Source organism: Meriones unguiculatus, chromosome 9 (genome assembly GCF_030254825.1).
Source record: "Meriones unguiculatus strain TT.TT164.6M chromosome 9, Bangor_MerUng_6.1, whole genome shotgun sequence".
Classification (NCBI taxonomy): domain Eukaryota; kingdom Metazoa; phylum Chordata; class Mammalia; order Rodentia; family Muridae; genus Meriones; species Meriones unguiculatus.
The window spans coordinates 54,954,802-55,098,980 of record NC_083357.1 but is presented as its reverse complement, the minus strand read 5'-3'; the positions used below and the strand labels follow the sequence as shown (position 1 = coordinate 55,098,980).

At 40.9% G+C, this 144,179-nt stretch overlaps 12 gene segments (V, D, J or C); all 12 read left to right on the top strand.

Moving 5' to 3' along the window:
• Nucleotides 1-5,053: 5,053 nt before the first annotated feature.
• LOC132656602 (T-cell receptor alpha chain V region CTL-F3-like) lies at nucleotides 5,054-5,557 on the top strand. The segment is given in 2 exon segments: nucleotides 5,054-5,105; nucleotides 5,220-5,557. Coding segments are annotated over 2 exon segments (390 nt in total).
• Nucleotides 5,558-11,031: 5,474 nt separating this feature from the next.
• Nucleotides 11,032-11,620, top strand: LOC132656601 (T cell receptor alpha variable 23/delta variable 6-like). The segment is given in 2 exon segments: nucleotides 11,032-11,083; nucleotides 11,232-11,620. Coding segments are annotated over 2 exon segments (441 nt in total).
• A 6,250-nt stretch (nucleotides 11,621-17,870) lies between these two features.
• On the top strand, nucleotides 17,871-18,467 carry LOC132656291 (T cell receptor delta variable 1-like). The segment is given in 2 exon segments: nucleotides 17,871-17,953; nucleotides 18,151-18,467. Coding segments are annotated over 2 exon segments (366 nt in total).
• A 28,717-nt stretch (nucleotides 18,468-47,184) lies between these two features.
• On the top strand, nucleotides 47,185-47,871 carry LOC132656290 (T cell receptor alpha variable 8-3-like). The segment is given in 2 exon segments: nucleotides 47,185-47,414; nucleotides 47,534-47,871. Coding segments are annotated over 2 exon segments (384 nt in total).
• Nucleotides 47,872-51,907: 4,036 nt separating this feature from the next.
• On the top strand, nucleotides 51,908-65,530 carry LOC132656289 (T cell receptor alpha variable 9-1-like). The segment is given in 4 exon segments: nucleotides 51,908-51,953; nucleotides 52,083-52,370; nucleotides 58,593-58,615; nucleotides 65,375-65,530. Coding segments are annotated over 4 exon segments (513 nt in total).
• Nucleotides 65,531-79,096: 13,566 nt separating this feature from the next.
• LOC132656288 (T cell receptor alpha variable 10-like) lies at nucleotides 79,097-85,531 on the top strand. The segment is given in 2 exon segments: nucleotides 79,097-79,142; nucleotides 85,152-85,531. Coding segments are annotated over 2 exon segments (426 nt in total).
• Nucleotides 85,532-91,268: 5,737 nt separating this feature from the next.
• On the top strand, nucleotides 91,269-100,245 carry LOC132656287 (T cell receptor alpha variable 12-2-like). The segment is given in 3 exon segments: nucleotides 91,269-91,317; nucleotides 91,518-91,802; nucleotides 100,145-100,245. Coding segments are annotated over 3 exon segments (435 nt in total).
• Nucleotides 100,246-103,525: 3,280 nt separating this feature from the next.
• On the top strand, nucleotides 103,526-104,028 carry LOC132656473 (T-cell receptor alpha chain V region CTL-F3-like). The segment is given in 2 exon segments: nucleotides 103,526-103,577; nucleotides 103,691-104,028. Coding segments are annotated over 2 exon segments (390 nt in total).
• Nucleotides 104,029-108,330: 4,302 nt separating this feature from the next.
• On the top strand, nucleotides 108,331-109,102 carry LOC132656285 (T-cell receptor alpha chain V region PHDS58-like). The segment is given in 2 exon segments: nucleotides 108,331-108,570; nucleotides 108,666-109,102. Coding segments are annotated over 2 exon segments (483 nt in total).
• Nucleotides 109,103-118,766: 9,664 nt separating this feature from the next.
• LOC132656284 (T cell receptor alpha variable 22-like) lies at nucleotides 118,767-119,336 on the top strand. The segment is given in 2 exon segments: nucleotides 118,767-118,818; nucleotides 118,990-119,336. Coding segments are annotated over 2 exon segments (399 nt in total).
• Nucleotides 119,337-126,675: 7,339 nt separating this feature from the next.
• Nucleotides 126,676-127,306, top strand: LOC132656283 (T cell receptor alpha variable 13-1-like). The segment is given in 2 exon segments: nucleotides 126,676-126,727; nucleotides 126,891-127,306. Coding segments are annotated over 2 exon segments (468 nt in total).
• Nucleotides 127,307-135,721: 8,415 nt separating this feature from the next.
• Nucleotides 135,722-136,235, top strand: LOC132656282 (T cell receptor alpha variable 9-2-like). The segment is given in 2 exon segments: nucleotides 135,722-135,779; nucleotides 135,895-136,235. Coding segments are annotated over 2 exon segments (399 nt in total).
• The last annotated feature ends 7,944 nt before the right edge of the window (nucleotides 136,236-144,179 follow it).

The window sequence follows — 144,179 nt, the reverse complement described above, 5'->3', positions numbered from 1 at the left end:
CAAAAACAAAAAACAAAAAAAAAGAAAGAAAGAAAAACACAAAACAAAAACAAAAACAAAAAATATGCTGCAATACAGACAGGAACCACAAGAGGAAGGTTCCCCTTTATGCTATTGATAAATACAAACTCACCCAATGCTTCTAAACATACCTTCCAGCCTCCTATCTCAGCACAGTGCCATGATCTTGGAGGTAAGTGTTTGTCTTGCTTAAAATGTGAGACAGATTTTGTTTTCTTTTAAAAATCTTATATTACATGTCTATATGAGTGAGTATATACCATGTGTGTCTTTCTGCTTCTAGGATAGCTCACTCAGGATGATCCTTTCCAGGTTCCACCATTTACCTGCAAATTTCATGATTGCCTTATTTTTCATTGTAGAGTAATACTCCATTGTGTAGATGTACCACAATTTCTGCATCCATTCTTCAGTTGAGGGGCATCTGGGCTGTTTCCAGCTCCTGGCTATTACAAATAAAGCTGCTACAAACATGGTTGAGCAAATGTCCTTATTGTGTACTTGAGCCTCCTTTGGATATATGCCTAGGAGTGGTATGGTTGGATCTTGATGAAAGGTAATATGTACATATATGATATATATACATATACATATATATTTATATATATATATATATGTCTGCTGATCTGACAATGCTCTTCATAAGAACCATAGACTAAAAAAAACCCAATACTGTGTCTCTGAAAACTAAACAAGCTATTGCTGCTGCTGTTAGTTACTTCTCAGCTGGAAGGGAAATCCCTCTTGCTGAAGAGAGTATATTTGGACACAGGACTCAAAAGACTCAAATGGATCTAACCTGAAAGTCTCCTCCCTGCATTCTACCATTCATGGTACAAAAGCCTGTTCTGTAAGCTACCAAGAGAGGGCAGCAAATAACAGTTTCATCCAGGGGTGACACCTATGAATCACAATAATAAACAGCATAACAAGATATCCCTACCTTGAAATAGTGGTATTAAAAGCTTCGTGGATACCAACAGCAGTTTAATGGGCCTTAAGACCTGCTCAATGAGAAGAAAATTTTGCCTGGTACTAGAAACTTAGTCAACTACCAAGGGCTAGTGAGGTCAAAGATTGTAGAGGAGAATATGTTACTTCCACTTTATCAGAGTGAAACAGTTTTTAATATACTGTTCTATAGAAAGGGGCACCAGAATAGGGAAAGTGAAAACAACAGCTGATGTGCTGATTGTATAAGAGATGCAGTTTTTATGAGTCTTTGATTAAGAGAAACCCATGCCAACTTGCCATTGAATAAAATTTTGTGAATTTACTTTTGTTCATTCTTGTGAGAAGGAAACACACAATGTAGATAAACACTGTGTGTGTGTGTGCACACACGCATGCTTTCTTTCTTTCCATTATTTGGCATGACACACATATGACAGACTATAGACATGCTGCTTCCCCCCATGGCCCTGACAACAGATTCTGTTATTCAGGGGACGTGATGTGAATGTTTTCAATAAGAATAAAATATTTTTCATATAAATTTGCCAAAATCCTTTCACTAGAAATGTAGACAGAAAAACTGATGCAAAGTTTTGCATTCTTATTAAAATTTCAATCTTTTGTTTTCTTCTAGGAAAAAAGACTGTATTGATAAAACTAAAAAGGACATGGAAAGTCATCCATGTATTACTAGGTTTCATAATAAATTGCATGTCCTGTGTTGTCCATTTAAAAAAGAAGATCTGAAATTTAGCCCATGTTATTACTGATGGTTTCCAGTCCGTTATAATGAGATCAACAGGTCCTCAAGGCAGACTAGCATTCTCCCATGCCCATGCAGGAAGGTAAGACAGGGCACAATTAAACTTGCCCCATAACTTTCAATGCATTTCCTGTTGGGGCGGTTGTACCACACAGAGCAGCAACCTTGCCTGTTCCTCTTAAGCACGCCGTATAGATTAAGATCTGGGTTGAGAAAGAACATAGAATATTTCACTGCAGACAAGAGCTAACAACATGCTGATGCTGAGCCTGCTGGGAGCAATCCTCAGCTTCTTTTGTTTTGGTAAGGATGTTCCCTAGCACAGGATCAGGCTCTTATCCCTGAAGCTCACTGGGGGAAGAGGCCATTGTTTTCTGCTGAGGCCCAGAAGGGAGGGATTATCAGGATTCTGGCTCATAAACTATTTCTTCCTTTAGAAGCTGATGTCTCTGTGCTCTTTCCATCAGCAACCAGCATGGCCCAGAAGGTAACTCAGGCTCAGACTTCAGTTTCTGTGATGGAGGAGAAGACTGTGAGGTTGGACTGTGTGTATGAAACCAGGGAAAGCACTTACTCCTTATTCTGGTACAAGCAAACAACAAGTGGGGAAATGGTCTTCCTTATTCGTCAGGACTCTTACCAAAAGGAAAACGCAACAGAAGGTCACTATTCTCTGAACTTCCAGAAGTCAGAAAGCTCCATCGGACTCATCATCTCAGCCACACAGATTGAGGACTCAGCAGTGTATTTCTGTGCTATGAGAGAGGGCACAGTAGCAGGGACGTTTACAAGGGCCCCACAAAAACCTCAACCAGAGATAGAGGTTCTGAGGAAAGACTTCACAGGCAGGAAGAGGCAGGGCTGTGGCCACACACATACAAGACAGGCTCTGGCAATAGACCTCAGTTCAGTTCATGTGAATGTCTGTCTATCTTTATAACTTACCTGAAGTGTGCATGTTCAGGGCCTGTGTGGGTCTGCACCAGGTCCTCTGCATATAATGAGAGACAGAAAAGATAAATGAAAGGGGAAGTGGAGAGAAGCTGACAGACAGATGCAGTAGTACGTGTGTGTAGATACCATTATATATGTGTATACACATACATATCATATCATAACATATCATATCATATCATCTACCATGACTTCCAGTTAAGTGTTTTTGTGGGATTCCTGAGTGTGCGAGCAAGGAAGTCTGTGAATCTTGTGCCTTCTTTTGGCCTTTTGGCCTTCTGTTGGTTTGTCTTGTCCACCTTTGAGGTGATAGGTTTTATTTTTATTTTAATGTTCTGTTGGTATCTCTGAGAAGTCTATTCTTTTCTGATGAGAGACAGTAAAGGAGTAGATCCAGTCGTAAGGGGAAGTAAAAATTAACTAGACCCCAAGTCTATAAACTTAGAATTGGCTAATGCCAACTTTACTTTTCCAGGTGTTGATAAAAGTGACCATACACATATTTTGGGTTTCGCTGAAGTGAATAATTCAGTTTGAGTAGATTGTTCATTCAACATTTTTTTCATTGTACACGTAGGTGTTGCCACCAAGATTTTACAGCCGTTAGCTGCAGTCATTTTACATTGTGACTGCATCCAATATTCTTTTCTAATCTCACAGCTCACTGCTACCACACTGCACTCTGATCTGTCTAAAGAGATTCTGTCTTTTGTGTTCCTTCTGGTGGCACAAAATTGCCTCACTGAATGGTACCTGTTAAGGCTTACAGTAATTATCTTTGATTCATTGATAGGTTTATTTGCAAAATTTAATTCTTACAATACCTTGCTACAACTAGAATTGTGGTAGGAGCATTGGAAGGTGATGCTTGTGATTCCTGGTGTGCAAGACCAGCATAATCTCTTGTTGCAATCACCTACAATATGACAGGTGTCACTCCTAGGATTAGGTTACATTTCATAAGAAAGTCAAGGAGTAAAAAAGTCCTTAATCACTTTGACACATGCTGAATTTGACTTTGAATTAGCACAACCAACTGGAATTTGTAAGTTTCAGGCCTGTTATAATAGTTTTATTTACTCAATTTACTTTTGTAATTATTTTCTGGCTCAATAATTTTTAATTGCGTCTTCTTATGGCATCACATTTATAGTGTTTCCCATGAATAGAGAAAAGAAAGAAAGAATGCTGTGTTTATTCCTAGCAACATCATCGAAATTTCTACTCATGATGTACTTTGATGATATTTAGAGCTTTAACAATAAAACATTATATAGTTTTCTGAACAGTGATATTTCTGGTAGGTTCCTTTAAAATATGTTAAGATACTGTATTTTTTTGCCCTCTAATTTTTTGTCTATAATATTTTAAATTCTAACATTTCAGGTTTCTAAAGTTTAGAAAACCTAACTTTTCTTTGATATATGACTGTTCTAGCTACTTTTCCTTTTGCTGTAACAAACTATGAACCAGAAGGAAGTCTGGGATGAAAGGGTTTATTTTAGCTTACAATCTTGGGCAGGAACTCCAGGCAGGAGGGAGTGAGGCTTTCTGGCCTGCTCAACTTGCTCTCTCATACAAGACAGGACCAGATACCTGCTCAGGAGCAGAAATGTCCAGAGTGATCTGGGAACTTCCAGATCAATCACCAATCATGAGACTGATCATCTACAAAGATGCCCAGAGGCTAAGCTGAAGGAAGAAAATACTTTTTTTGGGTTCCCTCATACAAGCTGACTGTAGTTTGTGTGAAGCTGACAAAACATTAACCCATAGAATTTTCCCTGGTTCATAGGCCATCCTCTACTGAAGGAACAAAGCTAAGAGTATATGGGAAGAACAGCCTGAAACGCAAAAATTTATGCGCCTTATTTTAAAAAGAGAGGCCACAAAATGTTGTTGGTAGGGAAGTTGGATGTATTTGTCAGAAATGGAGGGAACAGATGAGTATAATAATCGTTCACTGCACAACATTCTCTAAGAACTAATAAAAAGAGAAAAATGGATGAATTTTATCAGAGGTATGGGTGTGTGTACACTTTTATGTACACTCACCACATTAAATACCATAGGATACATGTGGTTCAGTAACACAGGTGTCAACTAGAGACCTGTCTGCTTAGGGTGAGGTTTCAAGTTTCTTCACAATGACTTGTGCAGCCACCTGTGGTGCAGGTTGAAGGGAAATCAGCAGAGGGCGCTGCTTCCTTAGATGTGGGTTACATCTCCTTCAAGTGGCTTAACATGACAGACTCACTGTGCAGACAAAGGACCTTGTCCATGAGTGAGAGGTTGGATGAGGTCCTGTTGAAGACTTGCCCTGTGAGGTTGATGCACTCAAGGACCAAGTGTCTTTCTTCTATGAACATGCTTCCTGTCACCTGCTCAGTTCTTGTGCTCCTCTTAATGCTCAGTAAGTTACATTTTACCCTAAGCGTTAATGATGTCTTTGTCTTACAACTATGGCAGTCTTTAACCTTCCTCCTCACATAGAATAGTAATTCCTCCTTGTTTGTTTGTTTTTTAGGAAGTAGCAATGGAGACTCAGTGACCCAAACAGAAGGCTTGGTCACTGTCACAGAGGGGATGCCTGTGATGCTGAACTGCACCTATCAGACTACTTACACAAATACTTTCCTCTTCTGGTATGTGCAATATCTCAAAGAAGCCCCTCAGCTACTCCTGAAGAACATCACAGACAACAAGAGGACAGAGCACCTAGGGTTCCACGCCACTCTCCACAAGAGCAGCAACTCCTTCCACCTGCAGGCATCCTCAGTGCAGCTGTCAGACTCTGCCCTGTACTACTGTGCTGTGAGTGACACAGTCAGGGAGAGTGCAGGGGAAGCTGCACACAAACCATAGGTGCAGGAGGCCTAGGGGAGCAGCCCTGTGAGGGAGGCTGTGTGCTTTCTCCACGTGCTCTCACCAGCTTCCTGAAAAACAGCAACAAGTCTCAGGTCAAATATCTAGAAACCTAGGAATCTGTGGAAATTCTCACTGACAGGATGGAAGTCAGTGGTAGAGACAACCTAGGCTGTCATCCCTTGAAATAATGTTTTCTCCCTAACTGGAAATCTTAATAGCAAACTTCTCCAGTAAAACCCTGACATAGGCTTTATCTTTACCAAGATGTCTTACAAAACCTAGGGACTTAAATTCTCCAGCAATCTTCTGTTATTACCCCACAAATTTACGATTTAAATAAGAAAGCTAGACTCTAGTCATTAAAATTGGGCTTCAGTCTCATTCTATAAATTATTTAGATTATAACTCACCTTGGTCCATGTTACAGAATGTTCCCCAACCTCTACTCTTAGTTACTTGTCTATTGCTTTGAAGAGATACCATGGATGATCAAGACAACTCATGAAAGAAAGCATTTCATTGGAGGCTTGACCACAGTTTCAGAGGGTTATTATTATGGTAGGGAGTGCAGCAGCAGGCAGGCAGGCTGGCATGACCCTGGAGTAGTAGCTAAGAGCTTACATCTGAGTACAAGCAAGAGGAAAAGAGAGAGTGAAGTTGGGCCTAGCTTTGGCTTTGAGGTTCCAAAGTCCAGCACCAGTGACACACCTCCTCTCACAAGGCCACACATCCTGATCCTTCCTAAATACAACACAAACCGAGAGCCAAACATTATGTAGCCTATGGAGTTCATTCTCATTCAAACCACCATGCTCCCTGACAGCCTTCACTTAGTGAAGCTATACAGCTGTTATAGGTCTGAAGATCATGCCCAGAATGGCATTTCCATTTCTTTCAAAGGTTCTTCCACCTTTTCTTACACACGTTGTATGTAACAGCCAGGTCATGAAAGTCTCTGTCCAAAAATCCCTTCCCCTTAAAGTCTATTCTTGTTTGCCATTGTGCTGTGCTTTAATCCCAATGATGTGGTGGACACACTCACCTGGGATTAGAGTTGGGTTCTCTCATAATTTTTCTGAAACATGAGAAAGGAGGCCAAGGTTTTTGATTCATCTCAATTCTGTAAACAAAATGCTGGTTTAAAGTAAAAAGCTCTACGACTTACACTTATCTCTCCGTAATAAATAAAGAGCTGAAATAATAATAAGAGAAAACCCACAATGTCTTTCAAAGAAGACTCATGTTTGTATATACAAAGATCAGAAAAAAATTACACATTCTATTATTGGTTAAGGAGAATGATGAGACGTCAAATTGCTTTTCTAAACCCCCAAAACTACTTATAATGGCATAGCATATAATAGAATCCCTTTTATGAGAGCTTGTGAAATCTAATAAAAGCCTGAATGTAGGCTTAGATTTTACTTAAACACCTTTACCTCCCATCCAACCCCCAAATTTAGTTAGGAGATTAATAGGAAAAAGGGTTGTAGACCTCTTTTATCTACTTCCTACTGGTTAGGATCCATGGGTCTTTAAGGGATTACCAAACTCAGTCCACTCCAAAGGCCAAAACCATGCAGCACCATGAAGTCAGTGAAAGCCAGAAGACTTAGGTGGTTGGCCCCAACAAGTTCTCTGGGACAGTTCTCTTTGCAAAGAATGAAGATCAGCTCAGTGATGTTGATCCAAAAAGGGATGCCTCTCTGTGGTCTTTCATTTATCTCCTCTACTCAGAGTCCACCCATGGATGTTCTCAGCTGGCCAACATCATTTGCCTTGCATGAGAGAGATGACAGCAAAACACCACATGCTCTTTCCCAAGACCACCTCCAGCAAAACATCAAGTGTGCAGTTTGCAAGAAAACATCACATGATAAAACTGAGTCTTCAGGGAAACCAGAAACTTGCACTTCACATGAGTTCCAGGAGTGGGAACCCTTCTTCCAAGTTCTTAGTTAGGTGCTTCAAGAGACTGCTCCAAATAATTGCCATTACCCTTTGTTACCCCCAACAGAATTTGAAGATAAGATCATAGTTATAAGAATACCACATACCTTCGACAAGGACTTGTGAGGATTTAACTAAAACTGACCTGACAACTCCTGCCTAATGACAGGTTCTCACAGTATCCAAAGGTATCATCAAGATTCCAAGGGAGAAAAGCAATAGATAATCCTACCAAGCTATGGAAAGACTATGAATCAAAACAATGACCAAAATGGCAAGAAAACCCACAGAAATGCAATGGTAGCACTTTCATCTTGGGGGAACTAATATATACTTCATTGGACATAAGGCCTGTTCAACAGGAAGGAATTCAGGCACAATACTGTAAGGCTAGTTCACTCCCATGGCTGGAGATGTCATAGACACTAGAGGAGAAACAGTTATGGCCATTTTTCTAAATCAACATAGCTTCCAACTGCATTTTAAATATGTATAATTACTCAAAAAGAAGTGTATTTCTCACCTCTCATCAAAGAAGCTTCCTTTTGAAACAAGTAGAGGATAGTACAGTAATGGGCAAATGGGCAAAATTCAAAGAGTACCTGGCCTCAAGTTATCTAGTGTAGTTAATACATCCAGAATGCAATTCCTATAAACAAGGCTCAGGGATTAGCACAGAAGAGGATTGGGAAGGAGTAGTAAGAACTGGAGGGAGAATACTTCTTCATTGCTGATGTGAATACAAATGGGTACAACCAATAAAAATAAGTATGAACAAAATGCTGTAAACAAAATGCTGGTTTAAAGTAAAAAGCTCTACGACTTACACTTATCTCTCTGTAATAAATAAAGAGCTGAAATAATAATAAGAGAAAACCCACAATGTCTTTCAAAGAAGACATTGGTAAACATAGAGTTAACACAAGATCTAGATGTTCCACTCTTGAGGATTTAACCAGCAGATTCTACATCTTTCTACAGAGATACTTACTCTTCCATGTTCATTGCTGTGCACTTTGATCTGTGTGAAAGGGGTTCTGTCCTTTGTGTTCTGCATTTGGCCTAAAACCTACCTTAGTGCATGGTACCTGTTAAGATTCCAGGTGACTTTATTTTAATTTTCACACATACACACACACACACACACACACACACACGAAAGGGAAAAACTTACACTTCTGGGTAGTAGTTAACCCTTAAGTACCTTGCTAGAATGAGAACTGTGGTAGTAGATTTGCTAGGTGATGATCCTAACTCCTGCCCCCTGGTGTCTACACACAGCATAGTCTCCTCCTGTGTTCAGAATCTAGACTATGGCAGGTGTAACTCCTAAATTGTGTTTTATTTTATGAAAAAGACCAACAGATTGCACAGGCAATCCAGTTTCTCCTTAGTTCACCACACCCTGAATTTGACTTGGAGTTCATCAAATGAGGATTGTCCATGACATGCATGTTTTTCCAAAATGCAATTTTACAATAATTGTTTGTATCTATACTTCCCAGTAACATCAATTATAACATTTTCCCACATGTTTTGTTGGCATTGTGTAGAACTCATGCAACTGTGCAGTGTTCTGAATGCTAAGTTCCTCACACTTGTTTTGAAATGTGTAAAGATTTTGTAATTTTATCGCTAAATTATTTTCAGCCATTTCAGCTCATAACTTTATATTCTTTAAAAAAAGGCATGAGTTTTACAGTTAGAAAGCATACACCTTCCTCTGTGCATGGTCAGAAAGCCTTGGGATTCCTCATGCAAAGGCAGCAAGGACAGTGGGAAGTCCATTACAATTGTGAATGTTTTATTTCTCAGATGGGACTCTAGAGGACAGTCCATTCTATAGAGTTAATGGCTTCTCCATAGAGCAGTCTGTAAATGGACTTATGTAATAGGACACATGAAAATAATTAGAATAAAATTTAATTTTTTCTTAAGTGAATGGAACCTATATGCTTCTTGGTTCATTTACTCATAACCTTACCTGGTAATAGGATAGTATAATTCATTGCATGTTTTCAACACATTTTGTTAATATTTGCAATAAACCCCAAATGATCTGGACCTGAAAAGACAGCTCGGCGAATAAGCACACTTGATGTATCAATGCTAATCTTGCTGTCCATGTTAGGATTTTTGTCTTTCTTAAGCTTGCACAGGCCTTGTGCAGACTGTCACAAAACTGCTCCTTCATAAGTTCAGCTGCCCTGATGTGTCCAGAAGACATTGTTTCCTGTAGTCATCCACCATCTCTGGTTCCAACACTGACTTTTCTTCTGCAATGATCCTTGAATCTCGAGAGGAGAGCATGTGGTAGACATGTGCCATGAGGGCTGACCATTCCACAGTCTCTTCTCTGCACATTGGCTGACAGTGGGCGCAGGGCTAATCACTGACCAGTGTAGTGAGTTTCTAACGAGCACGGAGAGCTCCGTCAATCTATATGTACATGATGCAAAGACATTAGGAGTTGGATTCATACTATAACCATTCAGAAAACTACTATAGTCAGTTCTCCCATAGGGCATATGATATTACCAAAATTATCAACACACATTAATTGTACAAATTAGTGGGTTTGTTGTGAATTTTTAATGTATGCTTATGTGACAATTTCCTCATATTCATCTTGTCTTCACTCTCTGTTGTCCTCTCCTTTCCCTTTGTCCCTCTTCCCCTTCTCTTACTCATTTGTCTAACTTCTGCTTTCAGATCATATTTATTTTCTTTTTCTTTACTCCTCTTTTGCTTTTGTTTTTGATTGTTCATTTGTTTATACAGATGAGAACACATACATATTGTGTATGTCTACAGTTCTGCTTATTTTGCTTAACACCTTGTCCTTAAATACTATCCACTTTCCTACAGATGGCAGGAGCTTATTTTTTCCTAGTGGCTGACCATTACTCTGTAGTTTCAGGGACAATATTCTGTCCATTCATTGGTTGACAGGTGGTCCCTAGGCTGTGTCTACATCTTGCAAGTCATGAATGGTGCTGTAACACACAGGCATATGCAAGTGTCTCTCATGAAATGACCTCTTTCTCCTGGATAAATGTCCATAAGTGGTATTAGTTAGATTACCGGTCTTTCTTCCTTCCTTGCTTTCTTTCTTCCTTTCTGCTTTCTGTCTTTTCTTCCTCATTGCCTTCCTCCTTCCCTCCCTCCCTCCTTTCTTTCTTTCTTTCTTTCTTTCTTTCTTTCTTTCTTTCTTTCTTTCTTTCTTTCTTTCTTTCAGAAAAACCACATTATTCTAGATGTCTATATCAAGACACATTTCTAGCAACAGTGTATGATGGTAGAATGGTAATGAGGGGATTTCTGATTCTCATGGCTCTATTTTCAGCAATACCAAATTTGAGAATAATGGAGAAGTGCTTCCTCTGTCAGAAATAGCTTTAGGTAGTGTTAGTGAAGGGTGGAGCCAGCTGAAAGAACTGAGGTGCCTGTGAAGTTGGAGTCAGTGTTCTGTGGGGGATAAAAGGCCACCTGAGTTCTCCCCAATCTTCGGTCTAGGAGAAATGGGCAAGGTCCTGAAAGCATTGTTTTTAGTACTAGGCCTTCACCTAGCTGGTAAGTCATGGAAGAGAAACCACATATCCCAGGATATGTGATTGATTCAGAGGCAGGAGGGAACTGCGGCACCAGACAAAGTCATCCTTCTTGAAACCATCAGCAGATCTTAGGAACCTAACACCATTTGCTGTGTTTCCCTACACAGGGGTGAGTGGCCAGCAGAAGGAAAGACATGACCAGCAGCAGGTGAGACAAAGTCCCCAATCTCTGACAGTCTGGGAAGGAGGGACCACAGTTCTGAACTGCACTTACGAGAACAGCGCATTTGACTACTTCTCATGGTACCGGCAGTTCCCTGCTGAAGGCCCTGCTCTCCTGATAGCCATAAGTTCAGTGTCCAATAAAAAGGAAGAAGGACAATTCACAGTCTTCTTCAGTAAAAGCAACAAACAGTTCTCCTTGCACATCACAGTCTCTCAGCCTGGAGACTCGGCCACCTACTTCTGTGCAGCAAGGGCACAGTGCTTCACAGACACCTGCAGCCCAGACCCAAACCTGCAGCTAAGGCTCCAGCAAAGCCTGCAATGGGGCTAAGCCTGGAGGGTGTGCAGGACCAGGTGACAGGGGGCACTGTGAGTGTAAGGGTTAGACTCCCTCAGCCCAGAGACAGACCAAGATGAAGTCTCAGCATGCTTTTCTACATTCTCTGTTTGCTCTTCAAGAACAGCTGGAGTTTTAGATCCATTTTCTTAAGTAGTCTAGAAGATTTTTTTTTCCTCCTTTGTTGTAGAAATAGTTTCCTGTGTGTTTGGTTTGTAGCAACTATGAATTATGAAGGCCCTGTTCCCTACACTCTTGTCTGAACGCTGTTCATATATAGTTGTTACAGCCCAGTGTCAGGAGACCTTGACTTTGGCCTCTGGGATAGAAATCACATAGTCTTTTCTTCTACATTAATCTCCTTGATAACTAGGGCATTGGGAATTTCTATGACCAATGAACTCTTCTACTTCCTCTTCTTTTGCCTCTTATGTCTTCATCTGCCTTCAAGAAATTCAGGTATGTAACCCAGGAGGCCCTCACAAGGATGCAGGTGTGTTTAAAATAGATGAATGACATCAGTGGGGAGAAAAGAATGCGAATTAATCATATAATAAAATTACACAACGTTAATTGAAGAAATTATTTTACATGTGTATTTCATAAATGAACAAAATATAAAAATGAACATAAAGGCTTAGTCAATAGAAGCTGCTGCAGTATTTGTAGACATCAGCAAAACACAGAATTAAAGATTCTTTCACTGCCTAATAGTTGGCAAGGATTGCTCACTTAATGCTAAATAAAATCCAAAAAGCTTTCCAATCGAGAAAAATTTAAATTCGTTTTTATGACACATTGTTAATGGCTTTGGAAGCCCTAACTTCTATGGGATCCTTACCAGGAGGAATTTTTGAGGCTAGATTTGGTAAGCTAGCCTGAACAACAGAGTAAAACTCTGTCTCAGAAAACCAAAACCAACAAAAACATCATGGAAGACATTATACATAAACATCTAAAGCCTACAAGTTCTTTTTCTCATCTACAGTGAATAGTTTTTCAGTATGAAAACAGAACAGTCACATAGGAAAATAAAGTCAGTTGGCTCTTAGCAGTAGGAGATAGATCTCACAATACCAATAGGTGAACTCCTCCTGGTTTTCAAGGTCTTCTATCCCTGTCAAGTTTTAAACTTGAATCTAAACAAACAAACAAACAAACAAACAAAAACACCAGAATATCTATCTGATTGAAATAGGCTTCATTGAATACAACAACCTAGCTTGGAAGTCAGCAGAAGAGTGAAGGCATATTTAAGGATGTGCAACAGAAAACTTGGAAACTCTGTGTACCTCAAGACACACCCTGAGCATCCTAGGGAATAAAAGGCTGGAAATAACTTCAAGAGTACTGAGGGAAGGTGAGGGCAAGTTGACTTAGAATAACCCAGTCATCACCACGTGGGTGTCTTCATACAGTTATCAAGCAAATTCTACTTTTAGAGATTGAGGTTTGATATAAATTTCTTCATCAAATGCATTTTCAGCATACAGTCAAGGAGAGTCTTCATTCCTTCAGGGTCTGAAGACAAAAACGTTTATATTGGGCATTGCTCACATATACACAGATGTGTGAGTGAAAGATCATTTAGAAAGGGGGTTTGTTTTCATGAAAACTATAACAACTATGGAATAGCATCAAACATGGGCATGCTTCAGTGCCAGTGAATGACATTGCCAAAAATCTGGTCACAGACGCTCCTCACTCTCATTCTTCTCCTTCCCAGACTTCTGAGAAGAGTGCCATAGAGTTGTGTCATCACAATAATCCTTTGTTTGGGTCAATGGCTCTCCAGAACCCAAACAGAGACTTCAGACTCACAAGTCTGTTTTGATTTCATTTTTCTGAGCTGATGCTTTGTGCATGTTGAAGTCCCAGTGGTCTGGTGTGAGGATTCATGGTTTGTCTTTGAAAAGAGGCCAGGACTGATGTGATCATATTTCATTGTCAATCAAACCAGAGTCAGAACAGTTGGAAGTTGAGTGACTACAAGCAATACATTAAGAATTCTTGTTGTCTTCCCATTCCTTCATCCTGTCCACCAATTTCATGTTCTTTCTCTTCATCTCACTTTCAAAAAACAAAAACAAAATACCCCATACAACAAAAACTATACACCCACAAAACAAAACCAAAAGTTCAATTAAATTAAAAATTCCAAAACCAAACAAAACTCATCTAGCAGGAGTTAGAGAAGAGGAAAATTCTGATTAAAAATATTGTATTAAAAAAGTATTAATTTAACAGGTAGCAATTGCTACCTCTTTAGAAAGGGAAAATCTCTTTTCTTCAATATAGAGACACCAACTTTACCAACCACGACACAACCAAGGTAATGCCATCCTGTCCTGACTCCATTTTGTTTCTTCTTAGACACTTCTCAGTCAAGTCTGCCTTAGCAACACATTTGGTATTTCCTTCACCCTGACCTTGGTCCAGACATATTGACCAAAGTAAGTAATATTTGTACAAACTAAACATGAATTAAAATAGTTTAAGAAGGCAAAAGTTAAAGTTAAATGTCATATTGTGCCTGAAATACCTACTATGTACTGTCAAAACAAATGTTAAAAAGTTCCTATGACAATGAAAAACTAAAGACTAAATACTGGCTTGTCTTGAGAAGGCCACTCAGGACTTATCATAGATTGATTTATTGACTTTGATATTTTTAATTTATTGCTTTATTTTGGTTAAAATAGAATTACATCATTTTTTACATATAACATTATATCCCTGAAACCCCTTCTGTGTCCTTTATCTCCAGCCTCTCCCAAGCTCTCCAATAATAACTGCCAATCCATGGCCTCTTTTTCTATGATTATTGTTGTTTTACACAGATGCACACACACACAAACATACACACAATTATGTAAATACAACCTACTGAGTCTGTTTTGAGTTGGTTCCGTGTACATGACTTCAGTTCTGACCATTTGCTATTGTATCCCTGGGGATGACCATTTATGGATCAAAGCATTACTGAGGTGTCTGTAGTTCCTTGTATAGCTACAGAAGGCCCCATGTCATTTCTGTAGTAAAAAAAAAATTTCCTTAAAACACACAAAAACATTATAGGTATATGTTATTGTTTTAGTCAGGTGTGTAGATATGCGACTGAATCATAGCAGGTGACTATGATTTCCCTCATGATCTAACAAGAGTGTGTTTCTGCTAGCTGCAGATAGTTTCTGTGATTGTCTCAACTTTGGAATTCTGGGAACTTTTCAGAGGATCTTTAAATGCTAGAGACCCAAGTAGCAGAGTTGCTGTTCTTGGGTGGTTGTTGGTTGGATGCTGTTTGTCAAGTAGTTGTATACAAAGAATCAATTAGAAGTTAGGTATCCTGATGGAGTAGATCAAATTTACCCAAGGAAACCTGACACCACAGATAAGCAAGAAGTAGCCTAATGATAACATTGCCCACTTTCACCTTTATTGGTTTTTCTCTATAAGAAATGAAGAACACGGGATGGTGAAGAGTAAAGAAGAAAAAAAGAAACCCAAAATGTAGAAACATTCAGCTATAACTTTTCATGGCTAGTGGTATCATCATTGTTCAGTACTTGTTGTGCAGACATACTTTTGTGGTGTCAAGGCTATTGCTCCCCCATCATTTCTAAGAGAACTTCTTGCAGCACACTTCCTGGTCTTCTTGTTCTTATACTTTCTTGTGCCTTGTTTTCTTCAATGTTTTTTGAGCCTTCATTGTAGGAATCTTGTTGTAGATGCACTTGTCTGGGGGGGGCTCCCATAATCAGTTGTTCTCTTTTTTTTTTTAAATCAGTTGTGATTTTCTGTGATGGTCTTCACCTGCGGACAAGAAGAGCTTTCTTGAGAGGCATGAGAGGTAGTCTTCCACGTCTCAGTCCAAAGTATATGGCATCCTCAATTGAGACTTGCTCTTGATCTCTGAGAGGCAACCTAGCACAACAGCAATAGTCAGCATTCTTCCAAGAGCCTCTTGGATCCCTTGATCAACATAGTGAAAAAAGGTTTCCCATGCCTGGTACTTGGTTTCCTGTTTGATGATCCTTATTTTGAGGGGGATATTGCCAGACCAAGTGGAATAACTTCATTAAAAATATATATGACATATAAAGGTAAACATGAAGCAATAAATATCATTAAGGGTATTTCAAACATCCTCAGTGGTATTTATCTTCTCTCTTTCTTCTTCTGTATTGACTTCTCTGCCATCTTCCAAATGAAGCCCACCATTATCCTCATTTTCCTCAAGAACAGATCTCTAATTGTAGTTCTTTAAATACTAAGTTTCATTCTTTTTTTAATGTGTCATGATTAATGTTATTTATTTATTTATTTTTATGTGTGTGAGCTGGGTGGAAGCACACAGGTCTGTGTGAGTATACAGAACCTTGTATACATACATGGGTAGACATATCTGTATGTACGAAAAAGCCAAAAGTTGGTGTCCATGCACTCAAAGGTAAAGTTTCAGGTTTTTCAGAAAACATAACTTATTAAATGTGTCCTGAGACATTAACTTCAGTATTTATCATTAGCAACTGGATCTTTTAATCGTTGAACTATCTGTCCACCAACCTTAAGGTTTATCTTCACTGGGAAGCATTGTTTATCAATTAAATCACAGGAAAGTCAAAGCAGTATTTAGAATTTGACCAACTGTCCACTTCAGCACTTAAACCCAGTGTATTCCAAAGCCATGTCTCAGAGGCTGTGTCTATACAGCTTGCAGAGCTCTGCAAGATCTGGAGATCTAGAGCAGGGGCACAGCCCTGCCACCCTGTGTTGCCCATGCTGCTGTGGCTCCCATGGTCTCCTTATAGCCACAGAGAGAAATCCAGGGCATGGGCTCTCAGCACTAAGCAGTGAAATGGGCAGAAGAATGTGACTCTGATCCCAGCAACTAGTCCCTGAAGTACATGTTGATCTGCTTTTTTTTTTCCTCATAAAACTGGAGCTCTTTCAGAGACCTTTTTGCATTTTCTCTTCTGAGTGCCTTTAGGGTAATTTCCTCCATTGGGATAATGAGAGCAGATCAAGGATTAAGAGCTATATTCTAAATAGTGATATAGCTGTACACAAATATTCAACCACAAACCCATGTAGTAACATGACTCCAATGCTTGCAGGTTATATGTATCTTGGATATGTAATATGCTTAAATCACAGAGAATCCTGCCATGCTTATCATGAGACTGGTTTCTAAATTAAAATACACAGACTTTAACAAGTGAGATAGAATATGACAGTAAAATGTTACAGAAACTTCTAGGACATGTAACAAGCAAGAGTTCTCTGTGTGGAGAGAACAGAACACATCCTGTGAGTACAACCTGATGGTAAACTTTTAAAAGCAAGTCAGTTTTTTAGCAGTGGATTTTAAAATTATTGTAACTCCTCACCCAACTGTGTATGAATGTGTCTGTGTGTGCATGTGAACCAGTGGTCATTACTGGTTATCTCTCTATATTTGCCACATTTGTTTATTTATTTATTTTTGTAGGAACTCTTACTTAAACTGAAGCTCATCAATGACTGACTAGTGAGACCCCAAGATTCTCCTGTCTATGCTTCCCTGACCTCAGACTGCAGGGGCAACCGCTGAATCTGGATTCTTTTGGGGGTCCTGGAAATCCACACATAGGGATTCATGATGTACAGCAGTCAACTTACATAATGAACATCTTCTTAACCTCTGAAGACTATTATTTCATTCCTGTTACGATTTGCCAGGGCATAAGCAAATGGGGATCTTCTGGAATGTGATGGGATGCTCTTTACAACATGTTGTAAAACTAGCTTTGTAATTGCAGAATTTAGGTAGACCCTTGCACTGAGCAAAGGAGGAAGACTCAGATACCATTGTTTCACAGGGAATTTGATGGATCTGAGACAATTTTATTTTTTTATTAAGCTTAAATAGACAATCAGACAATAGATGGAGGGAAATAATGGTCTGCAAGTGAATTACATATCAAACATAGATGATGATAAATTTTACTTTCGTTCCCAAAATCATCTCCCTGAATAACACTCAGGGATGCAAAGCAACTTCCCCCTCAGCCGGAATGGATTTTCTCAAACTCCATTTTCAGACAAGGAAGCAAGTAGAGGCCTGTGGTGAGCTACCCTTTTCTCTCTGTATGTGCATATGATCACACCAAACCACATTTCCTGCTTGAGGCAATGTCAGAAACACAGGAGGTAAACATGCTCAGTGCCTGGCCCTCAGACACTGAACACTGAGCTGAAGCAGAGCTGACACACTCATACAGAGGGACCTGGGACACATGCCTCCCTGCAACCTGCTCTGTGTATTGGTGGCCTTGGCCTTCTCTGGTATGGACATTTCACATATAGCTGAGGATATTATGGCCTTTTACATGGACATGAGGGGGAAGAGGGATTGGAGAAAAGTAAGCAGAAATGTCTTCAGTTAAGTTTGCCTTTGGGTCTTACGAGGCCCTCTTCCAACACTGCTTTGTGTACATTACCATAGGATAAGCTTTTTATTCTTTCCTCTGGTTGTTCTGCAGGATGCAATGTGGCCCAGAAAGTCACTCAGGTCCAGTCAACTGCAAGCAGTCAGTATGGAGAAGAAGTCACCCTGGACTGTTCATATGAGGCAAGTTATTACTATTACCAACTCTTTTGGTATAAGCAGCTTGTTACTGGAGAGATGATTTTTCTTATTAGCCAAGTTTCTTCTTCTACTGAGAATGAGAGGAATGGCCGCTATTCTGTCACATGGCAGAAATCAGCCAACTCCATCAGCCTTGTCATTTCAGCCTCACAGCTAGAAGATTCAGGGACATATTTCTGTGCGCTCCGAGAATTGACCCACAGTGTTTGAAGTGACAGCAGAAGTTGAACAAAAACTGGGGCTCCTTAAGAGTTGCCCATCGCAGGAGCTCAGCTGAGAAGCACACCTGCACATGCTGAACAGGAAGTCTCACTGTGGATGCTTCCTCTGTGGTCTGCATCAGTAGTGTGTTTCTAAGTAAAACCTCATCCCAGGCAATTCAGAGACAGTTATGATGAGTAGTTTTCTTTTAATACTTTGTCTTGAAAGTATTTATTTAAAAATAGATGATAGAGAAAATGTGTAGTATATTCTACAGTTGAGAATATGGCACCACAACAATTTAAAGTGTTAGTTTCTCTCCATATTGGCAACAGCCCACACATCAAAAGAGTTGTTTGGGAGAGCAAAGAACATAATTTTCTTGTGAAGTTACATTCAGAGAAGCAGAGACATCATGAGTAAAGTGGTCAGAGACAGATCATAAGGACTTCATCAATGAAATACTGGAGGTTCCTGGGTTATCCCCACAGATCTTTGTCTTTGTATCTGGTACTGAGCATGAGGTACTGAGGTCAGCTAGAGCAGCAATTGGGAAGGACAGTTGCATGAGGGCAGCACATGGGTGAACAGAGGCTTGTGAAAATACAGGGAGACCCAGGAGATAATTGATGTCTAGAAGGATGACCCACCACACCTCAATCTCTCTAGTTTTGGGGAAATTCAGAAGCCATCGCATTTGTCAACACGATAGAAGCACACAGACTTGAACCAAGACAAATAGAAGCTATAGAAGTGAGGAGTAGAGGGTTAATGGTAAATGGAGCTGGCACCTCATTGACATCAAATATGCTTGGAGCCTGAATCTGTAGAGCTATAAACTAAATTATACAATATATAATATAAAAATCACCTACGCTTTAAGTCTTCTAATGGTGCTTTTTCCATGTTCACCCCAAAACAGAATGACACAGGGAAAGTAATTCTGAGAAATGTGTTTCTGAATGTGTATTTAAAGATTTTTTATAACATGAGTGTAAACTGTTTTGCCAGCATGTACAAGTGTGTACTGTGTCTGGTTTTCATGGAAGCTAGAAGGGGCATTAGATTCCCTGACATTGGAGTTATTGAAGGGAATGAGTTACTATGGAATGCCAGGAACTGAATCTGATTCTTCTGCAAATATAGCAAGTGATTCTAAGTAGTGTGTCTAAGTTCCAGCCCCCATTTCAAAGAAATCTCTTTAACTCACCAAATAGAAGTCACAGAATAACTGTCTGGGTTAACAAACAATGCCAACTATTTGTGTTTCCAGGAAGCATCTTTCATAAAGAAGAACATCTAAAACTGGTAGTCAAAGGTTAAAGATCAACATGCCAAATAAATGAAAGCTGTAAACATGACACAGCAAGTCTCATATCTAAAAGAGGAGATTTCTGACCAAAGCCAGACAGGAAGATGAAGAGAACAATTACATAAAAATAGAGAGTAGACCCTGAAAATGTTAGTGCATGGCAAAATGGCGCTCCCAGTTCAACAAACTAAACACTAAATGACATGAAATATCACATGGGCCCCTAATCACTAGGATCTGAGACTGCATTGCCTAACTGTGATTTTAACAAACCCTCCTACATAAAAAAACCCAGCAAAAGAATCTTCAAAGTTACTAAGGACTTCTGCAAGTTCACCTCTCTGATTTTGGAAGGAGAATTCCAGGCAGTCAAGGCAAGGCTTGGGAAGAACTTAGAGAACTCACTAAATGCAAAAAAAAAAAAAAAAAAAAAAAAAAAAAAAAAAAAAAAAACCAAAATCTGTTAACAAATGTAAAATTTAAAGTCTCTACTCTGAGGAAAAAAAAAAGCCTGGTACTTCATTAAAAGCCAGAAAAGTCAGCATGGGAAACAAATTTTAAGGAAAGGTAAATACATATCACTAACATCCTATGAACTCCTTTGCAATTGTCCTTGTTAAAAGTTCCTCAGTTGGATTCAATGGCATCTGCCTGCTGTCTATGCATGTGAGACAGAGGATTGCCAGTTTGAATTCACTCAATATAACAGCTACATTCTGCCTAAAACAAAACATCAAAAAATTTTCTACACTGGGAAGTTCACTGGCACACTAGAAAATATTTTTGCAATGAAGAAAAAGCCCAAATGAACCCCATATAGAAGAAAAGAAAGGTTTTACTGAGAAAAAGATGGTTGACTTACTTTTAGTTACTGTTAACATATATGAAAGACTACATATTTCACAATCCAACTCAGACATGATAACCTTGTATGAAGGCTCTTACTTTTCTCATTTTTGGTGTTCAGGATTGAGACACAGCTTTTCCTAACTCAATAGCATCTCTCTTTAACATCAGCCAGAATGTTGCATAAGAGCGGTACATAATGTGTAGGATTTTTTCTTCTCCTTTGTGTTTTGTTTCTTTGTTTTTAATGAGGAGCGGTAGCTTGGAGCAGGGTGGCCAATGACTCAGTAATGATGAGATTACTGGTTGCATCTGACCTAAGGGAATGAGAAAAGGATGACAAGCCTACACATTGCCCAAGGAGCAACTGATTAAAAAAAATTGATTAACTCAGCTGTTAACAGTGCTGAGTTTCTCAGCAAAGCTCTCTGCAGTCCCGTGCTGTGATGTATAAGGATCCAGAGGGAAAGATTTTCCCAGAAGCACACAGGGCACATTCCCCCTTCAGAGCCTGTGTCCCTGTCCTTTGCCCTGTCAGCCCACAGTGCTGTCCCATCACGTCCCAGCCAGGTGATGCCCTGCACTTCCTGGGAGTCTTTACTCAAAGGCAACCACTGGGGAAGACGTGGTCTTAATCTTTCCATTTTCCTTCCTTGAAGATCAAGCTCTAACACACATATTTCCAGGTGAGGAAAAGGAAAGTAGTTCATTACAAAATTATTATATCTTAAATGCTTTTATTGGTTTAAAAAACAGAATCCAAATGAACTTCTGGAAGAGTTAGAGGAGGGACGTGGTGGATGGGAAAGCATAAGCTGACCCCGAGGTGGAGGCTTCTAGGTCCTAGAAGACACATGTAGAGAAGTGGCTGGAAGGTAAGGATGTGGGGTTCTAAACAGATGGACACAGGAAAGAGGACCAAGAGGGCTACAGAAGACTCAGCTCAGAACCAGTTTACTGAACTCTCAGCCTTCGGGCATCTCCCATTCCCAAGGGATAAAGCTTTACTTTCTCCTCCTCTGAGGTGCATCTGTCTGTCCCTGACATCCAGTCCTGTGTTTGTGCAGGGAATGTACTCTGCAAACCCTAGAAGACCATCAACATTACTGCTGCACCCCTTCCCTGTGTCCTTCTTCCTGGCTCCCTGACTCCCCCTTTGAGCCCCTTCTGGTTTTGTGTCACCTGTATTTTATTACTCTTTGTGATTTCTGCTTCTTTCCCTTTTTATTTTCATTTCCTGCCCTTCCTTAAGATCTTTTTTCTTTCCCCTCACTGATTGTCTTTTTATATTTCCATGGAGAATGACAATCCTCCACGTAGCTATGTATGCATAAGCATTAAAATCTGGGACCTCATATGAGAGGAAACTTGAAATATTTGCATTTTTGAGACTGAAAAATATAAAAAGGAAAAGAAAATATAATGAAAACCAAAGTTTTTGACTGAATCTCTTGCTAATCTCTACTTCAGTCTCTTATTGAAGTACTTTGCTATCGAGCTGAGCTCTTTGCTGCCCTCTAGTGCTCATGAGTTGAATGTCTGGAAGGCCTGGAGGTGGCAGCAGCCATCCTTGATGATCTGAAATCAGAACTTTGTGATAATCATGGCAGGGAGCATTCAGGAAGATCACTGTGGTGTTTGATCTACAGATGTCAGATGTGACAGTGGTTTGTGCAGGAGTGTCAAATACGATACAGGGGTGTTCTGGGCTGGAGAACAGAAGACTGCCTAAGATAAGTGGCTCAGCATTGTTGCCAAGATAGAACATTTTTTTTTTTTTCCTGCAAGTGAAATTTGGGTCTATATTCTGCCCTTTCTTTTTTTTTTTTTTTTTTTCAATGCAGTTTATTCAGGAACATTGAACAATCCTCGGACCCCGGGGAAAGCCAGCCCACAGCTTAAATAGCCTCTGGGTAGCCAACCCAGGCGTGCCACGGGGGCAATGCAGATAGGTCCACATACATGGAAGCAAGCCAGATCCTCAGCCTTAGCCAAATGTGGAATTGTTCATGATAGAGAGCACTCACCATCGGGAAGGTGGAAGGCGGAAACCAGCTCCATCTTTAAGGCATAGCATTCCGCAGCTCTCTACAGTTCCCCCTTTTTGTTTTAGACGCATCAGGCAAGAGTAGAGGTCTGATCTCTGATATGAGAAATAAATTGGGACTTTGTACAGATGTTCATTTAGGTGTCATCCACCCAAAGAGCATCAGACCGTCCGATACCTTTTTCTCAGAGGCGGGACCTGGGGCATCAACCCGCATGCAATCAGACATGCTCTTCTCTGGGTCCAAAGCGGCTGACCCTGAGTGCAGTGCTTAGCCTCGCATCCTGAGCGTATCATTTTAGCTTTTTATGGTATCCAACCATGCTTGGGGAGAATGTCCTGCTTCAATGGCTGTAAAGGCCTGAATGATCATGGCTGCATCACACTGTTGTGAGACTCTAATCTTGCATATATACCACAGGCAAACCAAGGAGACCAACACCAGAAGGCCTGCTAACACTCCCATGCCCGCCCATTCCTTCAGATGATTCATGGCTGCAGCAATCCATGTTGATAATCCTGTGGCTAGTCCTGCGTCCACTCCGGTAGAATTTACTGTGACAATGGCCACTCTCAGCTGCTCCATCGTAGTATCGAATTCTCCAGTCCAATTACCTAAAATATAGCTCGACAATTGTTTAGACAGATTTGCAGCACAGGAAAAATTCTCATGTTGTATGCTAGTGACACAAAGTCCAGCATACTTTCATTGACAGCCAGGTTGAGCGATTTGCCATAGGGTATCAATTTGCTCCTGCAAGAGGTCAATCCTCTGATTGAACACCATCAAGCTTCCTTTTAGTTGAGCATTAATTCCTTTATGTACAACTAAGGCATGAGCTACATTGGCTAAATGATTATTCAGGGTCTGAGCAGTCTGCCCAGTATGACTCATGGCTAATGCCCTGGTGGTAGCTCCAACAGCCGTCAATGAGATGGTAGTAACAATGGTGGCTGTAGTTCCAAGATCCCTTTTCTGTCTGAAGAGAGTCATAGCGTGAGGGGCATCAATGGGCATAGGCACCCTATTCTGCCCTTTCAAACTGCGGAAACATCCCGAGATGTGGAAATGAGTCACTGCTGGGAAGAAGCTGCTGTAGGGAACATGGCACAGTGAGCTCTGGCTGTCCTCCCTCTGCCTTCCACCCTCCCATCATAACACACAGTGTTCCCATTGGCAGTAAGACGTGACAGACCACGGATGCCTGTGAGAAACCATGAGAGCCATCATTAGGACGCACTGTCAGTAGACCTCAGAAGACTCCATGAGCTTTGTTGTGTGGGAGACACTGCAACCTCAGAGTGTGCAGCTGGTCTTTATGGAGTACAGGAGAAGCAGACCCACTGTGTGAGGGAAGGTGCTGGGTGAATTCCATGTGTTTTCTTGTTTAGCACTTAGCAGATATGCCACAGTTCTTGAATCTTCCCTCCTGAAGACTAGGACTTGGCTTGAAGTTCCAGATCTACCACTTATTAGCTGTGGGGAATTTGGCAGACTGCTGCATAACTTTTGTGCTTCATTTATCTCATTCCTGCCGTCGATTACTGGAAATATCTACTATAAAGTTCACTAGGAGGTACAGAGAAAATGATGGCTACCAGTGCTTCATAAACCATACCTAAAGTGTACAACATTATTTGCAGAAAGGGAAATTACGTGTGTGTGTGTGTGTGTGTGTGTGTGTGTGTGTAAATGAATACCTTACCCAGTGCACAACAACCCTCTCACATCAGGTTTCTGTGCTGCTATTTAGAGCCTGCCGTCCTGTGCTTACCTGCACCCTTTAAATGATCTGTTCAGTAGAATCCTCACAGCAGAAGAGATTGAAGTTACTAAAAAATATTTTTTTGTTTTTTATTTTATTTTTTTTCAATGCAGTTTATTCAGGAACCTTGAGCAATCATCTGACCCTGGGGAAAGCCAGCCCACAGCTTAAATAGCCTCTGGGTAGCCAACCCCAGCATGCCTCATGGGCAATGCAGATAGGTCCACATACAGGGAAGCAAGCCAGATCCTCAGCCTTAGCCAAATATGGAGTTGTTTGTGACAGAGAGCACTCACCATCAGGAAGGTGGAAGGCAGAAACCAGCTCCATCTTTAAGGCATGGCATTACGCAGCTCTCTGCAGTTCCCCCTTTTTGTTTTAGACACATCAGGCAAGAGTAGAGGTCTGATCTCTGATATTAGAAATAAATTGGGACTTTGTACCGATGTTCATTTAGGTGTCATCCACCCAAAGAGCATCAGACCCGTCCGATACCTTTTTCTCAGAGGCGGGACCTGGGGCATCAACCCGCATGCAATCAGACATGCTCTTCTCTGGGTCCAAAGCCGCTGACCCTGAGTGCAGTGCTTAGCCTCGCATCCTGAGCGTAACATTTTAGCTCCCATGCTTGGGGAGACTGTCCTGCTTCAATGGCTGTAAAGGCCTGAATGGTCATGGCTGCATTACGCTGTTGTGAGACTCTAATCTTGCATATACACCACAGGCAAACCAAGGAGACCAACACCAGAAGGCTTGCAATGTGCACAATAATGTGTTTCTTTATGACATTTCATCCAAACGTATCATCCTTTGTTCTTATCAAACCAATCACCATACTTTATTCTAATTCCACTTCTACCAGTCTTCTCTTTCTCTAAGGATTCCCACTCTACTTTCTTTCTCAACACACACACACACACACACACACACACACACACACACACACACACAAGTATTTGCAGCCATGCAACTTACTGATTCCATTTAATTTTGTCCATGGACATATGGACATGTGTTCAGGACTGAGAAGGTGGGATTGAAAAATATGTGTGGGAGCTTGTCCCTGGAGGAACCTGATCCTTCCTTTATCAGCTATTGTTACAAGCTGAATGTGTTCCTGTAGAAGTTGAAGCATGGGGACTCTCTCTTACTCATGTTACCATGCCAAATGATGTTATCATGATATTTATTTTGCTCAGGCAAACATATTTTTGAGATGCCTGATTGCATTTCCTTGTCATTTCTGGGGGAATGTACCTAGCAGCCGGGATTCTAGACCTCTGGCTCTCCCAATTTCTCTTCCACCTCCTCTGTGACTTCCTTGAGTCTTAGGTGCAGGTATTTCAGTTGGATTTTGCGCCATAGAGACACTTATTCCTTGTATTATGAACAATTGTAGATTTCTGGCCTGTGAAGGAGGGGGATGCTCATAGATTTGTCTTTGGGGATTGTCTTCGCTGTTAACTGCTGCAGTGAGGTCCAGCTCACTACGGGCTAGGCCATCACCAGGCAGGTGGTCCTAAACTGTATAAGAAGGAGATGAGCGTAAACTGACCTGCAAGCCAGATGGTAAGCGCCATTCTCCTGTTCTCCTGCTGCACCTCTTTGGCTGTAAAGTGTATTGCTTGTTCAGATGTACTGCTGTATAGACCTGGAAGCAAGGCTGATTTCAAGTTTCTGCACTGACCTCCCTCAGTGTCTATGCTCAGTGGACTGTGCTCTGAAAGTATAAGCTAAAATAAATTTTTTCCTCTTTTCCTGTCATCTACTCCGTTTTTGTGTGTCTGCTTATTTCTCTTTTGAACTTTCAGGTGTGTTGCTGGTATTATATCTCTCCAGTTTCTGAAGGCGCTTAGTGCTATGAACTTTCCTCTTGGCACTGCTTTCATTGTGCCCCACAACTTTGGGTATGTAGGGCCTTCATTTTTTTTTTTAATACTAGAAAGTCTTTAAGGGTTCCTCCTTATCCCTTCTTATTAATTTTAGTTTAAACCCTAATTTTTTGTGCCATATTAGTATAGGATCACCTGCATTTGTGTCCTGGTATTCCCTTTGGCAATTCTTATTGGAAAACATTTCTATAGTGGGGTTGTGTGGGAGTGGGGTTGTCTTGGCCTTTCCTATTTTGTGTTTGTTATATGATCTCGGCACGATGACTTCTTTCATTGTGTCTGATACTGTAGCCTGCCTCTGCTGAGTAGCATTTTGTTCCTCTTTTTGATGTTCCTCAAGCTTGCTTGCATTCAGATCAGGTGCTAAGAGTTGGTAGGTCAGTTCTTCAGATACAGATACTCGTTATCGATTGCAGGGATGAAAGTGACTCTATTTCCGTGTTAATTAAGAAAGCATGTGAATGTGACTTAGGTCTGGGACTCTGCGCTTTGTGCAAAAGTTTTCCAAGCTAAGCTATGCCTGTGAGTGTGGGGATGGCACAGGGAGGTTCTGGGAAATTTACCAGTCTAGGTCACTTTGCAAGTAACAGGATCTAAAATATGCTTTCTGGTTGTGGGGAGATGTGAGTGGATAGAGATCTGGGCTTTCTAATTGGAGGTGTTGCTTTACATTGGAGGAAACACAGCTAGGCCTGTGAGTGTGGAGATGGAGTGGGCGAGTGGAGACCTGAAACACTCTTCTGGTTACACTGGTTCACAGGCCAGGAGCCCAGCTAGGTCTGAGAATGTGCTACTCACAGGGTGAATAAGAACATAAAACAACCCCCCACCTGGTTAGGCTGGTTCACAGTCTACATGAGCACAGCTATTTGGAAGAGTAGGGATGGCACAAGTGGGCTGGAGTCTCTTTTGAAGTTTGTCTGTCTATCTATCTATCTATCTATCTATCTATCTATCTATCTATCTATCTATCTATCTAATGTAACAGAATACTAGGAAAGAAACTAGAGTCCAGTAGTTAGAAATCTGACCACAGGGTGGCAGTGCACCTCAGCTGATGCAGTGAAAGGCGATCTCAGAGAATTCTCAATGAACAGGCTTGCTTCTCATTGGCTGGGCAGTTGTGATTAACTCAGCAGTTGTGATTGTCACAAGGGCCAATCTAGACTTGCAAGTGGCTCAGCTGCCTGGAGACTACACTGAGCATCTACACTTGATCTGAATAGGAAGCACCATGAAGACAGCTGTTCATGCTTTATTCATTTTCCTCTGGCTGCAGATGGACTGTGAGTTGAGGATGGGGTGTTTGTGGGGATGGGAGATAGAGTATGTTAGTGGATGATCCTTAGATGTCCAGGAAATGGCTTCATTCAGTTTTTTCTGCTTACTATAGCAGTAATTAAGGAAGAGAAATGACTTGAAGACCTTTCTCTCCATCTTTCTGCATAGGGGAGAGCCGAGGTGAGCAGGTGAAACAGCACCCTTCTTCCCTGAATGTCCAGGAGGGAGACAGCGCTGTCATCAACTGCACTTACACTGACAGTGCCTCAGTCTACTTCCCTTGGTATAAGCAAGAGCCTGGGAAGGGTCCTCAGTTCATCATTGGCATCCATTTAAATATGGAAAGAAAGCAGAACCAAAGACTCAGCCTTTTGTTGGATAAGAAAGAGAAACACCTGTCCCTGCATGTCACAGCCACTCAGCCTGGAGACTCAGCCATCTACTTCTGCACAGCAGATACACACTGCTCCCCAGGCACCTGCAGCCTGTCCTCAAACCTGTCTCCACTTGTTGAGTGCTTTGCATGGTCCTTGTGGTTCAAGGACAAACACAGTGATTGGTCACGGCCTTTGCTTTTGGTTCTGGGGATTGAGTTTAGAGTCTTGAAAGTACTCAACAAGTGTTCTATCATTGTGTCATGTTCAAGAATAATACAACAATTAACTTCAATTTTAGCATATCATTCCTGGGTTCTACTTTTTTCAGAGGATAACAGGTGATGAAACAGTGAAATTTCTGAGGTAGGAGAAGGTATACCCTCACTGTTCCAGGAAACTTCTCTTCATAATTATTAGGAACATAGGTAGAGAACACAAAATGAAACTGAATTTTTACCATTATGGGTATTTTGGATGAGATGCCTCTAATCATGTAGAAAACAAAAATACGTGCTCTTGTTAATACACACTTTTAATTCAAACAAGAATACAATTTTTAGATTCACTGTGGAGATATTTAAATGATCCGATTGGCTGGAGTTCTTGTTAGAACAGCAGCCTTTCAGTTTCTGTCAGTTTTTTGTCATTTTAAAAAAGATAGAACTGCACATATACATCTATTCTAAAAAAACTTTCCCTACCCTGGGACACCATTAATAATAGTTTGCTATGCAGAGAGGAATCTAACATAACTAACCTCTGAAAGGCTTCACACAGAAGCAGAATAAAATAGATGCTGAGACCCAAAGCAAACACTAGGCTGAGCTAAGGGAGTTTTGTGGAAGATTTGGGCGAAAGATAGAGACACTAGGAGGGTACAAGGACTCCACAAGAAGACGAACAGAGTCAACTAATGTAGGCCAATGGGCCCTCACAGAGACGGAACCATGAACCAAAGACCAAGCCAGGACTGAAACTAGACTCCGTACACACATGTAGCTCATGGGAAGCTTGGTCTTCATGAGGGTTCACTAATAATGGGAGTGGGGGCCCTCTCTGACATAGACTCTGTTGCCTGATTTTGGATCACTTTCTCTTAGCTGAGCGACCTTGTCTGGGCTCAGTGAAAGAGGATGCACTTAGTCCTGTTGAGACTGGATGTGCAGGGCAGGGTTGGTTGCTTGGGTCTTCTCTTTTCTGCAGAGAAGTGGAGGGGAAAAGTAGGAAGAGGTGGGACCAGGAGAAGAGGAGGAAGGGGCTGCCATTGGGATGTAAAGTGAATAAATAAGTTAATTAATTGAAAAAAAAAACATTTCCTACAAACTATTAACTTGCAGCCATTATACCCATGCCATGATGTGCTGGCTGTGCTGGACTTATCACGTGCTCATTGGACATCATCTCAGTACAGTAGACTACATTTCTAGCTTTGATCATATTTTTTTCATTGATGAAGCAAATCAGTCCTTGTCATGTTTCTTTACAACACTGTGAACTATATTAGATGCAGGTTTTTCTGCACTTAAATGGACTAATGATCCCACCCGTGCCTTCATTTTTTTTTAAGTTATCCATTCTAAGATGTAAGTCAGAAAGACATGTATAATTTACAGTGATCATCTTCTCAAACACTGCACTAGTTTCAATAATGTCTCCTATGTTGTAGGTGGTGTTCTCAATAACCCTACTTTTTCATAATTCTACTTTGTAGTATTAAGATTTCAAACAATTCATTCATTGTCTGTTAACAATAGGAATACATGTGCTACACATCTTCAAGAAGGTTAGAAAATATCACTGTTACTATAATACATGAAAGTTTTAGATATCAAAGTGTTTATCCTATCATTGCACATTTTTGTAATTTGGCATATCCAAGAGGGAACCATTAGTTTAGCAGCATGAATTAATTTTTCTTCTCTTCAAGGGTTGTATTTTATAATGGAGTAAAGAGTATTTGCAGTCATTACCTATATCAATGTCCAGCATGCCACAATAACTCCCTGGGAGCAGTAGTGGCTCATACACCCTAATTGAACTTATGATCTGCTCAAGAGGAGGGATACCATGCCTGGTATGAAAACCTAGTCACGTACTCAGAGCCATGTGTGTGATATTTCCATGTGAGTTATTTTCCAGAAGGCCTCACAGGTCTTCACACAATATATGATACTTTTCTTAGTCTTGGTTATGTAACATATTTAATTGAAATGGTTGTATCGATGAAGAAAACACAAACTATGATGTTACATACAGAAAAATAAAATCAGAACTGACCTACAGTGTGCTCTTCTAGTTAGAGGAGATACAACATCATTGGAGTTATCCTCTGTGCATCCTGTGTGTTAAATGACCAACCTAATTAGAAAGATGTGTCCATCGGTGCAACAGTGACGTGATTGTTTTTAGGATCAAACAACTTCTTTCTCATTGGACTTGAGATGTGCCCTGATAAGGAGGTACATTTCCATTTGTTACCCATTCAGAAACCTACAGCTATGAAAATGTAAAGATAAAAAGGAAACAGGAAAGAAATGCTGTTTTAATAGATGATTCCCATTTGTATAGAAGTGCAGCATGAGAGCACATTCTGAACTCCAAATGTCGCTAGTGAGAAAAACCCAGAATGTCTCTATATCCATTATCTTGAACTGTTAGAGACCAAGTTTCTGAGCCACAGGCTGTTGCTTAAAGATCACATTTGTAACCTCAAAGCAAGAATTAAGAAAAAGGTGCACAAAGGTGAGAAAGAACAATTTTGTGAGGAGACCAATTCTGTCAGTGGGAAAAATTACTGAGACAAAATTAAATGATAGAAGGAGCTTCCACAGACTCGAGGCAGCCATGAAAGGTAGCCTCATGAGTGGAAGCTTTGAACTTGAAGGAAGAAGCTTTTCTGAAGACACGTTTGTGAGCTGGCTGTTTGGGATGCTGTCTGCAGATCCTCAAGAAAGAGCCACAAATGCCTCACCAATCCCAAATGATAGTGTGCTTCATGTTTCCTAACAACTGCCACCACTCGTCACAATGACATTTACAGAAAAGAGCTAAGAAAGGTCATAGTCTACATTGATGCAGAGTGTGGTGTAACACGTGTGTTATATCAGTTGTGCCAGTCTCAACTGCTTCCTTTCTTGTAGTTGTTCTGTGCAGTTAATGTTCAAGCATTGTTTCAAGACACCAATGACATCCTAAGTAAATGGGCAGCACAATCCCATTCTTTAAAATCTGCCAGAAGAAAAAAAGAGCAAATAGTAGTGATTACACACTCTTAGGGTCAATTTATAATAATTTTATAAAGTGTTTGTAAAATTTTAAAAACTTTTTTTTTATTCTACTTTAGGTACATGAGTGTTTTTCCTGCATTTGTGTTTTTCTTCCGTGTGTGCCTGGTGCCAACAGAAGTCAGAAGAGAGAGTCATTTCCCCTAGAGCTGGAGTTACAGTTGCTGTGAACCAGTGTGTGTTCTGAGAATCCAACCTGGGTTCTCTGCAAGTGCACCAAGTGCTCTTTATTGCTAAGCCATGACTCCAGGCCTGCAGAGTATCTTTCTACAAGTTTGGATCAGTGAAAGTAAATTGTAAAAACCTCCTTTTTGCCATTCAGTTTATCATTTGGTAAAGACCAAAACAGAAGGCCCATTAGTTGTTCTACTATAACATGTACTCTACTTTCATATCAGGTATAATTCTCAGAATGATGACAGTCAATATGTTCATGGCCACTGTTTATGGCCACATTGTCAAGGGCCTCTTGAAGTCTGACATGTGCCCTACAATTGATGTAGATGGTGAGAGTACATTTCTGCCTCTAGGAGGATTGCCAGAGACTGTTGTTAAATTTCTGTCTACCAGGGGGTGGAGTTTCCTAACACAAGATGATCATCTATGTGAATTATAAGCTTCACAGGTTCATCATTTGATGTCGTTTCATCATTTCTTTGTGTGAAGAGTCAAGAACAGTAGCTGAAGATGAACCCTCCTCCAGCTTTAGTGACTATGATGCTGTTCATGCTTGGTAAGTCAGTGACTTCCCATTTGCACTCTTTCTCCTATAATGTCAGAAAAATATTTAATTATCCATGAGCTTTGTTGTTAATGTAACACAGATATCCTGTTCTTGCTCCAGGGAGGATCCATGGTGACTCAGTGACACAGAAACAAGGTCAAGTGATCCTCTCAGAAGGCAATTTTCTATTTATAAACTGCACGTAGTCAGCCAAAGGGTACCCAACTCTTTTCTGGTATGTTCGATATCCTGGAGAAAGCCCACATCTCCTCCTGAAAGTCATCACAGCTGGCGAGAAGGGAAGCAGCAGAGTGTTTGAAGCCACATATGATAAAGGAACCACCTCCTTCCATTTGCAGAATACTTCTGTGAAAGAGTCAGACTCGGCTGTGTACTACTGTGCTCTGAGGGACAAAGTGGCAGACACTGCAGGGGGAGCTGAGCACAAACCTTGAGAAGCAAAAGAAAGCCTGACTTCTGATCATCTGTCTTTTAGATCATGCTGTTTTCCACCAGTCTGTGTGTGCCCCAAAGTTTCTCTGGTTGGTGAAAGTTGTACAAACGGTCAGAGCAGAACAAGAGGAAGATGTTATCACAGCTGGATTTTCATAGGGGAAACTGAAACCCTACAATATCAGTGGTTACTCATGAAGTGTCACATTGATTTCACAGGAAAGCTGTGGATACCATGAAGTGGTCATTTTTCTTCATCTCCACCTACATACAGGTCATTCTTTTCATATAAAACAGGACACCTCCAGCCCAAGTTCTTCACACAGAACAACATACTCCAGGAAAGGTGTCATCTAGATAATGTATATCTAATACATTGGAAAGACAGGTTATTAGAGGGCTGCAGCCTTTGTATACCTGAAGATTTGTAATAAAGATACATAGGTAGAAAAGACAGGAGAAAGGGAACCCAGAGCAGGCAGATGATCTTCAGAATTTCAATGTCCCCCGTCTCTTCTAAATCCACCCCCCAGTCTCATCTGCAGCCCTGTAGTAGACTGTCTGCTGTGGTCCTCATACATTTGTCCACATTCCCAGAACACTAGACTGATCCTGATGGCACACCCTGATCTCTTCCCTACCATGGATCTCCTCACCGTACATCTTTTAGCTCACCCCTTTGCCTAAGTGTTAGCACCCAATTGAAAAGAAACACATTCTGTCTGGAATCCAGTGTCCACATGTGGCAGGATCTCAGAAGGATTCCCTAGCAGGCAACCCACAGCCAACACCCTGTTCTTAGAACCACGGAGAAGAATAGAATCCAAAGAAGAGGGTGCACATCTGACAAAGGTAAGAACACACACCAGCACAGAGAATTACAATGACCACAAACCTAGATGTTTAGATTCCAGCATAAAAACAATAATACTGAGAATGATATATCTTCATTAAAGCCCCAAAACCCTACTCCAGTAGGCCCCAAGAAACACAAGATAGCTGATGCACATGACAAGAATTTCAAATTACCCTTTATGACTAAGTTAGAGGTCTTGAAAGAGAAAGTGAATATATTCATTAAAGAAATCAATGAGCAAAAAATTCTGGGCCCAGGAGGGCCTGTAGAGACTGATGAATCAACCAAGGGCCATGCATGCAGAGGACCTAAACCCCTGCTCAGATGTGGTTTATGGGCACCTCAGTCTCCGCAGGGATTCACTAGTAAGGGGAGCAGGGGTAGTCACTAGCATGAACTCAGTTACCTGCTCTTTGATCACCTCCCCCTGGAGAGGTTGCCTTACTAGGCCACAGAGAAAAATGATCTAGACTGTCCTGATGAGACCTGATTAGGCTAGGGTCAGATAGTAGGGGAGGAGGACCTCCCCTATCATTGGATTGTGGCAGGGGTATAAGAGAAGAAAAGGGAGGGAGGGTGAGATTGGGAGGGGATTGAGGAGGGGGCTAGAGTTGGGATACAAAGTGAACAAACTGTAACTTTAAAAAAAAAAGAAAAGAAAAAGAAAATGCTTTCTTTATTCCTTGTATGGTTTTGGCTCCTTTGTCAAAATTCAAGTGTCCTGAAAATACACTACACAGTATCAGTTGACCGAAGCATGAACCAACTACTTGGCTGTGTTGATCCTACTGCCTTCTTGCCTCCACAGATCTTTACTCTGCTGGCTGTGGAGCTCTCACAGACTCATGCAGGACAGTTGTTTCCTGCCTTGTTCTATGTGGACCCAGTTCAGCTCTGGCACAGACATTCCCCTGGTACATATGGCTTCATGTCTATGTTAGGAAAGGAGAGTGGGAGAAAGTAGAAGTGTTAGGAAAGAAGAGAGATAAGGAAGAAAGGGGAGGAGTGGAGAGGGGAGGCAGAGTCAGAAAGAGGGAGGGGGGAGAAAACATATTTACAACTTTCATGATCAATCCCTACTCAAAGGACTTTATTCAAGAAGAGAGAATAAGAAAAATAGAGAAATTAACAAGTTCCTGAATTTTATTTATTGTTGAGTTGCTAGACACAGTTCCATCTGTTCTGCACCAAGCACACAAATATGTTCCTGGCTGTAAATAAAATGAAGCATTCCAGGCCTTTCTAGACTCTAACCTAGATAAGCAGCCTGTCTAGGCCATCTGAAAAGCTTGTAGATGTATTTGAATGGGAGTGACAAGCGTTAGATTTATGCTGTGTGAAAAGCCTCACTCAGATTTCTGTGGCTGTCATGTCTAGGTGGTTTTCCAGTGCAGGTGAACGCCTGTGTGTGACACTGATTATTACTGAGAAAGAAGACGACATCTGCAGAGTGTACACACACACACCCACACACACACACACACACTCACAATCTCACTCCCCACCCACACTCGGGGGGCAAACGTTTCTTTAAAATGCCAATTGTTCTCTCAAGAACTTTACTTTTAATAATTACATTAGAAGAATTTACAGTTTGATTATTTCTTTTCTCTCTATTGTAAGTCCACAAGATGGCAGTGTCTTCTTAGGGATCCTAAGTAGAGTTCTCAAGTGGGAGAAAGGGGAGGACAGGAAGTAGAGGGAGGGGGGGAGAAAGGGCTGGAGGAAAGGCTTGGTGCTGCAGAGGTGGTGAAGAGAGTCCCTTTTCTCATTGCTAGCAAAGCGGCTTTTCATGTTTCCTGAAGCAGGAGAGGTGGAAACTTTTGAATGTGACCATACGAGGTTAGAGTTCAGAATCTGAATCCTAACTGAAGAGAGAGGAGAGATGAAATCCTTGAGTGTTTCACTAGTGGTCCTGTGGCTTCAATTAAGCTGTAAGTTTGGGAATTTGTTTGGTATCCACGTGTGGTATATAAAGTTGTTGCCTGCTCCAGGCTAATGGTAGAAAACACATTTGTTTTTAATCTCTAGTTAGGGGTGGGTGGGATATTGAAAAAGCATTCTGGAGTGTTAGCATGCCTATGCCTCCAGGTCTGTTTGTCTGACTTTTGTCTTTCTGCACAGGGGTGAGCAGCCAGCTGAAGGTGGAGCAGATCCCAGAATCCCTCAGTGTCCCAGAGGGAGCCATGGCCTCTCTCAACTGCACTTTCAGTGATCGTAATTCTCAGTACTTCTGGTGGTACAGACAGTATTCTGGGAAAGGCCTCGAGGCGCTGATGTCCATCTTCTCCAATGGTGACAAGGAGGAAGGCAGATTCACAGCTCATCTCAATAAAGGCAGCCTGCATGTTTCCCTGCACATCAGAGACTCCCAGCCCAGTGACTCTGCTGTCTACCTCTGTGCAATGAGCACACAGTGCTCCCCAGGCACCTGCAACCTGCACACAAACATACTGGGTCACAAAATGCCTTATAGAGAGCTCAGAGCACAAGGTGGAGAAATTCTGTTTCTATTCTATATGCAGTGGGAATTAATAGCAAGAGCAGGAGGGCTTGGGATTGATTTGGAAGGTATTTTAACATTTTGAAAACAAGTAATCCTGAAGAGAAAGGCAAACTATTGGTTCATTTGAAACATTTTCCACTTTTCTCTTCTCACAGGCTGATGGTTATGTAACAATGTTGGAAACAAATATATGGCCATGACACTCACCACATGCTGTGCTATGAAGACCACAATCACCACTACAACACTGTAGCTTCCTTGATTTTAAGAGCTTTAAATAAAACCTTCTTGTTTTTTAATTTTTAAAAACAGCTTAGAAAGTCGCAGGTTTCTGTATGTCAGGTTCATACATATTTACTTCTAATTGTCTCTTCTTCCATTTTATCCTCTCTGCCATCTCCTGCTTCTCCATTCCCACTCAGTCCTTCTTGCTCCCAGTATCCCTGCTTCCACTTCCATATCATGGGTTCTATTACATCCCACTCATCTATCTTAATGCTTCAATTTTCCCTTCTCATTGGCTGCTTTCTAGTTGTGTGGTGTCTACACACACTCATATTCATGTGAATACACAAAAATAAAAATTAGAAGCTAAGATTTGCATGTATTTGTCTCTCCAAATCTAAATAACTCACTGTAGTATATTTCAATAGTGTCCATTTTCATACCAATTCCATAGTTTTATGTTTCTGAGCAATATTCATCTGTCTATGTGTCTGTCTGTCTATCTATCTATCTATCTATCTATCTATCTATTATTTATCTCTATGTATCTATTTAACAACTACCTATGTATCTATAGATGTATCTATCTATCTTCTATTAGATAGGTATACATCTACACCAAGTTAGTATTCATTGTTTTCTTGATAACACATAGAATGCCTTCATTCCCAAAGAATTTTAAACAGAGCAGTGATAAACAGGATTGAGTGAGTATTTCTGTAGTAAGATATAGAGTACTTCAAATATATAACAAGAAATTACAGAGTTAGGCCACATAACACTACCTCTTTTAGATTTATGAGGCCATTTTATGCTTATTATCACAGGTGTCACATCAGTCTATGCTTCCAGCAACGGTGAATAAAATCCTGTTTTCAACATCTGCATCAGCATTTGTTATCATTTGATTTCTTGAGGATAGCTGTTCTGAATGGGATGTGATGAAGTCTCAAATCAGTTTAACTTAATTTCACTGATGACTAAGGATGTTCAATGCTTTCATTATTGGCCATTTGCATTTTTTTCTTTTGATAATTCTCTGTGCCCAAACCCATTTTTTGATTGATTGTTTTTATTGTTTAGGTTTTTTGTATGTGTGGTTTTATATTCTGTCAGTTGAGTAGCTGGCAAGATTTTCTCTCATTTGTAGTTTGTCTCTTAGATTTGTTAACTGTCTAATCCATTGCCTTCCTGTATTTTACTTTCATTAATTCATTTATTTTTGGATAAGATTTTGTTGTGGAGCCTAAAACTCTTGATCCTTCTGTTTCACCCCAAGGTATGGGATTACAGGCTTGTGTCAACCATAAGTACCTCCATTTATTACTATTTAAAATGCTGAAAATGTCCCCTCACTTGGTATATTCATGTGGGTGCTCACTGAAGATATACCACAAGTCAGTGCTGTAGCTCTGGATTTTATCATTCATGGATACATGAAAATGTTATATAACAATTCTCCCTGGGAGAAAGTAATGTACTTCCTTTATCTTAGTCTCTCAAAACCCTGTTTCTATAGTCTATGGTTCCAGGAAAACCTGGATAGCAGGGACTGGATATTTGGTTAGGTGTGTTCACAGACACACTTACTAAAAGGATGCAACAGAATCAGGATTTTCTATACATTCTCAGTGTTTAGAAGTGGAGACTGAACAAATATTTCCAGACTGTGGAAGAATAATGTGAAACACTCCAAAGCATGTATTTAAAAGACATTATATTTTACCATGATAAGTAGATATAAACAGACATATAGTAAATCTTTTTCATTATTATTACTATTATCATTATCATTATTTTACTTTATGTGCATTGGCCCTTTTCCTGCAAGGATATCTGTGTGAGGATGTTAGGTCCTTGGAACTAAGGTTACAAATAGATGTGAGCTCCATGTAGGTGCTGGAAATTGAACATAGGTCATTTGGAAAAGCAGCCAGTGCACATAACCCCTGAATCATCTATCTCTCTCACCCCATGGGATAATCATTCTTAATTAAAATATGGCCTCTGGTGAGTTTCACATGCTCCAGGGCATGGCCCCATAATGGACATATGGGTAACACACTAACTGGACATAATAGGTTATAGGGAAAAAAAGGACATGAATCTGGAGAGGAGCTTGTTAGGGAGAAATCTATCTATCTATCTATCTATACATACATATACATATATAATTATGTTATATATTTGTAGTTTATCTCTTTGCTCAGATAACTGTCTCACTGCTTTTCTGTGTTTATTTTAATTAATATAGAAATATATTATGTAATATTTATATATGATTATATAATATATACAGGATGTATTATATAATATAAATATATATGTATATTTAGTGGAAAACTGGGGGTAGATGCAATATTTTATTGTTTATCTGTGTGGCATTTTCAAAAATATTGAAAAGGCATTGAGGAAGAGTAAAAGATTGAAATACAGTAAAAATATTTAAAACTGTGCTCAGTTTTGTATTGTGTAACCTCTGGGTTTGTGACATTTTGGCAAGAATCCAGGGTAGTGTTCCAATCTGAGTATGGCCTTTGTTACTAAGAGGTCCATGGTGGTTTAATGAGAATGGTCCTCATGTTCTCACACACTGAAGACCTGGTACCCAGGTGGTAGCACTGTCTGTGGGAACACACTGAGATGAGGCCTTGCTGGTGAAGCTAGTCCCTGGGGCTGGTCTTTGAGAGTTACAGCCTCACCCCATTTCCAGCTAACACTTTCTCTGCTTCCAGCACTTGGTTGAAGATGTGATCTCTCAGCTTCCTGCTCCAGCTGCCATGCCTGCTGCTCACTGTCTTGTCTGTCTCCCACCAAGTTGGACTCTTATTCCTCTGGAACTTTAAGCCAAAATAAAGTCTTCCATAACTTTCTTTTTGCTTCAGTATTTTATCACAGTCACAGAAAGAAACTGATTTAGGTTCATTTGCTATGGAGTCTACTATGATAACAATTTCAATATTTGTTTTAGGATTAAAAGAAATGAAATAATACTTTTTTTTTTTGCCCACGAGGAAAATAAGATGAGATGGAAGAGGCTGGGCTTGGAAGAGGTACAACTCTTGTATTGATTCAGCCTTATCTTCCAGATCATGAACTGCACCTCAGAGGTTCTAAAGGAATATTGCACACAAGTGAGGAATTATTATTATTCAAGAATCCTGAGACTTCTGGAAAGAATAGACAAATTACTCAACAATAAAGACATTATCTCAGTAAAACAGTAATATTTTAAGATGAGCAAAGGATGAAGAATAAAAGGAATGGAAATAATCAGAAAGAATAAAATGGCATACCTTCACAATAACCCCAAGTGTAAATGGTCTATGTTCATCAATTAAAAGACTGTTGCTCACCCTAAAACCACATACTTAGCAGTATGCTGTCTTCAAGAAACTCACCTCACTGACAATGGTATACACGTACAGAAAGTGAAAGGGTGAAAGATATCATTCTAAGAATTTGGAACTCAAGAGCAAGCAGAAGTAGCTGTGCTTATTATCTGAAAAGCAGATTTCAAGCCATAAACAGTCAGAAGGCACAAAGGTACATGGACAAAGGGAACAATCTAGCAAAAACATAGAGCATTTTTAATTATATGTGCCAATGATAGTTTGTAAAGAAAACTATGCTAGACAGAAACAGACACACCCAGATGTAATAAGGAGCATAAAAATGGGTGACATCACTCTTATTCTGGCCAATAGGTAAATAATCCACACAAAAAAGCTAGCCATGAAGCATTAGAGATAAACTTCACATAGACAAAATGGCTTATGGGATATCTATAGAATATTTCATTGAATGGCCACAAAGTACATATTACTCTTGGCATCTCAGGTAACTTTCTTCAAAAGTGACCACATTTAAGCCAAAAGAAAACTTAAACAAAAGAAAAATTAAAATAGCTTCTTAAATCTTATTGCACATTAACAAAGGTAGTAGCAAAGCAAACCTCCACCCTCACAATTCAAGTGTCAGGTATTACACTCATTCTCACAGGGTTTTTTAAAAGCTAAGGAGTATTTCTGCCAACCAAGAGACAATTAACACTCAAAAATAATTCAGAATTCAAACAAGCATATGTAACATATATATATATATAATACATGTGTATAAATGTATGTAAATACAGAAAATTATAAAGTTGTGATTCCAAATTATTACTTATGATTAGATTACATGACATGATCTTGTTGTTTAAAATAATGAAGACATTTTCACATGCAGAACTGAGACTCCATATGGCAGTAGCAACAAGTGATGCTGACCACATGGACACATGACCTGGCCATGTATTCAGATGGATTGCTTTTAGATTTCTTTTTTTAGAACAGGATTTATTCTATGTTGCTTAGGCAAGCCAGAAACTACTGGATTCATAATTTTCCTGCTTTATTCTTCCTAAGTAACTGGGACTATCAAGATGTGCCCTTGTATCCATCTCTGGGACACATATTTATGAAAAGGCTAACTTTCAGAATTTGTAAAATTTCATGGAGTCGTAAGAAAAATAAGCTATAAAATATGAAAATGGAGCCATTTCCAAGCTTACTCATTAGGAAAAAAATAGCGATGCTTCATTGTATGTTTCATGTGCATTTTTAAAGTATCCTCTGTGTTACTGTAGTCAAACAGGGTAGTTAAATATGTGACTACCAGCAGGGAAAGTGATAGTTAAGTGTTCTGGAAGCTTCCTCAGAAAACACATATAGATGGAAGAAGAAATAAATGAGCCTCATATTGGGAAAGAAAGGGTCTCACTAAGACAGAAGTTGATATATTGAAGTTACCATGTGTGAGGCAATGAGTTATCTACTCAGTCACCATCTGATTTAAGTACCCTGCCCACCCCTCCCATATTTATCAGACCCTCCCATCTCCCAACTTTCTCCTTTTAAGAAACCGTCCAAGTCCAATTACTGCTGCCCATTCATAAGTGGACATGGCACCACCTGGAACAGGAAAAACCCACCAGATGCTGCCCCCAAAAGAAAACTGATTCATAGCCAGATTCGGTGATGAATGCCTTTAATCCTAGCACTCAGGGATTCAGAGGCAGGCCAGTCACTGTGAGTTCAAAGCCTGCTCTGCAACGCAAGTCCAACACAAGCAAGGGTACAGACAGAAATCCTGGCTGAAATAAACAAAAAACAGAGAGAGAGAGAGAGAGAGAGAGAGAGAGAGAGAGAGAGAGAGAAGAAACAAAGAACGGTGTTCTCCTTCTTCTAACAGTCATCAACTGTCACCAATTCCATAGCTAGTCGTGGGAGTCCTGGATCTCTCCCATCCATGCTGGAATGCTGGCTTGATATTGTGCAGGTCTTGTGCAGACAAGTGCAGATGTTGTGAGTTCACAAGCACATTAGTTCTGTCAAGTCCAGAAGCCATTATTTTCACATGTTCCACTCTCTCTTCCAAGAAGGATATTGAGCTCTGTTTGTGTGTGTGTGTGTGTGTGTGTGTGTGTGTGTGTGTGTGTGTGTGTGTGTCTGTTATAGATGAACCGTTTATAGCTGTGCAAACCACAGAGAGTATTTCTCTATATTTTGTCCAGTTTTGAGTTTCTTCATGAAAGGTTCTCCATTGTATAGAGAAGCTTCTCTGTTGAGGTCTGTACTTTAGTTTGCATGTTTATACATACATACTTGTCTATGATCTTCATATGACAGAGAACATGTTTTGTAGCTTCTGCCTATGATTGTCATATGACAGAGAACATGTTTTGTTTTGTTTTTTAGCTTCTGTCACCTTGATTAATAATATACATTATAAGCCCACAATTTTCCTCCTTTTTTATGAGATTCATGTTTAAAATGCAATTTGATACTATGTTTATGTAGGAAAAGAATGGGTTTATCCACAAGGTGTATGATCTCCCAGCCATAGAGTTTTGGTGAGATTTACAGTACCATCCTGTATGCATTCAGACAAGGCTCACCACAGTGTAAGAATGTCTGAATCTGTTTTTCTTTATTGAGAATCAGTTTCTCAATGCTCTCCGTGGAGGGGGCGGTAGTGTATCATTGAAGCAGTGCCATCTGGTGTCCAGCTAAAATATTTATGCTGGTTATACTGCCTTCATTGCTGCCCTACAGTGTTCATGTGCTAAATTATGAGAAAGCCTAGTGCAATAAGGGAGTCCAGTGCTAAACTGAAGTCAAATTCCTGTTGTAGCATTAATGCCAGAAAAAAATCAGGAGAACAGGCTCTTCTATCTGTTTCTCTCCCAGGTCTGCTTGAGCTTGATTTGAAATAAATTCACAGGGATGGGGGGGTTAGTGCTATGTTTGGAAACCATACTTGGCATTGCTATGCTGGTGGGAGAACTTTTAACTTTTCCTTCTCTTCCTGGTAAATGGAATTGTGTCTGCAGCTATGTCCCTCACTGTATTGTAGAAATATTATGAGGAGTGGAAGTGAGTGTAGATGGAGTAAATGTGTCATTTAAGGATGTTTATACAGCAGAAGGTTTTCTTTATTTTATTTATAGTACCTCCCAGTATCCCAATGTAATATTACAATACAGTAATTTCTCAAGTAAGATATTTATTAGGCTATGAATCTCTATGGTGCTCTGTGAAAAATGCTATGTAAATGGAAAAGTACACCACAGAAGGATATTATGAACTTAGTTTATGAATCAATTTCACTTCAATTTCATATATGTCTTTTTTACTTTATATGTCAAGTACATCATACTGAATGCCCAAGATGAGGAGTTATTATTCTAGACGTTTTATGTGCATTCTCTTTGGAGTTCCTTAAGGTTTTAGCACCTCCTCCCAGGGATGTGGTGTGATAGAGAGTTTGACACTATAAAACTGGGGTAGATTTCAATCTTTAGGGCACCTCTGAGTCCAAGAACTTACAGAGAGGGTGTATCCCATATGGCATTGAGGTTTTGTATAATAACAAAAATGGTGATACTAAAATTTTTTGAATTATAATCTCACACATCACCCAAAACTCAGAAATACAGAGATATTGGCATAAAGAGTAAAAGAGAAAGCAAAACAACAATAACAAAATCCCTCAAAAGCAATACAAGTATCAGAGTTTCTTTTGTTTCAATCTACAGCTTAAAATAATTACTTTAAATATAAGCAGCAAAACATTTCAATCAAAAGAGAAGAACCATGAAGTTAGTTAATACCACCAGGCAATACACAATTCTTTAAAAACAAAACAAAGCAACAAAACAAAACAAAACCCTTTTCACTGACAAGACAGACTGACAAATGAAAACATAGAAAAAAATTCTTTACCATGCTAGTACCTGAGAGGCCAAAAGATTAAAAATCAGTGGCTATTATTTTAAAGTTTAAAGCACAGGCCTGAACTAAGGCTAGCTGGGTGGAGATATGATCAGCCTTAATTCCCTGAGGGGAAGAACTAGTCTTACTGCATGCTTTTCCTGCCCATTAGAGATAAAGTTATTAGAACATTGGCCCATCCACCTAGGAGGGACACCAGATCATAATGGCTTGGGGATTTTCCTATAGCTAATTAATTCAAAATACAACATCCCTTTTGCGTTTTGACCAATACATGCTTGCCAGGCAGGAATCACCCCTGCTTTGGGCATGCTGGGAGGGACCAGAATCTTTAAATCACCCAACTAACCTTAGCATGGGGCTCTCTGCTCTCACCACTTTGGTGGTAGGGAATGTGAGCCCAAGCTGCAGCTTGTAATAATTTGTAATAACCAACTTAATTTGAATAGACATTTATAACCTTGAATTTTTTATTATTATATAAAATTTCTTTTGAAGCAGGGTTGAATCCTAGATAGTAAAATGTAACTTTGAATTTTTATAAAAGTCCATACCAATTTAAAATGAGGCTTGTTGTTGTAGCCTAGTTTAAAAGATAAAATAAACAGTTAATTATGATTAAGACTTATAAATGTAAACCCAATGAGAAAATTATATAAAGCATTAGATTAAGAATTTAAAGCATTTTAAAATATAAGAGTAGAGTGTTCAGAAATCAGGAAGAAAAAAGCTTGGAAATATCCTCTTTTTTAAAATTTTTATTTATTTATTTATTATTACTTACACTTTATTCACTTTGTATCCCCCCATAAGTCCTTCCCTCCTCCCCTCCCAGTCCCACCCTCCCTACCCCTTGTTCACGCATGCCCCTCCCCAAGCCCACTGATAGGGAGGTCCTCCTCTCCTTCCTTCTGATCTTAATGTATCAAATCACATCAGGAGTGGCTGCATTGTCATCTTTTGTGGCCTGGTAAGGCTGCTACCCCCTCAGGGGGAAGTGATCAAAGAGCAGGCCACTCAGATTATGTCAGAGGCAATCTCTCTTCCCATTACTATCAAACCCACTTGGGCACTGAATAGCCTCTTAGAAGAAAGCATGGAGCCAGGAGCAAAAGGAAAGCAGCTTGGTGGGGGAGGGGCGAGCTCATGGAAAGGCAGAGCCCCGTTGCCTGAAGTCAAAATGTCGGAAACACACCCATGTGAAAGTCTATGATGAGGCTATGTTTCTGCCCATTTCCTCCCCAAACCAACATGGCTTCAGAGATATCGTGGGAAATTTTAAAATCTCTGCGGCCACGTTGGTTTTTTAGAAATTCCTTACCTGAAGCAGCGAGTCAAGTTTTGCAAGCTTATTTTTTTATGCTGAGGCTCGGAGCACTTGCCGGGGCAGGGCTATTACCATGGTGTGGTGGGAGTTTGGCACTGGAATAGCAACGCATGGTTCCTTAGGCTTGCCAAGTTCGGCACAGGAATAGCAACACACAGGGTCTCTTTGGTTCTCCGCACAGAGGACCCGGGCATAGCTCCTACTATCATTACCAAACACTCTACTCTGCTGGGGCCAAAGGGTCCAGAAACAGCCACCATGTCTCAGGCAGCTGCAGCAGACAGCTGGGTCCTATGCACAGGGATCCAAGCCTGGGGAGAGTGGAGGCAGCCCAGGAAACCAGGGAGGGCAGAGAGAGCAGCGCAGCCATGCACAAGCATGAGGGCAGTTGAGAGAAAAGTGGAGGTTTTTAGGTATAGAGCAGAGAAAATAGGTTGCAACCATTCATGGCCATATTAGATTAAAGGAGTCCAAAAGGGGTCCTAGCAAAGCCAGGGAGACCCTTTCCCAGCCACGCACCAATGTTAGATTATTAAAAGATGAGTCTGTCTACTGATGCAAGAGGTTTATTAGGTGGGTATGAGGGAAGGGGGGAACAGGACATGATGGGGAGAGAGAGAGAAAACAAGAGGGGTACAGAGAGAGAGAGAGAGAGAGAGAGAGAGAGAGAGAGAGAGAGAGAGGAGTAAGAGAGTAAGAGAGCAACCACGTATCGGGTTGTCCCTTTAAGGGGCAAGGTAACCAAGCCTTCCAGGTGTGGCCACCTGGCCAGTGACACATAATGACATCATAAGTTGCTAGGTAACCCAGAAGCAGGTTGTGTTCCAAAATACTAACAGTTTCTATTTCTCTGGACTCTGCTTCATTGGTGCTCCCCCAAGGAGTCCATGGCTCTTGCAAATCTTCTTTTACTCATTTCTTAATTCTAAAACCTCTCAAGGTCTGTGTGTGTGTGTGTGTGTGTGTGTGTGTGTGTTATAAGAAGCTTCATCAGTCTCTTGTTTCTTTGATGGTGAATCATCCCCAAACTGGCCAGACCAATTGATACTGGCATTTTGCTGTCTCTTCTCAGTATTGTGTTATCATTATTGCTTATCTAAAGCCACTGGGTCTTCACAAGTCTGATTGAAATAGATACGTTTGTTTAATTCTGAGGCAAGGATTCACGTTAGACTACTATATTATATGCATGTCCCACAGGCCCTTTCATCAATGTAACTATCTTTATATCTACCAGAACTTTCCTTGATCGGATGCTCACTGCCCCCAAAGGCTTATAAAGGCCAGCCTAAGAAGATTAACTTGAATGTTTCTGCATAAGTAATGACTACGATAGGGGCATAGTGAGAGAGCACTGCATCTGAATTGTAAGAGTATTTGTGGCCTTCATTCTGTGAGAAGGAATCTGCAGGCAAACACCACTAATGAATTGTTTGTTGTGAGCCAAACAAGGGTTGGGTGTGTGGAGGTGAGGAAAAAGTGGGAGAGATGGTGGGAGAGAGAGCATTAGAGTTGAGAAGGTTTACAAGACTCTTTTGTCCTATTGGCCTTGTTTCTGTAAATCCTCCCCAATACACTGAGAATGGGAGAGAGTCAGGCAGGTGCATACACACACACACATGCACACACACAGAGAGACAGAGAGACACACACACAAAGAGACACACAGAGAGAGAGACAGACACATACACACACAAAGGGAGAGAGAGAAAGAGAGAGAGAGAACCTTAGACCTAAGAGCAATCTGGCCATAGATGGGATAACACTGAATGTCAAACTGATTTTCTTTGTTCTGGTTCTCTACAAAAATGCTAATGAGAAAATGGTGGGGAAGGCAGAATTTTCTCTGGCTGCTTACATTGAAAAAAGCACAGTTTAAAGCTTCAGTCTCTGGGTAAGCTTACTTGCAAATTACTGCTTTTATACCCAATGAGCCCCAAATTTAATGGCTTCGTCATATGATCATTTTTTTTCTAAAGAAAATGATCCTTCCATTATACACAGCTTGTTTTTCTTAGGTTAGGATTTGACACAATATAGATTAATTCAGAAACATGAATTGCACTCTAAACAGAAATAATGCACTATTTTGTTTCAAAACGTCTTTATCCCTGGGTCCCCTAACAATGGGAGTAGGGACTGTCTCTGACTGTTGCCTGCAACTGGATCCCTTTGCCCTAGTTTGGCTGCCTCTTTAGGCCCCAGTGGGACAGAATGTATCCTTCTCTGACTTGAAGTGCCTGGGAGGGTTGATAACCCTTGGGGGTCCTCCTCTGAGAAAAACAAGAGGGGAGAGTGGGGGCAGGGATTGGAGGCAGGAAGCGTGAATGCAGGACTGGGAGGAAAGGGAGCTGGGATCAGGCTGTAAAGAGATTAAATTAATAAATAAATGGGAAAAAAAGAAAGGAACGAAGAGAGGGAAAGTCTTCATCCTGTACTGGCCGACAGAGGGCGACCTTGAACAAACCAGAGGTCTTGGTTTCTGATACTAACTTTCAACTCAGTCCTCCCTTGCATCTGGCAGAGTACCTGCCAATTGAAGACAATCAAGAGTCCAGAAAGTCAGGACCAGGACCACGTCTTCACGTTTTTCTTTTTCTTTAGAATTTCACCTAAACAAGGAAGCTGTTTTGTCAACCTTGTGCCACCTGTCCCCAAGAACTGGGAACCTCAGCCACTATCCTGCTTGAACCAAGCTTTTCCATACAGGCATCAGCGGTGTTTCCTGTAATAAGCCATGCTCTGGGTCCTCACCTCCTTCCTGGGGATACAATTTTTCCTGGGTGAGTATAATTATTGTTTGTAGATGCACACAATTCGCTGTTTTTCTTACTTAAACTTCAGGAAGATCATTTTTCATCATAAAGCCCTCATCACATTTACCGACTTGTTGATTTCTCAGGAGCTGTCCAGACACAGTCAGTTACCCAGTCTGATGCCCAAGTCACTGTCTTCGAAGGAGAGTCGGTGGAGCTGAAATGCAACTACTCGTATGGTGGAGCCCTTTCCCTCTTCTGGTACATCCAGCACCGTGGCGGTGGCCCCCAGCTTCTCCTCAGGTACTACTCAGGAGACCCAGTGGTCCATGGCATAAACGGCTTTGAGGCTGAGTTTAGCAAGAGCGATTCTTCCTTCAACCTGAGGAAGGCCCCTGTGCACTGGAGCGACTCAGCTGTGTACTTCTGTGCTCTGAGCGCACAGTGTCTGGGGCTGCAGGGGGAGCTGAACACAAACCTGTAAGAACCTGTGAAGATAGCACAGCTGAGTGATCTTAAATCATCCACGCACCTGTAAGGAATTCAAATAACCTCCCTGGCTCTCCAAGTTGGACATCTCTGGAATTGTCACTTTTCTCTGCCATCGGGACCTATCTTGGGTATACTGGCATTTGGTCATGGCTCCAAGGAAAAGAGCAGGGTAAAAAAACACAAAATGATTCCTGAGGCACGATTGCTTCTTTAATGGTTATTTTGTAGATTGCTTTTGCCACTGACAGATTATCTCCATGAAACTTGAAGGTACAACTCAGTTCCATATGACCAATGACTGTAATGGGGATTTACATAATGTGAACCAGAGGGAGAGGTGTTGGCTTCCTTCAGCATTAGACTGAAGGCTAGTGTCAGGAAGGGTAACTGCTTGCACTTGATGCCTCAAGAGCCTCAGAGACACTCTCCACCTGTGATGGTTGATTTACTTCCCTTGACTCAGTGTAGAATAACAGTGTAGCATCTCAGCAAGGACTTATGTGGATCAGGTTGGCATGTAAACATGTCTGTGTCAGGTTACAATGACCACTGTGGGAAGACACTGCCTGAACTTGGGCAGCACCATTCCAAGTTTGGGCCCTGGGCACTGAACGAAATGGAGAGAGTGAGCAGAGCACGCCATGCCAACATTCTATGCTCTTTGTTCTTGATTATGGAGGGGATGTGACAAGTTCTGTGGCTGGGAATTCCATTCTAAGATGGACTGTAACCCAGAATTGTTAGGTCACATAAATGCTCTTCCCTCTAAATGATCTTTGTCAGACTCTTTTGTCATGGCAACTGGATAGGGAAGTAGGATGTCATCCTTACTCCAGCACATGTAAGAACACAGAGTAAATAGACAGGAGGCAAGAAAGACACCACACTCTGACCACAACAGGTGAGACAATTTCAAACAGTGAAAGATAATCTTTTGTGGGATATGGAGGTCTGCAAGGAAAGAGGGAAATACTTGGAGTTCGAAAGGAGAATGTGATAAAGACTTGTGTGCAGTTGCAAGGGGCCACATATAGGTTTGCAGCCTCTCAGTCCTGGTGTTGTCTGCTCATTTGAGACAGACTGTCTTGGGAAGCAGCCTCTCTCACCAAAACTTTTCCTTTCTGGGGATCACTGGGGCCAGAGCAAGGACAGCTATAACCTTATAGGGATTTTGTTTGCACAGCTGAGCATGTGATCATATGTGGCCAATACAGTATTATTTTTTCTTCTATAAGTGTGGCAAAAGTTTTGTAAATCTACAAATGAGGAAGTGGAAAACCTCAAAGCTTTAGGCAGTTATATATGCTATTTGAACAAATTACAACATCCTTTAAGTTTATTTTTCTAAATAAATATACTTTTGCTCAAATATAAAGCTTCATTTAAAATTTCAAATATTTACCAATAATGTTGTCATTGCTCTTGTTTTTCTTCTCAGTGTTACTCTCTTTCATTATCTGACAACAAAGATTACAAACTTTGCTTCCCTAGTTTGTGTTTTGCATTTGTAATGTATATGTGTTTGTTAACAGGGTGCAGTGTAGCCTGGCACGGTGGCACATGGCTTTAATCCCAGCACTCAGGGAGGCAGGAGCAGGCAGATCTCTATAAGTTCAAGACCAGGCTGATTTGCAAAATGAATTCAGGATATCGAAGGATCCACAGAGAAACCCTGTCTCGAAAACCCAAACCAATCCAAACCAAACCACCACCACCATCACCATCAACAACAAAAGCCAGTGTGCAGCTCTGTGTTTTTAAAATATATGCGAATAATAACTCATTGTAAGCATGATTGTGAAGCTTGATGTTTTCACTAAAATAATTTGAAGGTACAGAAATTTTGTAATAATCTATTTCAAAGGTTTGAACTGCTATGAATCATCTCAACTCAGGAAGAAACAATATGTCACTTTCAATGGGCCTTTGGACAGAGCAGTACCAGCAGAAGTAATGGCAGTCTCAATCAGAAGTCAGGTTCACAAAGATCAATAGGTCACTAGCAGTCATCTTCAGCCCTCTGCACAGTTCAGTCTGCCTGTATCTGCCCTTGCCACCTCTCCTCCCAAATCAAGTGCACAGCTATGAGGGAACATGACCAAACAGACCACCCAGACTTAGAAGAAGCATGCCACAATCAGGCACGAATACTCACTGTTACATTTCAAAAGTCACTAGGGTTGTTTTTAAGTATTTACAATTTTCATATTTTTCTTATAATGTGAGTTGTATGGGTTATTCTTAGTTAAATTTATATTTCTGTGAAGAGGCACTATGGTCTAGGCAACTTATGGAAAAAAGAGTTTATTTGGGCCTTACAGTTTCAGACAGTTGAGTCCATGACCTTCATGGTAGGGAGCATGGCAGCAGGCAGGGGTGCATGGTACTGGAGCAGTCCCTGAGAGCTATGTCTTGAGACACAGCACAAGGTAGGGAAAGTGACATTGAAAATTTCTCAAATTTTTTCAAGCCTCAAAGCAGACCACGCCTCGTAACTCTACCCAGTTTTACCAGCTGGGAACCAAGAATTCATGAACCTACAGAGGCCATTATCGTAGGAAAAGACCATAGTGTTTATTATTATTTTTTATCTTTTAAAAAATTATCATTTATTACAATTTATTCTATTTGTATCACTGCTGTGGCCCCCTCCTCATTTCCTCCCAATCTCACCCTCCTTCCCTCTTCTCCCATTATGCTCCTCTCCTAGTCCACTGATAGGGGAGGTCATCCTCCACTTCTATTTGACCCTAGCCTTTCAGGTCTCATCAGGACAGGTTGCATTGTATTCCTCTGTGGTCTTGCAAGGCTGCACCACCTCCAGGGATAGGTGATCAGAGAGACTGTCATTGAGTTCATGCCACACAAAACCTCTGCTCCCCTTACTAGGGCACCCACTTGGAGACTCAGCCTATGGTTTGGAGCACCTGTCCCCTCCAGTTCTTTCTATCTCCCCCTTCTTTCATAAAATTCCATGCACTCTGCTCAAAGTTTGGGTACATGTCTCACCTCTGCTTCGATATTTCAATCAGTAGTCTTTCAGAGGCCCTCTGTGGTAAGCTCCTCTCCTGTTCCCTGTCCTCTTCTGCTTCCAATATTGATCACATTTGTCCTTCTGAGTGAGGATTAACCATCTTCCCTAGGGACTTCCTTGTTGTTTGTAACCTGGAAGCAGAAAGAAGAACATGGTCTATACTCACTTAGAAGTGGATATTAGCCATATAATATAGGATAAACATACTAAAATCTATACTCCTATTATTATTATTCTTGAAGTGATGGAGACTGACCCTAAGGCCTCATGCATGATAAGCTAAGTGCTGTATCAGTAAATAATACCTATGCTATTTAAAAATAAATTATATATATGTAATAGAAAATTGTCATTTTTCTTTGCAAAATTTTATTAGGTTGAGTTTCTTATGATAAGTGTTTCTAATGTGAAACAAATTGGTATTTTAAGTAGTGACATTCCTTTAATAAAATAACATTCATTCATGTATTAAATAAATATTTTAGCTAATTTTTAGATTTATTCCATTTGTCCAAGTATGGGGATAACACAATTGAGAAAGTTTGTTTCTTTCCTCAAAAGTAATTTGGTAGTGGTTAAATATGTGTTGACATTCCTTGCTTGTGTCATGTTTCCAGTGGATTACAACATGTACAAAACTGGCTACCTGAGACACTTAGAAATGACATGGAAATGTATTACCAGGTAAGACAACACACAAGGTGCAATTAAACCTGTCACAACTACTATTCAGACTTACAGAAATACAATCCAGTAGCTACAGGTGTCTCAGGCAAAATAAAAGAGCCAAGAGCAGCACACTGTCATTGACTTCTGAGAATATAGGTCAACAATCCTCTGAGGTGTTTAAATTATCCACATGTGTTGGGGGGGGGGTCTACACAACACATAGCCATTTCCTGTTTAATTCTGAGCTCACAACCATCCTTTCACTATAACTGTATTCTTTCCTAATATAAGAAGTTAGAGTCCACATCCTCCCATGGCTCAGAAGATGAACTCTTCCCTTGGCCTTACGATTATACTCTTCTTAGTGCTTGGTAAGTGGAATGACACATTGAGCTTCTGTCTTGTCCCATGACATTGATGTAAACTTTTATAGCTCATTTTCCTATGAGGCAGAACCCAGGTCATAGCTGCACTGAACTGTTATTAATTTCTCTTTTTAGGAGAAAGCAATGGAGACTCGGTTACTCAGACAGAAGGCCAAGTGACACTCTCTGAAGGGAGTTCTATGACTGTGAATTGTTCCTATGAAACCAAACAGTACCCTTCCCTGTTCTGGTATGTGCAGTATCCTGGAGAAGGTCCACAGCTCCTCTTTAGAGCCTCAAAGGCCAACGACAAGGGAAGCAGCAGAGGGTTTGAAGCCACATATGATAAAGGAACCACCTCCTTCCACTTGCAGAAAGCCTCAGTGCAAGAGTCAGACTCGGCTGTGTACTACTGTGCTCTGGGTGACACAGTGACATTAACTGCAGGGGGAGCTGAGCACAAAATCTGAGGAGGAAGGGACTGGCTGCTGAGTATTCTGAGATCACTCTTTTAGGGACCACAGGCAGGTCTTCTATTGTTGATACTCACCACACACCCCGGTACTGCTGGAGTATAAAAGCATCCAAGCTAACATTACGAACAAATTAGGAAGGAAGCATGTCTTGCTTTAGACTTTATCAGGATGAGTGAAAGCAGTCACATACAACAGTGATTTCCTTTTTTTCTTTTCATTTTGTGAGATGGGATTTCAGGTAGCCCAGGCTGGCCTTGAACAACGTGTGAAGCTAAGGTTGGCCTTGAACTCTTCTTCTCACCTGCACCCCCAGTGATCTAGAGTTTTAGGCATGAACCACCATCAAGGCAGAATGTGTGATTTCTTAAATACAAAATTTTTTGTTGAATGAAACTGTCTGTATGCTCATCATCCTCTATATTTCTAACCTGCAGAACCTGACTCACATCATTCATGGAATTATCATGTAGAGACAATTATCATGTGTAGAGACAAGCCAAGACATATGAGGCTGCATGTTCCTACACATCTTACTTGTAAACTGCAGAGATAAAGGGTTAATTCTTTTATTTCTTCTCAAAGTCTGATAATGTATTTGTTACTTGTAAATATTCTTATGTTTGACTGAATTTAGAAGTAGAAGCTCTTAGTGGAGACAGTTTATATCTTGTAAAAATACATTCCTCCCATTTTTATTTGGCTTTCTTTGTTCTTTTGGCCAAAATCTAGCATATTCTGTAGCCTCATCCTTATGTTTCTAGTGTGTTCTTTTTTGGTGCAATCTGTCCGCAGTCGTGATATGCATGGACTAAAAAGGTGATGCATCTTGGGTGCTTTGGTCCTGGGGGAAAAGTAGAGTAAGATGAAGAGATGAGAGGACTCAGTTCTGTTTACCGGTCAAAGAGAGGAACCTGAAACAAGCACTGGGTGATTCAGAGCTGGCATTGTTAGGAGCAATAAACGTATGGTGGAGCACTTAGGAGATAACAGAGGCAAGATTAGAGAGAGGGTGTAGACAACTATCCCGAAGAGATTCACAGACCTCCAAGAAATCATGGGACAAGTAGATGGACATTCACAAGTCTATGGAAGGAATATTCCTTCTTTCTGTAGGATATTCCAAAAGACAAAATGGATCCCAGACCCAAAATGTAACAACAAGTTATGATTCATTTTCCAAAAATTATTCAGTTTGGGTGGTGTCTCTGTGTGTGTGTGAGTGTCTGTGTCTGTGAGAGGGAGAGGAGGTAAGAGAAAGGGAGGGAGAGGGAGAGAGAGAGGGAGAGGAAGAGAGAGAGAGAGAGAGAGAGAGAGAGAGAGAGAGAGAGAGAGAGAGAGGAAGGATACATCAAGTGTCCTAAAGCTGAAATTACAGGCAGTTCACACCTGGGAACCAAACTGCAAGAACAGTTAGTGCTCTGAGCCACTGAGCCATCTCTCAAGCCCCAGCATAACATGTTTAGGTAATAGAGATAAACTTCCATGACATGATTTGGGTAAATGTGTCTAGATTATGACAACAAAAGGGCAAGAAAATAGTGAATATAAAATATAAACTGAAGATAAAATACTTGGTCCTCACTGATGTGAGAAACATTTAATTTTTTAATTAATTAATCTTAAATTCTGGTTGAAACTTCCCCTCTGTCTTCTCCTCCCAGCTCCTCCGTCTGCTTTCCCCTCCCCTCCACCTATGCCTACTTCCTTTCTTCTCAGAGAAGGGGAGACCTCCTGGGGGTATCAACCACCTTGGCAGATCAAGTAGGACAGGGCACATCTTCTTCTATTGAGGCTAAACAAGGCAGTTCAGTTAGAAGAAGGATCCAAAGACAGGCAACAGAGTCAGAGATAGCACCTGCTCCTGCTGTTAGAGGTTCAACATGAGGGATCAAGCTGTACATCTGAAGAAACATTTAATTTTTTCGATGCTAGGGTTGAACATAGGCTCCATGAATGCTAGGCAAGTGCTCTTCTGAGCTATAGGCTTAGTTTTTAAATGCTTATGCTTTAAAGCTTACCATTAATAAAGTGAAAAGAGAATCCAAAAGTTGAAGGAAATGTTTGTGAATCATATATCTCCCAAGGCAGTGTCAAACAGAATGTATAAGGATACCATTTTAAAAAACTCTATGGTAACATGAGAAATGCAAAGTGGATAAGTAATTCAATGCATGCTCCTCTAATAAGCATTAATGGTGGCACATGTTTGCAATTGCAACAGTCAGATTGAAGTGACAGAAAGATTATGAATTTGAAGCCAGCCTAAGCTCCACATGACTATTTTAAACATAAAAGATAAACATAAAGCATAATTTAAAAGATAGAATACAAAGTCAGTCTTTAGGATACTCTAATTTTACTCAACATAATAGATAATGTCAAATGAATGTGAAATGGTGATTGTTGGCATTGATGTAGAGTCTTTATACATTTTAGGTACCAATGTAAAATGCTGTGGTTAGAAGTAACTTTACTTCTGTTTTTATTCTGAAGAGAATTAATATCATGTCCGCACAAAAAGCTGCACCAAAATGTTCAGGCCAGAATTAGTCATGATAGCCCCAAAGGAGAATAATCTAATGCCTATCACTAGATGAGTGGGAAGACATCCTATATGTTCCAAAGGATATTTTGCACCAATAAAATTGATAGCATACTGATACATAATAAAATATAATGTCCCCTAAAAAATTGAAGATGCTGTGATGATTCTTCTTGGTTATCAGGTTGGTTGGATCTAGAATCAACTAAAAAGTCAATCTACTGTGAACAGTGTTTCTCCTCTTCTGGAGAGCTCTGACTGATTCAGATGCCATGCATTGTCTTTCTATGCACTGTTCAGTATAGACAAGTCTACAAACACATCATTTTTTTCTATCTAGAGTTAGTGAGCTCAGATGTCAGGGAAATTAGTGTGATGGCGAGTGATGATGGTCATACAATTGTATGAACAAAGTAACAATTACTGAAATGTATAGAAAAATGCATATTTTAAATGACTGAAATTATACAGCATATAAAGAATACCTCATAAGATCTGTTAATTATATAAATCACTAGAAAGATGAAAAATTATATTTTATAAAAGTAGCTTTAAAAAACTGACCAAGCAAACAAAAGAAATCCAGTGGCTCAACTTTCTAATTTGATACAGAGACTGTCTCCTCTCAAACCTTCTGATCCTACTGTCTCATTGGAGCCCAAGTATCTGGCAGGTTCTAGAGGCTTCAAGTCCTGCTTATTGGGTTTCCTGCATCTCCACCTGATAGAGGACACTTTCTGTTTCAAAAAGAAACCAGATCTGTTCTTTAAAAACTAAGCAATCTTAACTATCAAAACAAATAAAAAAAATACCCCAACCTTCTCTCAAACCAATCATTTCCTAGTTCACTCATGATAAGCCCCAATGTTTTATTATCTTAAATATTTTGTCACTGCAAGCTCTAAGGAGGAGATCTACTTAGTAGATCTCTTTATAGTTGCTTTGAAAAGCATCCCTTTGAATATACTCACAGATAATTTCTAGTTTCTGCTCAAATCTACTTTAGTGATGTCTTCTTTAAACATCACATATAGAAGGGCAATACTTCACGTGTCATTTAGGCTTAGTCTTTTCTGAATGGACACATGTTATCCATCTATCTATCTATCTATCTATCTATCTATCTATCTATCACAGTTCTACAAGCAAGAATTCCAAGATAAGGGTGTTGACAGAAGTTTCTTCTGAGGGCTTCCTCTTGACTTGTAGATGACCCCTTCTCCTTAAGTCTTCACCATTTTTCTCTGTTGATGTTCATATATTCATATATGAACATCAGCTCATTTAATTAGAGCTGGCCTCATTTTGCTTTGATCCTTTATTTTAAAGGCTCTGTCTTTGAATAAGTCACATTTTGAGGTAGTTAGGGTCTTAGCTTGAACATAAACATTTTGTTGAGGGTACAATTCAGGGTTCAGAAGACTGATATTAAATATATTCTAAATGCATGTGGAATGTAGATTACTCCATTTCAGTTAGATTTTCAAATTTTGTGGCATACAGATTTTTAAGTAAGTCCTAATGATTGTTTGGATTTCCTCAGTGTCTGTAGTTATGTCCCGCTTTTCATTTCTAATTTTGTTGATTTGGATGGTGTCTCTCTGCCTTTTCGTTAGCTTGGCTAAGGGTTTGTCTATCTTCTTGATTCTCTCAAAGAACCAGTTACATGAGGTTTTGAGAAGAAGGTAAATTCTTTTATGTTTGGGTGTAAGGCTCTGTAAATGTCTGTTAAGTACATTTGATCCATGACCTCTTTTAGAGGCATTGTTTATTTGTTTAGTTTCTGTTTTGTTGACCTGTCTTTTGTTGAGAATGGGGTGTTGAAGTCTCCCACTATTAGTGTGTGGGGATCTATGTGTGGTTTAAGTTTTATCAATGTTTCTTTTACAAATGTGGTGCCCTTGTATTTGGGGCATAGATGTTCAGGATTGTGATATTTTCTTGTTGGAATTTTCCCTTGATGTGTATGAAGTGTCTTTCCCCATCTCTTCTTATTAATTTTGTTTGAAAGTCTATTTTATAGATATTAAAATGGTACTCCTGCTTGCTTCTTGGGACCATTTGCTTGGAAAACCGTCTTCCAACCCTTTTTCCTCAGGTAATGTCTATCTTTGTGACTTAGGTGTGTTTCTTGTATGCAATAGATTGCTGGGTCTTGTTTATGCATCCATTCTGTTAGTCTGTGTCATTTTATTGGAAAATTTAGTCCATTGATATTGAGAGAGATTAATGACCAGTGGGTATCAGATCCTTTGATTTTGTTGTTGGCTGTGGTCATTAGTTTGTGTGCTTGGTTGCTTTTTGTGTTGCTGTAGTGAGGTTATTTTTTTCCTGTGAATTCTTGAAAGTAGTTAGTTTTCTTGGGTTCTATTTTTCCTTCTAGTATCTTCTATAACGCTGGATTTGTGTGTAGGTATTGTTGAAATTTGTTTTTGTCATTGAATATCTTGTTTTCTCCCATCGATGAAGAAGGACTGAGAGTTTTGCTGGGTATAGTAGCCTGGGTTGACATCTCTGTTCTCTTAGTGTCTGCACGGTATCCGTCCAGGCTCTTCTGGCTTTCATAGTGTCTGTTAAAAAGTCAGGTGTGATTCTAATGGTTTTGCCATTACTTGTTACTTGGCCTTTTTCCCTTGCAGGTTTTAGTATTTTTCCTTTGTTCTGTATACCTACTGTTTTGATTATTATGTGGTAGGAGGATTTTCTTTTCTGGTCTAATATATTGGGTATTCGGTAGGCATCTTGTATTTTTATTAGCCTATCCTTTAAGTTGTGGAAATTTTCTTCAGTGATTTTGTTGAAAATATTTTCTGTGCTTTGGAGGAGGGAATCTTCTTTTTCCTCTATTCCTATTATTCTTATGTTTTGTCTTTTTATATTGTCTTGAATTTGTTGGATTGTCTGTGTCAGAAATATTTTAGACTTAACATTTTCTTTGACAGATACATCAATTTCTTCCACTGTATCTTCCACACCTGAGATTCTTTCTTCCATCTCCTGTAGTCTATTGGTTATGCTTACCTCTGTATTTCCTGTTTTCTTCCCTAAGTTCTTTCTCTCCACAATTTCCTCCATTTGTGTTTTCTTTAATTTTTCCAATTCTATCTTCAGATCTTGAGCCATTTTGTTGATTTCCTTCACCTGTCTGACTGTATTTTTCTGTTTTTCCATCAATTCCTTCAACTGTTTGTTTGAACAATCCTCTGTTTCTTTTATTTCTTTCAATGTTTTAAGTATTTCCTCTCTAAAGGCCACAAACTGTTTGGCTGAAACTTCCTGTATTTCTTCACAGATGGCCATAATCTGTTTTTCTTTATCTTCTTCTATTTCTTTGCAGATAGTCATAATCTGTTTGTTTTTGTCTTTCTCTATTTCTTTATGGATGGCCATAATCTATTTGAGTTTATCTTCTTCTAGGTCTTTATGTATTTTATTTGTTCCCTCTGTTATCCTCTTTATGAGCATAGATTTTAGGTCATCTTCTTGAATTTCAATTATGCTGTGGTGTCCAGGGCTACTTGTCCCTGGATAACTGGGTTCTGGAAATGCCATATTGCTCTGATTTTTGTTGCTTGAGCTTTTATGCTGGCCTCTACCCATTGGGCTATCTTAGGTGTTTGGAGTTAGTTTCTGGTGGTTCCTGGGATCCTGTGGTGGAGAGAATGCCCTTGGCAGGAAGATGGTTTTTCCTGAAGGTAACCTCCTCAGTTTTTTCGTCATAGTCACTGTATGGCCAGTGTTTTTCAGGAGATTTCACAGATCACTGCAAGCATATAGATCTGAGTGCAACTGTGGTCCTTGTTGGTCGAGAGCTCTCCTCTCACCTGGAGAAGTCCTGGAGACAGCTTCCCTGCTTCTGGGTTTCTTGCTGTAAATTTAGTGATCTGCTGTTGTAACCTGTGTGTCCCTTGGTTTGGTCTGTTTTGTTAGGGATAACAAAACTGGTCCCTTGGAGCAATATGTGGGGGTTGATCGTGGAGATCCCAGGCTTTTGTAGTTCTGAAGTTGGGACTCTGTGCCCCAGAACCCAAGCAGTAATCTGTGGCGGGTGAGTACAGCTGTCCTGGTAGCAGCAGGCTATCTGGTGCACAGCAAGTCCCTGGGTTGGGCCAGTCTGAGGGACCTTTTCCAGGGATATACTGGGAGGCCTAATTCCATCCCCTTTGCTTTGTTCCCTGTGAGGATTTCTCCCGACAATGACTACAAGTCTCTGGCGTCCTGGGCACACAGTTCTGTCTGTGAGGAATAGTTGGTACAGAGCAGGGCTCTTGGCTGGCGGCACACCAGCTTGCTAGTCTGAGGGACATTTTCCAAGGGTATACTGGAAGACCTAATTCAGGTACCCATTTCCTTTTTTCCCTGTGGGGTTAACTCCCTACAGGGACTGCCAGTCTCTGTTGCCCTGGGGTGCACAGCTCTGTCTGTGCAGGAGAGCTGGGAATGCAACAACTGTCTGTGCTTTGGGCTTGAGCCCAGTTCAATGATGGCGGCTCGTACCTGCTGGTCTGCTAGACCTTCCCCAGGCAAAGCCTGGGTGGCCCAAGTCAGCACCATTTCCTTCCTTTCCTGTGGGGCCCTCTCCCGAAAGGGATTCCCAATTTCTGTTGCACTGGGGCGCACAGCTCCATCTGTGCCAGACAGCTGGGCGTGCAACAACTGTCCATGCTTGAGGCTTGAGCCCAGTTCAGTGAGGAAAGCTCAAACCGGCCTGTCTGTGAGACCTTTTCCAGGTAAAAACTGGGTGACCCATGGCCAGTCCTGCTTTCCTTCCCCATGGGTTTTTTTTTTTTTTTCTCGTGACTGGGACTCTCAGTCTCTGGTGTTATTGTGCCCACCTTTCAGCCTGGGAAGGTGATTGGGACTCGCTGGCGTGTGGCTCTGGTCTGGAGACCTAGTGCCTGAACAACTGGGAAACCCTTCCGGCTTCTGGCTGTATGATCTGTGAGTGGACCCAACAGATTCCAACGCCATTGGTGTTTCCTCTGACCTCCGAAACATGATGGCTATTGTTTTAGGGCCCAGAGTTCAGTCTCTTTGTTGCTGTATGAGAAATATTGTCCTTCTCCTCAGACGCAGTGTTCTCCTGGCACCACCATCTTGTCCTCTCTATTTTATTTTTAATTACACTTTACTTACTTTGTATTTCCCCTCTAGTTCCCTCCCATCCTCCCCCTTTTCCACGCATGCCTTTCCCCAAGTCCACTGGTAGAAGAGGGTTTCTTTTTCTTCCTTGTGATCCTAGTCTGTTAGGTCTCATCAGGAGTGATTGCATTGTCTTCCTCTCTGGCCTGGTAAGGCTGCTCCCCCCTAAGTGGGAGATGATCAAAGATCAGGCCAATCAGTTCAGGTCAGAAGCAATCCCTGTTCCCATCACTATGGAACCCACTTTGACACTGAACTGCCATGGGCTACATCTGTGCAGGGGTTCTAGGTTCTCTCCATCCAGGGTACTTGGTTAGAATATGAGTCTCAGGAAAGACCCCTGTGTTCAAATTTTCTGGTTCTGTTGCTCTCCTTGTGTAGTTCCTGTCCTCTCCAGATCTTACTGTTTCCCACTTCTCTCATAAGATTCCCTGCGCTCTGCCCAAAGTTTGGTCATAAGTCTCATCGTCTGCTTTGACAGTCTGCAGGGCAGAGCCTTTCAGAGGCCCTCTGTGGGAGGCTCCTAACTTGTTTCCTGTTTTCTTCTTCTTCTGATGTCCATCCTCTATGAATTTCTGAATGGGGATTGAGCATTTTAGCCAGAGACCTGCCTCTAGATTAGCTTTTTAGGTGTACATATTGTAGTAGGTTTATCCTATATTATATGTCTTTATGAGTGAGTATATGCCATGTGTGTCTTTCTGCTTCTAGGGTACCTCACTAAGGATGATCTTTTCCAGTTTCCACCATTTAACTGCAAATTTCATTATTTCCTTGTTTTTCATTGCTGAGTAATATTCCATTGTGTAAATGTACCACAATTTCAGTATCCATTTTTCAGTTGAGGGGCATCTGGGTTGTTGGCCTGAAATTTTCTTTCTTTGTTGGGTCTTTGTGAGGTTTAGGTACCAAGGTGACTGTGGCTTCATAAAATGAGTTTGGTAGTGCTCCTTCTGTTTATATTTTATAGAATAGTTTGAAAAGAAATGGAATTAGCTCTTCTTTGAAGTTTTGGTAGAATTCTGCACTGAAACCATCTGGTCCTGGCTTTTTTTGGATGAGAGGCTTTTGATGACCACTTCTAATTCCTTAGGGGATATAGGACTATTTAATTGATTTACCAGTCTTGATTCAGCTTTGGTAAGTGGAATCAATTCAGAAAATTGTTCATCTCATTTAGATTTTCAAATTTTGTGGCATATACACTTTTGAAGTAAGACCTAATGATTTTTGGATTTCCTCAGTGTCTGTTGTAATGTCCCCCTTTTCATTTTTATTTTGTTGATTTGGATAGTTTCTCTTTGCCATTTAGTTAGTTTTTCTATCTTGTTGATTTTCTCAAAGAACCAGCTCTTGGTTTCATTGATTCTTTGAATTGTTTTATTTGTTTCTCATTTCAGCCGTGAGTTTTCAGCTAGTTTTATGTCAACTTTACAGAAGCTGTAGCCTTCTACCTGGATAACGGCAATAGGTTATATTGTCTGGGGGGCTTATTGTTACCCTGATCTCTTTTCATTGTATGGTTTTGGCATCTTTGTCAAAATCAGGTTTCTATAAGTGTATGGGTTTATTGCTAGGTCTTCTATTGATTCCAATGATCCACCAGCCATTTTGTCCCTCATTTTAGGAAAGGATATAGAAATTTTGGTACATTTACACAATGGAATACTATTGAGCAATTAAAAGCAAGGAAATCATGAAATTTGTATGCAAATAGTAGTAAGTAAAAAAGGTCATTCTGAGTGAGGTATCCCAGAAGCAGAAAAACACATATGGTATAGACTTACATATAAGTGGATATTAGACATACAATATAGGATGATCATACTAACATGTATTGAAAGGGTTAGACTTACTTTGTAACCTATATGTCTTCTAAAGCCTATAGTTTTGAGTTTTAGGTCCAGGTTAAGCTAAAGCCTCTTGGTACCTTTCCAGAGAGTGAAGGAATGTGACCCTATCTGTGAGGACAGATATAAAAAAAAGGGCAAGCAAGCAATGACCTTCAGATATAAAAAAAAGGGCAAGCAAAAGGAGGACCAGACCCTTGTCCTTGAGATAGCGTTTCTTAGCAACGAACCTAGACTTCTTCTGAGTAGCATTTGACCTCCAACCAAAAGTCTGTAGCTCCTAATCTTCAAGGATGAGCTAACCACCCCCACCTTAAATTGCAGCTGCATCCACGCTTGGCAGGACTGGCCAAGCTGAGCACCTAAAACTAACCAATTATCTTACTTTATAGCTTCCTCATCCAATCCTAAATTGCCAAAACTAGAACTTCAAATCTCCCGCAATTTTTCTTTTAAAAACCTAAAGGCCTTTGTCTCCTGGTGCCACTCTTTGCTGACCAGCAGGGGTGACCCCGTTGTACAATGGTTAATAAACCTCTTGCTTTTGCAATGAGTCTTGGTCTGGGGGAGTTTCTGGGAAGGGCGCGATTGAACTCCTGAGCTGTGAGACCCCAGGTCTTACAGTATACCTAAAGAAGCTAATCGAAAAGGAGGAAACTGGGAGGACCCTGCCTCATGCAGAAAGGCAAATGGGTTGGATATCGCAAGAGGAAAAAAACAGTACAGGAGCCTACCAAAGAGGGACTCTGAAAGAATCTATCTTGCATTTTGTCAAAGCTGAGGCTGAGGGTCATAGCCAAACTTTGAGCAGAGTGCAGGGAATTTAATGAAAGGAGGGGGAGATAGAAAGCCCTGAAGGAAAAAAAAAGAGAGAGAAAAGCAAAAAAAAAAAAAAAAAAAAAAACACCTCAAAACAAAAGAACAACAAAACAAAACAACAGGAACAAAAATTCTTGGCACAGGGAACTTTTCTGAGACTGATACTCCAACCAAGGACCATTTGTGAAGATAACCTAGAACCCCTGCATTGGAGGAGCCATGGCAGCTCAGTGTCCAAGTGGGTTCCCTAATAATGGGAACAAGGACTGTGTCTGACATGAACTCAGTGGCCTGCTCTTCGAACAGTTCCCCCTGAGTGGGGAGCAGCCTTACCAGGACACAGAGGAAGACAATGCAGCCACTCCTGATAAGACCTTATAGACTAGGATCAGATGGAAGGGGAGGAGGAACTCTGCTATCAGTAGACTGGGGGAGGGGCATGGGTGAAGAAGAGGGATGGAGTGTGGGATGTGGATGGAATGAGGGAGGGGGCTAGTGTAGGGATACAAAGTGCATAAACTGTAATAGATAGATAGATAGATAGATAGATAGATAGATAGATAGATAGATACATTTTTAATAGGTGGAAGCTGAGAGACCAGGAGTAATAAGCATGTTTGAACTTCATGAGACCTTGTTTCAATAAAGAGATAAAGGAAAAGTAGGAAAGAAGAGATGGAGGATGGGATAAAACATTTTAAATGAATTAATATGTTTCCCCCACACATATGAGGCCCTAGGTTCAATACTCACACCATCCAAAAGGAGGGGTTTAGACAACACACATACAGTCACACAAGCACACACAAAACAATAAACCAAAGAACCCAAACCATATCAAGCCAAAAGAAACCAAACCAAACCAAAATCCCAGAAATCTAACCACTGAAGGAAAAGCATAGGCATAGAACCTTGAAAACCAGGAGATGAAGAAGTGACTCACTGAGTAAAGGTACTTGTTGCCAAGCTTGACAACCTGAGATTGACCTCTGGGATGGACATTGTCAGAAGAGGCAACCAACTTCTGCAAGTTGTCTTCTGGCCCCCACACAAGCTATGGCACAACCATGCGCACCCACATATATATGTACACAAATAAATGCATTTACTAAAAACTTTAGAAACAGATTCCAAAACTAGGCAAGTCTAAATACTGTATTGTCTAATGACATAGACATTCATGATCAAATGGTGCAGAAAAGGCAGAGCTCCTTGCAGATTCACACAGCCTTTTCAATGAGAAAAGGAAGGCTACCAGCACACTGCTAGGGAGGCAACCACAGAGTGCTCAGGATATTCTGGAAGGTTTATTGGTCATAGTGGGAAAAGAAAGACCTGTCTATATATATGACAATATACCCACCAGCTTTTGTGTTTTCTGAATGGACAGATACTACAGTGAAGAAGCATGGATACTGCTGTGACAGTACAGTACCTTTCCCCCTTCCTTTCCTGCTGGCTGTGGCACATTCCACTACCATATATCATTCATGCCATTCTGCTTGGAATATTGTTAGCTGTTCACAAGTGTGTCTGTCTTCCTTTGCCCTTCATTTGTTCATTTAGCTGACAATTATGGAATGTTCCTAAACTGTCAGCATGCAGAAAGTATGTCACTGAAAGGATCATCCAACAAAGAGGATCCACCAGCTCTATGGGTATGCCGACATGCCTCACATCCCCAGAATAAGGAAAACAGAAGCAGATGGATCAATAGTCTGACTCCAGCCTAAGTATATGAGACTTCATGTAAAACGATGATAAAAACAAAAAATAAAGTCTGACTTCACTTTGGTGGAAAGGTTGACAGAGCTATCTGTACAAACATGACCTGAGTTGGACCTTTGGTTTCTCAGGACTTATCACCCAGAAGGGACAGAATTAAGGGGGCTGAAAGCTTGTCTTGTCTTATAACCCAGCCTAGGTTTCTCAGAGCAGGCCGACACCTCTCTGGACCCTGAGCACAGCCAAGAGCATGGAGACAATTGCTTGGGCCTGGGGTTATGAAAGTCTTAAGTATCACTCAGAGGAGACTCCCCCAGCTTAAATGCAAGCACAGTCACAAAAGTATTTGGCTTTTCTTGGAGGGGACTTCATGGGGTTCTGGCTCACTGGAGCCTTACTGATAAGGGTCTCTATGGTGCACATGCAGGTTTAGTTTCCCAGAGGGCCTAACTTGAGTGTTTGTGCCAAAGCACAGGAACCTGGAAGTCAACATGTCCCTCTAGTGTCTCATGCATAGTCTAGGGATATAACTGCTCTGTGCTAAGAAAGGAATTTTAGAGAACAAAAGTACTTGTGAACACAGATTAGTATTGGAGAATCCAGGGAAGTCAACACAGAGACTTAACCCTCAAAGAAAAGAGATGTTTACTAGTCTCCCTCCAGGAATGTTGGAAAGGGTGTGGTTTAAAGTCTGATGAGCATTTGCAATTTGTAGAGAATTGTATGGTCCATATCAACCAGAAATGATGATTATTTGTCCTGTATGCTTCTCACCGGACTCCGGAGCATTGCCTCTAAGTTTATTAAATCCTTCCTTATGAGAGATGCCACTTGTAGTTTATAGTAACCTAAGTCCATTTTATGTGTTTTTAGGGCCTGGTCCATCTGGGTTACAATTGGCATTATGCTGACCTCAGTGATTCTCCCCAGACCTTCAATTTTGAGCACTGTTTTTGCATCAACATTAACCATCTGTCACGGAGATTCCATATGGACTTTGAAAAGAGATTCCATATAAACATGTCTTAAGCTTTGTCGTAGACACAGATTGAGCTAATTCTTTTTCAGAACTGGTGGTATGTTTAAATATGGCTAAAACAAAGGACCTCATGTCAGACTCTAAAAGTATGAACCCTTTATGGACAGCTAATTCAAGCAAAACAGTTTCTTGTCTCTCCCTGGATCCTTTGGCTTCTGGACAAGAAACCTTCAGGGACTCCTGCACATCTTATTGTCTGGGAATCCCACATGTTTCTGAGACTAAAAAAAAGCTAAGAATAGAAGAGGAATCACATTCCTATGAAATTCAAATGAGTCCTTCAACTCAGGAATACTCCACAGAGTCTACTTGCACATTCTTTTAAAAACATTCCTGGAAGGTACACTGAGGTAGAAAAGAGGTAGACCTGGTTTGGAAATTTGTGGCTTGCACAGGTGTGTGTGTGTGTGTGTGTGTGTGTGTGTGTGTGTGTGCCTCTGTGTGTTTCAGGTTGTTAGGATATTGTTTTCAATGCTGAATGTTGAACCCAGAGATTTGAGTATGCCAGGCTGCTCTCTACCATGGGTATGAATATTAACCCCTTTTCTTCTTGCCACATGAGTTGGCTCCATGATAACTCAAGCTTTCCTGTTTGCTTAGTAGAAAGACTAATAATGTTATGTATGTCAAAGGGTGACTCTGCGGACTGAGTGATGGGAAGCAAAGGAGCCTGGGATGCAATGGACTCCACACTGAGATTTCAGGTCCCTTTGATCTTGTCTGTTGGTGAAGAGGAGGCAGTGCTGGAGAGAAGTCATTCCAGTGAGGGAGAAGCTGCCTCCCAGAATAAAGGAGGCTCAGAGAGGTAGAGTACAGGTAACAATCCCAGAATCCTGAGGAGGGCCTCTTCTTTTCTGAGAAACAAGAGGGGAAGGGAAGGAGAGGAGGGAGAAGAGTGGGATTGGAGTGTAAAGTGATTAAACAAATAAAATTTTAAAATGGGTGAAGAGTTGGAATCTGCATTTTTAAAATTTTGATTAATGAATTTTTTAATATTTTTATTTTTATTAATTACAGTTTATTCACTTAGTATACCCCTGTAGCTCCTTACCACATCCCCTCCCAATCCTACCCTCCCTATCTCTTCCTCACCCATAACCCTCCCCCAGTACACTGATAAGGGATTTTCTCCTCCCCTTCCCTCTGATCCTATCTATAGGTCTCATCAGGAGTGGCTGCATTGTCTTCCTCTGTGGCCTGGTAAGGCTGCTCCTCCCTCAGGGTGAGGTGATCAAAGAGCAGGCCAATCAGTTTTCTGAGTGAGACAGTCCCTGACCCCATTAATATGAACCCACTTGGACACTGAACTGCCATGGGCTACCTCTGTGCAGGGGTTCCAGGCCATCTCTATGAGTGGTCCTTAGCTGGAGTATCAGTCTCAGAAAAGACCCCTGTGCCCAGACTTTTTTAATCTGTTGCTCCCTTTGTGGAGCTCCTGTCCTCTCCAGGTCTTACTATCTCCAACTTCTTTCATAAGATTCCCTGCAGTCTCCCCAAAGTTTGGCCATAAGTGTGACCATCTGCTTTGATACCCTGCAGGGTAGAGACTTTCAGAGGCCCTCTGTGGTAGGCTACTGTCCTGATCCCTGTTTTCTCTCTCCTCCGATGTCCATTCACTGTACATTTCTGAATGGGGATTGAGCATCTCAGCCAGATTCCTTCCTTCTTGATTAGCTTCCTTAGCTGTACAGGTTTTGGTATGTTTATCCTATACTATATGTTTAATATCCACTTATGAATGAGTATATACCCTGTGTGTCTTTCTGCTTCTGGGACACCTCTCAGGATTATCTTTTCCAGTTCCCACCATTTATTTGCAAATTTCATGATTTCTTTTTTTTTATCACTGAATAATATTCCATTTATACATGTACCACAATTTCTGTATCCATTCCTCAACTGAGGGGCTTTTGGGCTGTATCCAGCTTGAGGCTATTACAAATAAAGCTGCTACAAACATGGCTGAGCAAATGTCCTTGATGTATTCTTGATCATCTTTTGGATATATGCCTAGGAGTAGTATAGCTAGATCTTGAGGAAGCGCTTTCCTAATTGTCTGAGAAAGTGCCAGATTGATTACCAAAGTGGTTGTACAAGTTTACATTCCCACCAGCAGTGGAGGAGGGTTCCCCTTTCTCCACATCCTCTCCCGTATGTGTTGTCATTTGTCTTTTTGATCTTAGCCATTTTGAAGGGTATAAGGTGAAATAACATGGTTGTTTCAATTTGCATTTTCCTGATGACTAAAGACGTTGAACTTTTCTTTAAGTGTTTCTCTGCCATTCATCAACCCTATATCTGACACAGGGCTAATATCCAGTAAATATAAAGAACTCAAGAAGTTAAACAGCAACAAATGAAGTAATCCACTTAAAAATGGGGTACAGAGCTAAACAGAAAATTTTCAATACAGGAATCTGTATTTTTAATCATAAGAAAATACATTTTAAAAACAGTTATTAATAAAATAATCAGTACTCTAACCAAAGTTTATAAAACAATAACAAGAATGTATAAGTCAAAATAAGAAATTCAAAAACCAAAACAGCCAAAATAACAACAACCATAACCAAGAAAACAAAACAAAAAACTAAAATTTACACAGAAAAATTATGCTCATCAGTTTTCTCTCAGTGTAGATTTAGCAAGACAGCTCCACAGCCTGTGGCTTAACTTGAACACTTAGTGGCAAGGGATACAGCAGTTTTCTCAAGGAGTGTTGTCAGAAAAGAGAAGGAAATGAGAGGCCAAAGCAGCCTAGCTGGCTCACTGGCTAGATAAAATTAGGGCTTGTTCATACAGAGGAAACCCATTCTGAATAAGACAATTCCTCCCAGGAATTCAGTGTTTCCTGGGGCTGGGGTTCAGCAGGTGGCTCCTGATGCAGCAGCTCCTTCTGCAGAAGGCTCTTCTCATGGGCTGAGGCCACTTCCATTTCAAGGTGCAGCTTTTCAGACCTGGGAGAGGAAGGCAGTTAAGACACAGGCCTAGTTGCAACACCCTATCTCAGCCTTCAAGCTGCTCCCTCCCACCACCTCAGCTGTGCTCCACAGTCAATACTGATCTCTTCACTGCAGTCAATGTTTGTAATTCAAGACATGAGGGTCACACAGTATCTGTGCCTACAAAATGTTTCCGCTATTAAATGCATGTCAGAATTAGATCTAGGAACGGATGTTCTCTGTTCTACTACAAAGACTAGCCCTTTCTCCTACAGCCCAGCAACATCATTATATAAAAGAACCTACCCAAAAATGACCAAAATATAAGTTATTCATGATGACTCACTGATGGATCACAGCATTTAAATAAATAGAAATACACCCTTGCAACCTGGGCCACTGAACAATGTCATGAGGTTAACTCATTTCTCCTGCTCAGGAGGCTCCTTGTACCCAAGCACCATGCATGATGGAGCCTGGCATGATGGAGCAGCCTTTACTGAGTTGTGTGCCTGCCAACAATAGTCCTGCACAGGCTGAGGTACCAGACTGAAAGCTGTGTTTTCCTAAGAACTAGAGCTGGCAGACCACATCCTGGCTCATTATGGGAGTGAGTTACCGAACACTCCTTGAATGTCTGATAGTCCCTGCTTCAGAGACACCTGTCTGGCTTCTGGAAACTCCTTAACCTATTCTTTCCTGAGAACCCTTCTCACAGAAATGGGTAAACACTGCAGAGATTAGGGCTAAAGAGGAGAATCTGATCACTACACGGGTTGCTCTTAAACAAAAGTATAATTTCAGCCTGGTGTGGTGTGCACATCTTGAGTTCCCATCACTTGGGAGGCAGATGTTGGCAGATCTTGTGACTTTAAACACAGTCTGCTAAGGATATTGTAAAGAACTAGAAGGGGGTCACAATGCTCTGGACACATAAGGTGCCAACCACATTGTTTCCTTCACAGAAGTTCCTGTAGACTGGGTCAGCACAACTCTTTGAGGTGTTCTTTCCCAGGAGGGGCTCTTAGCCTTGCTGGAGAGCAAAAGCCCATTAAAGACAGAGAATCTAGGAACAGGGTCCCCAGATGTCTTAAACTTCTCCTCCCAGCCTGGGTTCCTACCTCATCTGGAGGTCTTCAAATTGATGCTGCATCTTTATGGCTAAGTCCCTTTCCTGTATGGCCAGCTGAGTCTGCTTCCTCAAATACTGCAGGAGTTTCTCCAGTCTTTCCCGCTCCTGTTCATGACAAGATGTTGTTCTCAGTGGAGGGCTGCACACTGGCTTGGCACACACTGTCTTACAAGAGCAAGCATAGATAGAGGACCCAAGAGCTGGCAGGACAGCCACCCTAGCCAGAAGATCCAGCTTCAAGGGAAGTAAGAAACCCTGTTCCAAGGTAGAAACTGACATGAAAGAAACCCAATGGCCTCCTGTGGACAATGAACACATGTATGATTGTCCACAAAGATCATGGGCTTCCTGCTAGAAGAACATGGAGTTGAGACATAGCACACAAGCAATTTTTCAATGGTCTCACAACTCTGCTATCATCCATTTGGGAGCTAAGTTAGTTGTGAAGAGCTTGCTCTGCTTGGCTAGACTATGTTGAGGTGGTTAGTTACTTTTTCCCTCTGAAGTCTCAAGATTCTGACCTCCACGAATTGTCTGTCAAAAGTCCTTCCCATGTCCCTTGATGTCCAGTCAGCTCCAGACTATACACACTCCCACAAAACCCAAAGGAAACAGGGCTAAGAAACTAGAAATCAGGCATGTATCAGTGTGAATTAAGAGCTGGCCAAATAGAAACGACCCATTGCAGTGACGAAGAATGGGGCAGGACACATGACATTGGCATTGATGACAAAATTTGAACAATAGCACTAGGCTCTTCTTTTGCAAGCTCCTTCCTACCTTGAAGTCACATGACCCTACCACGCAAAATAGTCACAGGACCTAGAAGGTACCAATAATCAGTTTACATTACAGCCCAGCTATCCAGGGACCATGTAATTGTGGGTTATCATATTCCCCAACTCTGCGTTTTGGAATGCACCTTCAAGCAGAAGAGAAGGGTTTGCTTGCCAATAATAGAGTTTCTCACAAGAGGTTAATTTTCCAGAATACTTATGCAGTGGCAGAGAAAAGAAGTCAGATGGCATGAGGTGGGCAGATGGTGGCAAGTATAAATTAGTAAGGAAGGTGATGGGTGAGAGCTCAGGTGTGTCGATGAGCAGACAAAGAGTCCAGTGGGCAAATGGTTCCAGACCTTGTCCAGTTGCTGTGTCTGGTGGTCACTGGTGTTCTCCTCTTGGTCCTTACACATCTCCTGCATTTCTGCCAACTGGTGCTTTAACAGGACCCAATTCTCTTGGGCCATCTCATTGTCCTGCTTCATCATGTCCATCTTCTTTTTCAGCTGAATCTGTTCCATCAGGAGCCGGCTGTGGAGGTTGCTGGAAACATCCTCTGAAGAATAAGCCTCTGCCAGCCTCCTCATGCCCCCCACCCGCCAGCATGCATTTGCCATCCCTACCTTCAGGGCCTATCAACACAACAAGGACTAAGGTTTCCATGAGGATCTAGGAAAGAGCCCAATACAACCATGCCTGCTGCACTAAGCAGACCATAGAGAGAACAGCTAATTCACAAAAGAATAACAACTACAAAATTCCCCAACACTAATAGGGTTCTTTGTCCCTCAGAAAGAACTAGGAGTCTCCACGTGTCCTTTATTGCTGCAAGTGATGCAGAAACATAAAAAAGTATGAATAAATGCCCTCAAGGTAGGAAAGGAGAACCAAGGGGAGCACATTCTGTCTATCTATCTGTTCCATAACACCCAGCTCTGTAAAACTCTGCCTGATTCCCAGATACCCAGGGCTGCCTGTGATGCTATAAATTGATTTCTATCTAGTGTCTCCTGAGGTTCAAATGAAAATCCTGGGAAGGCTAACAGTCTCTTTCATTCTTAGCAAATCTGAGTCCAAAAGGAACATGTAGGCAGATGGCTCAGAGGCAGAAGTGATAGAACTAGTACTGGGGACTCCCAGTCCAGAATAAAGGCAAACAGAAACACCATTTCACAACTTTTGGGGTCCATGACAGGCACTTACCGATAGAAGCCAGTCTCCTTGACAAGATCCTTGAGGTTCTGTGAGGCTTCAGCATGCTCCTGCTCCACCGTCTTCAGCTTCAATATCACCCGCTTGTGCTGAGTCTTGAGTATTTCATAGAAAGGATTTGACCTGGGGTAGGACATGCCCCCAAATAAAAGAAGCCCATGAATACAGGACTCAAGGAACTTGTGAATCCTGGCTGTGACCTAAACTATCCATGCACAGAAGATACCACATTGTGTACCCTCTAGACTGGTTCATTCTGCTGCTTATACTACTTGTTATCCTGGCCCAGGACCAGCAGAGGCTATAGTTATTCAGCTGAAAAGCACCCTGGTTGCATAAGCTCACTCAGTAAGTGTGGAGGAGCTGTCTATCCCGTTACAGTTAAGGGGTGTCATTCCACAAGTGTTGGTCCACCAAAGATCTGTGATTTCATTCCTCCTGTTTTCAGAACAATGATTCTTGATCCTTGGTGACTATTTCTACAGAGTTGGACATAATTCTGGGATTGAGACCCAGCGTGGAGCAGCCTTAAAAACTGCCCAAGGGATTTTACTGTGCCTCCTATCTGGCCACATAGGCTAAGTACTGCTTAAACTGGCACACCCAAAACTCAGAACTGGCATCACATTAAGACTGAGACTCACAGGCCCCACCTCACACCACTGGCACCAAGACTCTAAAGGGATACACAAACATGCAAATATTTATGTACACAAACAGATAGACAGAGAGACAGAAAGAGAGAGAATGAGAGAGTGAGAGAGAAATAGGGGGGATATATTAGAGAGACAGTTATATATAGAGGAGACAGAGACAGAGTGAGAGAGAGGTGACAGAAATACATAAAGACAGTCAGTGATGAAATGAACATTGGGATGCTGAAAAAAATTGCATCCCATGTATTGTCTAAAGATTATAAGGCACAAGGAGAGAGATAAACATTGTTGAGCTCCAATCCTTCCTATCCTCCACTGAGATAAACTGAGAGGGAGCAGGTCCCTGCAGCAGCTACCAGGAGCTTCCTGCATTAAATCTCCTGCCAGGCAAGTAAATATCTCATGCTAAACCCACAGTAGCTATTGTCTCACACTATCCCCCACATATGAAGACCTTTCCAAATGCATGCTGGGAACTCACTCTCTACTGCCTCAATCCCTGTTTTGTGTGACTCAGAGAACAGGCTCAGGGTTTCATTTGGAAGAAGCATATGTGTTTTTTCCAGATATCACTGCTGCCAAAGCTTAATTTCCTGCCTCTCCTCCGAGCAGCATTTAGGAACATGACACCCTGGAGGTGTCCTTAAAAGGATTAGATGACTTTACAGAGCAAAGACTGATACCATGGGGGTGGAAAAATAATGGATACCGATTTTCCAAAGATCCTTCTGTGAGGAGCAGGAGGCGATCTTGCAGCTCATTTCTCTCCCTGGTCATCAGCTTCAGCTGAGTGGTCAACCTGTCCATTTCCTTCTTCAGCTGCTTCTTGGAGGGGAGCTTTGTGGGACATGGTGTCTCCCCACTGGCCCCTTTAGGGAGAACAAAAGTGAACTTGCATAGTGAGAAGGCACAGTGGATGGAGACAAATAGAGCATGCCTAGAACCCATTGACAAGATTTTACAGATTGTGGCTTAAGGCTGAGATGCCTGCTCTCAGTATCTCAGATCTGCCATCACTCTGTTAAGAAGTGGGTATCTAAGCAGCCAGGTATTTCTGTTGCTTCTCTACATGTGCTTCAGATGAGTACAGAGATGGATGCTTCAGGCTTCTTCACAAACCAACAAGATGCAGATTGCATTCTGAGGCCTCAGGCCTGTGGTTTCAGAACCCAAGAGAATAATGGCAGAGTTCACAAGCATTTAGGTGCTTTAGAGACATACAATGCTCCTGCCTTTCCACTCTATGACCATGATTGTGGTTTAGACAGTCCAGCAGCAGCAGAACATGATCAAGAGACTGAATAGTTCTGCCCAGAGACACACCAAAACACCACAGAGCTGGCAGTAAAGACTCATTCTCTATCTGGTCTACTGCCTCTGACATTTTGCTTGTAGTAGAGAAATGCCTTCTACCCACAACTACTGATTCAGTATCCTAAGGGCACCACTGTCAGGAAGAGGTTTTCAGAGGTGTTATTAGTACATGCACATTTCTGTCCCTGTAACTACTGTCAGAAAACACCTAAACTAAACCTGTGAGAGTGAAGTGCAGTGATGCCCTGCCATAAACTGGGAAATGTTAATTAAACCCCTTGACCCTTGATGGTCTCCTTTTGTCCTCATGTTGAACCACAAATGCCTAATAAGTGTAAAGCTAAGAACTTCCAATGAAACAGCTTTGACCTTGCCAGCTCCTGGCTTTGGGGACAGACAAAATAATGTTCTGGAACTTTTAACTTTCATGATCTATGTTAAGCAGGAACATCCGTTTGTTTTCCAGAGGGTCCTGTTCCACTGCCTTCCTTTTGTAGCTCCCACCTCAAGCCCATCTTCTCTGCCCAGGACTCACTGTGCCTTCCCCAGGACAACTTCTTTCTTGATATTTTAAAATGAAATGGAAGGCCATCTGCCTTCTGCCTCTCTTTGATTTTTAGACTGTCCACATTCTCTTTCCCAAAGATACTTCTCAGTCTCGCCCACATGGCTGCTGATGAGACCTATAGGCAACTGCCCTAAGAGCAGTTGGTGTTGCCACAACACTAGTGACATCACGGCGTTGCCAAGAGCCCACCAGGATACAATAGAATGTAGAGAAATGGACGGCTGATGTCACGGGGAACCCTGCTGATGTTCACTTTATGCTTACCATTAGCTGAGGGGCCCTTTCCAGGAGACTCTCTTGGGACATTGCCATTGACCACCACCTCTTTCAAAGCTACAGATAACTCTAGCCATGATTAGAATCATGTTAGCTTTTGCCATGTGAAGAACTGAGTTTTAACTTTCCAACCATGCCAAGCAAAGTCTCATTCTTTCCTCAAAACCTCCTTTTTAGCAATATGAGAAATAAAACAGTAGTGAAATCTCATAACAGGATGAATGTGGCAGAGGAATGGTCTCTTACCTTATGTGTACAAGTGTCTGTGAGAACTTCCAGGAAGAGCCTACAGTGCTGGTTACAATGTGGGATGTTTGTTAGAGAGCACAATCACAGAAACCATGTGCCTTGACTTTGAAATTTGCCTCCAGATGCCTTAGCCAATGGAGAATGTAGCCATCATAGTGCACTGTTGGTAAAGAAACTTATACAGTGGAGGCACCAAGAGAAAAGGTCTTCAGGCTGAGTGTGGTGTTCTCTGTCTACCACAGATACCAAAGCCCTTTTGGTTACAGGATTTCTGTGACTTACATAGTGAGATATTGTCTCAAGAAAGAGAAAAGTCACCTGGAGTGGGTATGAATATATGTTATTTATAACTCACTTGGCAGAATGACTGCCTAGCATTGAATAGGTTAAGGAATTTCAGGCAGATGCCTCTGCTGTAGGGATGATCAGATCTATCACTGAAGTCCTCTGAAACACACTCACATAGAAAGCCAGCATGCAGTTGCTAGCTCTATTCCTAAGGAAATTGAGGTTCCTGTTCGGTGCCTGAGCCTGTGCAGTGCTGTTTCCCTCAGGCATACAACTCAGGATATGCTGCTCCTGCATGCCAGGCTCTATCTTGCATGATGCTTGGGTGCAAGGTGCCATCAGAGAAGGAAAACGGAGCTAGTTTCCTGATCTTGTTCAGGTGAGCTGGTAGCATGGGTATATTATGCCTATCGACAAAACTATGTGTTACATCAGCAGATCATCATTGAATAACATAGATATCGCTCAGATCCTGTTGACTGTGATATATTTTTACAAAACAATGTCCAGTAATATCTGAGAAAGTAGTGTTCTCTCTAGTACAACAGAGAACATGCAATACTCAGATCAACTTCTGACATGCATTTAAGGATAAGAAGAGCTCTAGACACAGCTGATGTGTGACTCTTATTCCTTGGGGTGCCAACAATGACTTCAGTCAAAAGCCAAATTCAAGAATGGACTTTGACCTGAACTATTTTGCCAGAAGGACACATCAGGATGCTCCTTGTGGGTGTCAGTGTCTATAAGTCCTGGCCACACAATGTACATGAATACATTAACAGCAGTGACTACTAGCATTTCAGGTAACCTCGGAGTGCTTGTGTGCTGTCTGGGTCATGGAGAAATGCAGCTCAGGGAACTGGAACCATTTACAATCACATTGATGAGAGAACACACAGAAATTTAATGAGCTGAGTTGGGGTGTGAGAACAGAGGCAAACACCTGTCCAATCATTTAACAATATGGTCCTAAAGGGGTATGCACCTTGCGCGCAATAGGGACCCCTATCACAGTTCCTACTCCTGATAGCTACTCCATGAGAGGAGAATTTGCCTCACCTTGGGGACTGCAGTGTGCAGTACACAGACCTCTTGCTGTTCTCCATGGTGTTGATGTACACCATGACCTCAATGAGAACAGCCACACTGTCACATTTCAGGGCATAGATGAAATGGCTTAGCATTTCATTGTTCACCAGAAAGGGGAAAAAGTCTGCAGGACTGCTTGACAGTAGTTTTAGCATCACATTGAAAAGTTTCAGTAGTTCCACAGGTGCACATGCACACACACACATGAAGGTCAGAGAACAGTTTGGGGAAGGTTTGTTCTAACACGTGGGTCTCTTAGAGGAACTCAGTTCCATAAGCTTGGCATCATCTCTCAAGGCAGTCACCTGAATCAAGGTGTTTTATAAGCCACATAATCTGTATTTGTTCTCTATACATGTATCTCTACTTCATTGGTAAGAACAGATTCCTTGTCCACTAAGAAAGAAAGCTCGCCTTAGTGAAAATACATGTTACCTAGTGGAGACAATGGAGAGACTGGTGTTGAGTTGAAGTGTGGAGGATTTAAAGTGTCTATGGAGACACCCATTTTGTTGACTGTTAAAGGTCAGGTTCACCTCTTTTTCTCTGACTGGACGGCCTGGCAGTCAAGTGGCATTATTAGGGGGAAATGAATACGAGGCTTCTACCTCGAGAATGGTGGGCAGTGCTGGTCAGCTACTGTATGAGCTTCCAATTGTCCACTGGATGTTTTGTGTTCATTTTGGGTTTTGTGCTGGAGATGGAACCAAAAGCCTTTTGCATGCTTGGCGTGTGCACTACTGCTAAGCCACTGACCCGACTCTGCATGGACCTTGTGTCAGAAAAGAAAATCTTATATATTCAGGGCAGTGTCAACTACAATTTTGCATATCTTGTTACCTGAACGCTGGAGCATACCTGCTTTCTCCAGCCATCTCTAGAAGGAACAACTCAATATTTGTCAGCATTAGAATTTTCAAGTCCTTTCTAATTTATTTTACATAATTGTTTCTGTATGAGTTTATGCCTCTTTGTGTGTACACGTGAACACATACATGGACACACACATGCCATGGTTCCAATGTGAAGTTAGAGGACAACTTGTAGGGTTTTAACTCTCCTTTCTCTCAGTTCACATGGCCTGGCAACACATACTTTGCCAAGATGAGAAATCTAACCAGCCCCATCAACTACTTTCTAGAAGAAGGTCAACTTCAAGATGACTTGATATCTTTACCATCCTGTATTGACTTAAAATACAGTTGGCAGGACCTTCATTCAACATGCCAGTGCACATAAAAATAAATAAATCTTAAAAATGTATTATGTATAAAATTGCTTGTGTCATCATCTTACATACCTTTATAATCATAGTCATTTTTACGAAGTTCATTTTCATAGAAAATGACAGAATATATGTTCGTTTTCTCCACCCTTGCCCTGCACAACATCCTTCTGAATAAGCATCCATTGCTGCCATGTGGATTAATCTGTACAGCCCCAGGTCTGCTGCCATAAAAATGTCTCTGCAATACCAAATTCTCATTCACTGTGATTCCCTCCTTCCACTCTCACCTTACTTTTTCATGTCTGTCCAAAGGCAAAACACTGGAGTTTGGCTACTAAATTACCCTGTATTGTAATTTCATCTTTTCCTTGCAGGTGGAATGCCAAGGTGGGGCTTAGAAGCCTTCAAAGGAAGCAGCTTTTACAATTTTTGTAAGTGTGCTAAGGTGTGGTAGGTGTTCAGATAGAAAGCTTACCCCCTCAGACATTTTAAGGTGGGGACCTGGGAGAAGTAGAAGGGAGGAACGTATGTGTTTGTGATCAAAGCACATTGTGTACAATGTATGAAATTCTCCAGTGATAAATTAAAAAACCAGTACAAAGGTAAATATTATTAAGACATTCATATTATAAAACCAGCCAACTCTAGAAGTCTTCATTCTGTGAAAATAAAACTTTGTACTTTTCAAACAACCCATTTTCATTCAATTTTCAGCTATTGTCTGTGTATAAGAATAAATTTCATATCTGATGTTTACAGAGTTTCTGTTTAGGATAGTTCTGTGAAAAGTTCTGATGATGTGACTTGTAAAGAGAAGAGAAGACGAGAAGAGAAGAAGAAGGGATACATGAACTCAGTATCAGGCCTTGGCTTTGTTCCTTGTGTCTGCATCTGAGGAAGCACACACAGGTTGGTTCTGTGCTGATGAGCTTCTTTATCTGTGGAGAGTTGGTGCCAGCCTGGCCCATGCTCTAATCGGTGTGGAAAGCATCCTTCCTGCTGGACTGCCATTGGAGCACAGCTTCAGCACATGCCTCTTGGTCGTCAGCCCTACGCCGAAGACACAGAAGAGGTGAGTCAATAAGGCATCAAGATCAGATCATTGGATAAGGATTCAGTTGTTTATGTTATGGAGTTTGTTCTATCTAGAATTCATACTTTCCAGTTTTCAGTGACTCTGAAATATCAGTAGAACTTGTATATAGATTATGGAGTGAGGAAAACTTCTATAGAAAGATGACGGTCTTAAAATATTGTTGTTTTTATGGCTGTTCAAGTAATGACTCTGCTCCCCAAACCAGCTCTTCCTCATTGGTATTTCCTTTCTCAAATACAAATTGCCATCTTGCACATGTAAATCTCTGCCTTATAGGTTGGAAAGCGGTCTGATGGAGCAAATTCTCCATCACAAGTTTACTTCTTACTGCTTTCTGTGGTTTTAACCTGAAGCACTTTCATGGGATTTCTGTGGGTTGCCAGCTGACTCATGAAAGATGCATGGACATATAAAGGCCTATGTTCAAGGGTCTAGCTTCGATCTTAAGTAAAAGAACCTTGAGGTGCTCTCCTATGGCTGATGTATGCCGTAATAACTGTGCTTAAATGTGAAGGGTGGAAAGACTGACATCTGCATCATTAACAAAGTCAGAGAAAGGCTCAGGTTAACATCCATGCTCAGTTCAGTTTCTGTACAGCAGGGGGCGGGGTCTCCTAACACAGGCTCATTTCTGTGTCATTTATATCTGAGCAGAGTCATAGCTTCTCTGAGTTAACACCTCTTCATGCTAAACATCAAGACCGTTTTCTAGATGACAGTAAAGATGGACTTTTCTCCAGGCTTCGTGGCTGCGCTGATTCTCATACTAGGTAAATAAAGTGACTTTAAATATCAAAGTCTTTAGCTGGAATTTACTTAAGAACATTATTCTCAAGGGGATACTGAGAGCGTGCGCTCTCTCTCTACCTCTCCTTTTCTCTCCTTTCCTTGCACTCTAGGAAGGACCCACGGAGACTCAGTGACTCAAACAGGAGGCCAAGTGACCATCTCAGAAGGCAAGTTCCTGACAATAAATTGCACGTATTCAACCACAAGTATAGCATATGCTGTTCTTTCCTGGTATGTCCGATATCCTGGAGAAGGCCCCCAGCTCCTCCTGAAAGTCAACACAGCTGGCGAGAAGGGAAGCAGCAGAGGGTTTGAAGCCACATATGATAAGGAACCACCTCCTTCCACTTGCAGAAAGCCTCGGTGCAAGAGTCAGACTCGGCTGTGTACTACTGTGCTCTGGGTGACAGAGTGGCAGACACTGCAGGGGGAGCTGAGCACAAACTGAGAGGAAACACGTGGCCTGGCTGCTGCGCACCTGCCTCTGAAATCACTGACTTCAGCACAGCCGTCCCTGTGAGGCCTTCCATGTCTCTGCTGGTGAAAATCACAGAAATGTCCGCATGCCAGGCCACATTAACTTCACAAATTAGTAGAATGAAGACGGCTCCAGGGTCATGGCGGTAACTCATTTAAGCCATGTTCTCTCAGTGCTGGGGATCAAAACCAGAGCCCCGCACATACCAGACAAGCAGTCTACTAGTGAGCCACATTTTAAACCTTATCTGCCTTCAGGTAATCAAATGTGCTGGAGAAAGTGATGTTTACATAATGTGACCTAACAGAGTCTAGAAGAAAGGTGGCAGAAAATTGCCACAGACTGGCCCTGTCTTGTGCCCTGCATTCTTGGGAGAATCAGAGAATTCATATATCAGGAAGGCACAGATAGGCAAAATGACACAGACCACACCAGGTAGTTGGTTTGGATCTTCTGCGCTTTACTGAAGTCAAGCCAACACTTTTATAGTAATCTTACAAAGAAGAACCTTAAAGTTGACATATTTCCTGGAGCATTCAGACTTTTTACCAACTATACGAAGTTTACATTTTAACTGAAAGAGTAACCTGGTGGATGGAAGCAGTGTCTACAAAAAATCTTGACCTAACAGCCTCTTAAGAAGAGCAAACATAGAACTAGTGGTGTTTATGCAGTTTACTGCTACTAATTAGTGAGTGGAAGGCCAGGGGCTATCATGGCCCTTTGAACCAAGTTGGCTAAAGATTTACAACCCCTGCTAGAGTTAAGCATTGTGGGGAATTCCTCATGTTTCTCTTGCTAAGGATTTACAATCTTTCCTTAGAGATAAGCTGCTTGAGCTAACCTGTCTGTAAAACTTATAGTAACAAAACTTTCTGACCTTCTATGTTTGCCTATCTTCCTTTTGCCTTATCATAAACACCTGTGTTTGGTAATGGTTTTGAAATATTTTTACTGCAGTGGGCATATTCAGAGCATTTATCCTAACAGAACCTGATTAAATATTTTCTTTAGAAAACCCTAAAACTCTTGTCCCTTTATTATCTACAAAGTTTGGTTTTTCCACAAGCAATTCCTGATGCTGAATCTGATTTATAACCTCTCCTAAGATTTTATTTCCTTCTACTCTTATTTGCTAAAGCTTTTTAGTGATCTATTAGAAATGTTTCCTTGAATAATTAATTGTACTGTTTCAAGAATCATAGAGAAACAGCAAAAAACTCATCAATTTAATCCTGCATCAAGTAAGCGTGGGACTTAGAACATGTCTTTTGGCTTAGATGGTCATGTTAGGGTTCTTGCTAGGGACTTCCAGGAAGCTGATTCCCTTAGGAAACGTGTCTTCCTTCTTGTAGCACAATATATTGATATGCTACACTGACGATACTGGAGTTAGTGTAGCAGAAAATGGCAATGATTCCCTAACAAAGCTCTGTGGAATTCTTTCTTTTTCTCTCACATACAAATCCCAACTGCAATTTCCCCTCCTCCCACCAGTCTCTGTCCCTACCCCCACACCCACTCTCCCTGAACCATCAGCCCTCTGTTTCTCCTCAGAAAATAGCAAGCCTCCCAGAGACAACAACCAAACACGATAATACAACTTACAGTAAGACCAGAAATTTCCTGTCAGAAATAATCCCTGCTCCCCTTATTATAGGAAACCAATTGGTTACTGAGCTACCACAGACTTCATCTGAGCAGAGGTTCTAGGTTATATCCATACATGGTCCTTGGTGGAGTGTCAGTCTCAGAATAGACCCCTATTTGGTCTTTGTGGAGCTCCTATCCTTTCCACGCCATAGAAACTCCCCCTTCTTTCATATAATCCCCTGCACTCTGCTGAAGGTTTGGTTATGAGTCTTAGTATCTGCTTTGATACACTGCTAGGTAGAGTCTTTCAGGGGCCCTCTGCGGTAGGCTCCTGTCCTGTTACTTGTTTTCTTCTACATCAAATGCAACTCCCATTTGTCTTTCTAAGTGAGGATTGATTATCTTACCCTGGGTCCACTTTCTTGTTTATCTTCTTTAGGTGTATAGATTTCATTATGTTTATCATATCTTATAGGACTATGACTGAGTATATACCATGTGTGTCTTTCTCCTTCTGGGATACCTCACTCAGAATGATCTTTTCTAGATCCCACCATTTGCCTGCAAATTTCATGATTTCCTCATTTTTGATTGCTGAGTAGTATTCCATTGGGTAAAAATACCACAATTTCTGTATCCATTCCTCCATTGATGGACATCTGGGTTGTTTCCGGGTTCTGGCTATTACAAATAAAGCTGCTATAAACATGGTTGAGCAAATGTCCTTGTTGTGTACTTGAGCAAATTTTGAATATATGCCTAGGAGTGGTATAGCAGGCTCTTTGAACTCCCCATCCTCCAAGGGAGGAGCAGTCCTGCTAGGCCACAGAGGAGGACTTTGCAGCTAGTCCTGAAGATACCTGATAAAACAGGTTCAGAATCAGTGGACTTGGAAAGGAACAGGGAGGAGATGAGGGAGGGAGGAAGGGTTTGGGAGGAAATGAGGGAGCAGGATACAGCTGGGATACAGAGTTAATACAAATGTAACTAATAAAAAATAAAAATAAAAAAAACTCTTCTAACCAAACCAAACAAAACAAAACAAACAAACCAGAAATTTATAATCACATCAAGGCTGGATAACGCTACCCAGTAGGAAAATGGTCCCACAAGTAGGCAAAAGAGTCAATGGCAGCCTCATCTCCTATTGTTAGGAATCCTACAAGAACAAGCTACTCAGCCATAACATATACACAGAGGAGAGAGAGCAGACCCCTCCTGGCTTCCTGATCCCTGCAAGCACCCATGAGTCCCCTGGGTCAGCCCATGAGTCAGTTGATTCTGTGGGCTGACCCCTCTGGTTCCTCCAATCCTTCCTCTCCCCCTCTCCCTTCTCCACAAGACTCCAGGGGCTCAGCCTAACGTTTGGCTGTAGGATTCTGTATCTGCTCCCAGCAGTTGCTGGATGCAGTCTCTCTGGTCCCTTTGATGAAGATTCTGCCAGGCTCTACTCCCAGAACACTCTGCAGAAAGGACAAAATGTAAGTCTAAGGCTTTGTGGCTAGGCTGGTGTCTAAGTCCCTCCACTTGAGGCCTTGCCTGGCTTCAGAAGATGGCTCTGTGTCCCCATTACAGGAGTCTTTGCTAGGGGAAAGTAACCCTAGCAAATATGCCTCACCTAATTCTCAAGGAGAAGAAGGAAAAGTAGGGACTCAGGTGCTGCAGCATGAAGAGATGAAGGAGACACTGATTGTGCAGAAGACAGGTCACCTTCACAAGCCAAGAGAATGTCTTCTGTTGAGGGAAACTGCTCTCTCTCTCTCTCTCTCTCTCTCTCTCTCTCTCTCTCCTTTCTTTTCTTTTTCCACAATTTTAATTTGAGACAGGGTTTCTTTCTATAGACTTGGCTGTCATGGAACTCTCTTTGTAGACCAGGCTGGCCTCAAACTCACAGAGATTTGCCCTCCTCTGCCTCCCAAGTGTTGAGATTAAAGGTGTGAATCACTAGCATTTTTCTTAAATCCTCCAAATGATCATATGAGATCCACCTATTTCACAGTGAGATTTAGCCGAGTGTTAGACTAATTGTCTGGGTTCTGTGGCCTGGCTATGCTGCCAGAAAAACTAGTGATCACATTGTCTTTACTTCTCATAATTCTCTTCTCAAAACCTGTCTTGTCCTGTATGAAAGAAGTATTCTAGCTTTGATTTTCAGCCATTCTTTTTGCTTATTTCATCTCTGTGAATTATTAGTTCTCATATATACAGTTAATCTTCAAATATCTAAACAATTTTTACATTTTGTATTTGTGCTCTTTGATCACCTCCCCCTGAGGGGGTAGCATTTTTACCAGGCCACAGAAGATGACAATGCAGACACTCCTGATGTGTTCTGATAGAGTAAGATCAGAAGGAAGGAGAGGAGGACCTCCCCTATCAGTGGAGTTCCAAATTTCACTGAGAAATAAGAAGCTTTAAGAAAGGAATTTTCACACCCTTCAGCATATTCCACTTGTCAGTATTTGTGCCAGATGCTCAACGATTTCTCTGTTGGTGTGTAATTCCTGAGCACAGAATTGCTGATCCTTAGCTTTTGTGACCAACTTGAGGATAGGTCTTGAAAAGTATTTTTGAAATAATAATGAATGATTTAAAAGCCTATCATTACTAGAGGATTTAACATTCGCTCAGAAATACTTTGTATACAAAAATGAAATTGTCAAAGAACTAATACAAATACTTTTTTTTTACATTTTTATGAAAACATCTCGTATTTTAAGGGACTTGAACTTGGCTGTACCTCACAGCAGGTAAATAATACAACTTGAAGTCTATCTGACTTAGCCTGATATCCTACAATGTACTCAGCCTCTTTGTTTAAACAACCTTTAAGTGAACAATGTAAGTACTACTCTTTTTAAAATTTAATTTCTTTTATTAATTACACTTTATTCACTGTGTCCTCCCATAAGCCCCTCCTTCCCCTTTCTTCACACATGCCCCTCCCCAAGTCCATTGATAGGGGAGGTCCTCCTCTCCTTCCTTCTGATCTTAGTCTATCAGATCACATCAGATCACAGTGGCTGCATTGTCATCTTCTGTGGCCTGGTAAAGATGCTTCCCCCTGAGGGGGAGGTGATCAAAGAGCACAAATAGAAATATTTTTAAACAGAATTTTAATGTACCCGTTTTTGACAAAACACATTTTTTTGAAACGGGTGACATAGTTGCAAATAGAACGGAGGAAATGTCACATTATAAAGGAATTTACATTTTAGGTGAGGGCCTAGTTCAGGCTAGTCATGATCATTAGCTCCTACTGTGAATCATTTCTATTCAAACTTTCAGAAGTCCTTAGGCATCTACTTTCAGAGAAGGAAAGTAGATATTAACTGTCTTATGTAGAGCCAGAGTTGAACTAAGGTCCTGAAATACAGTCGCATGGACACTCTACTGTGGTTTCTATACATCCATAAGAATTTACATTCTGCATCACATCACCAACAGTAAAAAGCAACCACAAAATGCTTACTCTAAGGTTTTGAGCAACTATAGCGCTGACCGCGAGATGGCAGTGTTGGCATTGGTCCTGTCTCCAGGAGCTGATGTGAGCATCGGGTCTCTGATTGGCTGGTAATACTTCTTGAGAGTTCTCATTTAAAGTACAGGAAAGAGCTGAGGAAATGAGGCAGCAGCTTTGGAGCACACTTCTGCAGTAAAAATGGAGAAGCACCTGCGTGCCTGCTGGGTGCTTTTGTGGCTGTATTTTCAGCGTAAGTGAGTGGAGGTGTTAGCCAGGGGCAAAGAACATTTCGTAGGATTTGGGGGAAAGATTAAATACCTTGGGGTGAAAGGAGGAAAGAAAATCGACCTATTTCTAGCTAACCTGAGATGCTTGTCTATGTTAAGGAAAGATGCTAACTACAAGTGCTAAGTGTGGATGATCGATGTCTGGAACTTCACACTGTTTTCTGAACAGGGGTGGCTGGCAAGACCCAAGTGGAGCAGAGTCCTGAGTCCTTGGTCGTACTTGAGGGAGAGAGCTGTGTCCTTCAGTGCAACTACAGTGTGAGCCCCTTTAACAACTTAAGGTGGTACAAACAAGACACAGGCAGAGGTCCTGTGTCTCTGGCAATGATGACTTACGCAGAGAACAAAAGGTCAAATGGAAGGTACTCAGCAATTCTGGATGCAGATGCTAAGCACAGCACCCTGCATATCACAGCCTCCCTGCTGGAAGACACGGCCTCCTACATCTGTGTGGTGGGAGCACCATGCTCCCCAGGTACTTACAGCCAGCACCAAAACCTGCTCCTTGGAGGCTTCAGGGAGGCAGAGGTGATAGAGAAGTCTTTCTAACACTGTATTGGGGAACTGAATTTCGCTTTTGGGGTTATTAGTATCATTAGAAAGACAACTTTAAAATAGACTGAAAAGCAAGCTTGAGGATTTTTTAATAGATTTTTGAGAGAAAGACAACAGCATAGGAAAGCAGAATATCCTGGGAGTTACCATGAGGTGGGGAGATGGAAAAACCTTAGCCTTTCAGTTAAGCACAGAGGTCAAAGAACAGCTAGGAAGCCAAGAATGTCAAGAAAAATAATTTGGGAGCCTGAGCCATGCATCTCTGCACAGAGGGCAGGCAGTGCCACATCTTGTGCCCCAGATAAAAGGGTTGCACCAGAGTTACACATTTAGAAATGGTACCATACACTAGACCTGCATAGGTTCAAACCAGACAGGGTCCCAGAACTGATAGAAAGAATAGGGGTAGGATAGTTGGTCCTACTCATAATAATGAAGCTATTTGAAATGGATACCTGCTGGGAAAGAAAAAACTTTTTTTTTTGCAGTAGATTTCTCACTGAGTAGACCAACCACACACCATTTTCCCATAATAAGGAGAAGTTGGTCAACATAGAATGAACTCCATGGTTTTTGTTGCTGTTGTTTATTTTTATTTTGTTTTTTAAAAAACATGTCTGTGAGGAGCTCTTTGTTTTGGCAGGTTTTGTCTTGTTTGTTTTTTTTGTTTGTTTGTTTTTATTTTTGTTGTTTTGGGTTTATTTATGGCTTATGAGAGAGAGACCATGAGAGCAAGAGTGAGCCCAAATGAGCAAGTGAGCCAGAGAGAGAGAGAGATAGAGAAAGAGAGTGAGAGTGAGAAGACATAAATTTGGATAGGTAGGAAGATGGATAGAATCTAGGAGGAATTGTTGTAGAGTAAAAGCATAATCAATATATTGACTGAAATTTTGAAAACACTCTCCAAATCGATAACAACTATTTCCAATAAACACAAGAAGTCTTCAGAGGAACAAAGAAGGGCCAGACACACTCTGGAGCTTTTGACTTGAGGGATGATAGACTGGTGAACTTTCTGGCTTTTTGTTTGTTTGTTTCACAACCTTATCCTGTCATGCATAAGAAAACAAATTGGAACAGTGAGTAGGCACTTTCTCTCTCTCTCTCTCTCTCTCTCTCTCTCTCTCTCTCTCTGTCTCTCTCTCTCTCTCATGTTTGCATACAAACTAAAGTCTCATGAAAATCATGTTGCCTTCAGCCAGATGCTCTCATGTTAAGAAAATCCTGTTATTAGGGCAGCTGACCCATCAATAGTAGCCAAAAAGCAGATAAAATCTGACTGCACAAGAACTAACAATAAAAGTAATTGAAAGTTGTATTTTCTTATTTCTGCTCTATGTTTCTTTATGTTTCCTTTTATTGAAAATAGATTTTTTTTCTCACAAAATATATATTGAATACAGTAGCCATGACCTCTACTCCTTCCATTTTCTCGTGTCTCTGCTCTCATCTGGATCTAACATATTTCTCTCTCTCATTAGAAAACAACCAAGAGCTAGGTACAGTGGCATATACCTGTAGTCCAGAACTCAGGGAGGCAGAGGCAAGCAGATCTCAGTGAGTTCAAGGCCGGCCTGGTGTACAAAATGAGTCTAGGACTGCCAAGAGTACACAGAGAAAACATATCTCAAAAAAAAATCAGAGTTCTAAAAGATAATAAACAAAACAAAACAGAACTAACATTTTGGAGTTGGACAAAACAAACAATTCAAAGGAAAAAGCCTAAGAAAAGGCACAAAAGAACAGACCCACTTGTTCATACATCCAGGAATCCCATATATACTCTAAACTGGAAGCCATAATTATATGTATATATCCAAAGGACCTGAAACCGATGTGTTCAAGACTATGCATTCTGCCTCAGTCTCTCTGAATTCATATGAGCTTTGATCATGTTGATTTAGAGGGCCTTGTTTTCTTGGTGTCCTCCATCCCTTCTGGCACTTATATTCTTCCTGCTTTCTCTTAAGCAGGCTTCCCTAAACTCTAAGAAGATGAGTGAAGAGATTTGATGAAGATATCTCATTTATGGCTGAAGGTTCCAAGGTCTCTCACTTTCTGTATAACATCTGTCTGTTAGTCTCTGTATTTGTTCCCATCTGCTGATGGCTAAGCAAGACACTGATCTATGAGTTTGGGAGAATGTCATTAAAAATAATTTAATTGTTACATTTTTAAAGAATAATAGTATTTTCTTTTGCCCTAGGTCCCTACGATATCTACTATTAGTTTCTTGGTCACTCAAGCAGTGTCAGGTAGGAGCTCCATATCATGGAGTGGGCCTTAGTCCCGATATTGATCGGTTACTGCCACAACCTTTGCCACCATTTCCTTAGTACATCTTGCACACAAGGCACCATTGAAGATCAAAGGGCTTGTAGCTGAGTTGGTGCTTACATTTGTCTTTTGGTAGTGTGCAGAATATTTTTCTATATCAAAGATGCTAGAACATAGAGGCAAAAGCTCTGTATAGGCACCAGCTCGAGTTTACATGATAAATGAATTGTGTAAATGATGTCTTCAGCAATGGGGCCTTGCCATTAGTTTGTGGAGAGCAGCGTATAGTCCTGACAACAGCTTGGGTTGTTTGGGGAATCTCATGGGACCTCTTTGGTCAACAACTCAATTAGATATAATCCAATCACAGTAATGGAAGCTTCATTGTGGACAAGTGATGTCCAGTTGGGACATTGTCTCCCCCATTATTTGGCAATTTAATTTAGATCAACTTCATATATGTATACATTTTATGAAGCTTCTACTGTATTAGGTTTCTACAGCACTCCTCAAATAGTCTTTAAAGTTCTTTAGCATTTTCTGTGTCTCTCCTTATATTCCCTCCCCCTTCGCTGGCTCTGACAGTCCTTAAACTATATAGGGCCTATGCAGTGGTTTGCTATTATCAAAGTGAAATTTCTTATCAAAGAACAGTGCTTGATTGCCTAGGCCTTTCAGGTGTCTCTCTGAAGGAGCAACCCAAAGAAACTGAGTGTATTTCCTGTAACCAAGGATTCTACCAAGGCAGAGGAGTCACTTTGTGGAGGGAAATACTTTAAAAATGCACTAGAATGAGTAAACAACATTTTTATCACACAAAATAAAGGATTCTTAAAATTGAAGGTCAATTGATATGACCCAATCTGAAAAGGAGGAATCACACAGACACACACACACAGAGAGAGACAGAGAGAGAGAGAGAGAGAGAGAGAGAGAAAATGGATAGAATCTGAGACCCACAGAACATTTTCTTATGTAAATACATCAATACAATTATCCTAGGAGGAAGACTGAGAAGGAGGAATAGTTGAACAAACCTTGACCACAAATCTCAAACTTGATGGAAGGTAAAAAGGTGCAAGTCCATGAAGCTCAGTACCAACCCAGAGGACAGTGGCAATGCCACCTGCCCTGAGCTTCTCTAGAATGGCATTGTTGAGGAAAGAACAGTCTATAAAGCTGATCCAGAGAATGCCCAACACAGGAGAGTTAGCAAGTTCAGTAATTTTTCCTATGAAACTGTGTCAGCCTGACGATGGTGGGATGAGATATCTAAAGATATAAAAGAGAAAAATACTGCCCATTTGTGACTGTGTACTTGGTAAATTCACTTATAAAGGAAATACTGAGACTTTCTAAGGTAAATCAGAACTAGATTGTCCATCTCTTGTGCACTCTCATTAAGGGAAATCATGGAGACTATAGACTGTTGGGAATAGAAGTGTCAATTTTCTTTTTTTTCCCCTTCCTTCCTTCCTTCCTTCCTTCCTTCCTTCCTTCCTTCCTTCCTTCTTTCTTTCTTTCTTTCTTTCTTTCTTTCTTTCTTTCTTTCTTTCTTTCTTTCTTTCTTTCTTCCCTCAAATATTCTGAGATATGCCCTTACTGTTCAGTGCTGGCTGCACTTTGTCTTTAAGGTTTTATATTGAATTTTCAGACATTTTCTAAGGCATGATGGGTGTTTGTTTTTTTTTTATGCTGTTGCTATGCCTCTTTTGTCACTCATTTTATTAAGAAATCTCTTTCTTATGTTTTAGAAGAGCAAGGAGTTCATGGGGAAAAGGATTTTAGCATGGGTTTCTTGGCTGCTGCTATACACATCAGATAGTTCTGGCTCATTAGTTGGACACAGGTTTGTCATTAATGCAGAATACAATGCTGTATTGTAAGGAAATCTGGACTTTATTAAAAGTCGTATTTTAATTTAAAATAAAGATAATTAAAATAAATAAATACAATTATTATAGAAAATGAAAAGCATTCGTAGGACAGCTTGATTTATGCAGTGGGTTCTGGGCCACCCAGTACTACAAAGAGAGACTTTAAGTCTTAGTTAGGGTTTGTATTGCTGTGAAGAAGTGCTATGACTGTGGCAGCTCTAATAAAGGAAAGCATTTTATTGTGTCTACATTACAGTTCAAAAATTTAGTCCATTGTCAGCCTGTCAGGAAACATGACAGCATGCTTGCAGACATATTGGTGGAGAAAGAGCTGAGAGTTCTGCAGGCAGCAGATAAAAAGAGTACCTGAGCCTGGCTTGAGCACTTGAAACCTCAAAGCCCACCTTGAGTGACACACTTTCTCTAAAAGGCCACACTTCCTAGTAGTGCCACTCCCCATGAGCCTATGGTGGGCATTTTCCTTTATACCACCACCACACCCTGTCTTAATTTTCTACCACTATGATGAGACACAATGATCAAGATAACTTATAGAAGAAAGAGTTTAATGGGGGCTTACAGTTCACAGGGTAAGTCTATAATCATCACAGCAGGTAGAATTGCAGGCAGGCATAGTGCTGGATCAGTAGTTGAGAGCTTTCAACCTGGTCCACAAATGGAGGACAGATAGAAAGGGCTAACTGGAAGTGGCTTAGGGTTTTGAAACCTCTAAACCCATCAGCAGTAACATTCCTCTTCCAAGAAGGCCACACTTCTTAATTCTTCCCAAACATTCCACCAACTAGTGAACAAACAGAAATATATGAGCCTAAGAGAGGCATTCTAATTCAAACTACCATAACAGACCCTGCTTCAAAAAATGTGTTCCTTAGATTTTAAGAAGGAAGTGTTTTTAGTAAGTGATACTTTTACCCATTTATAGTTTTTCCAGAATTCCTTTAATTAGATGACATTATTCCAAAAGTCAAAGGTGAAGTGTTTTATGCAGGTGTGCAGTCTGGCCCAGAAAGCAGCTGTGCAGTGTAAAGACTCCTGATCTACAAGAACCTCACTCAGAGTTGGGGACAGAAAAAGTGCAGACCATTAAACACAAGAAAGTGGGTGCTTGAGGTAACAGGATGTATTTCAAACTTAACTTGAAATATGTGAAAACATGCATGTTCCTGCACACTGACTTGGAGCAAATGTCTCCTAACTTTGTGTTTAACTAAGATGGCAGATTTTTACTTTTAGAAACTCACTTAAGAAAGGTTTATTTTTAGCAATTCTTTGGTCACTGTCAGTATCCACAAGATGGCAGCCTCTTCTCAGAGACTGGGGAAAACTCTCAAGTGGTTTTGAGTGAGAAATTTGTGGAGAAAAGGGGAGGAGAAAAGAGGTAATGAAGGAGGGGAGGGGTTTGATGATGAAAACAAAAGGTGGTGAAAAGTGCTTTTTTTCTCTACTTGGTGGAACTGTATCTTGATGTTTCCTGAAGAAGAAACATTAGAAATGTGAGACCAATTTGGGGGGGGGGTTAAAATCTGAATCCTCAGTGAAGAAGGGAAGAGAGAGTGATGAAATCCTTGAGCTTTTTGCTGGTGTTCCTGTGGCTTCAGTTTAACTGTGAGTTTGGACATTTCCTTTGTATATAAATTGTGGTGTGTGAAGTTGTTTCAGTTATTACTCTAGGATAATGGTAGAAACACCAATGTTTTAAGTCTTTATTTAAAGGGTGGGAGTCCCATGGACAAGTGTCAGCATTCTACAGTGTTAGCATCCCCATGCCTCCATTCCTGTTTGCCTGACTTTGTCTTTCTGCACAGGGGTGAGCAGCCAGCAGAAGGTGCAGCAGAACCCAGAATCCCTCAGTGTCCCAGGGGGAGCCATGGCCTCTCTCAACTGCACTTTCAGTGATAGTGCTTCCAACAACTTCAGGTGGTACAGACAGCTTTCCGGGAAAGGCCTCGAGTTGCTGGTGTCCATCTTCTCCAATGGTGACAAGGAAGAAGGCAGATTCACAGCTCACCTCAATAAAGCCAGCCTGCATGTTGCCCTGCACATCAGAGACTCCCAGCCCAGTGACTCTGCTGTCTACCTCTGTGCAGCGAGCACACAGTGCTCCCCAGGCACCTGCAGCCTGCACACAAACATGATATGTACAGGAAGATCTGAGCTCGAGCATGCTTGATTTTGAAAGTATTTACTTTATGAAAACACCTCATCTGGAACACATAGTGCCCTAAGCTTCATGTCCCCTATTCCTTCTTTTTTTTTTTTTATAACCCACTGAATCTAATTAGTGGTGGCATATGCTTATGGGTGTGGGATCATCCACTGTTGCATGGGAACCTACAAGTGTCCACCTTCCTAAAGAAAGATGACTCTCCTCACCCACCATCTATCAATTACCAATATCTCCTCAGTAAGAAAAGAGGGGCCTCAGGAGTCCTGTTGCTCTCCATACTTGAATTTCTAGCTGTTTTGGTTTTGTGCATTTCTGGTGCAGGAAACCACCAGGTCCTGTGGATTCATGTTGTGCAACAGTCACGTCATGTCCAGAGGACATTTTGAAGTTCTCCTTCCTCTCTTCTACATTTTTCCACTTTTCTTCCAAGATGTTCCCTAGGCTTTGTTGTGACAAGGAGTTGGTAGAGATGTTTCAGTTGTAGCTGATCACTCACAATCTCCTTTTCTCAGCACTTGGAGCGTTCTCCCTATCGTTGGAATGCTTCAGTTTTCCAACTCCTTCTGTGGTATTTTCCTGGCTGTGGAGGGGTTCATATAGATACCCCATTTAGTTTTGAGTTCTCAATACTCACATTCATTACCATGGACAGTTATGCATCTCTGCATTAACCCACTGGGGGAAAAAAAGCGTTTCTGACCAAGCTTGAGAACAACACTATTCTAATTGTTAGCTCTTGTTTGACCTCAGTCTCATTGGTTCCTTGCAGCTGGGAGATACACTTTGAGTCTTCTTTGGATCAGATCATCAATGCTGGTTCATAGATGGAGTCTCAGAACAGGTCACACCTCTATGAATTTCCTCAGGGCTCCTGGTGTAAACACCATCTCTGCTCCTGCCAACATCAGTTTTCCCCTTGTTGAATTTTGTACAGATCCAATTCAGTTTCCTTTCTGAAGTCTCACAGTATTCTCTTGTCCCACGCAGCTATTTTTATTACCAAAGAGACGAAAAAGCTTAATATATTTAACAGCACTAAAGACACATGAAATGCAGAAGTGTCAACAGCAGCTAGTGACTTGCTGTCAGGCAGTCAAAGTCGGTATCCAAGAATGTGCATGTCAGAGGTAGTACCTAAATATTATATGACCATATCCCAAGTTGAAACATGCATGAAGAATGATCACCCAGATGATTAAGTAATCCCAACATCATTACATCTGCACATGCCCAGTCTCTTCCATAGCCTTATGAGAACCTTAGACAAGAAGACAGACAGCTTTTTCCTCTCTGAAATGGTATTCTCTTTGAGGTTTCTCTACTTTTCCTTAATTTCCCTCTTTTTTTATAATTCTCTTAATAAAAATTGCTTTGACTTTGCATACACATACAAGAGCCCACATCTCTTACCTACACTGATAGAAGATCACAAACTCAGATCCTGTTCCAGGTTACACTTTGGTGAATATGAGTGTCTGGCACTGGGGCTTTTGGTCATGTTACACTGTAAAAACAAATAAAAAACTATATATATATATAATTCTTTTTGCATTCATATGCTATTGAATTAAACTGTTACCTTTTAATCTGTTCTAGGATAAGTCAGAGAATGGATGTCTTTGAAATTTCTTCTTAATTAGCTGACATTCAGGCATCTCACAGTGTGTTCCAGTGACAGAATGAGGTGGAGGTGGCAAGCACCAGATGACAAACGACAGGATGGTGGTGCTTCTGTCCCTTAAACCATGGTTTTAAGAAATTACCACTGTTTGTGTGTTGTGTGTGTGTGTGTGTGTGTGTGTGTGTATCTGTGTCTCTGTGTGTGTGTCTGTTTGTAGATTGATCTTTCCTCTGCCTGGTTAGGTTAAAAACCAAGGGCTCTAGAAAACAGAATAGATACATACTCCATAGCAGGAACTCTTCTTTCTTTGGAACCTAGTTCCAAATGAGGATCAGAACCACATCCCCTGTGATAAAGGGGAGCATGGATAAACTCTGGGAGTTATGGGGGCTGTAAGCCTACAACCAGCTGGTGATTTCAATCTATCAGTAATGGAAACAGGGACATCTAAGTTCAGAAGCTGCATCATTGATGAGGCCAGGTCTTCTTGATAATTTGAAAATGAACTTGGAAAATATATGTGCTGATTTCTGAGTTCTAGCCCATGTTTCTGTTCAACAGTGAACAACCTACAAGGAGAAGATTCTTCCATGCCCCAAGCATCTAAGAGACTGGACATGTCGACAATAACTGCAGCCACAAAACTTCCATAGCTGCACTGCAGAGGCACAGGGTGTGCATAGATAGAAGCCCTTCCCTGAGAAGATTAATAAATCTAGTGAGAGAGAACTAGTGGACAACTAAGAATCACCACTCTTTCAGAGGGAATAGTGTTAAATAGATTCACTGTTGTGGAAACAGGTAATCAGAGGTGCCATATACTTAGCAACAATGTTGGAATCCAAAATGGTTGGCTTTTTCTTCAGCCTCTTGAACTGAGATAAAGCTTGGCAGTATAATACAGAGGCCTGGTGAGGCTTTTGTCCATTAGTTGGCCTCCTGCTGCTCTTGGACCTGAACAAGTTCTAGGCCTGATCAGTACATGCTTATGTCAAAGCTGTGCGTCAATCATCCATCTTGTGTTTATTCAAACTGAGCAACCCTAAATGAGGGGAGGAAAAGCTCTTTTTTTTTAAAATTTTTTATTTAACTTTTTTTTTTATCAGTTACATTTTATTAACTCTGTATCCCAGCCATGTCCCGATCCCTCATTCCCTCCCAGTCCCTCCATCCCTCCTTCCCTCATCTCCACCGTGCCCCTTTCCAAGTCCACTGATGGGGGGGACCTCCTCCCCATTCATCTGATCCTGTTTTATCAGGTATCTTCAGGACTGGCTGCAAAGCCCTCCTCTGTGGCCTAACAGGACTGCTCCTCCCTTCGGGGGTGGGGAGACCAAAGAGCCAGTCATCGAGTTCCTGTTAGAAATAGTCCCTGTTCCCCTCACTTTGGGAAACCAATTGGTTACTGAGCTACCACAGACTACATCTGAGTGGAGGTTCTAGGTTATATCCATACATGGTCCTTGGTTGAATGTCAGTCTCAGAAAAGACCCTGTGCCCAGATATATTTTGTCCTTGTGGAGCTCCTATCCTTTCCCCATCAGACTAACTCCCCTTCTTTCTTATGATTCCCTGTACTCTGCCAAAGGTTTGGTCATGAGTCTTTGCTTTGAAAACACTGCTAGTTAGAGTTTTTCAGATGCGCTCAGTAGACTCCTGTCATACGTTCAATGCACATCCCATCTGTCTTTCTAAATGAGGATTGATCATCTTACCCCATGTCCCCTCAATTGATTATCTTTTTTAGGTGTATAGATTTCATTATGTTTACCATATCTTATAGGTCTATATAAGTGAGTATATCCCATGTTTGTCTTTCTCCTTCTGGGATATTTCACTCAGAATGATCTTTTCTAGATCCCACCATTTGCCTGCAAATTTCATGATTTCCTCCTTTTTGATTGCTGAGTAGTATTCCGAAAGAATCTTCACTAACCCTTTATCTGACAGAGGACTAATATCCAGTATATACAAAGAACTAAAGAAGCTGAAAAGCAGCAATCCAAGTAATCCAATTAAAAAATGGGGAACAGAGCTAAACGGAGAATTTTCGACAGAGGAATATCGAATGGCAGAAAAACACTTAAAGAAATGCTCATCCTCATTAGCCATCAGGGAAATGCAAATCAAAACGACCCTGAGATACCACCTTACACCCATCAGAATGGCCAAGATGAAAAACTCAAGCGATAACACATGCTGGAGAGGTTGTGGAGAAAGGGGAACCCTGCTCCACTGCTGGTGGGAATGTAAACTGGTACAACCACTCTGGAAAGCTATCTGGCGCTTTCTAAGACAAATAGGAATAGTGCTTCCTCCAGACCCAGCTATACCACTGCTAGGTATATACCCAAAGTTTGTTCAAGTACACAAAAAGGACACTTGCTCAACCATGTTTATAGCAGCTCTATTTGTAATAGCCAGAACCTGGAAACAACCCAGATGTCCATCAACGGTGGAATGGGTACAGAGGAAAAGCTCTTAAAGACCCTTACAAACACCAGTCTTGGAGAAGACACGAGAATTTTGGGTTCCTTAATGTCCTCTCTGTGTTCTCTGTCCTCTATCTCTCTCTCTTTCGTTCTCTCTTTCTCTTCCTCTTTATGTTGCTGCCCCCCCCCCGTGTGTGTGCACGTGTGCAAGCTCATGCACACAGTTGTGTGTTTGTTTCTTTGTTTAGCTTTTATTCATCAGTCGATTCTGTATACTGTGTTTTCCCTTCTTTGTTTTGCAGTCAAAATTTTCCCTGCCTTGTACTTTAGCTGGCAGAGAAAAGAAACTGATCACATCCACCAGATAGTCACAGACCTCTCCTCAAAGCAGTTTCCTGTTCCTTTCCTGACTGCTTACTTATGTGCTCAGATGGAGTGCCCACATGCATGTTACTGTAATGCAAACTCTCAGAGCTGCTTCCTGCAAACCCTACTTATGGATGAAATCAGTACTTTTCTCATGAAGAAACACCCATTATCAATAAAAAAGATGAACCCTTTCAAAACTTCTGACTTTTAAAACCATCTTTGATTGAAGCAAAAATACCATCTGCTTAGATTAAAAACAAAACAAAACAAAACAAAAACCCAGGTTCAGTTCCGGGCAATCTTACATACATGCCTTGAAGTGTAGTAATCTTGCATTTCTTCCCTTGAAATGAAGGATTCAGATTAACAAACACAAAAGATTCCCCAAGCTCTGACATCAGAAAAAGGAGTCTTGGGTCCCTGCAGATCATGATGAAGGACTGCCCAGTACTACTGAAAGCCGTAAAGGCTTCATATGCAGTCTCAAGGCCTAGATAGTTCTTTCCAACACTAAGATGAATCTTGTATTCTTCCAATTCCAGGAAGTGCTGTTTCATCAGGTGTTATACTGAGTAGGTTACTGAAGTGTTATGATTTGAATGTAAGTATTCCTGTGAGGAATTATTTCTAGTATATAGTTATCCTTGCTTCTAACACCCACATGCACTATAGTTTTCAAATCCTGCAGCTTTTTTCAGCTGATATTTACTCTTGCTGGAATCTCAAACATCCAGTGTTCCTATTGTACCTCAGGTTTCGCCCTCATCATGTCACTCATTGACCTCTCAAGGCTTTCAGGGACTCTGATTCTGCCACACAGCATCTGGCATCCTTCACTTTCCTCTGAGCCTCAGTGAAGGTCTTGCTGATGCAGGGCTGGTATATTCTTCATATCTTGAAAACAAGCACCTTGCAGATGACACTGACTTCTGCTGCCAACTTTCCCTGTAGCCTGCCCCCTTTATCATGCAGTGAGAGGAACACAGTGAGAGGGGTAAACTAAGGAAAACACTTTTCATCATGACCTCTTTCCAGAAAGTGCCAAAGAGACTGTTTCCCCAAGAACCTTTTCTTTAAGTGAAAGTCTTCTGTTTCCATACTCTGGGGAATCTTACCTTCCAGGCACCATTTCTCTTGGCTGACTGAAAAGTAACAGGTATTCTCTATAGTAGCAATAATCTCTTTAATAATTACAGTTGAGAGGCTTTTGATGACAACTTCTATTTCCTTAAAGGTTATAGTTTATTTAAATTCCTAACCTGAACTTTATTTAACTGTGGTACATGGTATCTATCAAGAAAATCATACATTTCATTTAGATTTTCCAATGTAGTGGAGCACAGGTTTTCAAAGTATGATCTAAAAATTCTTTGGATGTCACCTTTGAATTTTCTGTTGTCTTATCCAATCCTTTACATTCCTAATTTTATTAATTTGGATACTCTCCCTCTGTCTTTTAGTTAGTTTGGCAAAAAGTTTGTTTATCTTGTTGATTTTCTCAAAAACCAGCTCTTGGTTTTGTCATTTCTCTGTGGTTTTAGCACAGAATTCTACTGGATGTTCAAAGAAGAACTAAAACTAATACACCTCAAACTATTCCACAAAATGGTAGCAGAAGGAACATTGCCAAACTCATTCTATGAGGCCACAGTCACCCTGATACCTAACCACACAAAGACCCAACAAAGAAAGAAATTTTCAAATGAATCTCCCTTATGAACATTGATGCAAAAATACTCAACAAAATATCTTTTCCACACCCTGGCTTAGCACACTAATGCCTCATCCTAAGGTGCTATAACTTCCCTTGAGGGAAATGGAACCCATTGTCTCTGTCCCAGAGCTGAGCTCCAGTACCCAGCTCCAGTCCAGGCCTCTGCCAACAGGAATGACAGGTTTCTTCTCCTTTATTTATATCATTTGTAGATTCAATCTCATTATGATGCCCTAGCTTTCATGGATATTTTCTCCCAGGATTATTTTTTTTTATTTAACATTTTCTTTGACAGAGATATTTGTCCATTTCTTCCACCTTGTCTTCAATGAGATTCCATGTCTTGTACTCTGTTGGTGAAGCTTACCTCTGATGCTTACCAAAGGTTTATTTTTATATATATGAGGATGGCATGAAGGAAAGGAGATTAATTAGAGAGAGTGCTAAGAGGGTTCATAAGAATGAGGCAAGCTGGGTCTTCTGCAAGGCTTGATTCAGTACCTGAAATACGGAAACGGAGAAGGACAGTCCCATTCAAGTGGTTGGCCTCATGAGTAGGGATGAAACTGGGGAAATTTCATTGTAGGGCATGAGGGTGAGTGAGGATGGGCTACCTATTTCCCAGACAGGTGTGGCCTCCAGGGTTCCAGGGGGAGTGTCTCTGTTGGCATTTGACACAAAGTAATATGGGTGAGGGAGGAGAGGAAATGCAGAGAGGTTCAGCTGAATCCCAGAGAACAGAGGAAGAGTGAAAGAATTGGCCCCTGCAAGTGGTCTGTTAGAGGGCTGGGGATGGTACCAGGGAACTGAAATAGAGGACAGTAACTCTGGCCTACGTGCTTCATGAGCCCACATATACTAGATTTCCAGATACATGGTGTTTTTAGATATTTGCAGTAGACACAAAGGAAAGAACATGGGCTAGAATCAAAGGGGTGCCAGGAAGAGCCAGAGGAAGGAGGAAAGCTGGGTTGTTGCAGTACTTGGCAGATTCTCCAGGGGATCCACACTACTTTTCTATCAGTAATTCAGTCGACAACACTGGATGCTGTGAGAATAAGCCACATGGATGTTGCCACACTCATGACCAAATGACTCATGAGACCTTTTCTAAGAGTAGCTATGTGCATTTGTGATTCCAGGCTGGTTTCTATGGAATGCAAGATACAAGCATAGAAACATCGTAGTTATATTATCAACAAGAAATCACGGAAATAGAAAGAACGCTGTCTTCTTGCTACTGAAAGCCCATAAGAGACTTGAAAAAGCATTTTCTTGAGTGCTGTAATTCACAAGGACAACTACATACATAACCATTTTTCTCTAAGAAATGGGAGAATACTTGATGAATGATCCAAGAATTCTGCAGTGTGAGAGTGGAAAGGTCAAAACAGTTCTAGACAGAACAAATGTGACACACACACAGACACACACACTCACAAACACACCCATATATACACCACATACATAGATTTATATATGAACATTTTATGTACATACATTCGTATATGAAGCATCATACATAGCCTATACTACATGTAAAGAAAAGAAACAGCTTCACTAGTATGTACAAATACTATTCTTTCTCTCTTAGTTTTAGAACCTACGTGATATGACATATTGTGTTTTATGCCTCTGAGACACATAGGGTCAGAGAACACTTAACCAGACTCTTTGCTGTTTAGAGATTCAAACACAAGGTGGCAGTAATTCTCAACTGCTGGGGAGGATGCAGAGAATTCATTTCCTTGTGTGCTGACTGTGCAGAAGCTAAGCCCTTTCCTCAGTGGCTGAGGGGAAGACTCCAGAACTAGAATTGTTACTGAGAAAGAACAACACCCTGGCAGCTGTAGCTGACCTGCTGGTTGTCACGATTGACACTGGATTTCAATTTCATTGGGAAGAACAATGAAGACATGTGTTTCTACTTTATTCATGTTTCTGTGGCTGCAGATGGATGGTGAGTTAATATTTTAGGGTCACAGAATAACCAGTGGGCATTTCTGAGACATCAGGGGGAATCGATATTTTATTCAGGTTTTCTCTAGTTACTGTAACTGTAGTAAAAGAGATTTCTGATATGTGATGACCTGACAACCTTTCTCCTTTCTCTCCATCTTTCTGCATAGGGATGAGCCAAGGAGAGCAGGTGGAGCAGCACCTTTCCATCCTGAGAGTCCAGGAGGGAGCCAGCGCTGTCATCAACTGCACTTACACAGACAGTGCCTAGGACTATTTCTCTTGGTATAAGCAAGAACCTGGGAAAGGTCCTCAGTTCTTCATGGACATTCGTTCAAATGTGGACAGAAAGCAGAACCAAAGACTCACAGTTTTACTGGATAAGAAGGCCAAACACTTCTCCCTGCACATCACAGACACTCAGCCTGGAGACTCAGCTATGTACTTCTGTGCAGCAAGTACACACTGCCCCACTGGCACCTGCTGCCTGTCCTCAAACCATGGGGCTGTGTCCACATCCTGTGTCACGGGCCTTCCAGGGCAGCATTTGCCAGTTGCTAGTTTGCAAGTGCCAAGTATAATGTAGACATTAAAAACACAAAATAAGAAAGTTAGCTTCAACTCCCTCAGACAATTTAGGACAGTTTTCTCCATCCTTAAAAAAAAATATTTTATCAAAGAGCCAGCCACTGAGTTCATGTCAAAGACAGTCCCTGCTCCCCGTATTAGGGAAATCACTTGGAGACTGAGCTGCCATGGGCTACATCTGCGCAGGGGTTCTAGGTTATCTCCATGAATGGTTCTTGATTGGAGTATCAGTCTCAGAAAAGGCACCTGGGCCCAGATTTTTGGTTCTGTTGTTCTCCCTGTGGAGCTTCTGTCCCTTCCAGGTCTTTCTATCTCCCCCTTTTATATAAGATTCCCTGCACTCTGCCCAAAGTTTGACTATGAGTCTCAGCATCTGCTTTGATACTTTGCTGGGTAGAGTCTTTCGGAGGCCCTCTGTGGTAGGCTCTTTTTCTGTGCCCTGTTTTCTCCTTTTTCCAATGTCCATGCCCTTAGTCTTTCTGAGTGAGGATTGATCATCTTATCCAGAGTCCTCCTTCTTGCTTAGTTTCTTTAGGTGTACAGATTTTAGCATGATTACCCTATACTATATGTCAGTGAGTATATACCATATATGTCTTTCTGCTTATGGGATATCTCACTCAGGATGATTGTTTCTAGATCCCACCATTTGCATGCAAATTTCATGATTTCCTTGTTTTTAATTGCTGAGTAGTATTCCATTGTGTAAGTATACCACAATTTCTGTATCCATTCCTCAACTGAGGGACAACTGGGTTGTTTCCAGCTTCTGGCTATTACCAATAAAGCTGCTATGAACATGGTTGAGCAAATGACTTTGTTGTATACTTGAGCATCTTTTGGATATATACCCAGGAGTGGTATAGCTGGATCTTGAAGTAGCACTATTCCTAATTGTCTGAGAAAGTGCCAGATTGGTTTCCAAAGTGGTTGTACAAGTTTATATTCCCACCAGAAATGGAGGAGGTTTCCCCTTTCTCCACAACCTGTTCAGAATGTGTTGTCAGTAGAGTTTTTGATCTTAGCCATTCTGATGGGTGTAAGGTAAAATCTCAAGGTCGTTTTGATTTGTGTTTCCCTGATGACTAAGGATTTTGAGCATTTCTTTAAGTGTTTCTTTGCCATTCACAATTCCTTTATTGAGAATCTCCTTTTAGCTCTCTACCCCATTTTTTAATTGGATTACTTGTTTGTTGCTGTTTAACTTCTTGACTTCTTTATATATTTGGGATATTAGCCCTCTGTCAGATATACGGTTGGTGAAGACCCTTTCCCAGTCTGTAGCTGTCATTGTGTTATGATGAAAGTGTCTTTTGTTTCAGGGAAGCTTTTCAGTTTCATGAAGTCCCTTAGGAGTGGGGGCATCCTTACCAGGCCACAGAGGAAGACAGTGTAGACAGCCCTGATGGCTAGTGTCAGATGGAAGGGGAGGAGGACCTCCACTATCAGTGGCCTGGAGGAGGGGTGGGAGAGGAGAAGAGGGAGGAAGAGTGAGATTGGGAGGGGGCTACATCTGGGATACAATGTGAATAAACTGTAATTAATTTGAAAATAAATAAAATTTTAAAAAGAATATTTAAATTTTATGAAAAGAAAAAATTAAGTTGATAATTTGTCTATTCTTACCTCAGTATAAATGTTGTTGGTTTAATTAATTATTCAGAATAATAAATCAATTTTAATTAATAAACTAATGAGGTATACCATTCAGCTTATCAAAAATTAAATTAAAATATTAAAACCAATAATTTATTTAAAAGAGGTGAATGTTAAATGTTAAACTTTATTAACAATAATGTCAAAATTAATATATTATTTTAATAAGGTGTGTGCTGTTATTAATTGCAATGTTAACTCAACAAAAATGTAGTTGTCACAGTGAATTGAAAATAAAAGTTTAATATGTAAAAGCAATTAAACTATTTTAACAATTGAAATATATTTTCATTATCCTCCCCTTGTTGCAGCGCATGGTGAATGTCAAAGAGCAAGAACCCACTGTGCTGACGAAGAGAAGAGACGATGTGTCAGCCACCAAGATGGGGGACCACATGTCAGCCACCAAGATGGGGGACCACACGTCAGCCACCAAGATGGGGGACCACATGTCAGCCACCAAGATGGGACTCTCTATCCCACGACCTCCTCCCAGGGCTCAGCAGTCATTGAGGAAGAGGAGGTGGAAAGACTAGAAGAGCCGTAGGTGGTGGACAAACACAAGGAAACAGTGTTTTCTGGGCACAGCAAGACAGCTGCCCATATGAACTCACAGAGGCTGGCAGCAGACAGAAGACTAGCAAAGGATCAGGCCAGAAAACTCCATCACAGAGAGGGAAGGAGCCAAGGAGCTGATGGCACTTTGTGCTACTGGGAGAGAGATGCCACTTTCTTTAAAGGTGAAGCTCATGGTGCATAGACCACCCTCTACTGGAGGACATGATGCTAACAGTATATGGGCAGCACAACCCGTAACCTAAAACTCGGTGTGTTTTATTTTAAATGCGGGGAGGAGCACAGAATTGGGTAGGCAGGGAAGAGTGGATGGATATATCAGGAGTGGAAACGTAGATGAGTATAATCAAAATTCATTGAATAACATTCTCTAAGAACTATAGTAAGAAAAAGTAGATAAATATTTGCAGAGGTATATTTGTGTGTGTGTGTGTATTTTTATGTGCACTCATCACACTAAATAACATAGGATACATACAGATCAAGACCATTGGTGATTTCAGGCTTTCATTGGGGACTTGAGGCCTGCCTCCTTAGGGTGAGGTTTCAAGGGAAATCAGCAGAGGGCGCTGCCTTTACAGATGCAGTTAGCATCTCCTTCAGGTGGCTTAACATGACAGACTCACTGTGCTGACAGAGGTCCTTGCCCATGAGTGAGGGGTTGGATGAGGTCCTGCTGAAGACTTGACCTGTGAGATTGGTGCACTCAAGGACCAAGTGTCATTTCTTCTATGAACATGCTTCCTGTCACCTGCTCAGTTCTTGTGCTCCTCTTCATGCTCAGTAAGTTACATTTTACCCTGAGTGTTAATGATGTCTTTGTCTTACAACTATGGCAGTCTTTATCCTTCTCCTCATGTAGAACAGTAATTCCTCCTTGTTTGTTTCCTTTTTAGGAAGGAGCAATGGAGACTCAGTGACGCAGACAGAAGGCTTGGTCACTGTCACAGAGGGGATGCCTGTGATGCTGAACTGCACCTATCAGACTCCTTACACAGATCCTTTCCTCTTCTGGTATGTGCAATATCTCAACAAAGCCCCTCAGCTGCTTCTGAAGAGCTCCACAGGCAACAAGAGGACAGAGCACCGAGGGTTCCACGCCACTCTCCATAAGAGCAGCAGCTCCTTCCACCTGCAGACGTCCTCAGTGCAGCTGTCAGACTCTGCCCTGTACTACTGTGCTGTGAGGGACACAGTGAGGGAGACTGCAGGGGAAGCTGCACACAAACCATAGGTGCAGGAGGCCTAGGGGAGCAGCCCTGTGAGGGAGGCTGTGTGCTTTCTCCAAGTGCTGCTCACCAGCTTCCTGAAAAACAGCAACAAGTCTCAGGTCAAATATCTAGAAACCTAGGAATCTGTGGATATTCTGACTGACATGATGGAAGACAGTGCTAAAGACAACCCAGGATATGATCCCTTGAAATAAAGTTCTCTCCCTAACTGGAAGTCTTAAAAGCAAACATCTCAAGAAAAGTCCTGAAGTATTCTCCAGCAATCTTCTGTTATTATCCCACAAATTTATGATGTAAATGAGAAACCTAGACTGTAGTCTTTAAAAATCTGCTTCAGTCTCACTCCACAAGTTATTTACATCCTTCCTCTCTTTTGTCCAAGTTACAGAGTTCAGCTCAACTCCTCATCTCAGTTACTAGCCTATTTGCTGAGAAGAGACACCATGACCAAGACAATTTAAAAGCATTTACTTGGGAGCTATGTCACAGTTTTAGAAGGTGACTATCATGTTGGCCAGTACAATATCAGGCAGGCAGGCAGGCATGGTCCTGGAGCAGTAGCTGAGCTTTTACATCTGATCACAAGCATGAGGGAGGGAAGGAAGGTGGTGGAGAGAGGGAAAAGAAGAGAGGAAGTGAGGGAGGGAGAGAGAGAGAAAGAGAGAGAAAGGAGGAGAAAGGGAGACTGACTTAGCCTGGCTTTGACTTTGAGATTACAAAGAGTAGCACTAGTGATATTCCTCTTCTGGCAAGGCCACACCTCCTGAAACTTCCTAAACAGTCCATCAACTGGGGACCAGACATTCAGATGTTGAGCCTCTGGGGGTCATTCTCATTCAAGCCATCACACTCCGTGACAACCTTTACTTAGTGAAGCTGCTCATGAAACACAGCTGTTGGAGCTCTTAAGAAGAGTCTCTGAGAGACAGGTACTTCTCTGTCATACACATTATATAGGAGGCAGTAGGGTTATAAAAAACTGTGTCGAGAAATCTCTTCCCCTTATGTCTACTCTTGTCTGCCTTTGCAGGTACATTAGATTCCCGTGATGTGGTGTACTCACTCATTGGAATCAGGTTCTCTGATAACTATTCTAAAACTGGAAAAGAAAGCCAAAGATTTTATTCATTTCAATTATGTCAACAAAATACCAGTTTAAATTAAAATACTCTAGTGCTCGTATTTATCTTTCTGTAAAGAAAGGAATATCTAAAATGTAAACCATAATGTCTCTCATAAAAGATACATGTTTCTCTACAGAAAGAACAGCAAAGAAGTACATGCTATCTTACTGATTAGGGAGCACAATAGAATGCCAAATTCAATTTCTAATCCCCTAAAACTAAAACTACTTCTAATGGCAGAAGATAGAACATCTCAGATGAGAGTTTGTCAAACTTAGAACAAATACTAAATCTAAAAAATCCCAGTGCCAGGCATGAAAAATCCACCTTCAAGGTGTTGGTCAGGGGCTTCAAGGGTTTCTTCCAAATGAAATAGTTCATCACTATTGTCCTTGATTGCCTCATAGAACTTGAAGATAAGACATTTTGCTTAGGACACCACACACTTCAGACATAGGACTTGGAGGAATTTAGCTAGAACTGACCTGAAGACTCCTCACTAAGGATAAATTCTCATAATATCTAAATGTGTTATGTAAGATTCCAAAGAAGAAAAGCAATAAATAATTCTACCAAAATGCAGACCTTTGAACCAAAACAGTGACCAACATGAAGATATCCACAAGGGTGGAATAGCAGCATTTTCATCTTGGGAGAAACTAACGTATGTCTACTGGACTTAAGGGCTGCTCCATAGGAAGTGTTTCTGCCCCAATACTGTAAATCCAGTCAACTACCCCGGGACGGAGAGGCCATAAACACTAGAGGAGAACCTATGATGGCCACTTTCCTAAATCAGTGTAGCTTCAAACTGTATTCTGAATCTATATAATTGCGCACGGAGATAAGTGTAGTTCTTCCCTCTCATTAAAGAAATTTTATTTTGAAGCATATATAGGTTTCTACAGTGATGGACAACTGGTCTAGATAGAGAGGTCTCTTTCCCAGTTATGCAACAGAGTTCCTTGCCCAAGTAGACTCATGGTCTAAGCAGAGCCCAGTGGTATGATCACATGACATAGTCTTCAGTTTTTCATTGTATCCAAAAAGTAAAACATTTTGAAGACTGTTTTTTACCACATACTTATCAGTTACAGTTTCTATTGGCCTGGTGATGATAAAGGCGTCATAAATATATTTTGGATCTGGCTAGGATGAATGACTGAGTTGGACTTATTCATGAGACCCATGACTCTTCATTGAACACATAGGTGTTACCATTGAGATTTTACCACCTTAGTTAATGCTGGTTTACGTTTTGATTATTTGCTTCTTGGTTTCCTAACTCAAGGCCATATTGGTTTATTTTCAGAACATATTTGGAGGGAATCTGTATCTCTCTTCTCCAACTGATTCCAAACTTCTTTTCTGCTCTCATTGTTTGCTACTACCACACTTGCACTCTTAAATGTTTGAAGAAGATTCTGTCTTTTGTGTTATGTTTTTGGCATAAAAATGCCTTACTAAATGGTACCTGTTCAGATTCTCAATGACCACATTTTGACAGATCACATGAGAGAGAGAAGAGGGTGGAGAAAAGAAGGGATTGGGGAGAGAGAGTGGGGAGGAGAGAGGGTAAGGGGAGAGTGAAGGAGAAGTACCCGCCAGTCTGGGAGACTTTTTCCAGGGAAAGACTGGGTGACCCAAGTCAGTACCATTTCCTTCCTTCCCTGTGGAGTTCTCTCGAGACAGGGACTCCCAGTCTTTTTTTTGCCTTGGGGCACACAGCTCAGTCTGTGCCAGATAGCTGGCGCACAGTGACTGTCTGTGTCTGAGGGTGGAGCCCAATTCAGCGATGGTGGCTAGTACTTGCAGGTCTACAAGACTTTTTCCAGGGAAAGACTGGGTGATCCAAGTCAGTATCATTTCCTTCCTTCCCTGTGGAGTTCTCCTGCGACAGGGACTTCCAGGCTCTGGTGTTTTTGTGTTCACTGTTCAGCCTGGGAAGGTGATCAGGACAGGCAGGCTTGTGGCTCTGGTCTGGTGACCTAGTGCCTGCGTGACCCGGGATCTCTTCCAGGTTCTGGCTGGGGGACCTGAGAGTGGATCTGAGTGATTCCCCTGCCTTGAGAGTTTCCTCTCACCTGGGAAACACGATTGCTGTTATTTTAGGGCCCAGAGTTCAGCTCATTGGTCGCTGTATGGGAAATGCTGTCCTATTCCTCAGACACAATGTTCTCCTGGCGCTGTCATCTTGTCATCCGCCACTAATGTTCTTAAATAAGAACGTGAATTGCTGGTCTTGGTTTTGGATGTGCTTGCTTCAATCAAACTTCAGTATGACTCTACCTCCTCCCTTCTTCTGGAAGTACTGGTAAATCTGGGTTCTGAGATGATCTTCATTCTTCTAACACTTGTGGATTTGAGTTTATTCTCCTTTATACTGCTGTCCTTTAAATTATGGGGGAAATTGAGAGAAACAGGAACATGCACACACATACACTCACCCTCCACAGGCTCATTCATAAACTAAAAACTTGACAGTGAACATAAACCATCTCCAGGAAAGACAATCCCTGGGGAAGGAACAGATGAGAGAAGACCCAAGAGAAGAACTGATTTCTTCCTAGAGTCAAAGAAAATGTGCATTCTGATTTAGTCATTGCATTCCATTGGCCCAGAAAAAGTTTTTCATCTCAGGTTTTTTTACTGGAGGACAATAATGTCACCAGCCATGGAAGTCTCCAGGTTTTAGTTTCTTTAGTAAAGCTTTCCCATCTGGAGTCAAAACTTCTCATAGAGAGCAGAGGTAGTCTAACATCATGTGTTTTCCTGTTGCCTCAGTGCTGCAGAACATCCATCAATGGCGATGTCTGTACCATCAGGCATCATCACCATGGTTGTGGTGGCCATTCACACCCAGCCTGAGACAATTGCATCTGAAGTCTGGGGATCATTTCATGACCTGGTTTCACAAGGAATATTAACAAGCCATCTATTTCCAGGGAGTTCTATAACTAATATCTCATAATAGATTAGAAAAAGAAGCAATTGCATTTTGATGGTTTTGCTTGTCTGTGAAATAAGAACACAACAGGTGGCCAACTGTGGACCCTTGGGACATTTGGTTCCTCGTTTCTCCTCCAGAGGGCGCTGAAGTACCTTCTAGTGTTCTTTCTTCCTTTGAAGGTCTTCACCACCTACTGGCATCTCATCCTTTCTTTGCTGCTGCCTGAGTTTATAGCAAAGGCAAGAGACAAGGCTCAGACACTCTAAAGCTTCCAGGCTTGTGTTAGCAGCTTCACTGTTTTTATCTGATCAGGAACTTCTCCAGTTGACCCTTCTCCACACCTATTTTCAAGCTCTTGCTTTCTTCAGCCACATTCCTGCAATCCTGTTCCAAATCAGAGCTGCAGTCTTCACAAGGCTCAGCCATGCGCCTGGCCATCCTCCCATTGCTGGCAGTACACTTTATTCTGAGTGAGTACAGCTGCCTTGTGGTCTCTGCATCCTAGGATTCTGACTGTCCTCAATGAAGTCTGCCCTGTAATTACTGACATACTATTCCCTTCCAGGAGACACCAGTGCTCAGTCAGTGACTCAGCCTGATGCTCAAGTCACTGTCTCTGAAGATGCCTCTCTGCAGATAAGATGCAACTATTCCTCTTCTGTGCCACCTAGCCTGTTCTGGTATGTCCAGTACCCACGGCAGGGGCTGCAACTGCTTCTCAGCTACTACTCAGGAGACCCAGTGGTCCATGGCATGAATGGCTTTGAGGCTGAGTTTAGCAAGAGCGACTCTTCTTTCATCCTGAGGAAAGCCCGTGTGCACTGGAGCGATTCAGCTGTGTACTTCTGTGCTCTGAGCGCACAGTGTCTGGGGCTGCAGGGGGAGCTGAACACAAACACCCATGGCAGTGGGTACTCATTCTCACTATCTCCCTTCATGGTCTTTGAAGCATCTCTTTCTGTGGCTCTGCTTCTTTCTGGGATGCCTGGACACCACTGGTAGCCGAGCCAGGAAGGAGAGTGTTAAATCTGGAAAGTGTGGGCTCTGCAGGATTCCATTCCAGCTGGGAGTGCCTAGAGGGGAAGACTTTCTCCTAGGATAAATCAGTTACTCTTAGATGATATTTAGTGAAACAGCTTATGCTCGCCTTTATTGATAAAACAGCTCAAGTCCCCGTGTGTTCATGCATATGTATGTGTGTGTGTGTGTGTGTGTGTGTGTGTGTGTAACAACTTATGTGTATGCATCTTTATTCCACAGTGAACAAGAGTGGACCTCGGGCACTGAGAAGTTTTGGGGGTGAATGCATTTAATTGGTTTTGGCTAAGGTGTTGGCAGTGCTCTGTTTTCATCTAGGTGCCAGATATGTGACTACCTGACCACCGTGGGGGTGTCTCCATGCTACGTGATCAGAGGTGGGCATGGTAACAGGGAAGGATCTGATTCCATTCCTGCTAGTCTCAAGATGAGATTTTTAATCTCAATTTTGAGATTTCTTGGATTTGAACTTGCTCCCCCTTACCAGTTCCATGCCAGTTCTCCTGGTGGCATGGTCCATGTGCCCCACATCTTTCAAATTGGTAGCAAGAAAAGAAGGAAGATAAGACAAGACAAGACAAGGCAAGTTATGCAGGCCCAGCTCCTTTGCACAATCCATTTCCAGCTAAAATATTGACTCCTGACTTGTCTTAGAAGCTCTTTGAGTATTTTCAAAATTATCTAATGCTCAATTATAATTTTGTAGAATGAAGGAGACTATGTTATCATCTGTGGAAATCATCTCCTGAGTGGACATTGCTTGGACAGCAGCTATGATTCTTCCCATGGGGAAATACCAAAAGCTGGACTTCCATTTGTCATTTTATGTGTCATCTACACAAAATGTGAAACGTGCATGCTTCAAGGTTTGTCCTGAAGTTTTCCTTGTCTACTCAGTCTTTCATGCTGATTTTCCTATAAATTTTCTTTTGGTGCTAAATGTACTGATCAGAAGTGGTCATAATATTAAATACTTCATTTTGGAAAGAACTTGAAGCTTATTTAGTTGCTATAGGAATTCACCACAATCAGGAAAGCCTAGAAATCTGTCACAAATATGTCAGTTTTAGCAACCATTAAAAATAAAACAGGAGAATAAGGAATTGGAACTCACTGTTTATTTTTTTTTCAAAGAATTCTTCAAAGCCATACAAGTGCTATGTTTTTCTTTTCCATCTTCAAATTCTTCAGATATGCTTGAGAATTTGTGATGTGATTCCTTCTGCATCTTTTATTACTGCTCGTTGATTTCTCTCTGGCACAAATGATTTTAATGCAGGAACATCAATGTTTACTATCAATTACTATTTTATCATATCATAATCACATCCTGCTGAAATACAGTCAAGAATCCCAGTGGACAATGAAAATCACCAGCTCCAGTATGGAATTTTAGTTCATCACCTTCTGTTTTGCAGAACTGTAAAAGAAGATTTTATACTTTTGTGCATACAGCAAAGGAGGATGACAATACTCAGGATGAAGAGGAAAAGAAAGAGAGAATTTTCTAGCTGCTGCTTGACCAGAAAATATAGCTCTGTAGGTGTCACAGAACCATGAGCCCTGAGTACAATTTCCAGCACTCACATGAGGGCATGGCAGCTGTGCTGGGGAGGTGAGGGTAAATGTGTTCCTGAAGCCTGGTTCCCAAGCAGCCTAGGCTACCTGGAAGTGCCCAGGGTCAATGAGAGACCTTGTATCCAATAAACAAGACAGATAGCTTCTGAAAAATGACAACCAAGATGGTCCTCTGACCTCCACATACATGTGCACATATGTATACCCAAACACACACTTGCACACACGCACACACACACACACACACACACTAAAGATCCCCAGAACCTGAGAAACAACACCCACAGTTATCTCATGTCTCTTCATGAACACATACACATGCAAATACATATGTACACATGTGCTTCTACTTGTCCCCATGCACACACTCACATACACACGCATACATAAATATTATAACATGGACACAGATAGATGTTACCTGGAGATTCTAACACCAAGTGGTCTATCTTACGTATTACTGTGTTAATCTCTTAGTTTTAATTTTCTTTATAATGAGACGAGAAGGCAGGCTTATTTGTAAACACTCCTAAGACACAATACCAAGGTCAGCATAGGAATTTTCATGGACTTCTTTCCAGTCAACTCACCTTCATCAGGCAGTGGGTTAGCCATTGTTGTCACTCACACTAGGCCTGGTGAGAACTTCAAGTCTGTGGAGTTACACACTGCTGTTTCTCATTCTCTTTACTACACATGACATTGAGATATACTCATGTTCTTATGGGAACCACAATGCAGTACTGTTATTACCAGACAGTACCTGATATACAAACTAGCACACTCAGTTCTACTGTGTCTCACAACGAGTAGACAATGAATTTTTAGAAATTAAATATTTGGTTCTTAGTGGGTCAAGATACAGGTGAATATAGATTTTTTTTTACAATGTTTATTTTGGAAAGGTGTGTGTCTAAAATACTTTAGTCAAATCAACAACCAAAGAGCTTTCATTAAAGGCTTTTTTCCTGTTTGGTGATACCATGAAACATGCCCCTGCTCTTGCTAGTGAAACCTGTTATGTGAAATTCCCCATGAAAACTGGTGAGACTTAGGGATTGGGCATATTGTTGGCAATGGAACGCCAGTTTTTTCTGTCATGGCCTTTGCATAAAATGGCAGCTGGCAACCCCAGGAGGGTGCATTCCTGACAAGCTTAGCTTACTCTGTCAACTGAGGGCAATTTCAGTAGCACATATGCAGCATTGCACTTCTGAGCTGAAATTATTATTTTTTTAATATATAAAAAAAATTTAATGAAAAATATATATTACCATTCCAAAAGGTAGGAGTGGGGCATAACAAATAAACACTGGACCAAAGCAAGACCAAAAATCCAAGATGGCAAACTCCAAATCCTATGACTCCATCTCTGATGTCAAAGGGCTTAGATGACTCCACCTATCCAGTTTTGGTGACTTGCAATACACTTTGCTCCCTTGAGCAGGCTTTGCACCCATGTGCAGCTCTTCTGTGGAGGTGTCCTCAGCATCTTGGGGACTCAAAGACAATACAGGCTTCACTTTCAAGCTTCACTGGATGACCACACATGACCTCCGTACGGAGACTCTAATGCTACATGCCTGGCCTTTCTTTATTTACAGAGGAGGATGCCACAACCTCTTTTCTCTAAAACCACACTGCCAAGTTTGATTGCTCCCTTGGGCTGGAGCCTGACCTTTCCCTAAATCACATCTGCAGAAATGTTGCTGTTCTTTTGCTTTTTTTTTTCTTTTTTTTTTTTTTTTTCAATGCAGTTTATTCAGGAACCTTGAACAATCATCGGACCCTGGGGAAAGCCAGCCCACAGCTTAAATAGCCTCTGGGTAGCCAACCCCAGCGTGCCATGTGGGCAATGCAGATAGGTCCACATACATGGAAGCAAGCCAGATCCTCAGCCTTAGCCAAATGTGGAGTTGTTTGTGACAGAGAGCACTCACCATCGGGAAGGTGGAAGGCGGAAACCATGAGCTGAAATTATTTAACTCAAGTGTACACATACATGACGGGTACACTGTTTTTTAGTGGTTGGTGTACACATGCCACAAGAGTTTTTAAAATATTTTCTGCAACTCTGAAGGCCCATGCCATGCAATTCTCCCCTTCTCTGTCAGTGTTCCAAGCAAACTTAAGATGCAGTGGTACATGCCCTGAATCTGAAAAAATTCTAAGGCTTTGCTAAGAAAGTACAGGGAGACTTCACTCATTTGTCATTCGCATTGGGTGCCAAATACATGAAAAGCAGACTCCATTCTTCCCAGCACTTTAACAAAACTGTTAGGATCATCAGATCTCTAGGTACAAGTTTCATGAGGATTGAGCAAGAACCAGGAAACTTAATTTGGGAGACAGGTGCTCTAAAACAAAGTATAAAGAGAGAATAATACAATGTTGAGTATTTTTTGTCTGTACAGTTATGCCTTCAAATTTTTTGGCTGTGCTTCATAACATTTAAAAATGGATTCTCATGTTCATTTTGTGATTTCACAACACAGTACATATTTTGGTTGAAGCAACACAAATGTTTTGTTTGTTTGTTTGTTTGTTTTTAGCTTTAGAGGTAGAAGTCCAAGATGGAGATGAGAGCAGGATCTGCTTTTCCAGAGCACTCTCTTTGTGGCCATTAGTGAATCCTCTCATGGTCCTTTTCAGAGGATAAGAGGGTCTGTGCTCATCATCTGTCTTATGATCTGCCTCTCTGTGTTGATTTATTTTGCCTTAGTTACCTTTTCATGTCCGATCTTCTAGTATTGTCACACCAAAGCCCTTTTAGGGCCCCAGCATATGTATTTTATATAGACACAGTTCAGTGCTTAACATCCTTTTAAGAAGATTAATGCTAGTTGTATAAAGATTTTGAGATCTCCATAATCCAGTATTCTATGGATTTCTGCTGTGCACATGCACACACACACACACACACACACACACACACACACCAAAAAAGAATTCTATTATATATGTTCAATAGTATGGTGGTTACTTTTTCTTTCTTTCTTCCTTCCTTCCTTTCTCTCTCTCTTTCTTCCTTCCTTCCTTTCTTTCTCTTTCTTTCTTTCTTTCTTTCTTTCTTTCTTTCTTTCTTTCTTTCTTTCTTTCCTTTCCTTCTCTTCTCTCCCCTCCCTTCCTTCCTTTTTTGTTTGTTTTCTTGCTTGTTTGTGTTTTGATACAGGGTTTCTCTGTGTATCTCTGGCTGTTCTGCTAGACTAGGCTAGCCTCAAAGTTAGAGATTTGCCTGTCCCTGCCTCCCAGGTGCAGGGATTACAGTGTAGGGCACTACTACCTCATGGGTTGTTTATTTTTATATTTTCTAAAGTAGTGTGTTGCAAAATTTAAAATGATAGTTCAGCAGAACAGTTGCCTTTTATATGTGATTCTAATATGTGTATGTATGCGTGTATGTACAAGTGTGTTTATGTGTGTATTAGTGTGTATGTGTGTAAGTGTGAGTGTGTGTTCCTGTCAAAAGTGAGTACAGTGAGGATCACATGTAAGTTAGATTATCGCCTTTCCCTGCCATCACTTTCATGTTTCCAGAAGAACTGGAAAAAATAATAAACCATTCATAAAACCAGCTCATTATGAAGGAATGGAAGAAAGGGACCAGTGACAGTAACTGAAGCTGAAAGGGTGTTATCCAGAACTGTCTATGTTGTACTTCACAATCTCAGTACTCTGTTTTAGCTTCATTCTTTTCTGTTCATTTATTCTTGCTGTTTTCCTTCTGCCCATTTCCCATTCCCCTTTCCATCTAAATGTTAAGTCACCCTTCACTTGTACCCTCTCTCTGTTTCTGTGTCACCTGAGCTGAGTCACCTGACAAGCTTGCCACTCTCCTCACACACTCCTCTCTCCACTGGGGGCAGAATAGCCATGCTTTAGAGAAGGCTATGTAGGTGTGATGGTTCCTGGGTGAGAGAGGAGGCTTCAATCCTTACACAAGGGCAGCAGGACACACCCTACACTATGCTGTCTTCAGCATTCTTGCCTTTCCTTTAGATTTTTCCAATTATGTACCAAGGATTAAAGTTTTGTTCTTCCAGAAGATTATGTGCATATGTCTGTATACATATATATGTAATTTATACATATATATATATATAATTTTCTAACTTTTAAATTTTACAATTATACATTTTTTGTTTTGTTTTTAGTAAAATATTTTTTTTCTTTTTTTATTTTATTTTTTTTTATCAGTTACATTTTATTACCTCTATATCCCAGCCTTGTCCTGATTTTAATATATTAACGTTCGGTAATCTTGAAGTTTTTCTTACTTCTGTTGGCATCTGTTGTTTTGGTAAAGCCTTTCATTGCCCTCCTTAACAACATACAGAACATAACAACATTCAGAATACAGAGCTGTATTTCAATTCTTACTGTGAGGACCACAATTGAAACTACAAATGCGCATATGTTGTTATACATAAATAAGATGTTTCTCTAAACCTTAAATTATCTGAGGACGGGATGTATAACCTGAGATGTGTTCATAATACAGTGCAGGACATCAGTAGAGGCTGCTGCTGCTGCTAAGACAGCTTTCTTTGTTTGTTGGACTGTTTGTTGTGGAGTTTCATGGGGTTCAGGCTGACTTCAGACAAAGACACCACTTAGCAGAGAATAATGCTGAGCTTCCTATGCTCTATCCTCGACCTCCTAGTCGCTGGGATCCCAGGCACATCTCACCACCCCCAGTTAATATTTTGAGATTGTAAAGAAAATTACAAAAAGGTGTTCACAATACATGACATTTTGTTTCAAACAGAAAACAAGACATGAAATGCTGTATATTTCCTGTTGCTCCACATATTTAATATATGATTATGATTCTTCAACAAAACACTATGCAGGATCAGCTCCAATATGGCAGCTGAAGGAGGAGTTTAGGATGATGAGTGATGGAATCCCCAGAATGAATCAGGATGTTCAGGCATATGGGATTTTTACCCTGAATATTATGTTCCATTAATTTTCAAATAATTCATATGTTCATGAATTTATCCAATGATTAAGACTAATAAGTTTGAACAGGCAATGAAGTGTTCCCCATCTTTTCACTTTTCATAATGAAAAGGGGATAAAAGAAAATATGCAACTTTTAAATAAAATAATATAAATGGTGTCCCTATATGTCTCCCCATACCCTATGTAAACTCAGGTGACACATGAGATTTGCAGGCGAGAGATATTTATTCTCTCCTTCTACCTCCAGATCCATCTCTACCTTCTTTATGAAGTTTTATCCAAAGTCCCCATGTGTCAGTCTTTTACTTTCCCGAGACCATCCAGCTCACAAGGTATTATTCTTTGATTATATTGTATATATGTGTATTTATGTCTTCTACAGATTGGAAACTTGTGTCTTGTACCATTTACTGCTCTTTCTTAAAAATAGTTTTAATTAAAATATAATTACTTAATTTACCCATTTTCATTTTCTTATCTCATCCTCTTCTACATAGCAAACATTTCTCACCAAAATTCATTGCCTCTGCCTGCTTTTGCTTTAATTGTTGTTACATAGATACAACCTGCTCAGACCATATGGTGTACCTTGTATGTGCATGATTTCAGGACTTGCCCCATGGTGTTCAATATCAGATTGGAGTGCTGTTCCTTTGGTAAGACTGCTTCTCTTGTTGGTATTTCTCAGGTGCCTGTACTTCTCTGTCTAGATTTGAAGCTCTATCAGATTTCCTTTTTCCAGGATAGTATTCTACTGGTGCATAAATGTTCAGGTCTTGTTTAAGCAACCATGACCTTGAGAATTCTTAGGTATGTATTCTGTGCCATGTTTAAGAGATGCAATCTCACAGAAACCTTCCTGTTCCTCTGGAGCTTAGACATTTTCTGTGCCCTCTTCCCCAGTGCTCCCTGAGCTGTAGGCGCATGGATCAGTTCAGGCAGAACACTGCATGATCACTTGTTCTCTGCATTTTGATTAGTTGTAGTTTTCTGAATGGTTCTCTGTCTTTTGAAAAGAAGAAAGTGTTTGATGAGGACAGAAAAATATACTTATCCCTGGGAACAATGATTGATATTTAGAATGTAATTAGGGATTGTGCTGTGTAAGACAGTAGTTATAGGTTCACCTCAAAGATCTATAAACTCACTAGTCCTGCATACTTTGGCTAGGTTTCCAGAACCAGGCAAGATTTTCCTCTTGTTGAGTTATTTCTTGTGTCCAATTTGAGAGCTATTGGTTGCCACCAAAATATGAGTACCACTATTGCAACCTTAAATTTTAGTACAATATTGGCCACTGTAGTTTATAGACATCATAGCAGGGAAGGATAATTGTCTGCTTGTCTCCTTTCATCAAGGAGAAGACTTCAATTCAGGTCAAGCTGGCTTCCTCTGTATCATTTGGTCAAAATGCATTGTGTCATCAGCAATAGGTACTCACTGAGAACTTGTGGTGAAGAACAATATTTAAAGATAAGAGTCTATAATATTTTAGGAGTCTTTTTTAAATTTCCCCACTAACAGCTTAAATGAGGGATTTCCATGACTGGTATTGAGGATTTTGTTAGCTGTGTGCAGCTCTTGGGGAAGCATTGTCAGCCCAAATAGTTTAATTTAAACTATGTGTGTATATGTATATACATATTTTTATTCTTATGTATTCTACACTATTTTAGGTAAATAGATACTAATATGATTCCTTATAACTTTTTTAGCCATGGTCACTTTATTTCACCCTCCCCCCTCTCCTTCCTTCTGTGTTGAGCTCTTTTCCCATCCCAACTACCCTCCCTTCATTTTTCCTATTTTTTATATTAAATTATGCTTCCTTTGTTATTTCCTTCTTTAGTGCTTCTCCCCAACCTCATGTTCCCTTTTGTACCTTTCTGTCCTCTAGAAAGGTGTAACACACCTACAGAAAGGTGTGGTTACTCCAGGTTATTCATGTCCATCTGATGATTTTTATTTAGGAGGCTCTACACTTTCCGTTGGAATTAGGAGTCCAGCAGCAGAACATGTGCCATCTGTCTTTCTGTCTCTCAGTCAACTCATTCAAAGCAGTCTTTTCCAGTTCCACCCATCTACCTGAAAAGTTTGCGATGCCATTCTTCATTCCTCCCTATAGTGAATGCAGGTTACACACACACACACACACACACACACACACACACACACACGCACAGCATTTGTGGTCAGTTGTTTTATTGAGTTTTAGACACAGGTGAGAAAAAAATCTGTAACTTGTCTAATTTTCTTGTGATGATTAATAACAATTTTGAGTTTTTTTCAGCCATTTTATTTTTCTTCTAAGAACTCTATCTAGGCACTAATGTTTTCTGACCATCTGCATTTCTTTGTAATTTGTAGGAACTGATCACTAGAACTGATGGAGTGAATAAGGCTGGTTTAATGAGGTTTGTGGAGATGGCCTGAAGTCACTCTTGTTGTCTGTGGTGTCAGTACACTAGGCGGCCCTGCAGGTGTCCTGGAAATCGGCTTTTCTTAAGTTGTCTAGAGGTTGAAGAGCTGAGAGGACATCAGGACATAACATCCGCAACGCAAAGAGCAGGAGTGATGGTGTGGAGTTCATGTGGATCTTTAGCTCCCAGTTGTTCTTACGGAAAAGCACAAATATCTAGAACCTGGTCAGTGGATCCCAATTGTCTATAGATCTATTTAAAGAACAACAAAAAGCCGTGCAAAGGTTCTGCAAGGCTCTGCCTAACCTATGGGAGTCACTAGTTTTCCACCCTCATTCTGCATTCATGCACCCCACCCCCACTTCTTCACACATTTCCCCAGACTCCCTTACGTGATGGGCTACAAAGAAAATACAGTGTCCTGGACCCTACTGTGACTGGTATTTCCTGCACAGTCCTAAAGCAAGTACAGTTCGCAATCAGGACATGGAGGTGGTTGGAGTGCAATATCATGACACAGAGGTGGGCGGGGTTTCCTGTTCAGATGAAGGAGGAAGCTCAATGATTCTGAGAACCTATCCTCTGTAAGCATAGTGTGTCTGTGCATAAGACTCGACCCCATCAGATCTGGAGAGAAGAATCCCAGCAACTGGACAGGGGCCATGGAGAGGAACCTGGGAGCTGTGCTGGGGATTCTGTGGGTGCAGATTTGCTGTGAGTTGGGCTCAGCTAAGTTGCTTTAGGCATTCTCCAGAAATGGTGGAGTGGGAGAAAGCCAACACACAGCTCCTGTGCATTCATCCTCATGGGAGTCTCCTGGGATATCTGACAGGTGTGGGTGAAAACCTTTGTCTGATTCTCATTTGTTTTTCTATTTCCAAGCAGGTGTGAGAGGAGCTGAGGTGGAGCAGAGTCCTTCAGTCCTGAGTCTCCAGGAGGGAACCAGTTCTGCTCTGAGATGCAACTTTTCCACCACCATGAGGGGCATGCAGTGGTTCAGACAGAATCCCCAGGGCAGCCTCATCAGTCTGCTTTACGTGGCTGCAGGAACAAAGGAGAATGGGAGGTTAAAGTCAACATTTCATTCTAAGGAGAGCTACAGCGCCCTGCACATCAGGGACACCCAACTGGAGGACTCAGGCACCTACCTCTGTGCTGCTGAGGCACAGTGCTCCCAGCAAGCTTGCAGCCTGGCCCCAAACTGCAGCGGGGTGTGCAGCTCCAGCCCCTGACACAAGGAGACTGCAGGAGGCTTTGCACAGCTGTGGCTTTATCAGATCTCCACCAATTACAAAGGAAGTGTGAGGAGACATAAAAATACCTCAAGAAGTTCACACTTAAATTCAGACTGACCTGACACTGACTTCTAGAATGTTAAATGCTAAGAAACATCAGATCACAATATTAAAATACACATTTAATTTATCAAATGCTTATGCTAATGCCATAAAATAAAACCCCTCTTACACAATCCAGAATTGTTTGGGCCATTTCTCAAAATCGGAAACTGAGAGCAACTGTTTTCATCCTTTGTTCAGAGAGCACCTGACCACACTTTTAGCTAATTGGCTAAATATGAAGTTAAAGAAAGGATAAATTTGGAAAACCTAATAAATTAAGTTGAAGAAACTCAAGACAAACAAATCTCATTATTAAATCCAAACATCATTTCAACAATATCTTGATATTTTTAAAAGTGTTATACATTTAATTATGAAATGTGAAACCAATATTTCACATCAAAAATTATAAAAGCCAAAAGATAAATGACTGAATAGATAGTTTTGTAGTCTGTCAAACAATATTACAGCAGTTGTTTCTTCTGATATATTTATATATCTGCAAGGTATACAGACAAAATTTCTCATTAAAACACTGTTTTCAAAAAGAAAAAAAAATCCCACAAAACTGAAAACTTCCTAACTACCATACAATAGGGGACTAACTCATTTTATATATGTTTACATTTATATTATTTATATTTAAATGTGAACCAAACAACTCTTTTTCTCCAAGAGTGGACAGATTATATTCCGCAGCTGCAAAACTGTGGCCTGTCACTTGTTTCTGCATAGAACTAGAAAGTAGCCACGTCATTCATCCATGTAATGTCTGTCCATTGACATTTTGATACAGCAGCTGAGTGGTTACAGCAGCCACTGGACAGGCTAAAACATTTTCTTTCTAAGCTTCACAAAATTAACTGACCATCTTGTGATTCATCCCCTTTGCACCTACGCTTGCTTACAGCATAGATTGCCCAGCTTCCCAGATAATATTTCCCAATTGCCAGGAAGATTTACTTCAGCATGTCTAGAAGTGGTGTCACTCAAGTGAGAGCATTTACAGGAAGAATTAATTCATCTCAGAGGGTTCACAAATGGCAACCATCCTAATTCTAGCTTCTCAGTAGGGTGGGGCTATGGAATTAGGTGAGAATGGAACATGGCAATTAGATACAGACAGAGGTTACTCCGAAAAGGCTTTGTAACCAATACTGATAGATCTTTCTTCTAACCCCAATCCTGATTAATCTGGACTTGAATGCACTTGTTTAAAAAAACAAATGAGCTTGAGGACTACAGTTAGCAAGCAATTTTAGAAGTTTTCTAGCTAAAACAGACAATAAACAAAAAAGCAGTATCAACAATATTGTTTGATATAAATCCTTAAAATCAAAATCACAATTAAAGTTAACTCAAAATGCAAAAGGATAAAAGTTGTATCGATTGAGGAAAGCACCTTGCATTCTTTTCCATTTGCACTGACAGGCATCATGGCTGGATCATCTTCACCCCATGCCCTCACAAGGTCTGTGAGCTGTCACACTTGAGGGTGACAATGCTCATTCTCTTTAGGTCTGGTCCACAATAGTATCTGTGTGATGGACAATACACTTCATCTTGTTACAGTCATCAGGCTTCTGCTCCATTTCCTGTAAGACTCTTCTGGAGATTTTTTCCCTCATTTTTTGATTCTAAACTTCAGTGTTTTTATTAGCTTATGTTAAAGTCTGAATTTCATCCAGATATTGAACAAGTTCACAGTTCTTTTAAGACAGATGTGATCAGTTGCCACTGTTTCCTCATCGTAATCAAAGTGGTTACTTTTGTGAATCTATTTGTTTCTGGCTATCAGTAATATCCTGACAAAGCTGTTCATTCTCTTCTTAATTTGCTGTTTTAGTGTTCTGCCTCCTCATTCAAAGAGCCAATTTTTTTTATTAACTTTCTTCTCTTTATCCAAATGCCATCCACATTCTCTAATTCTTTATGATTTTTTGTTCCAATTGGTTTTCAAGCTGGTGAATTTTGTCCCATATAATGAGTATCCTGTCCACCTACAGACTGCTGAACCATTGCCAGTTCATCTTCCAGTTTCTTTACTTTTGTTCTTAGTTGATTTTCACATTTTGCTTGCCCTTCTCCAGCTTTTTCAATTTCTTCCAAAGCCAGGCCTACTTCTTCTTCTTTTTTTTTTTTTGAAAAGAGTTTTAATAACTTTTAGTGAATTTATTGGCTATTTGTGTGTTTTTACATGCATGCAAGCTACACTTTCTGTGGCAGTCGAAAAGCAACTTGTGGAATCAGTTCTGTCCTTCAAACCTGCAGCTGAAACTCATGTTGTCAGGCTTAGTGGCAAATGCCTTTACCTAAAGAATCATCTTGACAGCCATCTTTAAAAAGAAAACTGGGGTTTTGTTTTAATTCATGTTCTAATTTTTTTTAATTTTTTATTTAACTTTTATTAATTACATTTATTCCTTTTGTATCCCCCCATAAGCCCATCCCTCCTCCCCTCCCAATCCCCCCCTCCCCCCCTTTCTGCATGCATGCCTCTCCCCAAGTCCACTGATAAGGGAGGTCCTCCACTCCTTCTTTCTGATCTTTTTTTTTTTTTCTTCTCAATGCAGTTTATTCAGAACATTGAACAATCTTCTGACCCTGGGTAAAGCCAGCCCACAGCTTAAAATAGCCTCTGGGTAGCCAACCCCATCGTGCCTCGTGGGCAATGCAGATAGGTCCACATACATGGAAGCAAGCCAGATCCTCAGCCTTAGCCAAATGGGGAGTTGTTCGGGACAGAGAGCACTCACCATCAGGAAGGTGGAAGGCAGAAACCAGCTCCATCTTTAAGGCGTGGCATTACGCAGCTCTCTACAGTTCCCCCTTTTTGTTTTAGACGCATCAGGCAAGAGTAGAGGTCTGATCTTTGATATTACAAATAAATTGGGACTTTGTACCGATGTTCATTTAGGTGTCATCCACTCAAAGAGCATCAGACCCGTCCGATACCTTTTTCTCAGAGGCGGGACCTGGGGCATCAACCCGCATGCAATCAGACATGCTCTTCTCTGGGTCCAAAGCGGCTGACCCTGAGTGCAGTGCTTAGCCTCGCATCCTGAGCATAACATTTTAGCTTTTTATGGTATCCAACCATGCTTGGGGAGAATGTCCTGCTTCAATGGCTGTAAGGCCTGAATGATCATGGCTGCATTACGCTGTTGTGAGACTCTAATCTTGCATATACACCACAGGCAAACCAAGGAGACCAACACCAGAAGGCCTGCTAATGCTCCCATGCCCACCCATTCCTTCAGATGATTCATGGCTGCAGCAATCCATGATGATAATCCTGTGGCTAGTCCTTCGTCCACTCTGGTAGAATTTACCGTGACAATGGCCACTCTGAGCTGCTCTATCGTAGTATCGAATTCTCCAGTCCAATTACCTAAAATATAGCTCGACAATTGTTTAGACAGATTTGCAGCACGGGAAAAATTCTCATATTGTATGCTAGTGACACAAAGTCCAGCATACTTCCATTGACCTTCAGCTGTCACCTTCTTCAACATCTGTGAAACTCTGAATAAATTTACCATGCTTTCTTCATGTTCACCTTTTACTTCACTTATTTCCACCTTTGATGAGGAAATCCATAAATTATCTCCCAATGCTTCTTGAAGTGGCAGGTCAACTGGATCAACTTTGATTAATTCTGTCCAGTTTACTTTAGGTGGCTTCTTAAATTTGCTCACTGTCTTATACCTCCTAAGCCTTGCAAGCAGTGGCAATCGCTTATCTGTAGCAACCACCAACCTGTTCATCCCTGGCCCGGCCTCTCTCTCCTACAGCCTTCCTCACAAACCCAGGCTCCCACCAGCTCTTCCTGAACAAGCCCAATAATGGTAACTTCTAGGTGACACCACTTTGTGTCTTGATATTTTTATATAAATCACAACAGTGAAAACTCTGTTGTGTTTTCAAGTCATCGAGGGCACTGTTTTTACATCTGGGGAGAGAAACAATTTTCTTTTTTATGTCAGGTTTCACAAAATGTATCACAACCTCTGTTGAGAATTTGAGTTTTCTAGTTACCCCTGAAAGAGAGTAACTCTTAACTCCAGAAATCCATCAAGATGAAGCTGTCAATGTGACTTTTGCTTCATATCTTAAGAAACCACTGGCCATTCTCAGTTTCTCCAAGTTACAGTGTATATATATTTCTTACAAGAAAGGAGTGCTATATTTAATGATTAAAAGGAGAGCCTCAAAAAAGGAGTATCCTGCCTATCTCTGCCTAGGCTGTCCAGTATACAACAGTATCACACCACAAATGATCACTATATTGAGCAAAGTCCAATTTTATGTTATTTGACTTTAAGTGTAATCTTCACCATGATCCACTACCAATTCATTGTGTTATGGGATGTATGGAAACACTGATAAGATCCTATTTAATTTCTCTAAAGCCCTAGGATCTGTCAGAGAAACGGCAGGCATGTTAGATGCCTGAGAATATGAATGGTCTTAGGTTTCCATAGGCTGAAAACAATTGTTCCCAGTCTCATTATGCCCAAAAATGCTCACAGATATTTTCTGTGTTCAGTAAGTAGCAAAAAAATTCAATGCCAGAAGAATTAAGAATTTATGCATGTCCCTCGTACAATATCATTACAAAGCAGAAAGTATGTGCAAGCTGCCATTATAAAATGATTAGGTGATAAATGAACATGACTAGGTAGAAACTCTGTTTCCAGATATCTTCCTTTACATTGTGTCTCTGCCTCAGTCAGGCAGAAACAATCACCTCAAGGGAAATCAACCCTTGCAGCTCAGCATGTGGGGGCTGTAAAGGACATGGTCCTATCTGTGTAATAACAAAAATCAACAGCTCCAATCTGTGTAAACACTGGCACTTTGAGCAAGAACTAATCAGGCTGCAGCACTGCTGTTCCCTTTTGGTTTTAAATTGAAAATGGATTTTCTCCACACAATATATTCTAGTCTCTGTATCCCCTCCCTCATCTCCTTCCAGATCCTCCCCATCTCCACACATCCAATTTCATTCTTTAGTCTCTCTCTCTCTCTCTCTCTCTCTCTCTCTCTCTCTCTCTCTCTCCCTTTCTTCTAGAAAAAAACAGGCAAATAAGCAAACCAAACATAGCAAATAGAAAAACAAAACAAGACAAATAAAATGTGAAGCACATACACACACAGAGACATGTGCACACAGAAAATCCATAAGAACACGAAATTGGAAAACATAATCTGTAGGTAAATGGCTGATATGGCAAACTATGCCCAGACAAAGCATTATGATACAAAAAATAAAAATCCTGAAATACACCATTGAGTTGGCCGTCTACTACTGAGAATGAGGCCTTCTCTACGTGAGACTCTGTTGGTAAAAACTAAACTCACAAAGACAAATATGGTGTGTATTCTCTTACCTTTGGATGTTAGATTTTAAGCCTTCTATAGGCTTGCTACAATCTGTATACCTACAGAAGATAGATACGGAGTAGGTAGCTAAAGGAAAGGGAAGGGTTTCCTGAATGGGGAAAAATAGAATAGATAGTTAAAAAGACAGGGAGGATGGTGGAACCAGGGGTAACTTTTCCTCTCTAAGCAGGTTATTATCAGGCTTCGGGTCAGAATAGAGAGAGTGTGACAGAGAGCAGGAAGGACAGTGTGAGTAACCTGCTTGTGTCCCTGCCAGTATGGGCAGAAAGTGTTTTTCTACATTGAAAAGTGACAGGATGAAAAGTTGATGTGCTAGAGGGGTTACTGATAGGTTATGCAGGAACTAGGGAAGCTAGGTTCTCTGCAAGGCTTGGTGGAGACCCTATGTGATGGAAGCAAAGAGGAAGGACAGGGCCCTGAGGTGCTCTGCTGCAGGGCTTACAGTGAAACCGGAGAAACTGCACTGTAGGACATGGAGGTGAGTGAAAATGGACCATTTTCTTTCCAGGTGGGTGTGGCTACCAGGTTCCCAGGTGGAGTGTGTCTTTATTGGCTTTTGACACAAAGGAATGTGGTTGAGAACGAAAAGAAAATGCAGCAAGGTACGATTGAGTTTCTAGTAAATGGAGGAGGAATAAGAGGTTAGGCCCCTCAACTCTTCTGTTAAGGAGATGTGGATGGTACTAGAGAAACCTAAATGATGGACAAGAGTGACAGTGAGGGTAGCCTACAGGCTTCTAAGCCTGTGTGGACACAGGGTTCTCAGGGGGTATCAACTCACAGTTGACACAAAGAGAAGGAAATCTCTTAGACAGGCCTTGGGGTATGCTGGGAGGGTACACAGGAAGGAGGAAACCTGAGGTGTTTTTTTTTTTTTTTCAAGGCTTGGCCAATTCTCCAGGATCCACACTACTTTTCTATCAGTAATTCAGTCTACAACACTGGATGCTGTGAGCCACATAGATGTTGCCATCCTCAAGACCAAATGTCTTCTGAGAACTTTTCAAAGAGTAGCTGAATGTATTTGTGATTCCAGGCTGACTTCTTTGGAAGGAAAGATGCAAGCATAGAAATAGCATATCAGTATTGTCAACAGGAACTCACTGAAATAAAAGAACATTGTCCCCTTGTAACTGAAAGCCCACAAGAGACCTGAAAAAAACATTCTTATGAGTGAACTAACTCACGAGGACAAAGATAGACCTAAGTATCTATCTCCAAGATAAGGCAGAATGCTTGACAAATGATCTGTGCATTCTGAAGTATGACAGGGGCTTAGTAAATACAGCTCTAGACATAATAAACGTCTCTCTCCTCACCCTCTGTCACACAGCCTTATATAGGAACACATCACATGTATACATACATATATATATATACATATATGTGTGTGTATGTATTATGCATATACATTTATGTAAGAAGCATTATACATATCCTATACTACATTTAAAGAAAAGAAACAGCTTAACTAGTGAGTACAAATACCATTCTTGATTTCTCAGTACTAGAACCCACTTGATATGGCATAATGCTGTTCACTGTGTCTGAATCCTTCATAGGGTCAGAAAACACTTAACCTTACTGGTTAGAGATACAACCACAAGGTGGCAGTAGATCCCAAATGCTGGGGAGGATGCAGAGAATTCGCTTCTTTGTATGTGGGCTCTGTAGGCTTAAAGCACATGCACAGCCTTTTTCTCATTGGTGAGGGGAAGACTCCAGAGCTAGAATTGTTACTGAGAAAGAACAACACCCTGGCAGCTATAGCTGACCTTCCGGCCATCACGGTTAACACTGGATTTCAATTTCATTGATAAGAACAATGAAGACATGTGTTCCTACTTTATTCATGTTTCTGTGGCTGCAGAAGGATGGTGAGTTAATATTTTAGGGCCTCAGAATAACCAGTGGGCATTTCTGAGTCATCTAGGGGAATCTATGTTTTATTCAAGTTTTCTCTAGTTGCTGTGGAAAAAGAGAATCCTGGAAAGTGATGACCTGACAACCTTTCTCCTTTCTCTCCATCTTTCTGCACAGGGATGAGCCAAGGAGAACAGATAGAGCAGCACCCTTCCATCCTGAGAGTCCAGGAGGGAGCCAGAGCTGTCATCAACTGCACGTACACAGACAGTGCCTCAGTCTACTTCCCTTGGTACAAACAAGAACCTGAGAAGGGTCCTCAGTACATCATGGACATTCGTGGAAATGTGGACAGAAAGCAGAACCAAAGGCTCACAGTTTTACTGGATAAGAAAGCCAAACACTTCTCCCTGCACATCACAGACACTCAGCCTGGAGACTCAGCTATGTACTTCTGTGCCGCGAGTACACACTGCTCCACTGGCACCTGCAGCCTGTCCTCAAACCATGGGGCTGTGTCCACATCCTGTGTCACAGGCCTTTCAAGGCAGCATTTGCCAATTGCTAGTTTGCAAGTGCCAAGTATAATGTAGACATTAAAAACACGAAATAAGAAAGTTAGCTTCAACTCCCTCAGACAATTTAGGATAGTTTTCTCTTTCTTTTTTTTCTCCCTAAATTTCTTTTAAAAATTAAAATATACTCAATTTTCTGAGAAAAAAAAACATTGATTTCCAAAATGGTTGTACAAGTTTACAATCCCACCAGCAATTGAACAGTGTTTCCTTTTCTTTACTCATCAACATGTGCTGTTGCCCGACATCTTGTTCTCAGTTATTGTGACTGGTGTAAGATAGAATGTCAGAGTCGTCCTGGTTCACATTTACCTCATGACTAAGGTATTTGAGCATTTCTTAAAGGGCTTCTTGGCCACTCGAGATTCCTTTGTTGATAACTCTCCGTTTAGTTCTGTGCCACATTTTTAATTGGGTTATTTTGTTTGTTGGTATTTCATCTCCCGAGTTCATTATTATATAACTGGGCTCAGTTATTCACTCAAAATACACAATGTAACTGAATGCATCAAGAGACAAAAATCCATCTGTCTTCTGTCAACAAGAAACATCTTAGTTTTAAAGTTAGACGCTACTGTAGAGTAAATGGACAAAACTATTCTGGTCAAATGGGAAAAGGAAGTAAGCCGCCATTTCTATCCTAAAATCTGACACATGCACACACACACACACACACACACACACACACACACACAAGAAAAAAAAACACCTCTACTAATACACAAACTCATGGAGATTAACAGTTCATCGCTAAATGATGAAGGGATCAGGGAGAATCAAGAAACAAATAAAAGAATTTCTTGAACTAAATTAAAGTGAAACACAGTACAACAAAGCCTTTTGAGACACCTTGAAAGCAGTCCTATGAGGTAAATTTATACCCCTAATTACCTACATTAAAATTTTTAAGCACAAGTAAATTGCTTACTGATAGAACTCAAAAAGATGGTAAGCACAAGCAAAATCTAAAAACAATTGATGGCAAGAAATAGCAAAAAAAGGACCAGAAATCACTGAAATAGAAACAAAGCAAACAATGTTTTTTTAAAAAAATCAATGAATCTAAAAGATGGTTCTCTGAGATCTTTGGCTTAATTAGCAAAGGAAATAAAGAGATAACCTAAATTATCAAGATCAGAAATGAACAGGAAAACATTACAACAGACACCAAAGAAATTCACAGTAGTTTAAGGAAATATTTTTTAAAATGTATACTCTGTTAAGCTGGAAAACATAAAAGAAATGCATGAATTTCTAGATTATCCAAACCAGCAAAATTAACTAAGAAAAAACAAATCCAAACAGACCCAAAGAGGAATGAAGAATTTGAAATAGTAATGAAAAACCTTCAAGATTAGAAACAAGTCCAGGACCAGATATACTGATAGCAGAATTTCATCACACATTTAAAGATCTAAAGCTAGTTTTTCTTAAACAAATTAAAGAAAATAGAAAGAGAAGGAGTACTCCCAAACTTTTCTGATGCCACTATCATTCTAATGCCCAAACCAGGTATGGACACAACAACAAAATGTAAAATTATAAGACAATATCCCTGGTGAACACAGACTCAAAAACTCAATAAAACAATTGTAAACAGAATACAGGTACGTATAAAAAAGATTATATACCACAAGCACATTGCTTTTATCTCTGAAATGCAGGGAAGTTTTTATATACAGAAGTCAATTCAACACACAAATAGACTAAAAGACAAAAATTCCATGATTGTCTCAAGAGATGCAGAAAAATGCCTTTGACCAAATCCAACATGACTTCATGATAAAAGTCATAGAGAATGTAGGGCTAGAAGGAGCATACTTCAACATAATAAAAGCTTTATAGGAGAAACCCACAGCCAACACCTCAAATTAGCAGCTTTTGACCTATGGACTCTTGACCTCTCGGTCTTGCCTAAGACGAAGAAAACACAGAGATTTGCATTATGATGCATAACAGTAGCAAAATTACAGTTTATGAAGCTATAATTTTGATTTTATGATGGGGGTAGCTCACCACAACATGAGGATTTGTGTTAAAGGGTCACTGTATTAGAAAAGTTGAGAACCACTGTCCTAAATGAAGAGAACCTTGAACTAATCCCACTGATGTCAGAAATGTCAAGGATGTCTACTAGCCCTATTCTTTTTCAATATTGTGCTTAAAGTACTAGTTGAAGCAATAAGTCAAATGAAGGAAATTAAAGAGATACAAATATGGAAAGAAGAAGTCAAACTATATTTGCCAAGGACAGGATACTATATATTAGATATCACAAAATTCTACCAGAAAACTTAAAGAAATTATAAAAAAATCCAACATCAATTTGCACAAATCAATAGATTTTTATAAGCCACCCTCAAACATGCAAAAAAAGTCATGGCCATACTCCAATTCACAATAACTTTAAAGAAATAAAGTATCTGTGAATAAACCTAACTGAGAAAGTGAATGAACTCTACAAAGGAAATTTTAAACCTCTGAAAAGGAGATAGGAAAAAAAATCATTAGAAAGTGGAAAGACACCCATGCTTCTGGATTGGTAAAACTGACATTGTCTCAGGAAGGGAGGGGCGTGCATGAAGAAGGGGGAGGGGAGGAGGGAGGGGCTTATGTGGAATACAAACTAAATAAAGTATAATTAATAAAATTAAATTAAATTAAGAAAAACGAGTAAAATAATTAATTATACACTTTTGAAAAAGTAGAAAAAATTGCTTTGATGTTAAAAATATTTAAAGAAAACAGAAAAAAATTTTAAAATTAAATAAATGAATAAATAATTTTAAGAAAAAAAATGACATTGTTATAGTGACTATTATATCAAAACCTATTTAGACATTCAAGGTTTCCCCAGTCAGTATTCTCATCTCATTCTGTAGAGAAAGGTAAAAAACTATCCTCAAATTCATATAGAATCATAAAAGAACTGATTCAAAACAAGCATGAGGAAAAAGAAAAATGCTGGTGGACATTACAATTTCAGATCTTAAGATATATTAGAGAGCAATAGTAACAAAAACAGTATGGTAGTGTCATAAAAACAGATATGTAGACCAATGGAACAAAACTGAAGTCCTTCCTGAGAATATGTAACTTCAGCCACTTGATGTTTGATGAAGATGCCAAAAACACTTGATGCAGAGGAGGAGACATCTTCAACAAATGGTGCTGGTAAAATTGGATGTCTACATGCAGAAGAATGAAAGTAGACCTGTATGAAACCACCTAGCACAAAAAAAAGTTCTAAATTGATCAAAGACATAAATGGCAAAGCAAAATATTGAAAATGCTAGAAGAAAATATAGCCAGTACCTACATGATGTAGGGGAAAGGACTTTCTGATATGATGCCAGTTGTCCAAGAATTAAAGCCTACAACTGAAAAGTAGGAATTTGTGAAACTAAAAAGCTTCTGCACAGTTAAGAAACAACCAACAGGGTAAAGAGGCACCACATAAAATGGGAATGAATCTTTGCCAGATATACATTTAACAGGCTGTATATCCAGAATATACAAAGGAACCTCCCCAAAAGACATATTTGAAAAATGGACCTGGAACCTGAATAGGGACTTCTCAAAAGAAACAACAAAAATATTACTAAAACTATCCAGAAAAAAGACTGTTAATCGCCCCTAGAAATCACAGCAAGACAAATCAAAACAATTTTGAGATTTCAACAAATATCCATGGAAACACTGAAAACAAGTGCTGGAGTGGATACTGGAAAAAGGCAATCCTTGTTCACTGTGGATGGGATTGCAAATTGGTGCATCCACCATTAAAATCAGTGTGGATGATTATCAAAAGGCTGAAAATTAATATCTCATATGACCCAGCCACACTACGCTTCAGCTTGTGCCAAAGGACTTCATGTACCACTCCACATACACTCATACACTTATTCTGTCATGTTCATTGTTGCTTTATTCACAATAGGCAGAAAATGAAAACAATCTAAATATACAACACACGAATGATAATGATCATGTGGTACAAAAATACTATGGGACACTCTGTAAAGAAAAAATGAAATCAGGAACTTTGTAGGTAAATAGAAGAAAAAAAAAAGATTATATTGACTAAGGAAATTCAGACCCAGAAAGGCAAACTGTCTGAAAATACCAGAAGGAATGATATTATTAACTACTTGCCTAAAAAAATCACCCCTGTAATATATATATATATGATTCTATATATATTCACACATGTTTATATACTTAATATATAATTATGATGTCCATATATTATATAATTATATATTATAAATATATAAAATGTATTATATATACATAAACATGCATATACATGGTTTTAATAATTGTTTCCACATAGTTTGATGGTGCCTCCTTCAAGAGCCAAACACCACCTAAGGAAAACTCCAATGCCATACATAAGAACCCTGTTTTAAGTTGGTGCCCAGGGATTTTCAAGGGACTCCTAAAACATACAGCCCATTGCTGTTGACCTTGGTTACCCCCAAAGGTAGTGAGTGCCTATTGCTGAAGAGACCAGTCACTTCACACACAGGTTCCAGAAACCACTAAGCTAAAACTGACCTGAATGCCCTCTCCAGAGGACTATTTTTCTTGGTACAAGAAAGTTCCATTCAAGATTCCAGAGGAGAAAGGCAACCAAGAGTCCTACTCAGCTATGATGCCTATGAGCCATATCAGCAATCAATATGGCACAGTGATCCTACAACTGCAGTAATGGTACACACATTAGCAGGATCCAAAAGATCTCTAATTGGACTGAAGACCCACTCCACCATAAGGAAGCCGCATCTGGCACTAGAAACTTATTCAGTGCAAGTGAAGTCGTGGTTAGTAGTGGAGAATCTATGACCATTGTTTTATGAAACCAGCATAATTACTAACAGTAATCTATAAACAATTGTCCTATATCCACTTAGAGTTGTGGCCTTCACCCCATAGATAGAAACCACTAAAGAATACCACCACCATTGAAAATGAAGAGTTGAGGAGCCCAGTCCCAATGGATACATCTAAAACCACCTCTGCACCTGAGCCTCAGGGAACATTGCAGAGGAGGAAATAGAATGACTGTGAAAATGACAATCAGGAGTTTGCTGAAAATTGTGTCCTACTAATATCAGAAGTTAAACATGTAACATCTCATCAACATGGCCATTGAAATGTGAGCTGAAAAAGAGTGACACTAAGGAACATGCCAAAGTCAACACGGAATAGCACATGAAGACTGAACCCAACACAAAGAGGCAGAGGTAACTGAGGAAAGCTGAGAATGAGAGAGATGGTCTTACCCAAGGAAGACCACACTACTTGGTTGTCCAGTGCCAAATGGTCACTGAAAGGGTTAGGCTAACTTTGTAACCTATATGTCTTCTAAAGCCTATAGTTTTGAGTTTTAGGTCCAGGTTAAGCTAAAGCCTCTTAGTACCTTTCCAGAGAGTGAAGAAATGTGACCCTATCCGTGAGGACAGATATAAAAAAAGGGCAAGCAAACAATGGTCCTTCACTCACCAAAAGAAGGACCAGACCCTTGTCCTTGAGATAGCGTTTCTTAGCAACGAACCTAGACTTCTTATGATTAGCTTTTGACCTCCAGCCAAGAGCCCGCAGCCCTAATTTTCAAGGATGAGCTAACCACCCCCACCTTCAATTGCAGCTGCATCCATACTTGGCAGGACTGGCCAAGCTTGAACACCTAAGACTAACCAATTATCTTACTTTATAGCTTCCTCATCCAATCCTAAATTGCCAAAAATAGAACTTCAAATCTCCCGCAATTTTTCTTTTAAAAACCTAAAGGCCTTTGTCTCCCGGTGCCACTCTTTGCTGACCAGCAGGGGTGACCCCGTTGTACAATGGTTAATAAACCTCTTGCTTTTGCAACGAGTCTTGGTCTGGGGGAGTTTCTGGGAAGGGCGCGATTGAACTCCTGGGCTGTGAGACCCCAGGTCTTACAGTCACCTCTGAAAACATACATACACACACGTAACATTAGATGGACCAAACATATATTGTATTTAGGAATAGCTCCTTATATGCATTGTTGGTAAAATGTTCTTTTAAAACGTATATGCCTTACCCTTGTTAATTCAAATGCTGATTTCCCCACCCCCAACTCTCTGGTTTCAATCCGGATATCACATTGTGATACTCATTATAAGCATCCTGTCTCAACTCTTGTGTAAACAGGACAAAATAAAGCAACTAGATACAATGTTGTGCAATGGGAGGAGCAAGAGGATAGGAAAGAGGGGAGGAGCTAGAGAGCAGGAAAGGAGTGGGAGGAGCAGGGGAGAGTGAGGAGAGCAGAGCTGGAGGAGAGATCTTGGAGGATGTTGAACATAAACCAGAACTAAGATTTCACAAAAAGCAAGTATAATGTGGGAAATCTAAATGTTAGGAAACTGAGGGCTTGGAGGTTTAGGAGGGAGTAAATATTGCCCAGCATTGTGTTCTAGGTTAACTAAAAACCCAGTCTCTGTGTGGTGATTTGGTTATACAGCTGCTGAGGATTAACAGCAGCATTACTAGAAGATAAACCAATAGTAAATATTAATCACCGCTTACAACAATGCATGCAACAACAATTAGTTTTTTAAAAAAAGAAAAAAAAGAGGCTGCAGATTTGAAGGAGAGTGGAAAGAGTAGGCACATGGGAGTGTTTGGAGGGAAGAATGGAAAGGGAGACCTATTGTGATTACATAATAATCTCAAAACACCAATAAGCAAACAAACCAAATTCGGAACTAGAAAGACCAGGATGGTAGCTCAAGCTGCAATTTTTTTTTCCTATTCCCCTGGGGTTCTGTGTACCCGTGCCCTAAAAGAGCAAGTCCATTCTGAATGGTCCATTCCCCACACACAACTGATAATGCCATGAGAGAGAAACATGGCTTACTTCTTAAATCCATTTCTCTATTAAAGCAGAGAGGTTGTAATGTTCATAGGCATTACCTGGTATACTTCACTGTGATGTTGAAAGAAGTTGAAAATGTAAGTGATGTGTAACAAAGATTTTGTTATTTAGTTCTGTTTTAGGATATAAAATGACCCATAAGGACAATTAAAACAATGGCCACAAATGATGTTTAAACAATCATATGCAAACAATTGTAAAAATGGTAACAAGAAACTGGAAGAATGTGTATTGTTATTGCATTGAATCCCAGAATGTTCTTAGTAGTAGCAAGGAAAGAGATTTATATTTTAAATACATGGAGCTTAATCTGAACACTGGGAGAAGCTCAGTGTGAGTGAAGACAGAAAGTGAAGTCTGTTATGTAAACTTAGCTCAGAGAGCAAGTCAGTTTATGCTAGCAGGAAATGTTCTAAAGGAGAAGCAGAACTATTTAAATTTTTTTTTTAATTTTAAAGTTTGTTCATTATATATCCCGATTGAAGCCTCATCCCTTAACTCCTCAGTCCCACCCTTTCTTCCTCTTATCTCCTATTCCCTTCCTCTAGTCCACTGAAAGGGAGTGTTCTCTTCCTCTGCCTTCTGCCCATAGCTTATCAAGTCTCATCAGGAGTGCCTAGATCCTCTTCCTCTGTTGTCTCCCAAGGCTGCGTCACCAGGGCCAAGTGATCAAAAAGAAGGCAACTGAGTTCATGGCAGAGGCAACCCCTGCTCTCCTTACTCAGGAACCCACATGCAGACTGAGCTGCCAATCTGAACAGGAAGTCAAGATCCTCTCCATGCATGGTCCTTGGTTGGTGCATCATTCTCTGCAGGTCTCCCCTGGGCTCAGGTTTTTTAGCCTTTTTGGTCTCCTTGTGGGGCTCCTGCCCTCTCCATGTGCTTCTATCCATTTCCCCACGCTCTGCCCAAATTACCTCAATATCTAGCTATATCACTCCTGGACATATGCCCAAAAGATGCCCCACCATTCATCAAGGACCTTTGCTCAACTATGTTCGTAGCAGCTGTATTTGTAATGCACAGAATCTGGAAGCAACCAGATGTCCCACAAAGGATGAATGGATACGGAAATTGTGGCATATTTACACAGTGGAATACTACTCGGCTATTAAAAACAAGGAAATCATGAAGCAGAACGATTTTCAAAAATTCAGGTCACTCCATAGAGTTCAATAACTTATGTGTTTCTTCACTTTTCCTGAAATTTAGAAATATTGACTATTTTTTTTTGGGGGGGGGAGTGTGTGATTTCTTTTCTGAAAAAACATTAATAAGAATTTTCTTAAAATTGTCATTCTCTTAGAACAGAGAAAATATGACTGTTGACCTACCAGAGATCCCTCAACCCAAACTAATTGTTCCTTCTTTCCAGTGTCTTCCAGCAAATTTTGCTACATTTAACTTAGGTTACTCTCTGGCCACCAGAGGGCGCAGCATCCTAACGCTATAGCATTTCCTGTGAGAACTTAAGTTTAGACTGTTTCTCAGTGTTTTCACAAATTGAGAACATTGAGGAGATGGCACTAAAGTTGAACTCTTCTCCGGGCTTCGTGACTGTGGTACTTCTCATGCTCAGTAAGTAAAGTGACCTTAAACCTTTTCCTTTTTTATATCAGAAAAAAAAAAAAAAATCTGGAGCCCTGAATATATCCATATATCTGTTTTGTTTTTCTTTTTGTTTTTTTCCCAGCAAGGACCCACGGAGACTCAGTGACTCAGACAGAAGGTCAAATGGTCCTCTCAGAAGACGAATTTCTTACTATACACTGCAACTATTCAGCCTCAGGTTACCCAGCCCTGTTCTGGTATGTGCAGTATCCTGGAGAAGGCCCCCAGCTCCTCCTGAAAGTCATCACAGCTGGTGAGAAGGGAAGCAGCAGAGGGTTTGAAGCCACATATGATAGAGGAACCACCTCCTTCCACTTGCAGAAAGCCTCGGTGCAGGAGTCAGACTCGGCTGTGTACTACTGTGCTCTGGGTGACACAGTGGCAGACACTGCAGGGGGAGCTGAGCACAAACTCAGCAGCTGAATGCTGGGCTCCTGCCTCTCCAATCGCTTTGTTTCTTCATTGTGTTGTGTGCCTCTATGTTTCTCTAATTGGCACAAACATCACACAAATATCTACAGCAGAAGAGCAAGAAGTAGGCTCTTCCATATTCAAGTCTAGACTGGAACTGACCCAAAATCTGATGCAAGAGCATGTGCCTCATGCCTCACAGCAAAGCTGTGGGTAAGGAAGCTTGTCCTCCATGTGTTCTTCCACAGCTCTTTGGTAGAACTATCTGTATTTTATTTGTGCCAGGAAAAGAGGCTTCTAAATAATTTCTTCTGAAACTATGGAGGGAGAAGTGACAGGAGAGCCCAGTGTCCTCAGTCCTGGGATTCCTATTGAGAAGGAAGGAAAAGAAGAAAGGAGGACAGAGCCAGGCCTGTAGCGCAAGCACGCAGAACAAAGGGGCTTGCAGGGCATAAAAATAGCACTTTTCTGTTGTTAATAGGATCAGGCTGAGGCTCAAACACAAGAGGAGAAGCAAAGTTGGAACAGGAGAACATAGGTGGAATGGAAGTTGAACTCTGTGCAGCAAAGGGGGCAGCTGGTTCTCTGGCTTGCCTCAGAAGAGTTTCAGTGCTTGGGGGAGGGCAAACATATTTTCAGACCTTGAAAAAACAATGCTCAATTTCATATGGAAAAACAAAATCCCCAGAATTGATAAAACAATCCTGTACAATAAAAGATCTTCTGGAGGTTATCTCCATCCCTGATCTCAAGCTGTACTAGAGAGCAACAGTAATTAAAACAGTATGGTACTGGCATAGAAACAGACTGGTGGATCAATGGTATAAAATTGTAGACCCAGAAATAAACCCACATACCTACAGAAACTTAATTTTGACAAAAAAAAAAAAACATACAATGGAAAAAAAAAACAGCATCTTCAACAAATGGTGCTGTTCTACATGTAGAAAATGCAAATAGACCCATATTTATCACCCTGCACAAAACTAAACTCCAACTGGGTCAAAGACTGTAACATAAAAACAATTACACTAAATTTGTTAGAAGAAAAAGTGAGGAAGAGTCTTGACCTCATTGGCACAGGAGACAACTTCCTGAACAAAATAACAACAGCACAGGCTCTAAGATCAACAATCAATAAATGGGACCTCATAAAACTGAAATGCTTCTATAAGGCAAAGGACACTGCCATCAGAACAAAATGACAACCTACAGACTGGGAAAAGATCTTCACCCACCTTACATCTGAAAGAGGTCTAATCCCAGCAAAGGGGGCAGCTGGTTCAGGACTGATTATTTGCTGATGGTAACCAATTAGGGGATCCATACAGTGGAGGTTTGTTTCTTACTCTCAGCACTTCTTACTTGCCTGGAGTTGTTTGTTTATGGTTGGGGCTTCGTGAGAATTCCCCTTTCCATGTTAGCTAGTCTATTGGTGTTGCACTTCTTCAGGTCTTTTTTAGGTTCAGAAAACAAGTGAGGTGCCCAGTCATCATCAATACATGTCCAACTTAACTCCTTTGCTTAAGTCTCAGGAAACAGCACGGAAGACGAAGTGTAAGGACTGAAGACACCAGAGGACCAGGAAAGTTGATATGAAATTGTGTCTCCTACAAATGATCATAAAACCTCACTCCAGCGATATGATTTTAAAAGTATTTGGTTAAAGGTTACTATTATGGCAGGTGGGCTGATTAAAACTATCTTCTTTTCTCTCTCTCTCTCTCTCTCTCTCTCTGCTGTGAATATTAGGCTCTTTCCACACTCACTAGTCATCTGAATGTGCAGGACTAATTTCACAGGAGTTTGTATTATTGTAGTAAATCATAGGTTTATACACGTGTGTCAACAAAAGTGATAAGCAATGTCCATAAGTGAATACATATTCTAACCTTCATGAACAGGCCAGGCAGACCACTCTTGAGAGCCTTACCTCTTTCAGTTCAATATTTCCAGTGTATCTTTCTGCTCACATCGCAAGACCTTTACTGCCAGGGCCCCAGTCCACTGGGTTGGTCTCAGGATAGGAGAGCCAGACACTACACAAGCCCATCACCTTCCACCCAGGAACTCTGTCTTCAAAGTCTCAGTCCCTGTGGTCTTCCTCAGTAAGAGTGAGCAAGCTCCTATGTGATTCCACTCCTATGTGATTCCTATGTGATTTCTCAACTCTCCAATTCATCACCTTGTAGCTTCAACTCAGGATACAGCATTCAGTGAGCTAAAATCTTATATCAAAGACACAACCATCACCCTAATTCTAGATGGAAGATCTCATAGGCAAAACACAATAATAATAAAACCCAGCACAGTATGCTGCCTCCCCAAATCACCAACTTGTCCTAGTCATCCCCAGTGAGAGGAATTTATGTGAAACTGGAGACACTGAATCAAAAAATAACAGTGAAGATGACAGAGGAATCTACAAATTCCTGAAAACACACTGAAAAAATTCATGGTGGACATAAACGAAATCTTGATTGATTCAAGAAAACACAAATAAGTGGCTGAATGAAATACTGTGGACTAGCCAGGATTTGAACTCAATAAATAATAAGAAACATCAAGAGGCAGGGCAAGATGGCGGCACCGGAAGGACTCTCATTCTGACCAGCAGCACAGCAGGATCAGCATAGTGACCAGCAATCAGAACTCACGGCCATAAAACACTGTGATTGTGTTTCCCAGGTGAGAGGATACCCCACGTTGGGGGATTCAATCAGCTTTTAACTCACCCGGCTAAACCTCGGAAGAGATCCCGGTTCCGCCTGACACTTGGCTTCCTGCTGCCAGCACCAGCCCCAGCCCAGAGCCACAAGCCAGTGTCTCTGGTCACGGTCCCAGACTGAACCGTGTGCACCACACTATTAGAGACTGGAATTTTCCGTCGAGAGATAACCTCACAGTGCAGGAAACGATTGGGATCAACCTTAGGTCACACAGACTTCCCCCGGAAAAGACTCGGGTTCCAAGGGCGCCCCAGGTGCCAGCCCGGAGCCAGAGCCTGGGACCCAGGCTCCTGCACAGAGCCTTGCCTGTGCGCCTGATTCGCCACCTGAGATAGAACTGTGGGCACCAGGGCACCAGTGAATGAGTTTCACTGTCCAGTGCAAACAAACAGGGAGGGAAACAGCTGGTCTGATCTCAGAGCACTCAGCCGACACCCCCAGCCTGAAAAGGTCCCCAGAAAATTACCCAGCTTAGGGAAACACCCTGGCTCCCAAAGGCCAGAAAGGCAGACACAGGCAGTTTCTGCACACCAGACAGCTGGCAGGGACTGAGCCACCATCACTCAGCTGTGGTCCAGACACAGGCAGTTTCTGCGGCCAGCCAGCGGGCGAAGACTGAGCAGTGCGCACCAGGGCAAAAAGACTGGGAGTCCCTGTCTCCAAAGAATCCACAGTAAAGGAAGGAAACTGTACTGACTTAAATCACCCAATCCTTCCCTGGAAAAAGCCTAGCAGACCAGCGGGGCCGAGCCACCATCACTCAGCTGTGCTCCAGACACAGGCACAAACAGTTGCTGTGCACCAGATGTCCAACTGAGTCACAGCAGCTGATCATTAAATTTACAGCAAGAAACCCAGAAACAGGGCAGCTGTCCTCAGGACTTCCCTGGGTGAGAGGAGAACCCTCTCGACTAACAAAGACCACAGTTACCACTCAGGTCTCTATCCATGAGGTGAGCAGCAGCAACTCTTGAAAAAAACGCCAGCCATCCAGGGACTATACCCAAAAAGCTGAGAAGACATCCTTCAGGAAAAACCAGCTTTCTGCAAAGGGGATTCTCTCTACCACAGGGTCCCCAGGAACCACCAGAAAATAACCCCAAACACCTAAGATAGCACAATGGGTAGAGGACAGTGTAAAAGCTCAAGCAAAAAAAGACAGAGCAATATGGCATCTACAGAACCCAGTTACCCAGGGGCAAGTAGCCCTGGACACCCCAGCATAACTGAAATCCAAGAAGATGACCTAACAACTATGTTCAAGAAGATGATAACACAGGAAACAAATAAGATACGTAAAGACATAGAGGAAGATAAACTCAAACAGAATATTGCCATCAGTAAAGAAATAGAGGAAGCTGAAGCCAAACAGTTTATGGCCTTTAGAAAGGAAATGCTTAAATCACTGAATGAAATAAAAGAAACAGAATTGAAGGAACTAAAAGAAAAACAGGAAAGTACAATCAGACAGGTGAAGGAAGTAAACAAAACAACTCAAGACCTGAAGATAGAATTGGAAAATTAAGAAAACACAAATGGAGGAAATAATGGAGAGGAAGAACCTAGGGAAGAAAACAGGAACTACAGAGGTAAGCATAAACAACAGACTACAAGAGATGGAAGAAAGAATCTCAGGTGTAGAAGATACAATGGAAGAAATCAATGTATCTGTCAAAGAAAATGTTAAATCCAAAAAATTCCTGACACTTACTGTCCAAGAAATCCAAGACAATATGAAAAGACAAAACCTAAGAATAATAGGTATAGAGGAAAAAGAAGATTTCCTTCTCCAAGGCCCAGAAAATATTTTCAACAAAATCATTGAAGAAAATTTCTCCAAGTTAAAGGAGAGGCCAATAAGAATACATGAAGCCTACAGAACACCCAACAAATTTGACCAGAAAAGAAAATCCTCCCGCCACATAATAATCAAAACAGTAAGTATACAGAAAAAAGAAAAAATACTAAAAGCTGCAAGGGAAAAAGGCCAAGTAACATATAAGAGCAAACCCATTAGAATCACACCTGACTTTTCAACAGAGACTATGAAAGCCAGAAGGGCCTGGACAGATATCATGCAGACCCTAAGAGAACACAAATGTCAGCCCAGGCTACTATACCCTACAGAGCTATCAGTCCTCATAGATGGAGAAAACAAGATATTCAATGGCAAAAACAAATTTCAACAATACCTACACACAAATCCAGCATTACAGAAGACACTGGAAGGGAAAATACAACCCAAAAAAATTAGCTCCTTTCAAGAAAACACAGAAAATAATTAACCTTACTACAGTAAAACAAAAAGCAACCAAGCACACAACCTGATGACCACAGCCAACATCAAAATCAAAGGATCTAACAGCCACTGATCATTAACCTCTCTCAACATCAATGGACTCAACTCTCCAATAAAGAGACAGAGATTAACAGAATGGATACGTAAACAAAACCCAGCAATCTGTTGCATACAAGAAAAACACCTAACATGAGAATTTTTCCTGTGCTGCAAATCTGTCTAAATAATTGTCTAGCTATATTTTAGGTAACTGGACTGGAGAATTCGATACTATGATGGAGCAGCTGAGAGTGGCCATTGTCATGGTAAATTCTACCAGAGTGGACGCAGGACTAGCCACAGGATTATCATCATGGATTGCTGCAGCCATGAATCATCTGAAGGAATGGGTGGGCATGGGAGTGTTAGCAGGCCTTCTGGTGTTGGTCTCCTTGGTTTGCCTATGGTGTATATGCAAGATTAGAGTCTCACAACAGCGTAATGCACCCATGACCATTCAGGCCTTTACAGCCATTGAAGCAGGACAGTCTCTCCAAGCATGGTTGGCTACCATAAAAAGCTAAAATGTTACCCTCAGGATGCGAGTCTAAGCACTGCACTCAGGGTCAGCTGCTTTCGACCCAGAGAAGAGCATGTCTGATTGCATGCGGGTTGATGCCCCAGGTCCTGCCTCTGAGAAAAAGGTATCGGACGGGTCTAATGCTCTTTGGGTGGATGACATCTAAATGAACATCCCAATTTATTTCTAATATCAAAGATCAGACCTCTACTCTTGCCTGATGTGTCTAAAACAAAAAGGGGGAACTGTAGAGAGCTGCGTAATGCCGCGCCTTAAAGATGGAGCTGGTTTCTGCCTTCCACCTTCCCGATGGTGAGTGCTCTCTGTCACGAACAACTCCACATTTGGCTACGGGGGAGGATCTGGCTTGCTTCCATGTATGTGGACCTATCTGCATTTCCCACGTGGCATGCTGGGGTTGGCTACCCAGAGGCTATTTAAGCTGTGGGCTGGCTTTCCCCAGGGTCAGATGATTGTTCAAGGTTCCTGAATAAACTGCATTGAAAAAAAAAGAAACACACCTAAGTCACAAATATAGACATTACCTGAGGGTAAAGGGTTGGAAGATGACTTTCCAAGCAAACGGACCCAAGAAGCAAAGAGTAGCGATTCTAATATCTGATAAAATATACTTTCAACCAAAATGAATTAAAAAAGATGGGGAAGGACACTTCATACTCATCAAAGGAAAATTCCACGAGAAAGACATCACAATCCTGAACATCTATGCCCCGAATACAAGAGCACCCACATTTATTAAAGAAACATTGAAAAAATTTAAACCACATATAGATCCCCACATAATAATAGTGGGAGACTTCAATACCCCATTCTCAACAAAGGACAGGTCAACAAAACAGAAATTAAACAAAGAAACAATGTCTCTGACAGAGGTCATGAATCAAATGGACCTAACAGACATTTACAGAATTTTACACCCAAACACGAAAGAATTTACGTTCTTCTCAGCACCTCATGGAACCTTCCCTAAAATAGAACATATAGATGTCACAAAGCAAGCCTCAACAGATACAAGAAGATTGAAATAATCCCTTGTATCTTGTCTGATCATCATGGAATAAAGCTGGACCTCAATAATAACAGAAATAGCAAAAAGCCTACACACACATGGAAACTGAACAACTTTTTACTAAATGACAGCTGGGTCAGGGAAGAAATAAAGAAAGAAATTAAAGTCTTTCTAAAAATCAATGAAAATGAAGATACAACATACCCAAACTTGTGGGACACAATGAAAGCAGTGCTAAGAGGAAAGTTCATAGCACTAATTGCCTTCAAGAAGAAATTCAAGACAGCTCATTCAAGCAACTTAATAGCTCACTTAAAAACCCTAGAAAAATAAGAAGCAGACAAACCAAGAAGGAGTAGACGGCTGCATGGCTGAAATCAATCAATTGGAAACAAATAAAACAATTCAAAGAATCAATGAAACCAAGAGCTGGTTCTTTGAGAAAACAAGATAGACAAACCCTTAGCCAAGCTAACTAAAAGGCAGAGAGACACCATCCAAATAAACAAAATCAGAAATGAAAAGGGGGACATAACTACAGACACTGAGGAAATCCAAACAATCATTAGGACTTACTTCAAAAGTCTATATGCCACAAAATTTGAAAATCTAAATGAAATGGACAATTTTCTTGATAGATTTGACTTAGCAAAGCTGAATCAGGACCAGGTTAATCAATTAAATAGTCCTATATCCCCCAGGGAAATAGAAGCGTTCATCAAAAGTCTCCCATCCAAAAAAAGCCCAGGACCAGATGGCTTCAGGGCAGAATTCTACCAGACCTTCAAAGAAGAGCTAATTCCAATTCTTTTCAAACTATTCCACAAAATAGAAACAAAAGGAACATTACCAAACTCATTCTATGAAGCCACAGTCACCTTGGTACCTAAACCTCACAAAGACCCATCAAAGAAAGTGAATTTCAGGCCAATCTCGGTTATGAACATTGATGCAAAAATATTTAACAAAATACTTGCAAAACGAATACAAGAACACATCAAAGATATTATCCACTATGACCAAGTAGGCTTCATCCCAGGTATGCAGGGGTATTTCAATATACAGAAATCCATCAATGTGATACACCATATTAACAAACTGAAAGAAAAAAAATCACATGATAATCTCCCTAGATGCTGAAAAAGCATCTGACAAAATCCAACATCCATTCATGTTTAAAGTATTAGAGAGATCAGGGATACAAGGCACATATCTAAACATACTAAGGTGATATAAAGCAAGCCTATAGCCAACATCAAACTGAACGGAGTGAAACTTAAAGCAATCCCACAAAAATCAGGGACAAGACAAGGCTGCCCACTCTCTCCATATCTCTTCA